Source organism: Notolepis coatsorum (genome assembly GCF_963971535.1).
Source record: "Notolepis coatsorum genome assembly, chromosome: 18".
Taxonomy (NCBI): domain Eukaryota; kingdom Metazoa; phylum Chordata; class Actinopteri; order Aulopiformes; family Paralepididae; genus Notolepis; species Notolepis coatsorum.
In genome coordinates, this window is record NC_140182.1 from 66,125,405 (window position 1) to 66,269,583 (window position 144,179).

General features: G+C 42.7%; 1 protein-coding gene across 1 annotated transcript; it reads left to right on the forward strand.

Moving 5' to 3' along the window:
* Positions 1-20,340: 20,340 nt before the first annotated feature.
* On the forward strand, positions 20,341-105,898 carry slco3a1a (solute carrier organic anion transporter family member 3A1a). Its single transcript, XM_084335547.1, has 10 exons — positions 20,341-20,951; positions 44,988-45,444; positions 86,225-86,323; positions 87,085-87,366; positions 90,970-91,134; positions 92,519-92,717; positions 94,992-95,127; positions 98,357-98,529; positions 101,983-102,047; positions 103,932-105,898. The coding sequence occupies exons 1-10, from the start codon at positions 20,790-20,792 to the stop codon at positions 104,291-104,293; spliced, it is 2,100 nt and encodes a 699-aa protein (XP_084191673.1). The 5' UTR covers positions 20,341-20,789; the 3' UTR covers positions 104,294-105,898.
* Positions 105,899-144,179: the final 38,281 nt, after the last annotated feature.

Genomic DNA, 144,179 nt, shown 5'->3' on the forward strand with positions numbered 1-144,179 from the left:
ACACTGTGAATAATGTGAATATTCCTCAGCTAGTCAGTTAGTAAATTATATTGACCATATTGATCAAATTGTTTACACTGCCTGTGTTGTCTTTTACTACCTGTATACTGTTTTGTTTTACTACCTGTACCCCTCCCCCCCTCCCCCCATGCTGCTATGATGCCTGAATTTCCCCAAGGGGATCAATAAAGGAATATCTTATCTTATCTTATCTTATTTTGAACATGCAGGTTTACAGTGTGCACATAATAATTTTTTTTTATCAATTTTTTTTCCTCTTTTTCAATTTTTTCTCCCATCCCAATTCCACTGTGCCAATTCTCCCCTCCCCTGTCTTTTTTTTTTTTTTATTTTTTATTATTGCAAAACAGAAATTATTAAAAGTCAGTACTCAACACATAATGCATAATGAAACTAACAGTCAAGGTGGTTAAAATTACATGCAAGTACAGAAACAAGACAAAAAAAAAGTCTATAATAATATTTTAACCGTATACAGTGTATATCCAGCGAAATTAACAATTATACAAATGCTTATATAGGACATACCCCTAATACCTATTTTCTAAAACCCTACACACATATGCTCCAGCTCGAACCCCCCCCTCCCGGACCCCTCCTTGTATAGTACCTCCATTATCCCTCACTCCTAACCAGACACCACCATTATAAGCTAGCTTTTATTCTCTCTACCACTTCTACCCACATTGACATTTTGGATTCGTTGAGACCCAGAATTCTTGCTGTAGATATTTCTTGATATATCACATCGAGATATGTAAGAGACCAAACTTTCCGGCACATTTTTTCCGGTTGAAACCAGCGTGATGCGATCAGTTTTTTAGCTACTGTGATACCCGATAAGACCAATCTCTTTAGCTGTGTATTTACTGCAAACTCAAAAACATCATTCAAAAGCAATACAGAGGGGTGTACTGGTATATTCCAAGATACGAGTTTTGATAATTGATGGGTCACATCTTTCCAGAATGCCTTAACTGGTGGGCAGTCCCAATACATGTGCATAAATGTCCCTTGGTCTCCATTTGTACATTGGGAGCATTTTGAGTCCTGTTTCAGGCCCATTCTGTTCAGTCTTATAGGAGTCAAGTATGTCCTGTGAATATAGTTAAGATTGATTTGTTGATGGTCCGGGTTCCTTGATGTAAGACGGACATTTGCCCATGCTTCTTGCCAATCAAAGTCACTTTCCAGGTCTGGAATATCCCTCCTCCAGACAGTGTCTAGTTGAAGGGTTTCATACGAGGACGTTAGTAATTGATAATAAAAACCTAATACAAAACCTCCCAATGTTTCTCTTTCATAGAAAAATTTGTGGTATCTGTGGTGTTCAACTGGTATGTGTAATGGAACACCGTGAGACTTCAAACATAGGCGTAACTGTATGTAAAAAAGCCATGTGGACTCGGTGAGGTTAAACTTTGTGCATATTTCTCCATAACTACAGAAGCCCTGGTTATTAAAAATATCCCCTAATGAGTGTATGCCTTGCTCTTCCCATATAGGGAATCTTATAGGACGTTTTCCCATTAAGAGTGCATTGTTATTGAATATGGGAGTGTGATTATGCCATTTTTGAGGGTTAGGATATTTTTTTTGTTTCCCGCCATGTTCGGATTGCATGGGTAATTATGGGGCCAAATTTCCGCTCACAGTGCTTGATTGGAAGTTTAGTGTGTGCTATGTCCTTCAGTCTCTGTGAGGCTACTATGTTTTCTTCCAATTCTCTCCAAGATACCAAAGCCTGGGGATCAAACCATATTGTCAATGGTCTTAATGTGAAAGCCTTAAAATATTGTAAAAAATCTGGAACTGCCATGCCACCGTCTGCTTTATTTCTCTGTGCGGTGGATCTTTTTATGCGAGGTGGTTTGTTATTCCAAATAAATTTGTATGTGGAGGAGTGTAATCTTTTCCAGTAGCCCTCTGGAGGGGGTAACGGTAGCATTGAGCTGATGAAGTTGATTCTTGGTAATACATCCATCTTAACTATTGATACCCTTGCCTGTACTGAGTTTTTAAGTTTTGCCCACCTGTCCAGGTCGTCTTTGATTTTGTTCTGTATTTTTGTGTAATTGTGCTTCACCGTTTGTCTTATGGTGGGAAATATTTCCACACCCAAGCATCTAAAATGTTTTACCATGGGTATCGCACCTGGGAGGGTTGTGTCTTTTTTTGCATGGATGTTAAGTGGAAGGAAAGCCGACTTCGGCCAATTTATTTTAAATCCTGATAAATCACCAAAGTTCTCTATCAACTTGAGTAGATGAGGCAATGTGGTGTTGGGGCTTTGCATGAACAATATTACGTCGTCCGCATATAAACAAATTTTATGTTGTGTGCCCTTGATTACGATTGGTTCTATGTATTGGGATTGTCTTATATATTGTGCTAAAGGCTCTAATGATAGATCGAATAGTCCGGGACTAAGAGGGCAACCCTGTCTGGCTGAGCGTGATACCGGAAAGATTTCGGAGATGAATGTGCCTGTTGTAATCATGGCCGATGGGTCCTTGTATAATACTTTAATCATATCAATGAATCCTTTTCCTAACCCCATCCTTTCTAATACTGCCCATAGAAACGACCATTCCAGCCTGTCAAATGCTTTCATAGCATCCAGGGATAGCATCGCCTTAGGTATGGTGTCCTCTTTGTCTGCATCTAGTACGTGCAGTATTCGTCTTATGTTATCATTGATCAGGCGACCTCTTATGAAGCCAGTTTGGTCCGGATGAACTAAAGACGTCATATGCTTTTGTAATCTGATGGCTAATACCTTAGAGTACAGTTTGACATCGGTTCCGAGGAGGCTTAAGGGTCTGTAACTACCGCACTCGGTGGGGTCTTTGTCTTTTTTGAGAAGGACTGAAATGAGTGCGATATTGTGGTGTTTATGGAAGCTCCCCTCCTTGACTGAGTATAAGATCATATTTAGTAATAAGGGTCCAAATATGTCCCAACAAGAAAGGTACATTTCTGATGGGATACCGTCTCTTCCAGGAGCCTTACCATTTTTCATTTCGGATATGGCCTTCTTGAGTTCCTCTAATGTGATCGGTGCTTCTAACTGTTTAGCGTCATCCTCCGAAAGTTTAGGGAGAATAATTTGATTAAGATATGTGTCCAATTTGTTTTGATCAAAGGTTGTTTCTGAATTATATAAGTCGGAGTAGAATTCTTTGAATGTATCGTTTATTATTTTGGGGTCTGTTACAAGTACTTGTTGTTTTCTAATGGCAGTTATATCTGCAAATTTTGCATTAATTCTTAATCGCATGGCTAATAGGTGACTAGGTTTAGAACCTTGGAAATACTGCTGTTGTCTTGTGCTGCGTATTTGCATTTCCGATTTTTGTCTGTATATTGCATTGATCTCTGTTTTTAGAACGTTAACTTGATTTTCTAGTCTAGTTGAGTTGTTGTATTTTAAAGAATTAAATAACGTTGAGTAAAGCGTTTCCAGTTCAGACAGTTTTGTGCATTGATTTTTGCGCAATATGGAGGAAAATCTATCCGTGAAATCCTTGATCATACCCTTTACCGACATCCATATTATTCTGGGGTCTTGCACCGCGTTTGCATTCTCCCGTAGGAATACTGTGAGAGCTTCTTTGAGTTGTGTAATGAATTCCTTGTTGTTAAGCAGCATAGTATTAAAACGCCATCTTGGGGCCCGGGAAGATAGTATACCAAATGTTGCTTTTAGGATTAAATAACAGTGATCTGAAAGCGCATTGGGTATCATTTCCACTTCATATTTATCAAATAGTCTCGGGGATGCAAAGACATAATCAATTCTGGATAATGTGTTATGTCTCGCCGATCGACAGGAGTACTTTCGGGTCGTGGGATTAAGTGAACGCCATAAATCAATTACCCCTGTAGTCTTTGACCAATCTTTTAATGCTTTAGATGAATTTTTTTGTTCGCTGGAAAAGGCGAGGTAAGATTTGTCCATCCTTGGATTCCAAATGGCATTAAAATCCGCACCTATTATAAATGAGTACTCGGGATGGTTTAACATTTCAACGGTTAGTGAAGTGAAGAAACCCACTTCGTACAAATTTGGGGCATATACCGCTGCCAACGCTATTTTCCTGTTATTATGTACAATCCTAGCTATAGTTATACGCCCCTCAGCATCCGACCATACCCCTTTTAATTCGATATTTAATTTATGTCTGACGACTATGGCTACACCTCGAGTTCTCGTACCAAAAGAAGAGTGACTAATATTATGGTATGTGTTATCCGCTAACGTATCTATGTCTTCCTCTAAAATGTGCGTTTCGCTTAGTAGAGCCACGTCCACATGTTCTTTTTTCATCAGTGTGAGCACGCTTTTGCGTTTGTGTTGTTTGTTTATCCCACCAGTGTTCCATATCATTATATTCAAACTAGCCATAATCTATGCATGTTTTTGTGTAGTTTTTGGTAACGCTTCTGGAGTGCGAAGCTACAATAGATGTACATCCAATTATTGAGGTCCCATTGAGAGCCGAGCTTAAAAACATATATATATACAAATAAAAATCCCCTATTTTCCCCTCACCCAGAGAGTCGTACAGGCCTGTGTTCCAAAAACACATCCTCCGCGTATGACTTTCTCCCTTAGTCCACCGGATTGCCCAAACTGAGCATTGTAATCCTAATCTTCCTATGCTAATTGCCATAGGATCTAACATTTTCATTCTAATACAATAGAATGTCGCTTTTGGTCTTGCACCTTCCCTTACTGTAATGAAATATTGTGAAAAATGAAAAAAAAGAGAATAAACTTTCATCGACATATTCATTTGAACCCTCTACTAACATATGTAGGAAACATCAGGAAAAAGGAAAAGATTGTAGAGAAATATTGACACCTTAATGTGAAGAACAATGGAAAAGAACAATGTAAGATAAAAGAAAGAGAGAAAAAATAGAAATAATAAAAAAAAGATAAAGATAAGGAGTGAGAGATAGAATAATACTCAACGTGGAGAAGCCACTAGAACCGAAATGAGTGATTAGATAAAATAGAAAAACAGAGCCTTTTAGAGCTTCAATGTGCCAGTCTCTTCATCAGTGGAGTGATTACTTAAATTGTTAGAATAACCTTGTTGTGTTCATACGTTTAGGTGTGGTTGATTTTTTAAAGTATTATTAAGGTCTGATTGAACTTCAGTCAATTGATTATATGCTATGTTTATACACACCGGATGTTTAATGTTAGAGTTGCAAGCCTTCGTTGTCATGGTGCATTATATTCTAGAAGGTTGTAGAATACACTAGTACTAATAGACTGTTGTTGTGTTCCAGAATGATCTAAGTGACCCAGGGCAGTCGAGCGATAAACCCAGAATATTCCAGATTGTTCTTATTGCCAATGATATGTTCTTGTCTCCCCGGAGACCAGAGGTCTGAAATTATAATGTATTACGAATCGTATTATACACAATACGCATTGGTGTAGACGGCCTGCATATCATCTGTTACTTTTGATGAACACAATAAAAGTCATTCTAATACTGATATACACAGAGAAAGAGGGAGATGAATCGGCTTATCTGTTTTCAGACAGTGTCGTTCTGCCTTGGGGGATCTGCTCCATATCGATTCCAATATTCCTCAGCCTCTTCAGGTGTGTGTAATCCAATCCTACGGCCGTCCCTGCCCACGATCGATAACAGCGCCGGGTATGTTAGCCTTGGTCTGAGGCCAGACTTGAACAATCACCTCCTTGTATGGTAGACGTCGAGCGATGGCGTCTTTGCTTAGATCTTCGTAGATAAATATTGAATGTTCACCATGTTTCAGCTTCCCACGTTGGATGCGAGCAATTTTGATGATGTCATCTCTTATTGATGTCTTCCGCAGAGTAACAATGATGACTCTTGGCCCGTTGTTTCTTTGCTCCAGAGAACCGATTCTGTAAGCTTGGTCCACTTTCGGTACTGTGTTTAGAAAGTTGTTACCCAAAATCACTGATAGCACTGTTGGAAAGTTGTCGTCTGGGCAATTGACTGCTTCATCAAGTCCTACAATGCGGATGTTATTTCGCCTGTGGTAGCGCTGGGTTTCGAGTAGCCTCTCCATCGCTTCATCTTTAACCTCTTGTATTTTCCTCCGGCATGCTTCTTCCACCCTTTCTATCTCTTTTGTCACCTCTGTCATGCCAATGCAGATGGTGTTCTCGTTCACTTTGACTGCCCGTGTAATATCTGTCACCGTATTCTCCACTGTCGTGATTCGCTCGGACTGTACAGCGACCGCTTTCTTAACTTCTTCTAATTTAGCATCGATGTGTTCGAGTTTAGCATCGACGTGTGCTTTGAATTCATCTTTGAGTTCCTCGATGTGTAATCTGAAAGCGACCATCTGTTCTTTCATCAGGTTAGTCAATGAGTTGAAATCGGTGGTGTGATTGTACTGCTTGTGTCAGTTGGTGGTATAGGTGCAGTGACGATGCCGATGGATTTGTCTGCTATTATCTTCTCAAAATCAACTGCTATATCTCTCACAGAGCTTGTTCCTGTCGCTCCTGTTATGTTGACAACTATTGTCTCCCTGTCGGGGACAATAGTCGATGGTCTCGGTGTATTCTCCTCTTTATTCTCCTCGTCGGGGCTTGTCGCCAACGGATCTGTGGCAGCGTCGCCTTGAACGTTTCTTCTCGAACGTGTTTCAATCTGCGCCGCTGAAGTTGCCGTTTCTTGTTTCTTTACCGTCTTTTCCCTATCCTTAACCATGTTGTCTTTTGATATAGTTAGTAAAAGGTCTTATCAATACATACGATGTGGTCCAATCTCTTTTGGTATTGTCCAAATAAGGTTTTTAAACGAAATTAACGATAACGGGAGCGGAGCTATTGCCAAATGCGTGCGCTACATATTGCGCTAAACCGGAAGTCCCCTCCCCTGTCTTGAACGTTGCTCGCATATGCCCCCCACTGGCCGGTTGTAGGGAGGATAGAAGCCTTGCATCACGTGTCCCCTCCGATACACGAGGAGGCAGCCTGTCACATATTTTCACCTGCCAGCGCAGACTCTCATTGGTGAGGTGTAACGTGGGAGGCTCACACTACCCCCGCCATTTTCCTGTCTCTGCTGTGCAGGCGTCCCCAACCGACCTGTAGGAGTCGCTGTCCACAACGTCCAGATTACCACCCATCGACTTCCACCCGCTAACTCTGCCAATTGAGTTAGTATGACGGCTGGCCCAAGCCGGAGGCAACGCCGACAGCCGGAGTCGAACCCGGTGTATCTTGCGTTGGTGACAAGCACAATGTCCGCTGCGCCACCCAGCCGCCCCACCTGCACATAATCCTTTTGATTTATTTTTTATTTTTGATACCTGAATGTTCATTGTGAGCGGTCTATAATGCTGAATTTCCCTCGCGATCAATTAAGTACTTCTATTCTATTATTATATTCTATTCTATTTTACATAATTGGGTCATTGACGGATAAGACTTTTAAATAGGCCAATTTTAAAATACAGAAAAGAAGGATATATTTGACCATTGTTCAAACATTTGGAATGTAGTGTACACAATGCATTTATGCAAAAACCCCAAATTAAGAGATTTGAGTGTTTTTAAAGTTGAATTAATAGGACACAGCCTTAAAAAAGTCATTTGGGGCGACCGTAATTTATCTAAAAATTTATATATTTCCTTACCATTACTAATATTTTAACAAGTATCAGTAATTAAATATACAGCTTAAGAAAGACAGGCTTGTGTGCCCTTTCATTTTTTGTAAACCATGATTTTACAAGTTTATTCTATAATGGCAGTGTCTCCCTCGTAATGCAGTTACAATACCCATTTTTGCTCTAAAACCCATAAAACTGATTTAAAATGTGTACAGATAGTATCCACTTAAGCATAGTATACCAGTGATTAATATTTGAGCCAAAACTGATGGATATTCAATTTTGAATTTAGTACATTTATTGAAAATCATTGGTTACAACGTTTTTATTACAATATTTTCAAGTGGTCAAGTCAAAAATATTCTTCAATTCATTCAAATAACACAAAAGTAAAACATGTTAAACCGTGAAATGCACGGTAGGTTACAAGCTTCATCAGGACCATTCAAATATCACAAATGTTAAAAACATTAAACATTAAACTGTCTCCGGCTGTCTCTGAGCAATGACCGGAGTGTTGAATGTCCCGTGATTAAGACGGGGAGGATGCGACCCTCTTTGCGCCGCCCCTGTGCCTCAAATAGATTCGCTATCAGCTCTATCTTCAATCTTTCAAAATGTTCAGTTGCTATCGCTATCAGCTCTATCTTTAATCTTTCAAAATGTTCAGTTGCTATTGCATGCACTCATCTGTGTTTCACTACACACTTGAGTGCATGCTTACCAACTGTTAGTCTGCAACACTACTATCACCGACATCTAAGAAGGGAGATCCCCCCTTGAATGGCCCTTCTAAGGTTTCTCTCCTCCACACTGCCTGTGGAGCATTTTTCCCTATTGTTAGGTTTTAGTGAGTTTTTCGTATGTCTGGGAGTGCTTGCATTCTTTCATTTATTTTAAATTTGTTGGACCTTATGGTGTTCTTGTTCTGTTCTTGCCTCATTGTTATGTTTTCTTCTTGACTTGTTTAAAGAAGACATGTACGGCCCATGGGGACATTAACGTGTGTTGTCGGGCCTTATAAATAAATTTGATTTGATTAATTAAAAAAGATAAAGTGTAATACACATTACTTCAGGAACTTGAACATTTCACAAATGTCCATTTTCATGTCCTTGTCATGTCATCATTGGTTTTGTCAATGTATGAGAGAGAGAAGGACGGTTAGGTAGCATCACTTTTGTGGACCCTGGTAGACGCATTGGACAGGGATTAACAATTTCAGTCAATAATAGAAAGTAAACAGAGTTGTATGTCTGGAATAAAAACGAAACACCAACACAGTTCTATAGAGTCAATACATTATAACCACCAACATAGTTGCATGGATGAAACAATCCAACAATAAACAACTACAACACAGTTGTATCAGTTCCAGGGATGGCACGATACCGGTATCTGTCAATACCGATACCCATCCGATACTGCCCGCCCCCCCCCCCCTTAAACTTTAAGGACCAGTGGCAAGTTGTTATTGTTTTATTCCATATTAATAACCGTATTAACGTCCCCGATCGACTCTGCAGATTTACCCGCATATTTGATTTCCGCAACATGCAATACCGGCCAGATCCGCTTAGGGGCGCCATCGCTCCACTGCAGTATCATTGAGGGCGAATGTGGAATTTTTTTTTACTGTCTTATGGACGTTTCATATGAGCCTGGATCCCAGGCGAACATCCTGCACCGTGGATCACGTTTCGAAGCGCAGATTTCAGCCTGGAATAATGGGATTTATGATCAGCCAATGGACATATCGATCTACCAGATGCCGATGATGAATAATGGGGAAATGCTGCCGGCGATCACATGGGCTGACGGTAGGATACTCTTCACCCAAATTACAGCCAGATTGGACATTGTTGTAAAACGCAAGCGATCGATCAGTGAATGTGGCTACTTGAATGCACACTGTATTGCTAATCAATAATACTAATCGGCGTCTGTTGTATCTTAATAGAAGAGACCGTGGTAGTGCTCAGTTGTGCTTTATTCACAGTTGATATTAATGCAGGTAAACAGTAGAACCGCAGCCAGTCCCTCTGGCTGCTACCTTACTCTGGTACAGAGCGCTCCGAGGCGCCTCTGGTTAACGTAACAGTAACCAATCATAAGCAAGACACGTGACACAATAACATTGGGAGTTGTAGTCCTACACTACACTACACCCCGCCGCCCCCATTTCATCCATATATGCTCTGTAATAGTCCGGATGCTAAGCAGTTTGTTTTATTTCATTCGTATATATACAACAGAAATGGCGTTCGATATAACGTGACTAGCCTTTAGCCCTATAAATAGCTTTCCAGAAAAAAGACGAGACGAAAACTGCGATAAAGCTTATATTCACGCCACGGCGCTATAAAATGACAACCAACCGATGGATTTTTATTTTCTTTAAGCCATTATGAAGGCACGGTTTATGCACTCAAGTGACAATGAGAATGGACAGATAGCAATACTATAAAGTATATATATATAACTCTCCAAAAGGACATCGGTTTGATTAGAAAGCTTGGTCCTCCAGCCACATATTAGAAGGCAATGGCTGGTCCTTAAAGTAACCTGTCCATCTATAAAACATCAAAAACTCTCCTAAAGGAAGAAATACATAGCACACATGACTCAGTTATGCAATAGTGCTGCTGCTTTTTATTTTGTTCAAATGATTTAGTTAATACGTTAATACGACTACAGTGATTTCATGGCGGCTTCCTGTCCTCGCGTCTAAAACGTCCGTTTACTGGTACAATGCGTGAAGATTTTAAAATCCATTGGTAAACAAACAGTGCTGAAAATATACACTTTGACTGCTGTTTTGATAGGGTTAGGGCAGGGGTGTCAAACTATATTTCACAGAGGGCCCTATCAGCATGGTAGCCCTCAAAGGGCCAAAGTATAAATGTAAATATAATGTAATGTAAAATAAATGCAACTACTCCTTTACATATTGTTAAATAACTGTTTCTGTATTCATTACTTCTATTATATTACTTCAAGTTACAAATATTACATATTTCCAGTTAGAAATGGCAGGTTTGCATTTTTGCCCCCCACCCCCGGTATGCGGTATCCTGTCTCTGCATTTAAACTCTTTTCAGCTACACCTTCAGATTCAGATTCCTTTATTGAGCCATTTGTGTAAAACACATTGGTAATTGTTGCAGCAATACAGTGTATGCATTTTCTTTTCTTTTTTCACAGTAAACAACACCAACACAGACACATGACAAGAAACGAAAAAGTGCAGTGGAGGATTAATCAATAAAATACATATATATATATATATATATATATATATATATATATATATATATATATATATATATATATATATATATATATATATATATATATATATATATATATAAGTGAAGAGTGCAGAGTTCCAGTACGGACTAGTGCAGTGCAGTCAGTGTCATTGTGCCAGTGTCACTTGGGGGCAGAGGGGGGGGGGGGGACCTGAGGCATTGATCAGCCTGGCGGCTGAGGGGAAGAAGCTCAGTCTGTGACGAGCTTTCACAGCCTTTGGGATCCTCAGCCTTCTCCCAGAGGGGAGCAGGGTGAAGAGGCTGTGACCGGGGTGGGATGGGTCGGCCATGATCATCCTCGCCCTCTTCAGCGCCCTGGAGTCGTGCAGGGACCTGAGGGAGGGCAGGGGACAGCCGATCACCCTCTCCGCGGAGCGAATCACCCGCTGCAGCTTGGCGAGATCTTTTGCCGCTGCAGCGAGATGATGGAGTGGGTAAGGATGGACTCAATGATGGCCGTGTAGAATTGGGCCATCATGGTCCTCGGCAGTTTATATTTGTTTAACTGCCGGAGGAAGAACATCCTCCCCTGGGCCTTCTTGAACTGAAGTGAGACTCTGTACACAGATAATACATTTAGCTTATCAGCTTCTATCCTTGATTCAAGTAAGCATTCTTTCACAGTTCCAACTGGGTAATTTTTTGCTAAAATTCCACCACAATATGCATTTGCATAGATGTAAAAATATACGTTATTTTAAGATAAATCCTTTTGATTTATCAGGTTAAGAACCCCATATTACTCCATCAATCAATGATCAAGCAATTTTTTTATTTTCTTTTTATTTATTTGTACATGGAATTGTTACAGTCCAACAGTGTCTTCAGTACATATTGACTTAATATGATCCACTAAACTCCATGGCCGAAAGGAACAGGAAGAAGAAGGCTCAATATTGTACCTGCCCCTACACACATACAGTACACTGATAGACTGTTCATAGCGCAATGTTTACCAAACCAAACAAAATGTACATACTTATTTTGCAGAAATTAAAACATAAACAATTAAATTAACATAAATTAATAAATGTTGTGTATATCAGTTAAATTACATATTTACTGAGGTTCATTCATTTATACACACACACACATGTATCTATATATTTATAGTACACTGTTCTATTATATCATGTATTATTCTATATAATTGTATTATTTTTATTTTATTATACTATAACTAAATTATACTATATTATACTAAAGTAACTAGACTATATTATATTGGTATACAATATTATTTTATATACTGTTATTTTAATATATTATTATTCTATAATATATATATACTATATTACTATACTGTAATGCTATGCTATATTATCCTGTTATGATAAACTGCAATACTATACTAAATGTGCTACTGTATACTATCGACAGACAACAAATAGGGCTTTAATTCGATCTATATATTGTATTAAAATATATGCACACCCGAGCCGCTAGAGGTCGCCAAAGTGGGGCGCCGGTGGGCAAATCATCCTTAAAACATCCCGGGGCCGGGTCGGTGCCAGTTAAGAGGTTAAGCTCTCGCGGGCCACAGAAAATGACATGGCGGGCCACATTTGGCCTGCAGGCCTTGAGTTTGACACATATGGGTTAGGGTCTTTACTACATTTGAAAAAGAAACGCAACATTGTTGTAACTGAGGGGTTACAAAACCCTGACTGTATTAAAGATTGTGATAGATTAAACCACTGCTAGTTATGTACTTAGTATTACTGGCCAGACAGTACATCTAAATATGGCAGACACTCATAATAACACGGCACTGACAAAGAAATATCATTTGAGGGTATTTATTATTATGCAGTAAATGTACAGATATGAGAATTAGGGTCGCGCTTGTATGGCGAAGAATATGCATAAGTCAGTCAGTAGCAGAAGTCAGTGGGAATAGAATAATTCCTACGATGGGGTACTAGGCTAACGCCGCCTGGCGTAGGATGGCAATTATAGGGGGCAACGCTGGTACCGCTGGAGACAAGGGGTTCCTCCCAGAGTTGTAAGCTCTGGAGGAGAGAGGAATGTTCGGATACTCAGTCTGATCAATTGAAGAAGAACGGGGTTCACGTACAGAATCCAGTCCTTGTAATCCAAAACTCAGCATCAAAAGCAATAACTGTAATCCAATTGCACGATAACAATGATGATAGCCAGCTAGCCTCGGTCCATGAGGCCAGCCCGAATGTAGATCCTCAAGGTGGTTAAATCCAAACGACAGTGGAGATTAACGATGCTCTTCTCCAGGTAGTACGTTCCACAATCAATATAATCCAACCAATACTGGTTCTGCAATCGCCGCCGTCGGTTCTCATGTGCACATGTCCAGTAGGTTCTCCGACTAGGCCTCCTCGTGTGCTGGCACCAATGTATTTAGTCCACGCACCCTGGCTAAGGTCCACTAGCTAAACGAACGAACTGCTGGGTAATGCTGCACACGAACGAACTGCTGTTGGCACGATACACAATAATTAACGACTTTACTTCACATTAAGCTAAGTCGAACTTGACGTTACTGCATTAAATCTGACACTTTTACTATTCACTTCGCACGTGGTTCTCAACGCTCTGTTAGACGAACTGCTTCTCACTACATGACTGGAAGAACGAATTTGATGAACAGCTACTGTTCGCACCTGCCGCCGTATATATACTTAAGTGGCTATCTAGTGCCGAACCTCAGTTCTCGTCTCGAATCAATGCGCTGTCTCCGGGCATGTTGCGGACTCGCCTTTGAACCTGACTTTGGGGGCTTGCGGTCTGGCGCCGCTAGCGTTATCCAATAAGGAAAGCGAATATTACTATGATTCAAACGCAGGCTTAAAGGGATATAACGTGTATATATAAATAATATACAAGGTATATAAAACAATAAATGTAGATTCTCAGCTTTAATCTGGCCCTTCACAACAATTGTACTTATTTGGGATAGCCGTGTCGGAGATAAAATTACGGTTTGGCAACATGAAGCAAGGCTAAGCGTCGGAAACCTACATTTTCAGACAGAAAGGGTCTGGTTGTCCAGCACAATAAATTTGGTTATTTTCTCGGTTATCAGCTTTGCTTTGTTACCGTCTGCAGGGAGTTTCTCATGCTTCTGAATGGTTTCAAGCTACGTTAGCTGCTTCGGAAAAACGTTTCCTCTTGGCATTCATTGCACGTATGAACTCGGCATACTCCGTTTCAATGATGAATCTGCAAGTGTTGTGTGGTGTTGAAGTTTCCAGTGTTGCTGCCCCGCCTAGAAATACTTGCGTTGCAGATATTACACTCGGCTGTGTCGTGTTATTCCACAAGTATACAAGTGAGTCCTCTGTATTTGTTTGTGAGTGTCTTTATTCTGTTAACTCCATAGCTCCACCATACAGGTCCATTATTATCCGCTCCTAGTCTACTCTGCCCCACGTACCTGTCTGACCCCAGTACGGTGGCCTGTACTCTGTGTGACATATTAACGCACATACATTAACATAACACCACAAGCTGTTTTGCCTTTTTCCTCTTTGAGCTTAAAATAACTCCACACAGTTGACATGATTGCGGCGTGCTGCTAACAAGTTGACTCACGTTTAGCTAATGCTAACGTTGTTGTCATGCTACTACTGTTCACGTGATGGCATGCTTTACGGCCTGTATCAGATCGGGAAATATTTCCTGTTTTTCCAATATCCAATCCTGTGAATTTGGCCAGTATCGAACCGATACCGATACTGAGTATCGGATCGGTGCCATTCCTAGTGTCAGGATGGAGGTAGGTGAGTTCCAATTGTTGTAGGCAATCACAGAGACAGAGAAGGTATACTCTTGAACAGGTTCGACTTTAATAGTAAAGAACACAAAGAGTAAGGCTAGGATACTATGCCAAAGGCAAGGGAACAAGAGAATTAGAAAATGGAGCTTAGTGGTGGTCCAGAACTGGAACCGGCCGCGTTATCTCCGAACGCCTATAGTGAAGACCTGACGAATGACACGAGGAACGAGGATCACGTGTTGAAACAAACAAGTTTTCCCTGAACCTAGAATAAGAAGCACACCAAAAAACAAAACACTGATATTTTGAACATTTAGGTCAACATTCCCCAAAGATATATCAAACACGAAACAAACTTAATTATAATGCAGATGTTGCACAGTGCAATCCACTGAAAATGTGTTGTTGAAATATGTCACTGTTGATCATGAGCTGGATATATAACCTATGGTTTCAAGGGATTTTTTTCAAGTACATTTTAGAGATTAAAATCCTCATTAGCTAGGGGATCCACCACAGCTTGCCCTGCTGCTCTTCTCTACTCCTACACCAGCCAGAACTGGTAGAGTGTTCTCCAAGGATGGTGGTGTCAGGTCCAGCATCGCCTTTTTCCTTCTCCCTGTAACCTCTGGATGCAGCCTTCTCCCTCTCTGATAGCTCATCTGACTTCTGAATCTTGCCCTGTTGCTTTCTTCTCTGATAGCTGAAACAATAGTGTATAATGTGATAAAGATTCTGGTGGGCTAAATTACATACAACAAACTTAAGTTCAAAATATTACAGAAAAGGTCATTCCTAATTGTTATGGTTTGTAACCGACCCCAATCGCACAACACAAGACAGGTATGAGAGTAAGCCAAAACAGGGCATTTATTTCTTACATAACAAAAAGCGGCACAGTCCCTTTAAGGGAAAACACAAAAACACTAGAGTCAAGGAAATATGGAAAAGCGGCACTGTGCCTTTAAGAGGCGAACAGGCTAAGGGACTAAGGCTAAGGGCCATGGCTACGGACCAGGGCTAAGTGTCAGGGCCAGGACCAGGGGCACTGGAGAGGGGGACAGGGACAGAGGCCCGGAGAAGCGGGCTGGAGACAGGGACAGAGAACAGGGTTAAGGCCTTGGACAGGGCAAGGGCCAGAGCTGCTTACAGGGATGAGGACAGGGTTCCGACGGCGGAGGCCTGGCACGGGGACAGGGGCCCGACGGCGGAGGCCTGGCACGGGAACAGGGGCCCGACGGCGGAGGCCTGGCGCGGGGACCAGGGGCCCGACGGCGGAGGCCTGGCACGGGGACAGGGGCCCGACGGCGGAGGCCTGGCACGGGGATCCTCCTCCTCCTCTTCGGATGCTGCAGACGGGCAGCGCAGAACAAAGGGGGTCCCAGGGGACCGGGATGGGAACACACCGTCCTCCCGTGGAATACTAGGGAGCGACGACGAGCCTCACCCCAGGAACGAGGATCACGAAGAGACGCCTTCCTCCCGTGGAATCGGGAGCGATGGCGTGCCGCCTTGACGTCTGGAGTGGGAACACTGGAAAACCTCCCGTAGAGAATTAGATAGCGAAGACGGTGTCCCACTCCAGGCAAACGGCGACAGGTGGTGATGGCTGGGCCGTCGTCTCACGCCCGAGACGCGGCAGGTGATGGTGACGTACAGAATGGTAACGTCCAGAACTCCATGAACACTGAACACAGATACAGATACAGAGTGCAGAACACAGAATCCAGAAGACAGAACGACCCGACAAGGACTGGAGGGGAGTCTGCAACCTATGTACTCTCCCGAGGTGATTGCAAACTCCCAACAGGTGCGTGAAGGTAGAGGATCAAGGATGTCCAAGGGTGGGGGCTGGTGAAGAGTAGAGGAGAGTAAATCATCGCAAGGGTGGGGGCTGGTGAAGAGTAGAGGAGAGTAGACAGGGAAAACACAGGAAAAAGGTCCAGGGACAGGCGAATCCTCACACTAATCCTACTAACATGACAGTTTAAAATACACCAGAGAAAGATATACTGCATGTTACCTATATTTTTACCTTTCTCTTTTCCTGGCAAGATAGTCGGCTCTAGCTGTAGAGAGTCTGCATTGACCTGCTGTCTGTAGCAAGCAGTCTTCTGTTTGCTTGTTTGTGCCCTCTAGACAATAGGTTAAACTTGTTAAACATGATTAAAACATGTACAATTACCTAAATGGAATGTCATGCTATACATATTTAAAAAATTCTCATAAGATTGTACAATACTCAAAAAGAAACGTTAATTCCTAAATATGAATGAAAAATTACAGAAATCTTGAAAAATACATGTTAAAGTATACAAAGAGTTATGCTAAAACAAAGAACTTTATGTATATAAATCACGAATAAAATATAAATATACAGAAACTACAAATACAGGACATATCTATCATGTAAAACACTCAGCAGTGGTCGCCCCACATGATACTCGGTCACCCAGATGATGTTTTCAAGTTCAGTCAAATATTACAGGCTAACCGTTAGCTACAGAAACCAAACTAGCTAGCTCTTACCACATGTCACTATCAAATTCATCGTCAAAATATAGATTTGAAGATAAAACTTATTATTCACAGTTTTGGAGCGGTCGTCCCACAAGACATCCAAAAGTGGCAACTACATTACAGCAGTTAAAAATAGTTTTATTTGCAAATATGAGAGACTAAGGTCGCTTTCACACAGGGGCTGTTTGGTCCGGACTATCGGACCAGAATTCGATAGTCCGGTTTTTCAGGTTTGTGTGAATGCGCGTCGAACTCGGTCCGCGGACCAAACACGCGAACTCTGGTCCGCCTGAAAACGTAGGTCTCGGTTCGCTTCATTGGACCAAACGCGGACCAAACGTAGGAAGTCACCTGATAAACCATCTTGGGTATATTATTATTACTGTGGCGCGGCATTCACTGCAAAACAAGCACACTGCATCTATCTATCTATCTACTGTGCATCTTGGGGTAGAAGGAAGAAAAAAAACACAGCTGTTATTATTATTAATATTATTACCACAGCGCGGCATTCACTGCAAAACAAGCACACTACATCTATCTATCTATCTATCTATCTACTGTGCATCTTGGGGTAGAAGGAAGAAAAAAAACACAGCTGTTATTATTATTAATATTATTACCACAGCGCGGCATTCACTGCAAAACAATCACACTGTGTAAACATGTCTCGTGGACAGACTTGGGGGGCAGAAGACCAAATAAAACAGCTGCTTGTGGGGAATGAGGGCACTCACAAAAACAACGAGGTGTACAAGTTGTTTAGCGAGAGGATGGCGGTAATGGGAATTATAATCAAATGATGGATCAATGCCACGTCTCTGCTACTATCAAGCTTCACGCAGTTTGTGTTGATGCGCATTTCACTTCCTGAAAGGGAGGGATTTCCACTCTCCATTGTGTCCAATAGACGAGCGCCCTTTTCGACCGCGTGACATTGTTCAGAAAGTTCGGTGCGCTTGACAAATTGCTATGTGAATGCAGACGAACCAAATGAAGAATGCAACAATGTTGCAACTTCACCACCAGAACCGCACAGAGTCCACCAAAACTATATGTGAAAGCACCCTTACTAACCTGCCAGTTGTTTCTCTGGGTCCCTCACATGTGACTGGCTGATGCAACATCCTGTCCTTGAGATGGTTTCAAAATAAAAGTCCCACAATTGTGTTTTCTTGATGGTCGCCCCAGATGATATTTCATAAAATGAACATATTCTGACAACATTCGTTTGTATATTATGATGGAAATATATGAGCAAATGCTTCATCATTTTGTCAATGAATGCAAAACATGTTTGAAATTATGCCAAATAGGGCAAGGGATATATTGAAATAGATTTAAAGTGATTTTAAAGGGGAACCATCTTATAAATGGCCTTTTTGAGTGTTTAGCATTGTTTCCTAGCTATGTGAACTTATATTAATATGATGTATGTCTCTAATTCTCATATTGGCGCATTCTTCCAATTCTCCTCTCACAATATTCACCCTCACTGAACTGAGTCATTTGAAAATGTGATGATTTGTGATGTCAGAGAGACTCAGCTGCATGATAATGTGGCTGTGTGGCATCAGGTACATGATGAGCTGCACACAGTGGTTGGAGCCCAGCCTCAAAACGGCTTAAGATCTTGAGGTAGAAAAATGCTGTTTTTGAGACTTGATTAGAAATACAAAACAATGAATAAAAAAAGAAAAAAAATTACAGAGGTGTTCCATAGACTCACATGAATTGTGTAAAAGTGTCCAAATAGTGAAATAAATAGTAAAATAGTTCCCCTTTAAGCAAGTTGTCCAAATAGAAGTCAATGCTGGACGTTCACCCCACATGGACTTTTGACACTTCAGATAGCAGAAAAATTACCAATAACTCAAATGTTTGGAGGAGTTAGAGTGGGTCTGTATATGGGGAAGGTATTAGAGATACATGTTGTCTTTTTATGAATTTTGATGTTTTTTTTAAGGTAAAAAATTCAGTTGGACAGAACAGATTGGTGTCATGTCATTGACCCATGTATATCTATATCTGTACAATATATCCCATACCTACTCTTACTAGTTACTGCTGGCCAGTATGACTACTACCATTACATTACTGTCCATATTATATCACAACTCTGTATACATCTGATTAGTACTACACCCAGTACTCATTTATAAATGTTATATCCAGTTTAATCAGGCATGCGTTGTTCATGGGACGGGGTAGCACGGTGTGCAAGCTCACTCGCTTTGATTGATTGATTGAAAAGTTTATTAACAGATTGCAGAATGGGTACGGTACAGTACAGCTCAATACATACAATTGTTAAGGGGATGCAGACCAGAGAAAGACTTTCGACTTGTTTACATCAGGGTCCCCCATTTTCAATTCATCATAACATATATGACATACATGACATACAGATAGACAGTACTGCTACATCTATACATTTATGACATATCAGATTTGCAAATACAGTACTGTTTGTGATACAAAAGTGTCCAGAAAAGGAGTGTATATACATTTGGCATAGAAACTGTACATTGGAGGAGGTTGGTTGGGTGGGGTGGGGTTGGGTGGGTTGGGTGAGGGCTGTACATTGGAGGTGGGGTGTGTTAAATACGTTCTCAGACACATTCACACCTAAACTTGTTGTGAAGACGTGTTACATTCCATTCGTAGAGGCAATTAGGCACTGTCTTTAGTCTGTGCCCAAGCGAGGGGACATTAAATGCGCATTCGCGGGAGCGCGTGCACGCGCTGCGTGTCACCCCAGATGATTTCAATAACGCACCACTGAGTTTAATTAATCACCTGTACATTGTATATTGCTGACTTTTGCTGTTGTGTACTTTACTGCTACATTTGTACTCTGGTTGGATGCCAAACTTATTTCGTTGAACTGTACTTGTGCTGCCTGTATAATGACAATAAATGTATCTAATCTAATCATCTAAAACTGTTATTAAAACATTTGTGATTCGCGGGTTTGCAACGCATGCTATTTGTACACAGCGCCGCTAGGGCCGCGTGGTCGTCAGTAAAAAATTGTAGACGGGGCGCGCGCTCCGCTCACGCGCTCGTTCAACCAGGCAGTGAGGACCGTGCCAGTCCACCACACCAGCGCTGAGAGTCGCGCAGGAATAACCGGGACGACGGCAGCGTAACCGCTCGGCATTCACACCGAGGCAAAGGGCAGCAGGGTAAACTATGCGATGGTATAGACTAGAGAAGTCGGCGCCTCTTGCTCACTTGTGCCTTTGAGGACATCGTCGGGGAGTTCGCAGCACGTCCCCGCGGGGCGACGAGGAGACCATGTCTAGGTGCCGCGGAGTGTGGACAGCCCGTCGGAGTTTGGATCTATGTCTCACAGACAGTCGTGTATTTCGTCCACTGTGAAGAGCAGAGACTGATCTAATATATACCTAATGTGTAGTCTTCGGGACAGGGAACACGGCGACGGTGTTTTCTATGTGTGTTTGTCTCCCGGCCAGCCGGTCATCATCATCTTCTGTCTCTCGTGTCTCGCAGCGCTGCGAAGTAGCCGCTCGTAAAGGATGCAGGTGAAGAAGCACAGCGACTCGGACAGGAGCAGCGGGGACATCCTTCAGTCTGAAGACGGCATCCGCAAAAACTCCTCATGCTTCTCAAACATCAAGATCTTCTTGATTTCGGAATGCGCCCTCATGTTGGCACAGGGGACCGTCGGAGCGTACCTGGTGAGTGAGTGAGTGCGCCTTGCTGCTGCACTGGACATCTGTCCACGAGGCGTCAGGCGTCTGTTTCATAACTTGGTGTTTTCCATTTTTAAGTTATCTTTATAGCATGGGACTCGGCTTTCCATTCAGGGTTCACAACAGCACACTCTGTAACTCAAGCTCTGCACACACACACAGACACACAGACACACAGACACACACACACACACACACACACACACACACACACACACACACACACACACTCAAGCTCTGCACACACACACACACAAGCTCTGCACGCACGCACGCACGCACACACACACACACACACACACACACACACACACACACACACACACACACACACACACACACACACACACACACTACTATAACTATAGCCAAGTAGCTATACCACGAAACGTGCAACAGCTATGACATAACGAGATAAGTAACCGGCTTAGGGTGGGTTTGCCTCGCCTTGCCTCCACATAGGGTTCAATTCAATCTGGCATCCAAGTAGAGATTTGTTTTTAGTTTTTCTTTGTTGCTGTCGAACAATTAATCCCTCTGCACATTTATACAGGAATTCTGTTGCCTATCAATGTTTTAATTTGATCTGTTTTATTTAATTTCCATGTGGCGTAACTCAAACTCAGTCAACCTGTAGTTAACCTGTAGGTAGCCCGACACGTGGACTGTAATAGCAGTATAGGTACATGGTAATAATCGGATCGTGAAATGAAGACTTGACGGCAGCCAGATGTGGTTCAAATGTGCCCGAGGTTGGTACCTCAGCAAGTCACGTTGTCATTTGCTTGTCTTTGGTTCAGTATATTCTACTCTGAACTCTAAAACACTGAGGAATTACTGATTTGAAGAGAAAAAAAATCATCATTATATAGGCCTATGCATTTTGGCATATGAATAAATGTTTCTTCCCTCCCCACAATATTTATCCCTAACATTATTTTGGATTGACTTGTAGTAAAAGTTTGTTGAAGAAAAATACAAAAAATTTGGGATAAACATATATGTTTTCATGGGACGGTCCCTGCACCAGCTTAGCTCGTTTTGATTTTATAAGGTTCCAAAATATCCTTAAAAGCCCTCCAAGAAGCTTTGAGGCAGCAGGGTTCTTGGAGAAATCCTGAAGGTCTTGGAAGCACCTGCAAAGAGGTCCTCAAGTTCTACAGCGCACAAGTGCCACAAGAACAATGGTTAAGACTTTCCACTGCTCTGTGGCATAGAAATCAAATAGACTTGAACACGAATGCCTTGGCCTTATTTGGACTGGAACATGTTATCTATTCTGTAGCAGGCCTACTTAGCCTCACCCGTTCTATATAAACAGCATTGATGCGGCGTAGTGGTAGAGTCAGAGTGTCCCACTGATGACGGCTTGCTTTCCAGAGTCCCATCGCGTGTGTGTCGTCATGTAGAGAGAGTTTATGCCCTCCCCCCTCTGTCACACACAATGCATGTGAAGTAAATGGACTGCGTTTATATAGCGCTTTTATCCAAAGCACTTTACAACTTATGCCTCACATTCACTCACACATTAAATGGTAAATGGTGCATTTATATAGCACTTTTATCCAAAACGCTTTAAAATGTTTGTTCCTCACATTCACCCATTCACACACCGACAGCAGAGGCAACCGTGCAAAGTGCCAAACCTGCTCATCGGGTGCAATGGGTTAAGTGCCTTGCTCAAGGATACTTCGACACTGCCCAGTAGGAGCGGGAATCGAACCGGGAACCTTCTGATTACCAGACGACCGCTTTACCTCCTGAGCCACTGTCGCGTAAATGGTGCATCTTATGTATCGCTTTACAATTTGTTCCTCACATTCACCCATTCACTCACACATTCACACACCAACGGCGGAGGCGACCATGCGAGGTGCCGACCTGCTCGTCGGGAGCAGTTAGAGGGTTAAGTGTCTTGCTCAAGGACACTTCGACACGCTGCCAGGAGGAGCCGGAATCTAACCGGAAACCTTCCGCTCTACCTGCTAGTAGAGCCCTTGTAGTTACATCCAATGCAGGATCAAGTATAGACAATAGCACTAGAGTAGACCAACCTGCTCAAATGTCAATTTGAAAAGTAAAACCTGGAGGGTTTGCAGGTGAGGTTTGCAAATGACTGACTCCGGGTCTGATGGAGGATTGCTTACATAGGCAAACGTGTGAAGCCATCTCCTCTGCTGCTATACGTCTGTCGGCGCACCAACCCGCTTTGAGCCTCATTTGCATGGATCGGCCGCTTATAGGCACCTGGGCCGGCGACAGACCAGCAACCTAGCGGTGACCTACATGAGCTATTGTTGTTCCCATGATTGGATGATGAGACTTAAAGCGCGTGCTGGCAGTCAAGGTCCCAAATGTTATTGGCTCCATGCTCCCAGTGAGCTGCTTAGGGTAGAAGGCAACCCGTCTTGGCAGCCCTTGTTCCGGTGTCCTGATTTAGCAGTATAATTAGCAGTGTCCGACGCACGTATACTTTACTCGCATGGACAAAATGTACACAGACCTATAGTTTTGGTGTGTGGTATCTCTAGCAGAAATCGGTTTTCTTCTGATTTCACTTGCATCTTGTGGTTTCAGTCATTTCCCCTAAACATCCTGTAGAATAGCCGGTGAGTCAACTGTCCCTGTCATAACTCAACACTCTCCCATGTTCCTGGAACACGCTGCTATGCACACTCTGGTCTCTATGTCACAGCCAGCAAAACAGCTCTGCCCCAATCCACCAGTCTGCCATCCAAGTAGAGATTATTATTAAAATGTTTCACAAGGGCATATAATCTGTTGCCTATCAATGTTTCCATTGTGTCTTATTTATTTAATTTCAATGTGGCATAACTCAAACTCAGTCAACCTGTAGTCAACCTGTAGTCAACCTGTAGTCAACCTGTAGTCAACCGATTCATATACTGTAGGCCTATGCATTTTGGCATAATATTTACCCTGGAATTATGCATAGAATTGTATCTGGGAAGAATGTTAGAACATATGGTACAGTAGGCTATATGTATGTTTATGTATTGTCTCTACGTCACAGTCTGCAAAACAGCTCTGCCACAAGTGCCTTATTACTGTAACAAAAACTCCACAAACCAAATTAGTTCCGATTTAGACTTCCGGTTTAGCTGCAATATGTAGCGCACGCATTTGGTAATAGCCCCGCTCCCGTTAACGTTAATTTCGTTTAAAAACCTTATTTGGACAATACCAAAAGAGATTAGACCACATCGTATGTATTGATAAGACCTTCTACTAACTATATCAAAAGACAACATGGTTAAGGATAGGGAAAAGACGGGAAAGAAACAAGAAACGTCAACTCCAGCGGCGCAGATTGAAACACGTTCAAAAAGAAACGTTCAAGGCGACGCTGCTACAGATCCGTTGGCGACAAGCCCCGACGAGGGGAATATAGAGGAGATTACACCGGGACCATCGACTATTGGCCCCGACAGGGAGACAATAGTTGTCAACATAACAGGAGCGACAGGAACAAGCTCCGTGAGAGATAAAGCAGTTGATTTTGAGAAGATAATAGCAGACAAATCCATCGGTACCGTCACTGCACCCATACCACCAACTGACACAAGCAGTACAATTACACCACCCGACTTCAACTCATTGACTACCCTGATGAAAGAACAGATGGTCGCTTTCAAATTACACATCGAGGAACTCAAAGATGAATTCAAAGCACACGTCGATGCTAAACTCGAAGAGGTTATGAGAGCGGTCGCTGTACAGTCCGAGCGAATCACGACAGTGGAGAATACGGTGACAGATATTACACGGGCAGTCAAAGTGAACGAGAACACCATCAGCATTGGCATGACAGAGGTGACAAAAGAGATAGAAAGGGTGGAAGAGGCATGCCGGAGGAAAATACAAGAAGTTAAAGATGAAGCGATGGAGAGGCTACTCGAAACCCAACGCTACCACAGGCGAAATAACATCCGCATTGTAGGACTTGATGAAGCAGTCAATTGCGCAGACGACAACTTTCCAACAGTGCTATCAGTGATTTTGGGTAACAACTTTCTAAACACAGTGCCGAAAGTGGACCAAGCTTACAGAATCGGTTCTCGGGAGCAAAGAAGCAACGGGCCAAGAGTCATCATTGTTACTCTGCGGACGACGGCAATAAGAGATGACATCATCAAAATTGCTCGCATCCAACGGGGGAAGCTGAAACATGGTGAACACTCAATATTTATCTATGAGGATCTAAGCAAAGAGGCCATCGTTCGACGTCTACCCTACAAGGAGGTGATGCAGAAATTGTTCATGTCTGGCCTCAGACCAAGGCTAACATACCCGGCGCTGTTATCGATCGTGGGCAGGGACAGCCGTAGGATTGGATTACACACACCTAAAGAAGCTGAGGAATACTGGAATCGACATGGAGCAGAACCCCCAAGGCAGAACGAAACACTGTCTGAAAACAGATAAGCCGTTTCATCTCTCTCTTTCTCTGTGTATATCAGTATTAGAATGACTTTATTTGTGTTCATCAAAAGTAGCAGAGGATATGCAGGCCGTCTACACCAATGCGTATTGTGTATAATACGATTCGTAATGCATTATATTTTCAGACCTCTGGTCTCCGTGGGGACAAGAACATATCATTGACAATAAGAACAATCTGGAAGATTCTGGGCTTATCGCTCGACTGCTCTGGGTCACTTAGATCATTCTGGAACACAACAACAGTCTATTAGTACTAGTGTATTCTACAACCTTCTAGAATATAATGCACCATAACAACGAAGGCTTGCAACTCTAACATTAACATCCGGTGTGTATAAACATAGCATATGATCAATTGACTGAAGTTTAATCAGGCCTTAATAAAACTTTAAAAAAATCAACCACACCTAAACGTATGAGCACAACAAGGTTATTCTAACAATTTAAGTAATCACTCCACTGATGAAGAGATTGGCACATTGTAGCTCTAAAAGGCTCTGTTTTTCTATTTTATCTAATTACTCAATTCTGTTCTAATGGCTTCTTCACGTTGAGTATTATTCTATCTCTCACTCCTTATTTTTATCTTTTTTTTATTTTTATTTTTTTTCTCTCTCTTTTATCTTACATTGTTCTTTTCCATTGTTCTTCATATTAAGGTGTTAATATTTCTCTACAATCTTTTCCTTTTTCCTGATGTTTCCTACATAAGTTAGTAGAGGGTTCAAATGAATATGTCGATGAAAGTTTATTCTCTTTTTTTTCATTTTTCATAATATTTCATTACAGTAAGGGAAGGTGCAAGACCAAAAGCGACATTCTATTGTATTAGAATGAAAATGTTAGATCCTATGGCAATTAGCATAGGAAGATTAGGATTACAAAGCTCAGTTTGGGCAATCCGGTGGCCTAAGGGAGAGAGTCATACGCGGAGGATGTGTTTTTGTAACACAGGCCTGTACGACTCTCTGGGTGAGGGGAAAATAGGGGATTTTTATTTGTATATATATATGTTTTTAAGCTCGGCTCTCAACGGGACCTCAATAATTGGATGTACATCTATTGTAGCTTCGCACTCCAGAAGCATTACCAAAAACTACACAAAAACATGCATAGATTATGGCTAGTTTGAATATAATGATATGGAACACTGGTGGGATAAACAAACAACACAAACGCAAAAGCGTGCTCACACTGATGAAAAAAGAACATGTGGACGTGGCTCTACTAAGCGAAACGCACATTTTAGAGGAAGACATAGATACGTTAGCGGATAACACATACCATAATATTAGTCACTCTTCTTTTGGTACGAGAACTCGAGGTGTAGCCATAGTCGTCAGACGTAAATTAAATATCGAATTAAAGGGGGTATGGTCGGATGCTGAGGGGCGTATAACTATAGCTAGGATTGTACACAATAACAGGAAAATAGCGTTGGCAGCGGTATATGCCCCAAATTTGTACGAAGAGGGTTTCTTCACTTCACTAACCGATGAAATGTTAAACCATCCCGAGTACTCATTTATAATAGGTGCGGATTTTAATGCCATTTGGAATCCAAGGATGGACAAATCTTACCTCGCCTTTTCCAGCGAACAAAAAAATTCATCTAAAGCATTAAAAGATTGGTCAAAGACTACAGGGGTAAATGATTTATGGCGTTCACTTAATCCCACGACCCGAAAGTACTCCTGTCGATCGGCGAGACATAACACATTATCCAGAATTGATTATGTCTTTGCATCCCCGAGACTATTTGATAAATATGAAGTGGAAATGATACCCAATGCGCTTTCAGATCACTGTTATTTACTCCTAAAAGCAACATTTGGTATACTATTTTCCCGGGCCCCAAGATGGCGTTTTAATACGATGCTGCTTAACAACAAGGAATTCATTACACAACTCAAAGAAGCTCTCACAGTATTCCTACAGGAGAATGCAAACGCGGTGCAAGACCCCAGAATAATATGGATGTCGGTAAAAGGTATGATCAAGGATTTCACGGATAGATTTTCCTCCATATTGCGCAAGAATCAATGCACAAAACTGTCTGAACTGGAAACGCTTTACTCAACGTTATTTAATTCTTTAAAATACAACAACTCAACTAGACTAGACTAGAAAATCAAGTTAACGTACTAAAAACAGAGATCAATGCCATATACAGACAAAAATCGGAAATGCAAATACGCAGCACAAGACAACAGCAGTACTCCCAAGGTTCTAAACCTAGTCACCTATTAGCCATGCGATTAAGAATTAATGCAAAATTTGCAGATATAACTGCCATTAGAAAACAACAAGTACTTGTAACAGACCCCAAAATAATAAACGATACATTCAAAGAATTCTACTCCGACTTATATAAATCAGAAACAACCTTTGATCAAAACAAATTGGACACATATCTTAATCAAATTATTCTCCCTAAACTTTCGGAGGACGACGCTAAATAGTTAGAAGCACCGATCACATTAGAGGAACTCAAGAAGGCCATATCCGAAATGAAAAATGGTAAGGCTCCTGGAAGAGACGGTATCCCATCAGAAATGTACCTTTCTAGTTGGGACATATTTGGACCCTTATTACTAAATATGATCTTATACTCAGTCAAGGAGGGGAGCTTCCATAAACACGACAATATTGCACTCATTTCAGTCCTTCTCAAAAAAGACAAAGACCCCACCGAGTGCGGTAGTTACAGACCCTTAAGCCTCCTCGGAACCGATGTCAAACTGTACTCTAAGGTATTAGCCATCAGATTACAAAAGCATATGACGTCTTTAGTTCATCCGGACCAAACTGGCTTCATAAGAGGTCGCCTGATCAATGATAACATAAGACGAATACTGCACGTACTAGATGCAGACAAAGAGGACACCATACCTAAGGCGATGCTGTCCCTGGATGCTATGAAAGCATTTGACAGGCTGGAATGGTCGTTTCTATGGGCAGTATTAGAAAGGATGGGGTTAGGAAAAGGATTCATTGATATGATTAAAGTATTATACAAAGACCCATCGGCCATGATTACAACAGGTACATTCATCTCCAAAATCTTTCCGGTATCACGCTCAGCCAGACAGGGTTGCCCTCTTAGTCCCGGACTATTCGATCTATCATTAGAGCCTTTAGCACAATATATAAGACAATCCCAATACATAGAACCAATCGTAATCAAGGGCACACAACATAAAATTTGTTTATATGCGGACGACGTAATATTGTTCATGCAAAGCCCCAACACCACATTGCCTCATCTACTCAAGTTGATAGAGAACTTTGGTGATTTATCGGGATTTAAAATAAATTGGCCGAAGTCGGCTTTCCTTCCACTTAACTTAACACCCATGCAAAAAAAGACACAACCCTCCCAGGTGAGATACCCATGGTAAAACATTTTAGATGCTTGAGTGTGGAAATATTTCCCACCATAAGACAAACGGTGAAGCACAATTACACAAAAATACAGAACAAAATCAAAGACGACCTGGACAGGTGGGCAAAACTTAAAAACTCAGTACAGGCAAGGGTATCAATAGTTAAGATGGTTCATCAGTTCAATGCTACCGTTACCCCCTCCAGAGGGTTACTGGAAAAGATTACACTCCTCCACATACAAATTTATTTGGAATAACAAACCACCTCGCATAAAAAGATCCACCGCACAGAGAAATAAAGCAGACGGTGGCTTGGCAGTTCCAGATTTTTTCCAATATTTTAAGGCATACACATTAAGACCATTGACAATATGGTTTGATCCCCAGGCATTGGCATCCTGGAGAAAATTGGAAGAAAACATAGTAGCCCCACATAGACTGAAGGACATAGCACACACTAAACTACCAATCAAGCACTGTGAGCGGAAATTTGGCCCCATAATTACCCATGCAATCCGGATATGGCGTGAAACACAAAAAAAATATCCTAACCCTCAAAAATGGCATAATCATACTCCCATATTCAATAACAATGCACTCTTAATGGAAAAACGTCCTATAAGATTCCCTATATGGGAAGAGCAAGGCATACACTCATTAGGGGATATTTATAATAACCAGGGTTTTTGTAGTTATGGAGAAATATGCACAAAGTTTAACCTCACCGAGTCCACATGGCTTTTTTACATACAGTTACGCCTATGTTTGAGGTCTCACAGTGTTCCATTAGACATACCAGTTGAACACCACAGATACCACAAATTCTTCTATGAAAGAGATACATTGAGAGGTTTTGTATCAGGTTTTTATTATCAATTACTAACGTCCTCGTATGAAACCCTCCAACTAGACTCTGTCTGGAGGAGGGATACACCAGACCTGGAAAGTGACTTTGATTGGCAAGAAGCATGGGCAAATGTCCGTCTTACATCAAGGAACCCGGACCATCAACAAATCAATCTTAACTATATTCACAGGCCATACCTGACTCCTGTAAGACTGAACAGAATGGGCCTTAAACAAGACTCAAAATGCTCCCAATGTACAAATGGAGACGAAGGGACATTTATGCACATGTATTGGGACTGCCCACCAGTTAAGGCAGGGGTCGGCAGGGGTCGCATGCGGCTCTTTAGCCAATCAGCTGCGGCAGGGTTCGAAATTAACGGGGGCTCGGGGCAAAATGCCCTTGAAAATGGACAAAATGCCCCCGAATATCAGTTATGGGGGGCAGAAAATGCCCCCGACAGTTTACTAATTATATATATAATTATATATATGATCTACAGTGCGAGCATTTCCCTTGTATTTGGCCCTAATAATATGTGTGTGTGCGCCACCCGGAAAAATCATTTACTCGAGACGAGTGACGATTACAAAACAGCTCCGCTGTTATAATAGTCCCACATTACACAAGGCGCATAAACGTCCAATCACAGTAGCGCCCGAAAACAAAGTCACGGTACCGGCTTAGGCAAGTTATACATTCAGAATCAGACAACGCAAAAAAAATCAGCCAGCCATGAAGCCCATTCATTTTTATTTTGAGCAAAAGAGAGACGAGGAGAAAGAGAGGAATCCGGCTGACATGGCTTTTGAAGTGATATTCGCACGTGTTTTTGCGGGTCCAGTCCCCACGGTATGTTGACAGAATTCGCAAAACACCTTATCGACTGAAGCATAAAAGTCATTAGGATACTGCTCTGAATTTAGGGCTTAGTGGGGAATTTCTTCCGACGTTAACGTTAACGACGCACCGAAGCAGCTAGACCATTTCTCCGTGTTGTGTGTAACACGCAGCGGTCCCCGCCTCCTCCCTCCTTGCAACAAACGTTCCACCCAAAAACGGAATTTCTATTTCATAATGAATTAAATAATTGTATAAAGAATTTTCAATGTTCTGTCATCTAATAATATATTCCATTACCTTTCCTATCTGTATCAAAGTCAAAATGTTGGTATCATAACAACACTACAACATACAAAAGCAGCTTGACAACCGATATCCTTTGCGTTTGATTGATTGAAAACTTTATTAACAGATTGCAGAATGGGTACAATACAGTACAGCTCATTACACACAAGTTAAGGGGATGCAGACCAGAGAAAGACTTTCGTCTTGTTTACATCAGGGTCCCCCATTTTCAATTCATAGTGTGCACACGCACCGTATAATAATGCATGAGATAAATAGTTAATAAACTCTGTGTTACTTGAACAATTTTCACTGTGCTCCTAAATTTCTTTGTGTGCTCCTAAATTTTTATTTAGATTTTATTTATTAACATTTTATTTAGGAGCACATGTGCTCCTTGGGAAAAAGGTTAGCGTAGAGCCCTATATATGAAGACATTAACATTACATTATCAAACATAGGGACGAAGACTGTAAAAAAAAGTGTCAACAATGTTTTATAATCCTTATGTTAATTTTCATCATAAAAATTCAGTGCCCCCGAAATACAAAAAAAAGCCCCCGAAAATCAATTAAGGGGGGCAAAAAAAGCCCTTGAAAAAAAATGTTAATTTCTAACCCTGAGCTGCGGCTCCCTGGCCCAAGATTTTTTTTTGCTTTTTTTCTTTTTTTTTTCTTCTTATTTTGGAGATCGATGTCATACTGTGACACTGGAATGAAAAAATATTTCATCAACTAAGATATTTAGTCAACAAAAGGCTTACCTTAGTGATATGTGGTGCGAAATTTGCGAACAACGAAATATTTTTATTTTATAGATTTTCCACAAATAAGGGAAGGACTCTAATAGAGCTGCATAGTTCAGGGTTTTATTTCAACGTAGGTCTACAGATGCCAGTGTTTTTTCTCCTTGTCTGTGTTTTATTTCAAAGTAGGTCTACACATGGTAGTCTTTTTTCAAAGTGGACTACTTTTTATTTTATAAATGTTCCACAAATAAGGGAAGGACTCAAATATACCTGAATAGTTCAGGGTTTTATTTCAAAGTCGGTCTACAGACACCAGTGTTTTGTCTCCTCTTCATAAGAGTTTGAGGTTTTCCTTTGTTATAACAGGTAAAAACGGCAATTAAAAAGTCAAAATGTTTCTTTTTGTTGCTTTATAATCCCATTAATGCAACAAACTGTGTGCTTTATAATCCCATTAATGCAACAAACTGTGTGCTATAAGTATAAAGTATAATAAATCGCAAATTACTTTGGGTCAGGCGTTTTATGCTAAATGTGGGGTATGCTTGGGGATATATAAAACGTTATACACTGTTATCTTCATTTTAAGGGTAAATAGGTTGTGCGGCTCCCTGAGCATTTTATTTTGTGGGACGGGGAAAAGTGGCTCTTTTGATAGTAAAGGTTGCTGACCCCTGAGTTAAGGCATTCTGGAAAGATGTGACCCATCAATTATCAAAACTCGTATCTTGGAATATACCAGTACACCCCTCTGTATTACTATTGAATGATGTTTTTGAGTTTGCAGTAAATCCACAGCTAAAGAGATTGGTTTTATCGGGTATCACAGTAGCTAAAAAACTGATCGCATCACGCTGGTTTCAACCGGAAAAAATTTGCAGGAAGGTTTGGTCTCTTACATATCTCGATGTGATTTATCAAGAAATATCTACAGCAAGAATTCTGGGTCTCAACGAATCCAAAATGTCAATGTGGTTAGAAGTGGTGGAGAGAATAAAAGCTAGCTTATAATGGTAGTGTCTGGTTAGAGTGAGGGATAATGGAGGTACTATCCAAGGAGGGGTCCGGGAGGGGGGGGTTCGAGCTGGAGCATATGTGTGTAGGGTTTTAGAAAATAGGTATTAGGGGTATATCCTGTATAAGGCATTTGTATAATTGGTAATTTCGTTGGATATACACTATATACGTTAAAATATTATTATAGACTTTTTTTTTGTTTTCTGTTCTGTACTTGCATGTCATTTTAGCCACCTTGTCTGTTAGTTTCATTATGATTATGTGTTGAGTACTGACTTTTAATAATTTTTGTTTTGCAATAATAAAAAAAAAAAAAATTAGTTTGAAAGAAAATGCAGTAATAACTTTGAATTGCATACCACAATGCAATCTAGTCTGAAGTACATCTAGGAGTTATGGGATAGAGTCTGAACATCTAGGAGTTATGCAGTCATATAGTTATCTAGAAAAGTAAACAGACTATATTTTATGCATACCTTCATTAGGGATGCACCGATCCGATATTGGTATCGGTGTCGGCCGCCGATATCAGTAAAATAGCTGGATCGGGTATCGGTAAAATATATATATATCGTATTTTTTTTATAAGAAATAAAATAAGAAATAACCATTCAGTACATTTATATCTGTGTTAATTTGTTACATTTAGTTTCACTAAGTAATGTTTTAAGTCAAGACTGATGTTGCCTTGCACAAACGAATGATCCCAGTCATGGTGGCGCAGTGGGCAAGGAGCACGCCACTAATGCAGGAGATGATGGTATCGAGCCCAGCTCTCGGCGTTGCTAACACACTTGTGATCCTTTACAATTCTTAAAAACAAAATATATTAATATAAAAAAGAAAAAAACGTGCATTACATTTTTTTTTGTAACTTTTTTTGTGTGTGTGGGGGGGGGGGGGATTTGGACAATGGGTATCGGATCGGTATCGGTATTGGCCGATACCCAAACCCAGGTATCGGTATCGGGACTGAAAAAGTCAGATCGTGCATCCCTAACCTTCATGGCTGCGTTCTTCGTCATTTCCATGGACACATTGAATAATCATGGCTGCACAGATGCCGTGAAGTGAAATTATTAAACTTTTTTTCTTATTTATAAAGTATACAAATAAATATATAAGGGGACAATTGAGTACCTCAGATGAAGAACCATATAAGTCAGTTTGTAACAAGGAACAATGTTTTCAAACTTTATTGTCCAAAGATGGTCATTTAGGCTACGTTTAGACGGAGAGAGTCTGAACAGAAACCGCAAAAGTCGTCTTACGGTTTCACTTTTAATTTTGCGTTTAGACTATCGGTTTGGGATGGAATTCTCCGTGCAGACGAGGCTGTAACGACTCCAGACGACTGAGCCCTGCTGTCACACGATTGGCGCATATGTCACATGACGTGCTGTGAAGACCCGCCCTACTCTGCCTCTGATTCGCAGACTGTGGGTGGGGAATGTGATTGGACCAAAGCAGAGTCACTCACAGACAGTGGGTCCAGTCACGCCGCGGGACAGATTCTTGTGTATTTAAAAGTACTGCCAATGTAGCCTTCAGGTGATCGCCATGGATAGAATCAGACATGCTTTGTTTACGCTTCTAGGCTACTGGCGCATGCCTGTGATGTAAGCAGTACACGCGACGAGAGCCTTGACAAGCCTTTCGTCATCGTTTTATGTGGTTTGACAGTTTAGATGAAAGCGCAAAGGATTATCGTTTCTAGGAATTCCACCCTGGAAGGTAGTCTCACTTTTTTGCGGTTTCACCCCGTAAAAACACAGTTTCCGTATAAACGAAAGGCACATCCGAAAAAATATTTTTGCGGATTCACCTGCTAGCGTTTCCGTCTAAACGGGGCCTTAGAGTGTTGTGTTCATTCATAGTTAAAGACATTAGAGGCTGAGTAATTTCTAGTGATATATCACGTTCACATTTGAGTTGATTTTAAAACTGCAAATACATGGGCTGTCCAAAATATTTCAAAACAGACTTATATGGTTCTTCAGTGCAATAATTAAATTCATGTAAGAGCTACAGTATCTTTGGTTATGTAGTGGAAGAGCTCTCTTTGGTTATGTAGTGCAAGAGCTATCTTTGGTTATGTAGTGGAAGAGCTCTCTGTGGCCTTGTAGTGGAAGAGCTCTCTTTAAATGTAGTGGAAGAGCTCTCTTTGGTTATGTAGTGGAAGAGTCTATTCTACTCTGAACTCTAAAACACTGAGGAATTACTGATTTGAAGAGAAAAAAATCATCATTATATAGGCCTATGCATTTTGGCATATGAATAAATGTTTCTTCCCTCCCCACAATATTTATCCCTAACATTATTTTGGATTGACTTGTAGTAAAAGTTTGTTGAAGAAAAATACAAAAAATTTGGGATAAACATATATGTTTTCATGGGACGGTCCCTGCACCAGCTTAGCTCGTTTTGATTTTATAAGGTTCCAAAATATCCTTAATATATAATATAATAACCTCTTTGGTTATGTAGTGGAAGAGCTCTCTTTGGTTATGCAAGAGCTCTCTTTGGTTATGTAGTGGAAGAGCTCTCTGTGGTTATGTAGTGGAAGAGCTCTCTGTGGTTATGTAGTGGAAGAGCTCTGTGGTTATGTAGTGGAAGAGCTCTCTGTGGTTATGTAGTGGAAGAGCTCTCTGTGGTTATGTAGTGGAAGAGCTCTATTTGGTTATGTAGTGGAAGAGCTCTCTTTGGTTATGTAGTGGAAGAGCTCTCTTTGGTTATGTAGTGGAAGAGCTCTCTTTGGTTATGCAGTGGAAGACCAGAGCTCTCTTTGGTTATGTAGTGGAAGAGCTCTCTGTGGTTATGTAGTGGAAGAGCTCTCTTTGGTTATGTAGTGGAAGAGCATAGCTCTCTTTGGTTATGTAGTGGAAGAGCTCTCTTTGGTTATGTAGTGGAAGAGCTCTCTTTGGTTATGCAGTGGAAGAGCATAGCTCTCTTTGGTTATGCAGTGGAAGAGCTCTCTTTGGTTATGTAGTGCAAGAGCTCTCTTTGGTTATGTAGTGGAAGAGCTCTCTTTGGTTATGCAAGAGCTCTCTTTGGTTATGTAGTGGAAGAGCTCTCCGTGGTTGTGTGGTGGAAGAGTTCTCCATGGTCGTGTGGTGGAAGAGCTCTCCGTGGTCGTGTGGTGGAAGGAAGGGTCGGTGTCTGCTGGGAAACGCAGGGACTGAATGAGGAGGCGGTTTTGTGGTTAGAAACTCTGACCTGATGTCCGTGAATTAATAATTGAATAATTCAATTATTTTTTATTTCTCCACGTGGTAAATACACAGGTCACAACATGTTTACAGGAACGTTTTGGAGTTGTATTTTGATTGTATTTGGAGTGTATTTCGTGACTGTTGGGAACTAGGCTGAATGACGCTAAGCTAGGCTAACGGTGCGGCTGTTCCCTAAGCCTAATGCATGCACTCTGTGATTTCCAGATGTGCATTAAACTTGACATCACCATGGCCACATAGAGTTAGGTGAGTGAGTGAAAATTATTGTTTCACATGGCACCTATTGTCTTATGGAAAATCTTTATCATGCAGAATACATTTATATTTATTCAATGATGAATCAAATCTGTATTACAGCAGCCGCAGGGGGAAAATAATGATTACCAGTTACAGTAAGCTATGCGCTATGGATGAAAATACATTTCTGTAGGCTACTGTATATGCTACCTATCGATCTCCATGCTGAGTTGCAGCAGTTTGATATGAATTTAGCTGAAATCACTGAAATGGCTATTTGCATTTCACACGGGACTAATATTATCAGATGACGTGTGTTTGCTGAATTATGGTAGTTAATTAGTGCTGGAATTTCTACATTACAAATTACAAGCAAGGCAGATTCACATGGCAGATCCACATGGGATTACGAGCACAGATGACCTCCGCAATTATTACACATTACCAGGTAATACTGGCCCCATGGAACTATGGCTTCAATAGCAAACACTGTGCATTTTGTTGGCTATAGGGCAGATCTCACTCTCCCTCTCTCATAAGAAACAACATAATTAGCCTCATATGTGTAATTGAGTCGCAGCTGTGATGTAAATTTGAGTTAGTTGACATATTTGGTCTATTTGAAAGAAGAGAGAGAGAGCATTGTAGATGTAGATGTAAATTATCCTGTCCTTAAAGCTCTGTACAAAAAGTACAAAAACTATGCACAACTTGCTCTACACAGCCTGGGCCATGTTTAACAGCTGATATATAAATGAACACTCATGCGTTGCTTGTGTTGCTTAGCGACTAAAGGAGGACGTGGTTTTGTTTGTGAAAGGGGACGTGAAATTACAAAAAAAAAAAAACTGTCGTTATCGGCTGAACATTGCTCCAATAGTGGCCGACGGCTTCTCCATACACCAAGTCATGTAATGTAACTGGTAATGTCATTGTGTATACCCCTGAGATACTTCATATTTAAATGAGAGTTAACTTTATATAAGATTAAGACAGTTTTATTTTGAAAATGATGAGCATTATAAGGTTGTTGGTTATAGTAGTTTTAGACTGAATAAAGCTGCTGCTTTGCTGAAAGCATGCCGTCTCTGTTTTGCTAGTAGCATTAGCAAACATGGTCATTAAGAACCTGGCACAACTATGGCCACATCAGATTGTTTGAATTTTGATGAAAATATTTGTGTGTGTGTGATTACCTCCTGATAATAATCTAAACAACTGTTAACCATTAGGCCAAAGACACAGACTTTGGTAATTGTTGTAGAAATATGCAGCCATAAATGCTCGACAGACCTATTACGTTTTTCAGTGTAACGTTAGACTACATCTGTCCCAGGGGTAAACGTGGCATTCTAGTCATATCTGACACGTTTTCACTGTATTTCTCCCCCACAAAAAGCTATCTCAGAAATATATAACGCAGGCAGACACGGAGGAAAAGATTAGGAAACCATTCACCGTCAGGCTACTTTTATATTGTAACATTTTATACTGTCGGGGGGCGACACTAAATTGCATGACAATTTATTTTAATTGGGTGCACAACAATAGCAGGCTCTACCATATCAGGAAAATGTATGTCCAGTTGCACTGGAGAGTGATCTGATATATATATATATATAATTAAAATAAATTGTCATATATATATAAATACTATGATATTGTGAATTGGTAACTGATGGATAGAGATTGTTGTTGATGAAGAAATAATCTATTCTAGAATCATTTCTGTGAACTGGTGAGAAAAAAATAGAATTTCCTCCATGGATCTGTAAGACCATGTAAGAGTTAAGTACAGTTCCTGCTTTGGATAATTGGCTTGGGTTTGGATCTGTCTAGTATTGGATTTGGTGCGCAATTGACCTATCTCAAGCCCCACCCTCTTTTCTTGATCCTCCGATTTTTATTGGAGGATTGAGAAAAGAGGGCGTTGCTTGAGATAGGTCCATTTAGGTCTCCCGCTGTGACGAGCCAATGAGTGTTGACATCGGGGAGCTATTAGTTTAGTTAGGCGGCGCATTTAAAGAGCAGGAAAGGACCTGAGGTACATGTGAATAGTTTTGTTTAGAAAAAAACGCCTGTATTTATGTCTGAGGAAACTAGAATTCATTGTGTTTACACAAGACCTTTCCTCCTATTTATACAGAAGGGATGTTTGCCATCTGATGCCGGTCTTTTCCGCAAAGGTGATTTTATGTCGAAGCTGCATCATTGTTAATGAAAACACCAATGAACAAGTTTGCTTTTTAATCCCAGCCGTGTTTCTCCCCCGAGTGAAGCCCGTCTACCGCTGGATCCGAGCTCACTGCTCTTTTAACTGCTGCTCTCTGTAGCAAGTGATCGGTGCCGAATACGCGTTGTCTTTACATCATGTTTTAGTAAATCATTGAACTTTTTCCCAAACGCCGCCTCCTCAAAGTAAGACTGGAGGTGCATCAACATATTGAACTCGGGGGAAGAGACTCAAGAGAAAGAGGGGGCTTAGCTTCTCCTAAGGGTAATGCACTCCTGAGCACACTGCTACCTGCCTGAGACCTGGGATAATGGGATAGGATTGGATTGGGTTGGATAATAGCCCCCCCCCCCCATCCTTCTGCTGGACCTTGGCACAGCGCTCAGTAGCCGGCGTTGGTGTCTGCTTAGAGCTCAGGTTGCTATGGCTTGGCAGGAGCTCTGAGGAGAGGAGCCCTTCTAGACCAACTCCTCATTCATCGGTTCCTTGGCCCGGTCGGCTTGGGAAGCCACATTACACAGATTCTCCGGAGGCTTGGAATGGATTGCGAGTCTCTCTCGCTCTCGCTCTCGCTCTCGCTCTCTCTCTCTCTCTCTCTCTCTCTCTCTCTCTCTCTCTCTCTCTCTCTCTCTCGCTCTCGCTCTCGCTCTCGCTCTCTCTCTCGCTCTCTCTAATCCATCAGACTGTCAGACATGTCAGTTCAGATAAAATATTCTTCTGATTTCTTAAAGACATGTAGTAAGTAGTGTGCCAGGTTGACATTGAATTATGTTCCGGCGAATAATTGCCATGATATCATGATTTCACCCTACGATATACTGCACAGGGTCAAATATCACAATCCCAAGTGATGTCGCAATACCACTCTTAATAATACTGAGAAGAATACCGTAAACTACATTTACGGTCGTAGCGGTTCTAGGTACACAAGCGGTCAAATGGCACAAACCGCCGAGCAAGCTGGCACCAGATCTCAAGACATTAGGCTGTACTGACACTAACATCCATCTTTTTCCATAAATGAACGTTACAAAGATGATCTGCTGACTGTACTGTATGGACTGTGAATTGGTGACACCTTCAAGGCGATTGCCAATGTTCAAGTCACCTGGTTTAGAGCAGTGCTTCCCTACTTCTTTCAGATGGCCATTCAGTGCGCTGTCTCACTGTCTACAATCACAGGAGTATCTCAGACAGTACTGCAGGTGCGCTTCCCCACTTCCAGAAATAGCACTACAACCCTGGTAATATCAGAAGAAGAAAACAATATACTGGATATCATACTGTGGAGGATATTAGTAGGACATCAGGAGGACATTAGGAGGACATCAGGGGGACATACTTTTTTTTTTTTAAACTTTCTTTTTTAGAGTTTATCGCTTTTTCTGGTCAAGCATGACCGACAGAAACAGGTTGAAACGGGATGTAGAGCAGGGGAAGACATTCTGAGAAATGACGGCGGGTCCGGGAATCGAACTCGTGTCCCCCAGATCCGTGACGAGCACGGTTTTCCCCGACGCAGAAATAGCGCCGAGATATGCGGTGAGCTACTGGAGCTCCCCCCAGGGGGACATACTTTTACGTTTGCAAAATAAAACACATACCTGATGCCTCGGTGGAGGAAATGCCTGTGATGCAAAGTATCGTGGGATTGAAATGATCTTGTACCAACCGTCCACTCCAATGTTTGGCCTTTTAGTATTCATAAAAATCTCTTTCTCGCATTACAGTATTCGTATATTACTAACCGATCATGTACAGAAAATCACATACATACATAAACTACGGCATGGGGACTTAGGAAACAGGCGTTCAGTGATCATCACTAATGCAGATTGAACTGTACAAAAGCAGAGCAACACCACATCAAACACATGCAATTCTATCCCCTCTTTAGAAATAGTGTGGCAAGAAAGGAGAGAGAGAGAGGGAGAGAGGGAGCACAAGGGAAGGGAGAGAAATAATGACAAATACGATAGAGGTTGTAAAAGAGATTCAAACCTACAACTTGGAAAGTACAGTGCAGTATTCAGATTATTTTATTGTTACAGCTTTTTTAAATGTACATACATTCAGAGAAAGGATATGCTTGTATTTCCCAGCTCCTCAACCGTAGTATATTTGTAAACAACAATACACAATACAATCTATACAAACTATACAATACAAGGTATATGTTTTTTAAAAGTAGCAGGTAAAAGTAGCAGGTGTAAGTAGCAGCAGTGTGTGCGTGTAATAAGTGTGCTTGTGTGGTGTGTAATACACTTAAGGTGCTTTTGTGTGTCTGCTCATGTGATAATTCAGAGTCTGTCCGTCAGTGGTCTGTTTGCCTGGTGGAAGTAGCTGCATGTAGTTTAGCCCACGAGTTCCCTGTTCTAATCATTTCAGTTTTATTGTCATTAACTAGAAAGATGCACTCAGTAGAGCGCAGACCTCTGCCAAGACTCAACAATATCCACTCTGTACTTTCACACTTTACATTTAACTGGGTAGATGGCAGAAACGAGATTGCCAGTCTCAAAAGACTTAGGCTGTAAAACCATGTTTTATATATCAACAGCTGTGATACTACCTCACAGTTGTATGACAAACATATTTGGACAAGTTTGGTCCAAATCATGTTTACCATACATTCTTCCCAAATGCAATTGGAGCTGAGGGTCATACAGGCTCATCAACCATCTAAAATATTACATATTGATACCATCAGTAGTAGGGATCCCCCGATCACGTTTTTTGCCACCGATACCGATCACCGATCGTCTATGAGCCATATCGGCCGATACTGATACCGATCGTTTTTGGTTTTATAAAAAAAAATATATATATATATATACTTTTTTTTATAAAATATATATATTATATAATTATACTTGTAGTTGTATTATCTGCGAGACATCGCCACCACGCAACAAGTCAAAATGCTCGCTATAATCTGCAAACAGCTCCACTGTCTGTGTGTATAATCTGCTTTGGTCAAATCACATTCAGCATGCCCTCAGCAGGGTATCTCTGCGGCTCTGCAGATATACCCTACTCCCTCAGCTAGCCCCTTTCGTGACTGCGATGCAAGCCATGGGCTCGAATACGCATCGAATCAATGTTAATATAAGACATTGATATCAGGAACTATCTGTAGCTACTGCTAGCCGGCTAGATAATGTTAAGACAATGCCTCAGTGAACTATTTAGTTTACTGGGACATTTCGTTTTGAACAGGGAGCTAACGTGAGCTAACGTGAGCTAACGTGAGCTAATGGAGGTATCATGCACTACTAGACATTTGTTGATATCAGGAGCTATCAGTAGCTAGCCAGCTAGATACCGTTAGACAATGCCTCATGTATTAAACTAAAAGTGAATAGTTTAAACAGTAACGATAGCTAGGTAGCTAACGTTAGCTCACAGAGCATGCACTAGAGCAGAGCAGACTGCCGGAGGCAATGGGAGCCTCTTGTTTACACGGGTGCGGGAAGGGCAGGGGAGGAGGAGGAGGGGCCGTGAGAGAGAAGTCAGCGAGTGAGATCTCTGCTAAGAATTGGATCATGTTTTTCGATCGGTTTTCACGATCGGCGAAAATAAAGCATTATCGGAATTCACCGATCTCATATTTATACTGAATATCGGCCGATACCGATCGCTGGCCGATCGATCAGGGCATCCCTAATCAGTAGGATCTCGGGGTCACCAAAATCAATAGGTGCTCTCTATTATGGTTCATGAATATTCACAGTACATTTTATGGACATTACTTTTTGCGATATCTTGTTCAGAGGCAAAAATGTAACCGCCTTGGCGTAGGTAAAAAGGTTTTCCATTAAGTGAATGATTTTAATGAGGAGTCTCACTGATATATGTATCAAAGTTAAGGAATGGGTAAGAAAGTTATTTCAAGTACAAATTAAATATCATGTTATTTAAACTTAATCTGTGATGTATTTAGTTAAGATAATATTTGAGCTCTTACAGTCAATTCAACTTAGAACTAACATACAACTAACGTATAACTAAAATAAAGGAAATTCAAACAAACTAAATTTGACTGAGCTACATTAGATACATTGATACATTATAATGTAATATACCAGCTCTGTACATCATACAATAAAGTGCTTAGGTGTAATCACACTTTTATTTCATATGGCCCTCCTCCAGTTCAATCACATTTATAGTTTTAATAGCAGCTTTAACAGCAGCTGTAATAGTAGCTTTGATTGCATAATTAATCGATCAGAATGATGAAACACCCGAGGCTTCATATTGTAGTCACTTCAAGGAACTCAGAGAAGATAATTTTTGCGGCCACCATCCTTTTATCAGAGGAACAACCAAAAAGGCTTAACTTAGCTTGGTGGGCATTGTTGCAGGAATGGGAAACTAGTATGCCCTTTCAAGGACCGTTTGGGATGGGTCTTAAAATAGTGTGATAGTTCTTCAAATGTGACACAAGAGGTTCACATGACCCTGCTGTTTGTTCCCAAATAACATCGTTATGTTACATTTTATCTTTATCACATCACGATTTGCTGTCACAGCGACAACTTCAACTACAGTGAAGAGGGTAAACAACTGTGTTTGCGTGGCTGGCTTTAAATTGTGACATAATGTTTTCACGTGAGGATAATATTAGGCCTACAGACCACATTCTGGTCCCTTAAAGTGACCGTCCTTTATGGCACATTGAAAGCTTTGTGACACAAGAATGACATACTGTCCAAACAACCCTGCAGTCATTCTCTGGTTTGCAGCATCATGCTTTTAGAATGTACTGGAGAGAAACAGTGGCTTACAGTATTTGTTCATCTGACCTTTGGATCATATCTAACAAACTGCATTATGAACAGTTGCATGTTTGTTCCCAACCGACAACAAGAAAGCCTAAAATAGGCAGACATAATCATCTGCTGCCTTCCATTTCAGTTTGACAATGATATTTAATTTAATTTCAAACCTTTATATAAAGGTTTCCCTCATTTCCAGTCACGTCGAGTGTACTAACAGAAATTAGCAAAAAAAGGCATATAAAATCACAACAATAAGACAACGTGAGGCAAAAAGCAAGGATAACAAATCAATTAAAACACGTACAACTTGATTGACAAAGGTTGGAGACTTAAGCTTTAAGGGCTGTTGGAGTTCATTCCATGAGCTAGAGCAGTGGTCACCAACCCGTCGATCTTTGAGACTTTCCCTGTAGATATTTCCCTGAAAAAAAAAGATCTTTCCCTGAGAGTCCACATTACAGTTCTACTTTTGTTTTGATGTGAAAAGTGATGCTGCACTTAGCACTGACTGCACTTAGCACTGACTGAGAAAGTACACATTACAGTTCTACTTTATAAAATGCTAATTGTAAATATGTTTGTCAATGTTAATAATATGAGAAAGTCCACATTACAGTTCTACTTTTGTTTTGATGTGAAAAGTGATGCTGCATAAGATGACTGCACTTAGCACTGACTGAGAAAGTGCATATTACAGTTCTACTTTGACGTTTTAATGTTGGACCAAAGCATTGCATGCAATTAGAATACAGGCAAATAAAAGTAATTTAGTTTAAAGTACAATCCTGGCTGTCTTTTTCTCTTAACGCTTCAATAGGTAGATCTTGCCTTCACCAAAAAAAAATAAGTGATCTTGGGCTTAAAAAGGTTGGTGACCACTGAGCTAGAGGGCATCATAGCAAAATGCAGATTGACCCTGTTACGAGCAAACTCTGGGGACCATAAGGACCAGCCGGTCACTAGAACGGGTTCCATAGGTTCCAAAATTCCATTCCAATAACGATGTATTGGTCCAATAACGATGTACTGCATTAGTAAGCTAAGGAGGTAGCTTACCAATAAGGGCCTTAGAAATGAACAAATATCAGTGTTTGTTGCGCCTCTCCATCAGAGAGGGCCAAACAACCTTATCATAAAGGACACAGTGATGAGTGTCGTATCTATCATTAGTGATGCATCTGAGGGCAGAGTGATTCCAGGGATTTGAGGGTTATATGCTCCAACTCTCCTTTTCTAAACAGGCGAGAGAGAGAGATTTAAGATGAGTTCTTCTCACAGAAGCCACAGGAGTAGATGTTGCAGACAGTGCCCAGCTAATGAGAAACAGGTGTGGATCTGCAGGAGGAATGCCTCTTGGCAGGGTGGAGATTGTACGCCAGCCACAATATGGAACATCTGAAAGGGTTGGAGAGTCAGTCGTGTGTATTCCAAAACGAAAGGAATTATTCAAAAGGGCATAACCTCAATAACATGGTCTAGTCTAAATATCACATCTCCATTACGTTTAAACTATTACACATGCCACCAGATTTAAATTGCCATGTGAAAAACGTCATAAATTTCACAATAAGAATCGGTGTTAATTTATTATAAATAGGGGGGGGGGGTTGGGTTCTGGTCGGAGTGAAGCCTGGTCTGGCTCTTGAGGGTGGTCCTCCTGGGTATAGGGTCGCCACCCTCCTCTCTTCCCTCGTCTCAGTCGTCTGAATAAACTGAGTAGCATAGATGTGTGGCAAGGGGATTGAGTTTCTTCACTGAGCGTCAAATACTGAAACACATATAATTCTAACATAAGAAAAAACATTTTTGGTAGATCATATGAAATTATTACTTATGCATTTTGTTTTACATTTATGCTTCATTCAGCATTTTTGCATTCTCTCTTTTAAACAGAAATGCCTAAGATCCTTGTTTTGACCGTGTTGTTGTGGTGGTTGTTTCCAGGTGAGTGTGCTGACCACCCTGGAGCGACGATTCAACCTCCAGAGTGCTGACGTGGGGGTGATCGCCAGCAGCTTCGAGATCGGCAACCTGGCGCTGATCCTGTTCGTCAGCTACTTCGGGGCCAAGGCCCACCGGCCCCGGCTGATCGGCTGCGGGGGTATCGTCATGGCCCTCGGCGCCCTCCTCTCGGCGCTGCCGGAGTTCCTCACCAACCAGTACAAGATCGGGGAGACGTGGCGGACCGACACCGGCCGCGACGTCTGCAGCAACGCCAGCAGAAAGGCGGCTCAGCAGGGAGAGGACGAACTATGTGCCAACAAGGTCAACACCGACATGATGTACCTGTTGCTGATCGGGGCGCAGGTGCTGCTGGGGATCGGGGCCACCCCGGTCCAGCCTCTGGGCGTGTCCTATATCGACGATCACGTGAAGAGGAAAGACTCCTCTCTCTATATCGGTGAGCCATATAATTCACTATGGGCCAGATAAATGGTAAATGGCTGCATTTATATAGCGCTTTTATCCAAACGTGCTTTACAATTTGTTCCTCACATTTACCCATTCACTCACACATTTACACACCGATGGCAGAGGTAACCATGCAAGGTGCCAACCTGCATATCGGGAGCAATTAGGGGTTAAGTGTCTTGCTCAGGGACACTTCGACACACTGTCCGGGAGGACCAGGAATCGAACCGGGAACCTCCGGATTACCAGACGACTGCTCTATATCCTGAGCCACTGTCGCCCCTAGATAAGCAATAAGATAAGATGAAAAATAAATCTCATCGCCATCGGTTAAGGCCACTACTGAAGGAGGCCTTGGAAACAATGAAACAAAATAAATATTCAAGGGGAAAAAATATATATGCTGACATTTGAAAATCAATTTGTTCCGGCACATGAATATCCTAAGGCAAGCAAAAAAAAATGGCAACCCGCTGCAGGGCGGTCGGCCGTGGACGTGTTTGTCTTTCTGTTCATAGCCGGCAGGTGCGATGTGGGCGTTGAGGCTTTATGTCAATACAGTATGAATGTGTTGTGTTCCCCTTTGTCCCCGAAGCACAGGTCTGTCCATGTGACGGCCAGCCAGGTGAGCAGAAAAACCAGGAAGGCTTTTTAATCTCCATTACATTGGCGCTGAACCTTCCTGGCAAGTGGCGAAGGGATCAGAGAGAGAGCGAGGCGGGGGGGGGTTAAACGCATGCACTCATCCCCGCTCCTCTTAGAAAGGGCGAGATGTTGCTGATGTGGCTTTCGCGAGGTTTTAAAGGTGCATGCAAAGCGCTTTCTGTGCTAAAGCGCAAATAGATTGTTTGGGGGATATTATTTATATCCACTGTCTTCGCCTCCTGCCTCAGTGCCTGTTTTGCTGTTTTGATCTCTTTCTTTGATATAGCTAGATTCAAACCAACTGGCTTTTTCAGCTCCTCTACAGTGGTTTCTCAGCACCTCTACAGTGGGTTCTCAGCTCCTCTACAGTGGGTTCTCAGCTCCTCTACAGTGGGTTCTCAGCTCCTCTACAGTGGGTTCTCAGCTCCTCTACAGTGGGTTCTCAGCTCCTCTACAGTGGGTTCTCAGCTCCTCTCTCAGCTCCTCTACAGTGGGTTCTCAGTTCCTCTACAGTGGGTTCTCAGCTCCTCTACAGTGGGTTCTCAGCTTCTCTACAATGGGTTCGCTCCCGGCTTTGTCCGTGACGTGCTATGTAATGTTTAAAAATCGATTTTTTTTAACCCACCCAGTGAGATAATTAGCGGTGATATTAAACCTAAACTAATGTGCGATAATGGTTCCCTTTGCACCTTCGTGGCGTATCAGCGGGGGAAGGTTCCCGACACGTTGCCCCTCTCTCTTTTTTCTCTTATATGTTGCCGGTAATGAGAGCTGCCGTTATCTGGGAAGACACAACCACAGAGCGTGGGCCCCGGCCAGTGTGTCTCTGTGTTTGATGGGGGGGGGGGGCTGGCTTGTGATTTGTTGTCCGAGCTCGCACATTAGGCCTTTGATGGGAAAGATGAAATGTGCCCCTGCGTTAGTGTCCTGTTTGTTATCTGCGAGACACAGCGGAATTGAAAGAGAGCCAGACGCGTTCCCTTTCCCCCCCCCCTTTTTTTTAACAACACGTTAACTCTTTGGACGCCAGACCCGAGGATAGTCGGGTTTTCATCGTTATTTCTTTTATTCGATATTTCCATTCATTACAGGCACACGGACTCGGGGTTAACATGGGGAATCATCCTGAGAATGTCAAAGTGCAATACCAGCCGCATCCACCCAGGTGGCAGTATCAAGGACCCTTTTAAACATTATATCTTGGCCTGTGCGTCGATCAAATGTCTCCGGGCGCACTTTTCTTTCTCGGGCGAGTGGTGGATTATGTTGGCAACACGATGGACACCGGTACTTGGACTCACGATCAGACAATTGGATTATTCTTTTTGGGGTACCTCCTAGTGAAGGTAAGGATTAAATTATATCAATCCTGCTTTGATCCAACCATGATTTCACCTCAATCGCAACGTGTGTGTGTAACGTTACTCCACAACGTATGCCGTTGGTGATGATCAAAGCATCAAAAAATCATGGATTCATGATGGAATATAATACCTATTATATATATTTGATTTGGAAATAGTAGTATTATATATATTTGATTAGGAAATAGTATTTTCTGGGATTAGACAGGATCACTCTAAAACTATACTCATATTCACCACGGTATAACACGCAAATGTATTGACGAAAAAAATTATTCTTTGGTGTGGTAGGAACAAAGATGCTCTAGGCTTCCGGCACTGATTGAGTTAACGTGGTCGTCTGTCGGACGGTCTGACAGTTTGATCTAGTCCCTCAAATTGGAGCTGTTTCGCATTGCATTCATCTTTTCTCTGTGTCTGAAAGCAAACAAAAAACAAACAAAAAACTGTAAAAAACTTGGGCATTTGGCACCATCTCAGCACCTTCTTAAAGAGTGTACAGTAGGAAGTGGACTCCCCCTTGATTAGAATGTTGGCAGGCACGAGGGGGAGATTTGGTGCTGTCCTACTCGCGATAAAGCCACAAGGAGAGATCGAGGGGAAAACAAGCAGGCCGAGAGAGAAAGAGAGAGAGACAGAGAGAGAGAGAGAGAGAGAGAGAGAGAGAGAGAGAGAGAGAGAGGGAGAGGGAGAGAGAGAGAGAGAGAGAGAGAGAGAGAGAGAGAGAGAGAGAGAGAGAGAACAATGTAGTATTGAGTTGTTGTCGCTCAGCTGATGCTTCTAATCCTCACGCTGCAGGCTTGTCATGTGCTTCTCGGCAGGGCATGAATGGAGGAGATTGTCTGAATCCCTGTAAGATTTCTTTTCACATACTGATAATGTATTCAGATTATTCATTAATGTACACAGCTTTGTACACGAGACAAACGCACTTATTGTCACGGCGTGGGGGACTGGTGTTTCACGGGTGCTCGGGCGTCGCCGAAGTGTTTTGTTTTATTTCCTGTAAGCCTTAATGCCTTCCCCGATTCTCCTCTCAGACGGGTAACCTCCTGTTTGTTCATTCGTTATTCATCGCCCCTTTTGTTATTATTACGGAAAAACACCGGCGAACGAGGAACAAAGTAATACAATGTCGTTAAGCGCGGCGAGATCTGAGGAAAAGGCTAAACGCTGCACTTTCACAGGGTTCTCTCCGAAGACTCACTGCATGAACATTGTTATCGTAGCGATTAGTGTTCCCTTTTCGCCTCGTAGACTTCCATCATCCGTCATCGCACGGCCCTCGTGCGGGTGTTGTGTTTTCCTTCCTGTGTCAGTGGGAGGAGGGTCAGAGAGCGTCTTGACGGGGAGATGAACAGACTTGTGGAGACTGCGTACTCGACGTTCAGAAAAACACACACACCGCTCAAACAGACGGAAGACAGATCTACCGTGGGAACAGGTTAGACCGCCACGGACGGCCTTCCCGTCGCCCCCTTCCCCCTCCCCCAACTCAGGCTAACACCTCCGTGCGCGTAGCTCAGGGCGACGAGAGCCCGGGCGAAAAACAACACATCACTGAGAGAAATTGCCGTCAGCAATGGTCGAGTGTAACCCTCCTCATCACGCCATAACTATCCTGCTGCCGCTGCATACCCCCCCCACCCCCACCCCTGTGATGTGTGTTATTGTTATAATTAGAGGGCGAGCCAAATTACCAGGTAATGGGCGTACGACACCAGAAGAGGCAGGGTCTGCCCTGTGAGAATGTTCTGTGTGTGTAGAGACAGAGAGAGAGGGAGAGAGCGAAAGAGAGAGAGGGGGAGAGAGAGAGGGGGGAGAGAGAGAGAGAGAGGGAGTGAGAGAGGGAGAGAGAGAGAGAGAGAGGGGGGGGGGGGGATGAGAGGCCTGGAGAAGAGCCATAATTACAGACTACAGAAGGAATGCCAACCAGCCAGCCGTGAGGTGGGTCTCTGTGCACGCATACCACACCGCCCTGTGAAGAACAGATCTGGGATCAGAGAGAGAGAGGAGTGTCGCTGCCTCTGCCCTCCGCCAGTCCGCCTCGCTGTTTGTCGTCCGCCGGGGCGCGGCTTACCTCTGTGTAAACAGCGAGGGGGGACGACACGTTCAGGGTGCTTCGTCACGGGCCGTGCCCTTCTCAAGGTTTCCCTTCATCGGATTCTCCCGTGGTCCGTAGTGTCGCATATTGCTTCCACTCTCCTTTTTTGGAATTGTTATTATTCGACAGAAGCTATTTCTGTCAACCATGTGAGTCCCCCCCTCCCCTCCCCGAAATGGATCTTTCGACGTCTCCATTGTGTCACCTCGTGTTGTAAAAGAGGCGCCTGAGATAAGAGTTTTTTATTTAATTTTTTATGAGATTATCTTGTTTTGGTTGGTTTCCCACGTCTAGACGTAGGCACCCGTTTAGGGGCCAAGGGAAACAAATATGATTGGAGGGTTTGCGTCAACAGGATCTCCGTTCCCACTGCGCTGTGACCTTTCGCTATCCACAGCTAATTCTGTCTCTTCCCACAGGGCCCCTGAACATGCATACTGTATACAGAGGAGGGGGCTCTGAACAGAGTGATACTGCATACTGTACATCATGAACCCCACCTAGAAGCCTCCATCTGACTGAGGCTTCATACTGTACACCATACAGCCCACCCAGTAGCCTCACCCTAATTCATCTGGCTCAGGCTTCATACTGTACATCATGAACCCCACCCGGAAACTTCCATCTGACTGAGGCTTCCTACTGTACATCATGAACCCCACCCGGAAACTTCCATCTGGCTCAGGCTTCCTACTGTACATCATGAACCCCACCCGGAAACTTTCATCTGACTGAGGCTTCCTACTGTACATCATGAACCCCACCCGGAAACTTCCATCTGGCTCAGGCTTCCTACTGTACATCATGAACCCCACCCGGAAACTTTCATCTGACTGAGGCTTCCTACTGTACATCATGAACCCCACCTAGAAGCCTCCATCTGACTGAGGCTTCCTACTGTACATCATGAACTCCACCTAGACGCCTCCATCTGACTGAGGCTTCCTACTGTACATCATGAACCCCACCTAGAAGCCTCCATCTGACTGAGGCTTCATACTGTACATCATGAACCCCACATAGAAGCCTCGACCAGATTAATCTGACTGAGGCTTCATACTGTACATCATAAACGCCACCTAGAAGCCTCCATCTGACTGAGGCTTCATACTGTACATCATAAACGCCACCTAGAAGCCTCCATCTGACTGAGGCTTCATACTGTACATCATAAACGCCACCTAGAAGCCTCCATCTGACTGAGGCTTCATACTGTACATCATAAACGCCACCTAGAAGCCTCCATCTGACTGAGGCTTCATACTGTACATCATAAACGCCACCTAGAAGCCTCCATCTGACTGAGGCTTCATACTGTACATCATAAACCCCACCCGGAAGCCTCCATCTGACTGAGGCGTCATACAACTGTACATCATAAACCCCACCCGGAAGCCTCAACCAGATTCAGAGGCTAATATGGTCTATCCTGTAAACTGCACTGTACTTGCAGTACATTAGGAAGCCAACTGATATGAATTTATTCAGTGCCAATACATAAAGTAGTTATGACAAGTGTATAGCTGACCTTTCGGCGTAACTGACTATATAGAGACTATATAGACTGTGTTTCTAGGATCATAGTGAGTTAGTGACATATGGTTGTTGGACAAGGTTTTTATTTTACTTATAGCAGGAAGTTGTGAATAGAATATTAGATCTCTCTCCTACATTTTAAGGCTTTAAAATAGTCTAAATTATAAAATAGTCACATTTCATATGAATGGAATTGTATGCCGCCATGATTGTTGTCCAGCGCTGATTCCATATCCATGTTGAATACCTTTATGATCTGTAGACTTCTAAATATAGTAATATAACTTCAAAAAAACGTCAAAATATGTTTCAATTACAGTTAAAATAGTGGTATATGGAAAGATTGTTATTTTCAAATAGCCTATTTTAAAAGATATAATTATGGAATTGTATTCCTTTGGGGGAATCTGTGATAGCTATAGCTGAAGATGTACCTATGTTTGTGCTAAATGTAGCACAGTTATGCCCCTATGTTGCTATATCTGTTGCTAAAATGATAAAGATAAGAATTGCGGGATCAGATTCAAATAGAAGGCTCTGTTGGAGGCGCGACTTGAAGCATGGCCTTTGAAAAGCAATTTCATTTATGTGAGGGTGACAAATTGGCCTACTCTTGAAGTTCAAGGCTTAAAGGGCCACTTCACCAAAAAAAAACAATACTGATGATTTATTTTGCACATCATTTCATATGCCTAATTTGGATCCTTGCGTTGTGTTAATTATACAGCACCATGAAAAGATGTCGATGTAAAAAAGAAAATAGGGACTGCTACCTTATCATTTCATGGAGCTGTAATTAACACAACACAAGGATTCAATGTCCCACCATGTCATCACTGGTGGCCGTATTCAGTCTCATTTACTCTCGATAACTAAAGTGTCCCTTTAATGTGTCATTAACAGCTGCCTGTAGCCTCAGCAGAGAAGTAGCTCTGAAGAATAAATGCTGTGTCTGTTCCATGAAACGCCTCAAAGCCTTTGCTGGGAGACACAACCCTGTCCAGGCAGTGACTGTCACACACACGCACGCACGCACATGCACACACACACACGGAGATGGGGAGAGAGAGAGAGGGACACAGAGAGAGGGACAGAGAGAGAGACGGAGGGGGAGAGAGAGAGAGGGACAGATAGGGACAGAGAAGGAGAGAGAGGGACAGAGAGAGAAAGAGAGAGAGAGAGAGAGAGAGAGAGAGAGAGAGAGAGAGAGAGAGAGAGAGAGAGAGAGAGAGAGAGAGAGAGTTGAACCTAACAAGGAATGACATACTAGCTGTAAGGAAATGGGCAGGTCCTTTTTTAGCTGCGACCAGCAGCTCTATACTGTAGGTCACTCAGTCCACAAAATAAGATAAGATATTCCTTTATGTATCCCCTTGTGGAAATCCAGGCATCATAGCAGCAGGGGGGAGGGGGGCAATACAATTATAATAAAGATACAAATAAACAGTGTAAACAATATAATTAACTCTGAATATAAGAATATAAGAAAGTAAACAGTGTAATCAAAGGTGCAGATGTGAGTCTGTAATGCTCTATCAGTTGGATTATACGTTACAATGGGCTCCACCTTCTCTCCGCCTGTGTGTGTGTGTGAGTGTGAGTGTGTGTGTGTGTGTGTGTGTGTGTGTGTGTGTGTGTGTGTGTGTGTGTGTGTGTGTGTGTGTGTGTGTGTGTGTGTGTGTGTGTGTGTGTGTGTGTGTGTGTGTGTGTGTGTGTGTGTGTGTGTGTGTGTGTGTGTGTGTGGGGCTAAAAGGCGGCGTGGCAATGGGAACTGCCTATCGCGAAAAGGTCACAGCTACAGCAGATTCATGCTTCGTTCTCTGCTGAGGCCTCAGACAAGATAGGTTCCCACACCTAGAGAAAGAAATATGCTCAAATATGTTTTTCATACCTCTGGTTAGTCATACCAGGCTAAACCTTACCGTCGACTGGCACTACCACAGTAGAATATCATGCTTACAATAAATCTCTCGAAATGTTCATCGTCAGGTCAGTTCAGAAACCGGTGTCAGTTGTCGTAGCGGTGTGAGAACCCCAGAGCGGATCCTCCAGAGACTTGTCAACATTCCTGCTAAAACGCCCAGACTCCAAACAGTTGCTACAGTAGGGCGTGTTTATATAAGCTACTTAAACTCTGCGCATGTTAATGTCATCTTGAAGGATTAGATTCTAAATGGGTTTTTCCATCCCCGCCATAATCCGTGCGCTGAGCGCCGTGCCTAGCAACACACGTTTGTTTTCATTTCAAGACAATAGGCGACGACGACGGCGCATCGACCGTCGCCGGCTCATCTACATCAGCGGGTGTGAATGTGCGACAGCAGGCCCCGTTCTCCACAGTAATGCTAACAGCCGCTCCATAAATGGGCCCAGAAGCGGCCGCATTTTAGCGGCAGTTGCCGGGACACGGTGGATGCACCTAACCCCGCAGTGCTGCCTCCGCCGGTCCCGTTGCCAGGCTCTCTCTCTCTCTCTCTCTCTCTCTCTCTCTCTCTCTCTCTCTCCCGCCATGTCCTAGAGAGCGGAGACGGCCCGGGCGGCGTGTGATTCCGTTTGCATCTGGTCAACAACACCATATTGCACTCTGGAAGCTAATTAGCAATCATCCGCGAGTGCTTTTAGAACAAGTCGCGGAAAGTGATCGGATAGGAACCCACAAGTAATGCTAAGCTGCGGTAGCCTCTGTGTGCGCCCACTCTGCAGTTTCTCAGTGCTCTCACTCTGCTAAATATTAAGCCAGTGATTGATGCGTGGCAGGAGCCCTAAGTAGAGTATTCATTGAATTCGGGTAGAGAGAGTCATTAGGTCTGTGTCTGCTGTGGTTACTTAAATCTAATGTTATCATCCATCTGTGCTGTCTGCTGATAAGGCACTACATGCCGCTCCATGAAAACGCCTCACAGGGAATCATTCCCCGGCCGGGATCCATTCCTGGTGGAGCTTCCACCTGCAGTTTCCTCCACGTGTTATTCTGCCCTTCTGCGGGGAATTGGATCGTGTTGTAGTTACACCGTGACAGCACCGGTGTGTTGTTTGCTGTGGGGTTGTAGTTACACCGTGACAGCACCGGTGTGTTGTTTGCTGTGGGGTTGTAGTTACACCGTGACAGCACCGGTGTGTTGTTTGCTGTGGGGTTGTAGTTACACCGTGACAGCACCGGTGTGTTGTTTGCCGTGGGGTTTAGTTACACCGTGACAGCACCGGTGTGTTGTTTGCTGTGGGGTTGTAGTTACACCGTGACAGCACCGGTGTGTTGTTTGCTGTGGGGTTTAGTTACACCGTGACAGCACCGGTGTGTTGTTTGCTGTGGGGTTTAGTTACACCGTGACAGCACCAGTCTGTTGTTTGCTGTGGGGTTGTAGTTACACCGTGACAGCACCAGTTTGTTGTTTGCTGTGGGGTTGTAGTTACACCGTGACAGCACCAGTGTGTTGTTTGCTGTGGGGTTGTAGTTACACCGTGACAGCACCAGTTTGTTGTTTGCTGTGGGGTTGTAGTTACACCGTGACAGCACCAGTTTGTGGGCTGCTGCTCAAAAGCAAGGTTTGTCTGTCAGATGTTGAACATCAGGTTGTGTCAATAAACCCCATTGTACTCTGTTGTTGACAGTCTGGATGGATGTGTAGCACGAAATGGAAGAAAGCAGACAAACCTGCTGTGTGTCTCTAAGCCATTACACCTGCTGTGGCTGCAGAGATGCTGCAACCTGGCCCTGGGTGTCCATGATGGCGTTTCCATATGACCTGCCATTTATACTGTAGGTCATGGTGCTTTTAGTTTATAAAAGACAAGGGACTCAAAAACAAGAGGTGTGCGTGTGTGTGCGCATTTTTTAGAAATCATACAGTTTTGTGACATTTCATCATGGCTTTGTGCTTTGTTTATACAGTGTTGTTAATAAACTCATTATAACTGTATTAACGAACGTAACTTAATACCACATACCACTTTAACATAACCTTTAATCAGTGCAGCATAACTGGACCACCTACCACTTTAACATAACCTTTAATCAGAGCAGCATAACTGGACCACCTACCACTTTAACATAACCTTTAATCAGAGCAGCATAACTGGACCACCTACTGTACCACTTTAACAAAACATATAGAGTTCAATGGATCGAGGGTTGAACGCTCTCAAGCACTGGAATACACAAACAAAATAATGCACACTTATACTTTAGATACTTAAGTACATTCAATAGCAAATACTTCTTTACTTTTACTAGAATTTGAATGGAGTTAACTTTTACCAGAGTACTCATTTATCTGGGTATTTCTACTTTTACTTAAAGGAACACACCAACATTTTGGGAAATTAGCTTACTGTCTTCTCCAGAGACCGTCTTCTCTCTCTGTGCGTTCAGTAGAAAGCTATCTGGCTGCACGTTAGCCTAGCTTAACACAAAAAATAACCACTGCCTACGGTTGCACTGGTGGTAAACATGGTGTCTGCTGACGGCGGGAAGCTTCCAGCCCAAAGCAGGCCCAGTGCATTGATCCACATGAGCTGCGCAGTGTTCAGTACATCACAGCCAAAGTCAAACAGCAGAGTTTAGCTTCAATCGTTCCATCATGCCTGGCTTTAGCTTCACTTCTGGAGAGTGTAGACCTTCAGGAAAACTCCCCACAGCTGACGCTGGTAGCCTCCACCTGTTGTCTTCACCATGCCACCAGCGGAGAGAGAGCCGCGGAAGGTTGAGCGTTTGGACAGCAGTAAATGGGTCAGGCCTCTGAACGAAATGGGTCAGTGCTGGATATAAGGCTGAGCCCGAATGTTCGAACGTTCGAATTCTAAATCAAAATTCAAATTAAAATGTTTTAAAGGGGACCTGCATTGCTATTCCTAGCACTATTTGGGCAACTTTACACAATTCTTGTGAGTCTATGGAAGACATCTGTAAGGTCTATTTAAAAAAAATCATTGTTTTATATTTCTAATGGAGTACTCAAAAGCATCATTTTCCAGCCTCAAGATTTCAGCCTGTTATTGGCTGGGCTCCGCCCAAAAGCACTTTCAGTGACAGTCATCCACACAGTCTGCAAGTGGCAGACAGAGAGAGAGAGAGAGAGAGAGAGAGAGAGAGAGAGAGAAAGAGCACTGTGTAAACACAGCTGCATGCGAGATACGCAGGTCCCCTTCTCTTTCTCTCTCTCCCTCTCCCATTTGAGGAAATCTTCCACTGTGCCGCGCGCTATAGACGGGGCATTAGATATGCTCCCGAATCGAGATCGAGAGAGAGATAGAGAGGGGGAGAGAGAGAGACAGACGAGAGACGACAGTGTGACGCGCGTGTGTGTATGTGTGCTCAAGTTTCAAGTTTCAAGTTTCTTTAATAGTTGTCATACAGAAGTACAGAATACTTTCATACAAAATGCTTCTTACTGTTACGCTCCAGAGACTGTGCTAGACAAGATAGTATCAAATAACATAGTATAGCATGTAAATTAGAAGTAGAAAATGAGGTCACAGTGTTCAGTATAGACATATGTACAATGTTCGATGCAGAATAGACGTAACTGAGTTACCATATAATATACAATACTATGCAGTGTACTAATATACAATACTATATAGTGCAAAGCAGAAATGGGATGAGGTACAATTTAGGTACAATTTACAGTAAGGTGTACGAGTTGTAGTGCAATCCTTTATCAATAAATATTAGAGATGTTCCGATACCATTTTTTCCTTTCCGATCCGATTCCGATACCTAAGCTTTGGGTATCGGCCGATACCGATACTTATCCGATACCAGTGCATACATAAAAAAAAAAAAAAATATTATATAAATTTTTTATAAATATAATATTTTTTATTTTTTTTTAACAAATACTGTTTTATATATACTGTTTTTTTAGTCATAACTAGAAAGTAATGGTATTTATTCAACAACAGGTGATTGTATAGATTTGTATTAGTATCATTAATCAATGAGTATGGGGCTTCAGCACTGCAGATATACCCTACTCCAATGATCCACACGGACATTATACGTTGCTGCACTCGCTACCCACTGGCTCTGCAGATATACCCTACTCAGTCTGTCTACAAGGCTCCGTTCAGTAGCAGTCGGATCTGTTTTGATTTTTGCACAATAAATATTCAACACTCTCTTTTGAGACTCCGCCTCAGACTCTTATCATTTGGCACTAAAAGCTAAACATTGTCGCCGATATGGCTGTCCGCAACATGTCATTAATTGTGTACGCGACGTGCAATTGTGCAATGACGACGCTACCGTTAGCTAGCATGAGCTACCGGTATATGGGAAGACCATAGAAGACTGTAACGTTACTGGTGACATTGTGATTGAACTTGGAATACTCCTTTGCCAACTTGCTGTACTTTGCTTGCAGGTCTGCAGCCATTATTGCTGGATTATATGAATAGCCCCAACTTTAGCCAAGGTAATGTTAAAGCTAGCTTTCGGTTAGCCGTTCAATGCTAATAACACCAGCCACCAAGCGAACCCATGAGCTCGCCGTCAACACCGCTCTGTCGGGACGATGACATTTAAGAAAGTATCTGCTGTTAAAATGACAAATGGCATTGACACTTTAATCGATTAAGCACACGTTTGTTTTATAATGCTTACTCAACAGACCACAGTGTTGTTGATAAATTACGTCATATGGTATCGGAGCGCAGCATTAGAGGGTACTCGCCGATACCAGCATTTTAGCCAGTATCGGCGGCTTTTCCGATACCAGTATCGGTATCGGAACAACTCTAATAAATATAAAGTGTGGGGAGTGGGTGCTACAGTGTATTTGTTTAAAGTGAGTGTGTGCTATAAAGTGTGGGGAGTGGGTGCTACAGTGTGTTTGTTTAAAGTGAGTGTGTGCGTGTGGATGTGTGTGCTATGTGCGTTTGATGGTTGTTGTGTAGTATTCATTGTTCGTTGAGCAGCCTGATGGCCTGGGGATAGAAGCTTCTTCTGAGTCTTTCTGTGCTCGCCTTGAGACTCCGGTATCGCTTGCCTGACCGCAGCAGTTCAAAGAGGCAGTTGTTCGGGTGACTGGAGTCTTTAATGATTCTCTTAGCCTTGCCCCTGCACCGCTTGTTGTAAATGTTCTGGAGGGTGGGGAGCCCCCCTCCAATTGTGCGTTCGGCTGAACGTGTCACTCTTTGTAGTCTGCTTCGGTCTTGTGCAGTGCTATTCCCAAACCAGGAGGTGATGTTGCCAGTCAGGATGCTCTCTATTGTACATGAGTAGAAGTTCTTAAGGATCTTCTGACTGACTTGGAACTTCCTTAGGCGCCTGAGGAAGTAGAGGCGTTGTCGTGCCTTCTTCACAACACTGTCAATGTGTGTGGTCCATGTCAAGTCCTCGGATATGTAGGCTCCGAGGTACTTAAAGCTGTTCACTCTCCCATCAGAAATGTACCTTTCTTGTTGGGACATATTTGGACCCTTATTACTAAATATGATCTTATACTCAGTCAAGGAGGGGAGCTTCCATAAACACCACAATATCGCACTCATTTCAGTCCTTCTCAAAAAAGACAAAGACCCCACCGAGTGCGGTAGTTACAGACCTTTAAGCCTCCTCGGAACCGATGTCAAACTGTACTCTAAGGTATTAGCCATCAGATTGCAAAAGCATATGACGTCTTTAGTTCATCCGGACCAAACGGGCTTCATAAGAGGTCGCCTGATCAATGATAACATAAGACGAATACTGCACGTACTAGATGCAGACAAAGAGGACACCACACCTAAGGCGATGCTATCCCTGGATGCTATGAAAGCATTTGACAGGCTGGAATGGTCGTTTCTATGGGCAGTATTAGAAAGGATGGGGTTAGGAAAAGGATTCATTGATATGATTAAAGTATTATACAAGGACCCATCGGCCATGATTACAACAGGCACATTCATCTCCGAAATATTTCCGGTATCACGCTCAGCCAGACAGGGTTGCCCTCTTAGTCCCGGACTATTCGATCTATCATTAGAGCCTTTAGCACAATATATAAGACAATCCCAATACATAGAACCAATCGTAATCAAGGGCACACAACATAAAATTAGTTTATATGCGGACGACGTAATATTGTTCATGCAAAACCCCAACACCACATTGCCGCATCTACTCAAGTTGATAGAGAACTTTGGTGATTTATCGGGATTTAAAATAAATTGGCCGAAGTCGGCTTTCCTTCCTCTTAACATCCATGCAAAAAAAGACACAACCCTCCCAGGTGCGATACCCATGGTAAAACATTTTAGATGCTTGGGTGTGGAAATATTTCCCACCATAAGACAAACGGTGAAGCACAATTACACAAAAATACAGAACAAAATCAAAGACGACCTGGACAGGTGGGCAAAACTTAAAAACTCAGTACAGGCAAGGGTATCAATAGTTAAGATGGATGTATTACCAAGAATCAACTTCATCAGCTCAATGCTACCGTTACCCCCTCCAGAGGGCTACTGGAAAAGATTACACTCCTCCACATACAAATTTATTTGGAATAACAAACCACCTTGCATAAAAAGATCCACCGCACAGAGAAATAAAGCAGACGGTGGCATGGCAGTTCCAGATTTTTTACAATATTTTAAGGCTTTCACATTAAGACCATTGACAATATGGTTTGATCCCCAGGCTTTGGTATCTTGGAGAGAATTGGAAGAAAACATAGTAGCCCCACAGCGACTGAAGGACATAGCACACACACTAAACTTTCAATCAAGCACTGTGAGCGGAAATTTGGCCCCATAATTACCCATGCAATCAGAACATGGCGGGAAACACAAAAAAAATATCCTAACCCTCAAAAATGGCATAATCACACTCCCATATTCAATAACAATGCACTCTTAATGGGAAAACGTCCTATAAGATTCCCTATATGAGAAGAACAAGGCATACACTCATTAGGGGATATTTTTAATAACCAGGGCTTCTGTAGTTATGGAGAAATATGCACAAAGTTTAACCTCACCGAGTCCACATGGCTTTTTTACATACAGTTACGCCTATGTTTGAGGTCTCACGGTGTTCCATTACACATACCAGTTGAACACCACAGATACCACAAATTTTTCTATGAAAGAGAAACATTGGGAGGTTTTGTATCAGGTTTTTATTATCAATTACTAACGTCCTCGTATGAAACCCTTCAACTAGACACTGTCTGGAGGAGGGATATTCCAGACCTGGAAAGTGACTTTGATTGGCAAGAAGCATGGGCAAATGTCCGTCTTACATCAAGGAACCCGGACCATCAACAAATCAATCTTAACTATATTCACAGGACATACTTGACTCCTATAAGACTGAACAGAATGGGCCTGAAACAGGACTCAAAATGCTCCCAATGTACAAATGGAGACGAAGGGACATTTATGCACATGTATTGGGACTGCCCACCAGTTAAGGCATTCTGGAAAGATGTGACCCATCAATTATCAAAACTCGTATCTTGGAATATACCAGTACACCCCTCTGTATTGCTTTTAAATTATGTTTTTGAGTTTGCAGTAAATCCACAGCTAAAGAGATTGGTCTTATCGGGTATCACAGTAGCTAAAAAACTGATCGCATCACGCTGGTTTCAACCGGAAAAAATGTGCCGGAAAGTTTGGTCTCTTACATATCTCGATGTGATATATCAAGAAATATCTACTGCAAGAATTCTGGGTCTCAACGAATCCAAAATGTCAATGTGGGTAGAAGTGGTGGAGAGAATAAAAGCTAGCTTATAATGGTAGTGTCTGGTTAGGAGTGAGGGATAATGGAGGTACTATCCAAGGAGGGGTCCGGGAGGGGGGGGTTCGAGCTGGAGCATATGTGTGTAGGGTTTTAGAAAATAGGTATTAGGGGTATGTCCTATATAAACATTTATATAATTGTTAATTTCGCTGGATATACACTGTATACGGTTAAAATGTTATTATAGATTTTTTTTTGTCTTGTTTCTGTACTTGCATGTAATTTTAACCACCTTGACTGTTAGTTTCATTATGCATTATGTGTTGAGTACTGACTTTTAATAATTTTTGTTTTGCAATAATAAAAAAAATATATAAAAAAAAAAAAAGCTGTTCACTCTCTCAACCGGTGCCCCGTCGATGCTGAGGGGGCTGTAGTCCTTGACCCCCGACCTCCTGAAGTCCACAATCATCTCCTTTGTTTTGCTGACGTTCAGGGAGAGGCTGTTTTCCTGGCACCATCCCGCCAGGACCTTGACCTCTTCCAGGTAGGCCCTCTCGTCGTTGGCAGAGATCAGGCCCACCACCACTGTGTCGTCAGCAAATTTGATGATTGTGTTGCTACTCCGCTGAGCCACACAGTCGTGTGTGTACAGGGAGTAGAGGAGGGGACTCAGAACACAGCCCTGGGGGGCCCCTATGTTGAGGGTGATGGATGAGGAGGTGCAGTTGCCTGCTCTCACCACCTGGTCGCAAGGGTCTATCTGTTCTCCATCTCTCTCTCGCTCGCTCTCTGTCAAACCCTGTTTGGTGCGCTACAACCACAGAGCCAATCGGATCACTATCCGCTCCATCCTCGCCACGTGACGTCACCATGCGAGTCAAATCAGAATGACCTGATTTTTTCGACCAGGAAATGAATGACCTGGATGATGGCAATCCGCCAATATGGTATTTAGAGACACAAACACATTGATACTAACTCCTATTACTATAATACAATGCTAGACACTGAAAAAAGACATTTATAATGCATGTCACCTTTAATAAAACTTTTTTATTTTTATTTTTTTTATGTGTCTATTCATTCTTTTTAAACCAATGGGGTTTTTCTTCACAGTTGCAGATGAAGAGTAGGCTACACTAATATTATAGTAAATATGCTGAGTTATATTCATTAAAGAAAGTTGATTTAATAAAAAAGAGACTAATTTAATCAGATTAATCACTTTATTCAAATTGAGGATTTAGTTTGAGGATATTTATATATATATAAAAAAATATATACGTTCGTTTGAAAAACCCTGACGAAATTCGGATCCCAAAAACAGGCTTCAGGGACAGCCTTAGTGCTGGATAACAGACACGGCCGCGAGCCCCACAGCAGGCCCGATCTCCGGAGCGCGGAGAGCCGTATGTTGAAGCTTCTGGCTGCCACTCTCGACACGCGGCTCGGCTCCCGGGCTACCTTTACAACGTACAGTGGCTGCTCCGCCCACATCAGTCTGGGTCCCCGCTGGTGCTGTATGGCCAGCACAGCCGTCTGAGCCTTGAGCCGGCTCAGGGGAGGTGGGATGGACAGTAGGGCGGTGGTCATAGCCTCATCATCTCCCTCTCTATTTCCAATCCTTGTGGCCTCAGTAAACCCCTGCCACCACGGAGGCCTTCTCAAGGCAATCTGGGTCAGGCCCTGTCTCTGCTGATTAAAAAGGGGATTTTTTTTGTGTCGTCCAGCGGGGGTGGGGGAGGGGGGGGGGGGGGGGGTGGCAGATCATAAACACAACAACATCAGTGTTGCCACAGAAATGCCTGTTCGTGACGCTGTTTTTTCTACTATTGGATTGAGATGCTCAGTCTGTCCGCTGACGCCGCTGGCCTCTCCCTGGCCTCCCGCGTCTGCGGAGGAGGAGGAGGAGCAGGAGGAGGATGCAAGCGCAGAGGGGCCTGATCCCGAGAGGGGGGGGGGGGCCTTGGAGCGCAGCACCGTGGCCATGGGAACGCAGTTCAGAAACCACGAGCTCAGGGAAACCCCTCCCTGTTCATAATGACAGGAAAAGCGGGGCTTCTGGTCAGCTTAGTTCTTGGATATACCGAGCCGTAGCTGCTCATTTTTCACGAGTTTTAGCCTGACCTTGGCTGAAGGATTCTGTTCAAATTCGACGGATCCACTCTCCCCTTGTGGCTTTAGCACAAATCTCGAGCCTCATTGATTGAGTGGTGTGTAAGTGGTTGCTCTGTGGGCTCCTAGGATTACCCCGCTAGCATGTTCAGCACTTTATCCCCATATCGTTGCTGATGCGGAGCGGGGGTGGGTAACATCGCCTAATTAAATGGACTCAGATCAATAGGTGGCCAGTAATTATTACAAATGATAAAAGATGTTTGACGCAATCAACTTTCATTCACCCGGCGGACAGAGACGTAAACGAGTCTATTCCCCCCTGTCCTCGCTCTAATCCTGCTATATTCCCGCCCGCATGTCAATACTGTAGAATCATATAATTTAGTTTCACGCTTAATACGGTGTATTCCATATCGATTTAGACGCGATATAAAACTAGGTAATGAACTGTAACTGTAACCGCAATTCATGGTTCTTGAGGTCAAACCCGTCAAACCTCCATTTCTCGAACACTGAATACATCCCGACATCCAATCCGACCTTCCTCTCCCTCCCCAAACCATCCACATTTGGCCGGCACTGTCCATTCTCCTCCGCCTCCTCGCGATGCGGCACAATTAGGCCCCCGCCGTAATTGGCGGCATACTTAGTATAACTGGCTTCATTATCCGCGGCTGCTCTCCGGCCGCTCGCTCGCGGAGGAAGGGGCAGACGCATGCAGTTGGCATCTCTAGCCTGGTAATTAGGCCAAGCCACCTGCTGAAGAAGCTGCTAGCAGCTGCAGTCAATGAGGCCCCGGACCCCCTCCACGCCCGTCCCCTCCTCCTTCAATAGGGCAGCTGGGGGCACTCCAGCAGAGTGCGGCGGTGCAAGTGGCCCGCTTGCATGATGTCCCGGGCAGCCGTGGCCTTTCCCTCCGTCCTACCACCCAAAAATGCACAATGGCCACTGTGTGCCAGTCTGTCTAGCCCCCCCCCCCCGGGAAAACATCTGAAGCGGGAGTACAAACGAATCCCTGTACCGGGGGTCGACAATGACAGTGCTTTGCTCTGTTACATGAACTCCTACCCCCGTCTCTCTGTCTCTGTCTCGCTCCCTTGCTGACCTGGCGGCTGACTGCGTCGGCAGCCTGACAGGGTCCAGTTCACACATCAATGCCCCGTTTGAAAACATGCCCACTCTGTTTACGCAATCGTGTGGCAACAGAAAGACTATCATTATTATTGTGACGGGAATGCAAGCTAGCATTACTGTAATAATTGAAAATCACTAGCTGTGCCGAGGGGAACGGACGGCACAGTCTTTACAGACGGCGTCTACTAGAGAAGGCTATAATCACGATGAGATGCATGTGGCTCGCGGCGCGAACGCTTACGATGAGACTCGGTTAATTATTTAGCAGAATAACCGGGAAGAAAAGCATTTGGTGTTTTTTCGACACTACGGCCAGAGAAATCTGTGTTGTTTTGTTGATCGAACTAAAGTAATAATCCGCTCCGTAAGTCGCGGGTCACTGCTGTCGGACGTAAGACTCGGATCGAAGGTAATGACCAAAGTGACAATGGCGTCCAACCTAACGCCAGGCACCTTTTAGGTTAATGAGGACTTTCTCGCGTACGTGGAATAGTACAAGTGTGATGACAAAAGGTAAATCTGACCCAAAGATTATGTTACTGTATATCAAGGTTAAGCGGGCTAATGCCGCTGACTAGCTCCACAGAAATAGAAGTGAAATACAGGTACAACAACAACAATAACACAGACAAAAACACTTGGCAGGATTTGTAACCACGTCATGTATTTCCGTCACGGTCAGAACTATCATAGGCGTAGATTTAGGGGGGGTTGCAGGGGGACATGTCCCCATCAATATTGAGAAGTGGTACATTTGTCCCCCTCAAAAAAATATAGCTAATATGAAAGACGACCCCCTCCCCAAAAGAGGTATAAAAATAAGGGGGGTCAAAAACATTCATATATAATTCTTACCTGTAACTATATATTAACCAACAGTTTCAGACACCCCTACAGGACTGTACCATCTCAACATTGCTGACGTGCCTCTCGTAAAAGTACACCAGAATGCAGGAAATTAAGTGTTTGACGCCCTTGCAAACTGTACAGTGTTATATCTGTTCATTGAGGGAAAAAATAACACATTCCTGCTGTATGGATACCACGTTTTAATCAAGGATTAACTCTCAGTATGACTCATGTTCAAAGACTCATCTATAATCCAGATTAGTATAACTATGTCATCCCTACTCCTTCAAACCAGGAGTTTGCATGTGTGTGGTGTTGGGTCGGGGTGGGGCAGTGGGCTTGGTGCTCATATCTCCAGACGGTATTTCTCTGCCATGGAAAGGTTGTAAACCAAATACACAGATGAGCCATGCTGTTGACCGTGTTCACACTGATGTCGTGCTCAGGTTGGGGTCTTCTTCAGCCTGTTCCCACCCTACAGGTGGAGCTATTCTATGTGACACCAACCCATCCACGACACCACAACAAACAACATCCACATGCACACACTCACTCACCTTTAAACACTTTTACATTACACCATATTTGATCTATTTATTCCTCAAATATTTGCACTACCTCTCTACCTCTTCTATTTCGTTTTTTTGCATTTTGTACATTTTAGTTCAAGTTTCAAGTGTTCAAGTTTGTTTATTATTTGTCATAACAAAATACAGAATACTTTATGATGAAATGCTTGTTTCTGTATGTTTTAGTTTTGTATATTGTATATTTTGTATAGTGTTTGGTCTTTATTATTTTACTTTTTTACAGTATGAAGCACAATCTCAGGAGGCTCATACAGAACCAAGCATTTCACTATAATGTACCTGTACATTATATGTGACAAATAAAACAAAACTTGAAACTTGCATTATATAAGAGCAATCAATTGTTGAGCAACAAAGGCAGGATGGCATTTCATACCAAATAGCTTTTAGGATCTTAAAGGAAAACTCCAACATTTTGGTAAATTAGCTTATTTGGAAGATACATACCTTTTTCTTCTCTGTGCATGCAGTAGGAGTAGGAAGACACGCACCGTTAGCCTAGCTTAGCATCAGTCACTGGAAGTAGGTTCCTCCATTAGCCTAGTTCCAAATGTCTTCCTACTTCTAATGCATGCACAGAGAAGAAAAAGGTATGCATCTTCTTGTCTATCTCCAGGGTTCCCAAAATGTTGGAGTGTTAAGATACATACCTTTTTCTTCTCTGTGCATGCAGTAGGAGTAGGAAGACGTGCACCGTTAGCCTAGCTTAGCGTCAGTCACTGGAAGTAGGTTCCTCCATTAGCCTAGTTCCCAACATCTTCCTACTCCTACTGCATGCACAGAGAAGAAAGGGGGTATGTATCTTCTTGTCTAACTCCAGGGTAGATGGCAAATAAGCTAATTTCCCAAAATGTTGGAGTTTTCCTTTAAAGGGATAGTTGGGATTTTTGGACATTAAGTATGGAATACTTGCTAGTTAGTGTAATTGATTCAATGCCACTAGCTTACTCACTGAGCCCCTTAACAAGGCAGAAGCTTCAGTCATTAAAACTAAAATCCATTGCCATACTTGATTGGTGTTAGAACGTGGCCCAGCCGACCCTGAGCCGTTTCATTCATAGGCTGAGGTGTTGAGGTGTAGATTAACACTTTTTTTACCAAATCTTTGGAGTGTTTGACACTTCCCAGCTTGCTCCGACCATGGAGCTAATAGCGGTGCATGAACTACACTACTAGCAAGTATTCCATACAAATGAATGTCAAAAAATACTAACTAACCCTTTAACACTTTGACTGCCACGCTATTCGGTTATCATTACCCTTAGAATGCCAGCCTTCTAGTAATTTCCGTGGTCGTTGCACTATGTTTGCGAAGCTGTGTGTGTGTTCTGTGTTATAGCTGTAGAGACACGGTGTGGCTCATTTAGACAAACATTACTTGTAGTCTAGCATGGGATTAATAGTTTGTTTCCACATGCTGTAGTTTGTAGTTTATTACACGCTAAACATCGCGCATTTCCAAGATAATACAGTCTTTTTTCATAGATCGCAAGATAAAACGTGTTATGTGCAATAAGCCCAAACCGTTCTGGCTGTTCCCCTGAAACCCTGAATACTCCCAAATCAAAGGTATATGACATGTATATATGTATCATCACAAAATCATCAGGGGGGGGGTCGTTTTAACTCAAAACTATGATCGCTTTTGCCGAGCATGTTTTTCATCTGGTGAAACACAGAACTGTGATCGTTAGAAAAGCACGTTTCAGATTCGGTAAAATAGACATAGAATGTACCTTACCTTAGCCAGAAAGTATTCCAAGAAGAATAATTCCAAGTGATCGCATCGCCATCGCGATTACCAGTGTATATGTCTATACACGTTTCGATGGTCAAATACGCTTAGGCGACGGAATTTTCTAGGCGATCAATGTGAATCTATGTCCCAGGAGGAGTGGCCACTGGCTAAGCAGAAATGAACGAGTGTGATTCAACCCAAGCCATCGCAGTTCAGACACGGACGATACCGCCACCTGGTGATAGTCGATCAGCATTGCAGTTCTAATGTGTGGGGATGGTCGAAAATGATGCAGATCGCTCTGGGCAAGTCTGTAGAGCGGGGATCAAAGTAAAAAGATCAAACAATCCAAAAACTACTTTTTACGTTTTTGGCACTCAACCGTTGTCCGCCAAACATGTAGTAGGAAGTAGGAAGACGCACACCGTTAGCCTAGCTTAGCGTCAGTCACTGGAAGTAGGTTCCTCCATTAGCCTAGTTCCCAACGTCTTCCTACTCCTACTGCATGCAGAGAGAAGAAAAAGGTATGCATCTTCTTGTCTAACTCCAGGGTTCCCAAAATGTTGGAGCGTTAACGCTTTGAGTGCCAACGACGAGATTTCTCGTTAGTTCATGCCAACCGTTGAGTGCCAGAGAGACGAGAGATCTCGTTTTTGATCGCTATTTTTTTTATTATCGATTTCCATAAATTTTTCATCAATCTAGCCTCACGTTACCAGTGGGGATCTGTCTGAACTCGAACAGGGAAAATACCGCCCCCTATCGTCTCTCCGGATGGTACTGCACCCCTTTGGATTGGATTGAATGAAACGCATGGAGAAAAAAAAGGTCCTGCTTCCACATTTTACTTGTCAGACAAGTAACCGGAGACGATCCAAGTAATCGCCCACCACCAGAACAGCGGAAAATGTGTGTTTCCAGTACCCAGTGTTGGATCAATAAACGAGATCGATATTTGGAATGGCGATCAGGAATTGGAATAATCTTTTTGGAGAACATCTGATCTGAGGTAAGGAATCTATTTTACCAGTCTTGGGATAATCAGAGCTATTTTCACCTATATATCAGCGTGTGCCATATGTGTGTATGTGTGTGTGTGTGCGATCAGTAAATAAGATAATAGATTTTTCAGCCCGCTTCTATAGCGTGCATAAGTACACATACTATCGATAATCTAGCGTTTATTTGAAAACGATTAATAAATAGGCCGAAAAATTACAACATGTTTTGTGTATTCCAGTAAAGGGAGATTATCACAGAATCTTCTGAAATTTTCGGAAACTTTCAAGAAACAAGCGTTCGACAATGTTCGACAATGTTGACTGCAAACAAGTCATTGATAAGCGACGGCCATATTAGACACATAGCCATAATTTAATATATAGCTTATGCGTTCGCAAATATGAGAGCTCTATCATTGAAGTGGGTGGTGGCACGCAACGGGGTTCCGGGGCACCGGACCCGTGGCACTCAACGTGTTAAGATGCATACCTTTTTCTTCTCTGTACATGCAGTAGGAGTAGGAAGACGCGCACCGTTAGCCTAGCTTAGCGTCAGTCACTGGAAGTAGGTTCCTCCATTAGCCTAGTTCCCAATGTCTTCCTACTCCTACTGCATGCACAGAGAAGAAAAAGGTATGTATCTTCTTGTCTAACTCCAGGGTAGATGGCAAATAAGCTAATTTCCCAAAATGTGAAGACGTTTGTAAATAATTATAGCAATGTTGAGCCATTTGAAACAAGTTATTTTGTCCTAGTAATTATGGTGAGAGACACGCATGGTTATGACATTCCAAGATTTAGAGACCCATTTTCAACACCAGTTACGTTTTGTTTTGTTTTATTGAATGTCGTAAAATGTGTTTTCATTTCGAAGTATTGACATAGTGACGTAAAACACTGGCCAAATTATGAGAAAACCTAGCTTCCAGAAGTTCCAGACCTCTTGGAGACTTAAGATCCGCCCAGTACACAACATGACAAGGTGGCGAGTGAGAGAGAGGGCTCCTAATGAAGAGTTTGAGACAGAAGCCACTACTACAGGCTTGTCTGCAGGCTTTGCCGCAGGGGCTGGAGATAAATCAACAGTAACCCCACTGCTTATCCACGGGGTCAAAATGCTAATAGTTTGTTGTTAAGCTGTACTTTTTATCACAACCATATGGCGTTGATAAAACAATGACAACACCCTCAGATCCGGGAAAGGGGAAAGCGAAACAAGTCGGCTTTTAACAGGATAAGGTGTGGTTTTGGTAATAGAATGTAGCCAGACCTGTGCAGCAGGGTGGTTTAAATTTTAGATGATTTGATGTAGGAGGAAGTTAAAGTAGGATGATCCTGATGTAATGGCATTTGACGGTGAGTTGAGAGCCTACTTTAAGCTTTGCTGTTATTTAGGTCATGGTTCTGTAGAGGGAGGTTACTATAGGATATAGTAGCTTGCTAACCAGCAAACCATACACTCTGTATTACATATCTTAGCATACAAAATAACAGGATTTAGCTTTTTTGGACCAAACAGCTAACTCAAACGCCGTTGTACTATAAAAGAATATAGCAACTTGGCCGTAAATGGCCAACTGCTACTTAAAAGACATACAGTAATCCTCTTGTTCAAATAATACAAATGTTGCTTGATGAGATTGGAACGCGTAATAGACACTAGAATGTCTTTTTTGAAACGCGAATGTCCAGATGTTAGCGTGATTTTGGCTATTGGCTTTCAGTTAAAAAATTGCATTTCTTGGCAACTGGTGTTGATGTTGAGAGCCACTCTGGCGGGTTTAGGCTTTAATTCTTAGGGCGAAGGCCTCTGCCTAATGCTGTTAGTAGTGACTGGTGGATCACTGCAGATTTGGCAGGCCCTAATCCTCTGGCGTACCTCATCAAAATAGACCTCGCCTTAGCTTCACTCAAGCTCTTTTGCTTGACTTACGTGTTTGTTCGCTGTGAGGTGTGTGTGTTTACAGTACGTAACCAACCTGTCAAAGCAACAACCCACACTCCTCCCATCTCTGTGTGTACCCTTTGAATGTACTTTTGGACGGTCCAAATATCCCAAGAGTTTCAGTCTAATTAGATTTTAATAAATGAGTTAATCTTTCTCCAAGTACAAACGTTTCCTGTGTGGATTATCTTTCCCTGAGGGTGTAATATTGGGTGTGAACCATAAAGACAGGCATGTTAGGCAGGGACTACATATGAAAACTAACTCATTAGCTAACTCTGGCTCATTTACATTGATGTGGAAACTGAATATGTTGATTAATGTGCACTGTCCCTGGGTAGAAAAGAAATACTTAAACTTAAACCTTAATATGAACACTTTGTGCAGAAGAAATAGTCAGGAACTGTAAAATTTGAATTCTGGTGTTTGTGGTATTTCTGACATCCTTTTGGAGAAATATGAGTTGAGCATCTCATCAGTTACCCTTACGGCACCTAAAATGAATAAATGAAATAGCTGAGATCGAATGTGACAGTGAAATGATTCCCCACAGACTGCAGAAGGACATGATCAAGTGGCCGATACCTGCACTGTATTCCTCTATGGCCTATAGCCCTCTATAGAAGAATGTATTTTCTATTAAAATGTTTGCCCTTTTAGATTAGATTAGATTCAAATGTATTGTCATGATATACAACACAAGTACAGCACAACGAAAAGAGGTTTGGCATCCTACCAGAGTGCAAATGTAACAGTAAAGTGCAATAGTAATATACAATGTAGAGTTTCAAGTTTCTTTAATATTTGTCATACAGAAGTACAGAATACTTTTATACAAAATGCTTCTTACTGTTACGCTCCAGAGACTGTGCAAGACAAGATAAGTATGAAATAAAATAACATAGTAAAATTAGAAGTAAAAAAATGAGGTCACAGTGTTCAGTTTAGACATATGTACAATGTTCGATGCAGAATAGACGTAGTTACCATACAATATACAATACTGTGCAGTGTACTAATATACAATACTATATAGTGCAAGGCAGGAATGGGACGAGGTGCAATTTAGGTACAATTCACAGTAGGTGTACGAGTTGTAGTGCAAATCCTTTATCAATAAATATAAAGTGTAAAGTGTGTTTGTGTGATCTAAAGTGTGGAGAGTGGGTGCTGCAGTGTGTTGTTTGTTTGAGTGAGTGTGTGCGTGTGGGTGTGTGTGCTGTGTGCATTTGATGGTTGTTGCATAGTGTTTATTGTTCGTTTAGCAGCCTGATGGCCTGGGGATAGAAGCTTCTTCTGAGTCTTTCTGTGCTCGCCTTAAGACTCCGGTATCGCTTGCCTGACCGCAGCAGTTCAAAGAGGCAGTTGTTCGGGTGGCTCGAGTCCTTAATAATTCTCTTAGCCTTCCCCTTGCACCGCTTGTTGTAAATGTTCTGGAGGGTGGGAAGCCCCCCTCCAATTGTGCGTTCGGCTGAACGTGTCACTCTTTGTAGTCTGCTACGGTCTTGTGCAGTGCTATTCCCAAACCAGGAGGTGATGTTGCCGGTCAGGATGCTCTCTATTGTACATGAGTAGAAGTTCCTAAGGATCTTCTGACTGACTTGGAACTTCCTTAGGCGCCTGAGTAAGTAGAGGCGTTGTCGTGCCTTCTTCACAACACTGTCAATGTGTGTGGTCCATGTCAAGTCCTCGGATATGTGGGCTCCGAGGTACTTGAAACTGTTCACTCTCTCAACCGGTGCCCCGTCGATGCTGAGGGGGCTGTAGTCCTTGACCCCCGACCTCCTGAAGTCCACAATCATCTCTTTTGTTTTGCTGACGTTCAGAGGTGATTAAACTGGGTATAAGATATAGTACTACTGAGTAAGAGTGCTAATCAGTTGTAGTATTTATATATATATATATATATATATATATATATATATATATATATATAATACTACAACTGATTAGCACTCTTACTCAGTAGTACTATATCTTATATATTATTGTATATGCTATCATACAGTAACATGGGTTATATGCAGGTGTATAAGTAGGTATATAAGGAGGTTTATATGCAGATATATTCTGACAAATATGGATATATACTGTATATATGCAGTAAATATAAGTATATTTATGTATATATACTGTATATACAGCACTATTGTACATGCTATCACAGAGTTATATGGGTAGACTATAGTATGATGTAGGTAGTTATGATTATTATGATTACTATGATTACAGTGTAGGGCATATACTTATTCTCGTACTTTTAGATCTCACTGCTGCCTTCGACACAGTGGATCACAATATTCTGCTCTCCCGTTTGGAGCACTAGGTTGGCATTAAAGGCCAAGCCCTGGAGTTTTTTAGATCATATTTGTCTGAGAGAAGTTTTTGTGTTAGCCTGGGCGACGCTGTATCCTCCACAGCACCTCTCCCCTGCGGGGTTCCCCAAGGCTCAATTCTCGGGCCAATTTTATTTGTGTTGTACCTGCTCCCCTTAGGGCCTATACTCCGAAAGCATGGCGTCTCCTTTCACTGCTACGCAGATGACAGCCAGATTTACATGCCATTAAAAAGAAACACTATCAACCCGGTAAAACCACTATTAGCATGCCTTGATGATGTTAAGGCATGGCTGGCATCAAACTGTCTTTTCTCAATGACAGTAAAACAGAGGTCATGGTGTTTGGTCCCAGCAATGGTCATGTGCCTCCTCCTGGTGATTTGGGCCCTCTTGGGCTTTTTGTGAAGCCAACAGTCACCAACCTAGGGGTGAAATTCGATTGTGACCTAAAGCTGGACAAGCAGATCAATACTGTGGTGGGAAGGAGCTTTTTCCAGCTTAGGAGGCTGTCCAAGGTCAAACCTTTTTTATCCCGTTCCGTTTTTGAAACGGTTATCCATGCTTTTATGACCTCTCGCCTTGATTATTGTAATGCCCTGTACGTGGGCGTCAGTCAGGCCTCCCTCTCTCGTTTGCAGTTGGTGCAAAACGCCGCTGCCCGTCTGCTGACGGGAACGCGAAAGAGGGAGCACATTTCCCCTGTGCTGGCTGCCCTCCACTGGCTTCCTGTCCGTTTTAGGATTGATTTTAAGGTTTTACTGTTTGTTTTTAAATGTTTGAACGGCTTGGCACCGGGTTACCTCTCAGACCTGCTGGAACCCTATGTTCCTCTAAGGTCCCTCAGGTCCTCTGACCAGCTCCTCTTGGCCGTTCCAAACTCCAGGCTGAAGCTTAGGGGGGACCATGCTTTTGCAGTGGCAGCCCCAAAGCTCTGGAATGAGCTGCCACTGCATGTTAGGCAGGCCCCCACTCTGCAGGTGTTTAAATCACGCCTAAAAACACACTTATTTGCTCGGGCTTTTGTTTTTTAAATCGTTTTTTGAGAGATTGGCCTTTTTATGTGACACATTGTACTGTTTTATTATGTGTTTTTATTACATTTTTATGTTTTATGTTTTATCCTATGTTTGTGGACTTGTACAGCACTTTGGTCAACTTTGTTGTTTTAAATGTGCTATATAAATAAAGTGGATTGGATTGGATAGGGCAGGCTTTGTAGACAGTGAAAGCAGTAGGTAGGTATAAATTGAGTATTGGCAACCAACTTCAGAGTCGTACAGTATGGGTAACAGAGCCGTAGGCAACGAGTCAGAGTTAAGGGGGGAGGGCTGTCAACGTGGTACAGTGTTCAGGGAGATGATAGCGTCTCCCGGAGGGGAGGAGGGCAAACAGTCCATGATTGGGATGAGAGGTGTCCTTGACAATGCTGCATGCTTTCCTCAGACACCGTTTGTGATGAATAGACACAATTGCAGGGAGTGGTGACCGGTGATGCGTTGGGCGGTTTTCACCACCCTCTCTTACATATATTTTGTCACTGAGGTAGAATTTCATCATAGAATGAAAGTGTTTGTGGTGAAAGGTGTGAGATAGTAGCCTCTCAAGCCAGATCATCCAAGATGTCTTCTGGCCTGCAAGGCTACTAAACACACTAAATAATGATGGCGTACAAGTTGAAACGTATGAATACTCGTTCGTTTTTCGTTTTTCACATCAGCTCAGTTGAATTTATAATTTGGCTGTGTGCACTGTGCAGGAATTGCAAGAATCAATACAGTTGTGTAACTTTACAAAGACAACAGGATATAAGCAAAACAAGGCATACCGAAAAATAGAATCGAATGTTGTTTCCTATGCATTGTATTTGAAAATACAGCTATTACCATGTTGTCAGGTTCCTTTCATCTGTGGCTATTTGCATTGTGGATATAGTCTTTTTATGTTGATTTATGCAAAGGAATTTATGTGAGAGAGAGAGAGAGAGAGAGAGAGAGAGAGAGAGAGAGAGAGAGAGAGAGAGAGAGAGAGAGAGAGAGAGAGATGAGGTAAAGTACCAGACAGCACAGCAAAACACACCCATGGGGGGGGGGGGGGGCATAAAGGCTTGGGTGTGTGCCCATTTCCAGTACTTCCTTGTCAATTCTGCTCCTGGTCCCATGGTGGCTTGGGCCGGCCCTGGGCGTGTGCCCACTTCTCCAGCACTTCCTCGTCAAACCAGAGAAAGGGATTATTCTCTTTCTGTATATCAAATGTCCTTCTCCTTGACTGCATGTAAGACAATGGCATGCTATTGCTATGCACACTTGGCCCCAGTCAGTGTGCCTAGAACGAGTGAAGAGGAAGCATGTTGGGGGCGGGACAAGAGAGCCCATTGTTTTAACGGGAGAACATTTCTGAGAGGTGTGGCTGTCTGTGTGGCATGGTAGCCACCGTTTGAACACATCTGACCGCTCCTTTAATGCTTTATCCTTTAGGCTTCCTGCATCGAGGAACTGTTTTACTCTGTGCATAACGGTCAGTGTGAACGCTGCCCCTTCTGCCCAGTCTGCCCTGCTGAGTAGTGTTGTCACGATACCAACATTTTGACTTCAATACCGATACAGATACCGGTTCTAAAATGATACCACGGCAAATGATACCTGAAATATCATGAAAAGTAATGGAATATAATATTCGATGACAGAACATGGAAAATTCTTTGTACAATTCGTTTTTATTAATAATATTTTGACGCTGTTGAAACTTAAGTAATCAAAAATAATCAAATTATTGTTCACCTATATAGCGAATTTCCATGTGTTATTATGCGTTATCTCTCCACTGCACACACGTTAGTGCTTGTGTCAGACAATGTGGAAAATGCCTTGTTGGTGTGTGTTCAGCCGACACTGTTGACACGCCCACTACACAAAGCATGCGCTCAACTCATAGAAAATACGGCATCAGGCTATTATTTTAAAAGATAGTAAGATATCGGTATATTGTGCAACCCTACTGCTGGGTGTGCAGGGAACAGACTGAAGGGAACATACTGAAGGGAACAGACTGAAGGGAACAGCCTGCAGGGAACAGAGGCTTTGTGCCTTGTCGCCTTGTAGGGCATTTATTCTGGATTCTCGTCAAAGTCCTCAAGTATTCTCTCTGCTCGGTTTAGACACCTACTGCAGAGAGGATGTTATGGCCTGGCTTGCATTAGAAGGGGAAGGGCAGGACGTGTTTGAAAGCTGTTTGGATTAGGCTTTTCACGGACGAGTGTTGTTTATGATCAGGTCGTATCATGTCTGTTCCCGACCGCAATCTATTCCACCTTGCCAAGTATTTTTTTTATATATATATATTTAAGGTAACCTTGAAAACATCGCACGTGTGTTTGTCGAAGTCGGAGCACTATAAACTGAGGCAAGTGGGTCCGATTGTCTTCGCTTTGACCCTGCAGGTGGTAAATGGTGCATTTATATAACAGCTTTTATCCAAAGCGCTTTACAATTTTGTTCCTCACATTCACCCGTTCACTCACACATTCACACACCGACGGCGGAGGAGGCGACCATGCAAGCTGCCAACCCGCTCATCGGAAGCAGTTAGGGGTTAAGCGTCTCGCTCAAGGACACTTCGACACGCTGCCTGGGGGAGGAGTGGGAATCGAACCGGGAACTTTCCCATTATCAGACGACCACTCTACCTGCCGAAGCCACTGTCGCCCGTATAGGTGTACTGTATGGTACAAACATGGTTCTGGCCCCCCCCCCACCCCCCCGAGACTCTGATGCGCTCTTCCCTTTCCTGCGCCGGGGCTCAAGGCTCTAAGCCATCGGAGGTGGAGGTCTGACACGTAGCCAGTTGGCATACAACTCGCGGATGATCCCCCTCACTCTCTCGGTCTCAATCTGGCCCCTTGTGAAAGTGGCACAAGCTCTTGTTGGGCCTCCCACGTTGCACTGTGTTCCCTGCGCTCTCGTCCGGCTCAGGGGATTACCAAGCAAACTTGAGCGGGATTAATGGAGGGGAACAAGGAATTCCCTTCGCACAGCGAGACGAAGAAATGAACTGTGCTCGGTCAGTCGGTCTCGCGTTGCAGGCATAGAGTAGTGCTTTCCCACGTGAAATGACCTTTCCCGTAAATACAGTATGTTGACTTATACACACAATATGTTGCTTATATCTGTCTGAAGGAACGTATTTGTTTTAGTGCACTGCGGGGCATTTAAAGCTTCTATTTGAGCAGCTTGTATCGGGGGTTGAATGTACTACCCTCACGTCGGCCCCTTGTGGGGTTCCACTGGGCTCCGGTGTGATCTCCAGAGAGATCTCACGAGGAACACGCAGCCAGTCACAGTCTTTTTATAGTGTGTATTATGGTTTCATCTTTGCATTGTATTTAGGTGGGGTCATTATGAGAAGCTCTATAAACTGTGGTCTGTAATTGGTCCCAGTAAGTGGTCCCAGGCCTGTGGCTGAATTAACTACTAGTGAAAGTTTCAATCCAGGAGCCAGGAGACTAGAGCCTGTGTGTCAACTGTGCGTCTGTATTGCCAACCCATAACATCCTGGTCCCTGCTGCTGGGACGTACCAACTCCACACACCACTGTGGGGGGGTTTATATTCCCCATTCCCCTTTTTTTTAAGATAACAACAGTTACAACATTCCATCTTTTCTGTGACTTTTCCTTTTTGATAAGAAAGTCTAGTGCTGGTTGAGCATTATGCATACTTTATGTTGGCCTTTGTCTATAATGTGGCCACAAAAAGGGAAAGGTTTAATTAGTTAGTTATTAGTTTGTTTGTTTGCACTAAGTTAATACTTTGACAAATGTTGCCTATATTTTTCAGTCAGTTCGGTCTTTGTGTGCCAAACATTATTAAAGGTAAACCTTTTTTTTAACCAAATAAATGAGAAGCATGTTTAAATCAGCAAGGCCTAACAAAATTAATAGTTGGTTTCCGGTTGCCGACCGACCCTGCCGATTTAGGTGCGACCCAATATATTTTATGAGGTTTTTTTTTTAATTATAAAAAAAAATAAAATTTAGAATAAAGTTTCATAGAAATCTTAGTCAAACATTTAGTATTATGGATATTAAACATGCTGGCAGAGTACATGCATCCATGTTGTTGTGAACATTTTAATTAAATAAAGAAATTCCCTATCCATAGTCGCCGTGGGAAAGAATAAAATAAAAAAATTTAATTAAATAAATTCCCTACCTACCCATGGCCAAACTGACAACCAACAGGAAACCAACAATTTTACCAAATATTTTACTTTGCCCAATGCCTCCCCTCTTGCTGTACCAAAATCTCTCCTAGCTCTAACCGTCACTGTCAAAATATTGTGCCTGATGTCAAATGGCCTCATTCTTTCAGTTTTTGCATGACTACGTCCTTGAGAATAACTGAAAAGTTGGATTATATTTAGGCTATATATCTTATGTTGATGTATGGTAGCTTTGGAGTGTAAAATTATTTTTAAATAAAAAAACAACATAAACCGAACCGAAAACCATAAACCTAAAACCGTGATACGAACCGAACCGTCGATTTTGTGAACCGTTCCACCCCTAGCAGCTAGCAGGGCCTATTCCATTGGTCTGTAAACAAATTAGAGAGAGACAAAAGCACTAGCGCCCAGCTTTGTTATTGAATTACGCCGGACGTGCTCCACGGAGAGTATAGTTTACATCATACTGAGGGCCAGGGCAAAATACTACGGAAACCAATTTGTTTGTTTTGCACTTTACTCATCATAACGGGACCACTGGCAGGGAGAGAGGATTTCTGAGACTATGGAGGGAAATATGTATGTGCAGCGGTGGGAGAAGTACACAGTTTACTTTACTTAGAAATACCCAGATAAATGTAAGTACTCTGGTAAAAGATAAATATTTGCTATTGAGTGTACTTAAGTATCTAAAGTAAAAGTATGCATGACGTTTGTGTATTCCAGTGTTTGGGAGCATTCAAACCTCGATCCATTGACCTCTAAAGGTCATGTTAAAGTGGTATGTGGTCCAGTTCTGCTGCTCTGATAAAAATGTTGCCATGTTTTTCTTTTTCTTCAAAGTAACTAGTAACTGATGGTGTAAAAAAGTACAATATATAGTCGCTCGGAATTGTACTTAAAATTGTAGAGTAAAAATACTTTACTTTACGTTACTTTCCACCACTGTGTACATGTATATTACAAACATTACACACGACTCTGCTCCATAATCTGTCCATCGTGGAGATTAAATATTTCTTATTTTATCCTTGTATTCAACTTCATCTGTCTTTTAGCTACAGTAAAGGTAGCTAAAAAGGCTGTTTTCTTTTATACAAACTTTGCATTTTTACAACGCAAAACCTGACTATTTACAATCGTGGTCAGAAGAGAGAGAGAGAACGAAAAAGAGGTGGAGAATATAAGGATATCGTGGTCAGAAGAGAGAGAGAGAACGAAAAAGAGGTGGAGAATATAAGGATATCGTGGTCAGAAGAGAGAGAGAGAACGAAAAAGAGGTGGAGAATATAAGGGTGCAGTAAAGGTTGTGATAAAAGTGAGCACTCCTGTCAGCGGACCCCCGGGGGGAATGTTCCCAATGAAGCAACTCTCCAACTCTCCCTCCTGACGGCACGCCATCCATCACCTGGCAGAGAGACACGCTGTACTTTCTACCTGTTCACAACAAGGCCTCGCTGGAATCAATGTGACTCCATTCACATAGAAAAAGGTGGTGCGTTTTTCTTCTGTTTTCTTCTTCCACACACCCGAGCGTACGAGGTGACCGGGTTGCCGCGGCGATGCGGAATTTCCCACGACTAATAAACTTACGACAAGCGGAATTTCCCACGACTGATAAACTCACGACCACACCGGTGTTACCGGTGACATTGGACGTTTTACAAAATGACGCTCGATATCTGTAGAGCGCTTACTTTGATCTTTAACGTAATGCGGCTACATTGATCCGCTGTGTCTGTTCATCTACGTCAGTCAATGATTGGTATCCTATTTGTTTGGCAGACAGAGTTGAGGTTAGGTTCTAATTTAGAAATAAACCAACGGACATTAATACCTTCTGTCACTTTTCTATCTGTTCATCTGTTTTCTATCTGTTGATCATATTATTGCGCAAACATACTGTTGCTGGTCCGGACTGGTCCTCTGAGCTCCTCTCCAGTCGAGCTTTCGCTGCCGCAGGGTTTAAATCCAAAATATTTCCAAATCCTCTGCTATGTCATGTCTAGAGCATTCTTTCTCTCCTTCGCATTTCGCAATTATGCCACAATAATGGAACGCCCTACCCACAGCCGTAAAGGAATGTGAATCCCTACCCTCCTTCAAAACCGTTCTCAAAGAGCACCTACGGGTGACTGCAATTAGAAACTGGCCCCGGTAAATGTAAAAATCCCCCCCCCTAGCCACCCACCCAACCCCCTCCAATGTACATTTTCTTCACCTTCGGATGTATATTTTTTTATGATCTCTTTTTCTTAGACAGTACTGTATATTTGTATGTCTTTTGTATGTCATAAATGTCTTGATGAATTGAAAATGGAGGACCCTTATGTAAACAAGACGAAAGTATTTTCTGGTCTGCATCCTCTTAGCAGTTGTTTGTATTGAGCCGTACTGTATTGTACCCATTCTGCAATCTGTTAATAAAGTTTTCAATTAATCAATCAATCAATATATCACATGAAGTTAAAACTACTCTGTAAGTGAAAGTGAAACCTAAAAATAGCTGCTGTCCCCGCAGACACGTTCAGTTTATAATGTTGCCTGACTTACGCTTACACGTTTAGTATTGGGCACTGAAAATGGGTTTTATTTCTAACACCGGGTAACACCGGTATCACCGGCTATCGCGGCAAGCCTGCAGTTCACAGGAGAAGGCCGAGGGTCAACGATCAGAAGAAGGAAATGTGTTGCCTGACGCCTGAGACAACATCAAAAGAGGGGGAACTGGCCGGTAACTTGTTTGTCACGTTCCAGTTTGTTCTGTTTTCCTGTCAGCAAGGTCCTTCTGAGCTACACATGCACACACACACACACACGCACGCACGCACGCACGCACGCACGCACGCACGCACGCACGCACACACACACACACACACACACACACACACACACACACACACACACACACACACACACACACACACACACACATACAAACACCACACCACATACAAACCACACACACGCACCTTTCCTTCACAGGCATTTAGCAGAGAAAGAGAGAGAGACTCACATTCTAGTTTTGGTGAAGTCATGTTGAGCAACATTAGACACTGTATGTGGGACAGAGGGGACTGTTGAAGGAGTAGGGAGCAGAGGTTATTGAGCTTGAAGCATCATTCAGTTAGCATGGTAACTTTTATATTAGCTTCATATCACTGAGAATTCTCTCTCTCTGCCTCACGCCAGCAGACACATAGGACCTGGAAGCACCGGGAAGAGTAGCCAGTAGCTCAGCGCTCACGACCTTCAGCGATAGTTTTCAGCCGTCTGGTCTATTTTTCTCTGTGAACGCCTCTGCAGTACTTGTGATCGGAGCAGAGGAGCAGAATCTCTTGTCGATCGGAAGTCACACTTCTTCACGACGCTTCGGCGTCCTGCGCCATTCCTCTGGCGTCAGAATGTAAAATCCCCCATGTTACGCTCTCTGCTCCGCCGGCTTTGACCTGTAGACAAACCCAACGAAACAATTAAACCCACCGTCCTTAGGAACAAAATGATCACCAATTCTGAAATCATAAGCCCCCCCCCCCCCCCTTGTTTTATCTCGTGACAGAATTAGTATTTTTGAAGAACAAAAAAATCCCTTGTAGATTTGAGAGATCTTGGAGGATGGCGGAACGCTATCGCCAAGGAGACGGTGTCTCCGAGACGCGGTCAGAGGAGGAAGAGGAGGAGGAGGAGGAGAAGAAGAGAGAGTGGAAACGGTTATCCTCTCACTAGCCACGGACTCAGCCTCAGCCGTCATCTCTTGGAAGGTGTAGCTCAGTTTCCCTTTTGAGGGTTTCCTGTGGTGAAAGCAGTCGTGGTGTTGTTGCTAGGGGCAGACAACACTCACCGTTGCTAAGGAAACACTTGAAACAGAGGCCGCTCAGCCCTAACGTGACGCACCGCAGGCCAGTTAGCGAGTTGGATGGAAATTGCAGCCATTCCTCTTGAAAGTGCTGTGAAACTGCAACACATTTATTGGTATCCGTCCAGCGGGAGGGCTCGCGCGGAGCACCTCCCGTCTACACCGTTCTGTGTGCGCGTGTTGTTCTGCGCTGCATGTGTGCAGAGATGGGCAGATTCTTCCATCACTTTGGGGTGTTTTTTTCAGCTGTAATTCATTGTGTCATTTGTGACGAGATAGGTCGTAAATGCTTTGCCACTGAAGCAGCTTGATACTGTCATATTAGGTTAATGAGAATGGATATCCAGTCAAAACAAGTAACTGATCACATTAGGAGTATAAGGTTTGCTCTCAGACCAGTGACATAATGTAGTTATTCACCAGTCAGACTGTTCTCAGACCAGTGAAATACAGTTATGTACCAGCCAGACTGTTCTCAGACCAGTGGAATACATAGTTATTCACCAGTCAGACTGTTCTCAGACCAGTGGAATACATAGTTATTCACCAGTCAGACTGTTCTCAGGCCAGTGGAATACATAGTTATTCACCAGTCAGACTGTTCTCAGACCAGTGGAATACATAGTTATGTACCAGTCAGACTGTTCTCAGACCAGTGGAATACATAGTTATGTACCAGTCAGACTGTTCTCAGACCAGTGAAATACATAGTTATGTACCAGCCAGACTGTTCTCAGACCAGTGGAATACATAGTTATGTACCAGTCAGACTGTTCTCAGACCAGTGGAATACATAGTTATGTACCAGCCAGACTGTTCTCAGACCAGTGGAATACATAGTTATTCACCAGTCCGACTGTTCTCAGACCAGTGAAATACAGTTATGTACCAGTCAGACTGTTCTCAGACCAGTGGAATACATAGTTATGTACCAGTCAGACTGTTCTCAGACCAGTGGAACATGTAGTTATGTACAGTACCAGCCAGACTGTTCTCAGACCAGTGAAATACATAGTTATGTACCAGTCAGACTGTTCTCAGACCAGTGGAATACATAGTTATGTACCAGCCAGACTGTTCTCAGACCAGTGGAATACATAGTTATTCACCAGTCAGACTGTTCTCAGACCAGTGGAATACATAGTTATTCACCAGTCCGACTGTTCTCAGACCAGTGGAACATGTAGTTATGTACCAGCCAGACTGTTAGACCAGTGAAATACATAGTTATGTACCAGTCAGACTGTTCTCAGACCAGTGGAATACATAGTTATGTACCAGTCAGACTGTTCTCAGACCAGTGGAATACATAGTTATTCACCAGTCAGACTGTTCTCAGACCAGTGGAATACATAGTTATTCACCAGTCCGACTGTTCTCAGACCAGTGGAACATGTAGTTATGTACCAGCTAGACTGTTCTGAGACCAGTGGAATACGTAGTTATGTACCAGCCAGACTGTTGTCAGACCAGTGGAACATGTAGTTATTTACCAGTCAGACTGTTCTCAGACCAGTGAAATACATAGTTATGTACCAGCCAGACTGTTCTCAGACCAGTGGAATACATAGTTATGTACCAGTCAGACTGTTCTCAGACCAGTGGAATACATAGTTATGTACCAGCCAGACTGTTCTCAGACCAGTGGAATACATAGTTATTCACCAGTCCGACTGTTCTCAGACCAGTGAAATACAGTTATGTACCAGTCAGACTGTTCTCAGACCAGTGGAATACATAGTTATGTACCAGTCAGACTGTTCTCAGACCAGTGGAACATGTAGTTATGTACAGTACCAGCCAGACTGTTCTCAGACCAGTGAAATACATAGTTATGTACCAGTCAGACTGTTCTCAGACCAGTGGAATACATAGTTATGTACCAGCCAGACTGTTCTCAGACCAGTGGAATACATAGTTATTCACCAGTCAGACTGTTCTCAGACCAGTGGAATACATAGTTATTCACCAGTCCGACTGTTCTCAGACCAGTGGAACATGTAGTTATGTACCAGCCAGACTGTTCTCAGACCAGTGAAATACATAGTTATGTACCAGTCAGACTGTTCTCAGACCAGTGGAATACATAGTTATGTACCAGTCAGACTGTTCTCAGACCAGTGGAATACATAGTTATTCACCAGTCAGACTGTTCTCAGACCAGTGGAATACATAGTTATTCACCAGTCCGACTGTTCTCAGACCAGTGGAACATGTAGTTATGTACCAGCTAGACTGTTCTGAGACCAGTGGAATACGTAGTTATGTACCAGCCAGACTGTTGTCAGACCAGTGGAACATGTAGTTATTTACCAGCCAAGACTGTTCTCAGGCCAGCGGAATACGTATTTGTTACATAGTTACATAGTTATTCACTGCATATGCTGCTGAGTCATATTCCACATATTCCGTATGAATAGACACAGGGTCTTTTTTTAACGTAGTGTAAAAGGATGGGTAGAATTATGTTACAGAAATCCCTGTTTCAACGACTGTATGTAGTACCAGTATTTTGAAAATACTAAATACATGTATTCTAACATTCCTTGCTGCCAGTATTTTGTATTTTATTGATATACATTTGTTGAAGGAGTATTTGTACTTTGCAGCAATTCGTTGAAATTTATTTTTGGTGTGTGTGTGTGTGTGTGTGTGTGTGTGTGTGTGTGTGTGTGTGTGTGTGTGTGTGTGTGTGTGTGTGTGTGTGTGTGTGTGTGTGTGTGTGTGTGTGTGTGTGTGTGTGTGTGTGTGTGTGTGTGTGTGTGTGTGTGTGTGTGTGTGTGTGTGTGTGTGTGTGTGTGTGTGTGTGTGTGTGTGTGTGTGTGTGTGTGTGTGTGTGTGTGTGTGTGTGTGTGTGTGTGTGTGTGTGTGTGTGTGTGTGTGTGTGTGTGGTTACAGCTGGCATATTTAGGCCAAGTTCCAATTATATTCATAAATCGACTACTTCCTCGAAACGTCTTGTCACACACACGACAGACGATGACAGTTGTTAGCTTACTTCCGAGCCGCCTAAAGCCCTCACACGACTGACATCGTACGACACATCAATCAATGACCAGGGAACTGTACGCTTCCTTGTTGTTAGAGAACACTCTGCAGCTCTGAGTTCGGTCGCTGGCTCTCTGTCATAAAAAAGCGGCACGTCGAGCCGGTACTGATGATACCGATCCGCTAAGACGCCCGGAGGCTCCGCTGTAGGCCCAGGAAAAAGCGGCATTCCGTTCCCGCCATGAAAGCCCCTTTGTTTTGACTCCATGTTTATGTTGACTTGAGTTACTCCGCGTTACAGACCGTAAGAAGCGATTAGCCGCCGTGGTATGTGTTCTTTTGGGGAGAAAGAATTCATATTGTATAATATAAATAATCAAGTGTAGAGAACATAGCAGTGTGGGGGAGTGTGTTTACACCCCTGGCTGCAGCATGCGGGTGTTCGGGACAGGAGGTAGGACCTCTCGCGCTAACAGGAGATGTACGGAAGAGCTTTTCCAAACAGAGCCAACTTGTTGTCTGCGAACGGTGGAACTTAGTCACTTTTTCCATGCATGCTCTTATTAACCGGTTGCACCGGGGGGAGGGGGCGCGGGTAACATCTGTCAAGCTGACCGCAGCCCCTTGTTAGCCGGGCCACGCTCGCTCAGAGCGACCGGCGAGGGGCTAATGTGGTGTGTCTGTCAGGCCCAGCGTGGTTCCTGCTCCCTCTGAACCCACACCCACCCCGCCTCCAAGCCCTGCAGAACAGAGGAGGGAAGTGGAGCGACCCAGAGTGCAGACGCCTTTCAGCATCTCTGAATAAGTGCGGTTACTCAGCCAGCGACAGGGTCACACCTTCTCGCACAGTTTAGACAGCGGCCTCTGTTTTACTTCGCGGGTATTTGGGATTGGTCACTCGAAGCCGGTGGTCGCGTTATCACTATGCGGAGGGGCGGCCGGCCTTAACTCCAGCAGAGAGAGAGAGAGAGAGGTCTGTTTTGTCACTATGTGCCGGAAGCAGTCAAACATTACAGACTCTGGTACTATACCGGAGAGATCACATGGGTTTTCAGCACAGGAGAGATCTGTTTCACACATAGAGTCTAGTGTGTGTGTGTGTGGCGTGCGTGCGTGCGCCCTGACTCCCCCTGTCAACACTATAATGAGGACTTGGGATCGGGCTTCATATTCCAGCTTCAGCTGCTTACTGGATCATATTTGGGCTAAACTGTTTTTTTTGTCGGGTCGCTTTCACTTTGTGTATCTGTTTACACCATGCGTTCCTCCGGTAGTGGTTTCAACGCGGTTTCACACGCGATCATACCTGCCAGAGTCGTCCTTGTTTTTCGGGGGATTCCGACGCTGTTGCTGTTGCCTTTGCTGTGTTTGGATTTGCTTGCTTTGATCTTCCCGTGATGGACAGAATGGGAGTGTCACTCTGTTTACCTTGCTGCCTCTCTCTGTTTACCTTGCTGCCTCTCTCTGTGAGTTCCTACTGCACTTTTGAAGGAAAAGGCATTTGATAGCAACGAGCAAGAGGTGCCTCCCAGTGGCGGATCTAGGAATGACATATAAACACGTGGCCCCTCTGATTGCTAATCCAACCACTTTGGGTTAATTACCGATTTTCTTTGAACGTAATCATTATGATGTCACTGATGTTCATGTTCATTTTCTTTTGCCATACAGGGATTCTTTTCTCCACCCTGGTGTTCGGGCCGGCGTGTGGCTTCATCCTGGGATCCGTCTGCACCAAGTTCTATGTGGATGCTATCTTCATTGACACCAGTAAGTTAAGATAAGATAAGATAAGATATTCCTTTATTGATCCCCTTTGGGGAAATGCGGGCGTCATAGCAGCACTGGGGAGGGGAGGTACAGGTATGGGCAGGGTAATATAGGCATAAATATAGGCAATACAATTAGATCTGAATATAGAAATATGAGGGGAAAATAAACAGTGTAAACAATATAATTAACTGAATATAAAAATATGAGAAAAATGTACAGTGTAATCAACGGTGTAAACGAGGATCTGCATGCTCTATACGGTGTAAACGAGGATCTGCATGCTCTATCCCAGGGGTGGCCAACCCGTGGCTCGCGAGCCGAATGCGGCTCTTTGCCAGTCAATGTGTGGCTCTTCCATCCACAAAGAAAAAAATTAAAATGTTGTCACTCATTCCATAAGGACGTAGAATAAACATTTAAAAAGTTTAAATAAAGGTTTGAAATTAAATGAATCTGAAAATATACTATGAATAAGAGTATACACAAAATACCCTAACTGGCATAATCTACATCATTCATTGTAGTATGTGCAGGTTCTGGGCAGAGTTCTCCAGCTGCTGGCACGTTACCATAAATATGGCAATGAATAATTTGTATCGGAATGTATACTATGAGTAAGAGTAAAGGTAAACAGTATACACAAGGTACCCTAACTGGCATGATATCGTGTCATGATGTGACATCATTTCTTTATGGGTTGTTTGTGTGTGTTTGCAGCATTAGTAACCTTTGTATTTGTCCCTTGTCTCTCCCTGTAGCTAAACTGGGCATCACCCCCGACGACCCCCGATGGATTGGGGCGTGGTGGGCCGGCTTTCTCCTGTGCGGTGCCTTACTCTTCTTCTCAGCCCTCTTGATGTTCGGCTTCCCCCAGTCGCTGGCCCCGAGGGAGGGGGAGGGCGGGGGAGAGAGCGAGCAGGCCATGCTTCCTCCCGCCCTCACTCCAGACTATCCAGACTACGAGACGCCCAAACCCAGCAACGGGCTGTGTGGCAACAATGAACCGACCAACAGCCCCACCTGCTGTCAGCAGCTCAGAGGTGAGCTGAGCACGGAGTGATGATAATAATAATAACAATAATAATAATAACAATCATAATAATAGTAATAATAATAATACTAATAGTAATAACAATCATAATAATAACAATAATAATAACCATAATAAGAATTATAATAAGAATAATACTAGTAATAATAATAATAATAATAGTACACTTTAATAATGATACACTTTATTACATGAATTGCAGCCAAAAGTACTTCACAGCAGTAATATAGACATACAATAGGCATAAAATATGCATAAAATTTGAATGAATATAGACAGACGTAAAGTGAGCAGAGAATTGACCAAATAAAAGCAATGCATGAAGGGCAGACATAAATTTTTTATAAAATAGACATAGAATTAGCATACAATAGACTGAATAGAATTGTGCAATAGTGCAGTGCAATGAAATAGTCTTAACTCATTGGACGCCACGGATTAGCCTCATCCTGTAGTAGCTACCGCCACCGCTGTAAACGGTGGGAGTCGCTCACCTTGTTTGCAGGGCTATAACTATTTAAATAGTATAGCTATATTATGCAATACTATGGCCCATTTGACATCGAGGATCTATCGTTCAAGATGTGAAAAAGGAATATTTTTTCCATCCATACATTCTCATTTTATACCGTGGTGAATATAAGTATGGTTTTAGAGTGGTCTAGGGTAATTCCTGGGAGGCTAGTAATATTATACTTAATCCATTGGCATTTCGTCCCTATACCCGCTACAATTAAAAAAGTTAAATGCATATGATCGGTATATTATGTTCCATCATGCATGCATGAAGGGGGGGGGGGTCGTTTCTGATTAATTGATTGTCAATAACGGCATTCGTTAGTACAACAGCATACACTGATCAGGGCTATGGCTATGAAAACAATGCACAACCAAGCTGAAATTTGACGTTAAATTGCTCTTACCTGTGGCCGATGAGATTTCAAAAAGAATATTCCAATTATTTGATTGCCATCTGATAGATCGTATGTCCATTTGGCCCACACCACAACCCCCCACAGCATAACGAATTGGGCGTCCCGAAAGCGATTCAATGCGATCGGGTGAAGATCTTGATCCACGTTACTAGAAAACTCCACTCGGATGACTTTCAATGATACACCGAGTCATACACAGAGTCACAAAGGAAGTGCAACATCGGCCGCATTGGACCTTTGCGATCTCAGACACATTGCCACACAGTACCACAGCCTTCCTGGATGATTTATGAATGGAAATAGCTAATCAAAGAAACGTATATATACGTGGTTGGCGTTATTCGATTGGCGGACAAACACATATATATGTGTGAACGGCGCTGAATGAGTTAAGCGGCAGAGTGTATTACAGGGTTCGCACAAGGTCCTTGAAGTGCTTAAAGTGCTTAAATATTTTTTTTTAATTCAATGCCTGGAATTCCTTGAAAACAGCAACTTTTTTAACAAGGTGCTTAAAAAGTTTAAAAAGTGAAATTCAAATCAACCATTTCCATTGAATGTTTTGTTCATCCATGATCAAATTGTTCTGAATCAAGAAATACATATTTTTTTCTGTTTTAAAATCAAATCTGACGAGTTGCTGTCTCGCGCGCTCCAACTGCTTTTCCTCATTTCTTCGCGTGTGATGCTCTAGCTGGCAAGCAGGCCAAGAAGATGGTTAAAAAAAACAGCATTTAAAAGTTAATTGTATCCTTCGAGTGACATCCTTGAAAATGAAAAGTAATGCTTGGAAAAGTACTTAAAAGACCTTGAATTTCATTTAGCAATTTCTGTGGGAACCCTTGGTATTAAAAGGCTAAGGTGAAGAGGTACGTCTTTAGTTAACTTTTGAAAATATGTAGTGATCTAGCCTCTAATAGGTAGGGTGTTCCATGGCTTTGGTGCATAATTCACAAAGGCTGCGTCCCCGATTTTCTTTTGGCTGTGGTTGGGAATCAGAGAGCAGCGCTTTAGTTCAAGGAACATTATGTTATCTCTCAGCAATGACAATAGCACACATTATTGACTGTATTACCCTACAATTGACATCTTATTCAGATTTATTTCTCGTAATTTATAGTGCACCTATAGTAGATTTAACCCTCTGATAAGTAGACTTTGCCGCATACACAGCAAGATCAGTATTAATATTTGGTAAAAGAAAAATGTACATTATGTATTAAAAACAGTGATGTCTTACAAAGTCCTATACAGGATTTAATTCAGCAAATGTGAACTACTAAGCACCATGTAGAGCACTGGTCCACAACGTACATTTACATTTAGTAATTTAGCTGACGCTTTTATCAGAAGCGACTTACAAACTGCTGTGTGCAACAAGTCAGCAAGAGGGGTACACCTGGTGGATAGAGGTCAGAGGTATTGTTCGTCTAGCAGTGCAATACCTGAGTGCTTCACTTTGAGCGCATAGTAGTATAGACATGTAGCCTAGGAGGTAGTAGTATAGGCATTCAGATTCAGATTCAGATTATTTTATTGTCACATTTTAAATGTACATACATTCAGAAAAACGGATTTATTTATTTATTGCGGACATAACAATACTTATACTTACTATACTTATACTATACTTACAATATTTATTTGTTTGTTTATTTATTTATTTACATATACATGGTCAGTTTAAGTGTAGATGTAAATGCTCTCCGCCTACCTCGAGAGGAAACATTGTAAACATGGCCTAATAATTAGTTTTCTCCTCAAGTAACTCAGTGCTATTAATCCTATTGACGCTGGAAACAGACACAGCCTCTCGCTTCACACCGGTTCCTGACAGGCAGCGAGCGAGCGAACTGGAGACGAAATCGCGCGCGACACTGTCCTGATATGAGGCGGCGCGTGTCCGAGTGTGTCTGTGTGTGTGTGTGTGTGTTACCTGGAAGCACACGTGGGGGGGGGGGACAAAGCAGCCTGCGATTCTTGACCAATAAAAAGTGTTTAGGGGCGGGACTCGGCCGCGTAATCGCTCAACTAGAGACACAGCGAGCGAATATCTGAGGGGTGGACGACATCGCCGCTCAGTTCGCTGTCGCTCGCGGCAGGTCATCATTTTCGCAATCACGCTCGCTCGCGTCGCTCCCTGTCAGGAAGGGGTGTTACACTGTGTTGATTAGAGATGTTATGCAGCATCTTAAACTGGACAAACTTAGATTCACTCTATAAGGTTCTATTGAGAAATTCCATAAGACTTGGCAACCCTTCATTTATTATAGAGGAAATATAATAAGTTAAAAGTGTATACCTAATATGAGATGTCAATAAGCAGCTTTGTACTATTACTAATGTATTGTATTACTACTGTATTATACATGTTTTATGTGTGTATATGTAAAAACACGTCTTCAAACAATATCTGAAATAATATCTGATGAAGAAAAGAAAAACCAAACCCTCTTACTTTCTGTCTTTTTACTATGATGTACCCTACTACTACACTACTATTCTTATACTACTTCCTGTCTTGCTAATATGTCTATACTACTATGCACTCAGAGTGTGTGTAATGTTAGTACCTTCTATGTTTTTGTAATACTGGCACTAATTGTATGAAAAAAGAAAAATGCAAATAAACAGATGTATTTCTCCTCTCCTCCCAGTGATCCCCAAGGTGACCAAGCACCTGTTGTCCAACCCGGTGTTCACCTGCATCATCCTGGCCGCCTGCATGGAGATCGGTGTGGTGGCCGGCTTCGCTGCCTTCCTGGGGAAGTACCTGGAGCAGCAGTTCAACCTCACCACCACCTCAGCCAATCAGCTGCTAGGTCTGTACACTCCTGCTCCTACCCACTCATACCTGCACACAAGCAGGGACACGCCAGGGCCGGGATCAGTTCCCCTTCAGCTCTGTCAGTTCAACATGTTTACACAGGGTATCTGCAGGGCATTCAAAACACAATTCTCAATTTAAGGCCTTAAAAGGTATTAAAAAGTAATTTGCACAGGTATTATGTTTTTTGGGGTGCAGCCCAGCTGTCGGGAGATGAGGAACGCGCAATAATTTTAATTGGGGCAGCTGCTATTTCAGTGTCGTTATGTGTTTTGTTTTCTTAAAGGTCTTAAATTGAACTTGTTGAAACCTGCAGATACCCTGAAAAATCGGCGTCCACTCGCTGACAACAGAACATCCGTTCTTGTGTACGGTACTTTGTCAAAAGGTTGGATGCCTACCACCGCAGATACTCTGGGATCGAATCCAGCGGTACCTCCGGCTTGGTCAGTCGTCCCTACTAACAAATAGCCGGTGGGGTATGAGTCCTGGTCGTTGTAAACTGCGACTCCTACTGGTCGGTCAGGGTTCAGCAGGGAGGGGATCTGGGGGAAATAGCGTGAACCTCCACACGCGTTACGTTCCCCCAGTGAAACTCAGGTCAGGTGAAAAGAAGCGGAGGCATGTATCAAAGGAGGCATGTGGTATTTCTACACCTTCCCCAGGCCGACAGTGGAGAAATGCGCGCAACGACCAGGAAGGGAATTGGCATAACGACTAAATTGGGATGGGTGAAATATACAGAAAGCCCAAAAATAAATAGAAGAAATGTAAAAACGTACTGTCCAACTTTTTTTTTAAATTAAAAATTTAAATAAATGTGGCTTTCTGTATTTTTCACCCATCCCAATTTAGTCGTTATGCCAATTCCCTTCCTGGTTGTTGCGTGCATTTCCCAACCGCATTGTGCCGGAGATGTTTCCAATATTGGAATTCCAAAGATAATCCACTGCTTCCTGAAGGAGCTGAATTGAAAGGGGAATCAATCCCGGCCCCAGAACACACGGCATGCATGCGCAGACGTTCCAGTTATTCATCCATGTCCACGTAGGAAAAAACATCAACACAGGACATAAATACCAAGGGTGCAAAGCAGATGCGTGACACATCGTGGACACATGCTTTCATCGCACTGTAGATACTATTTCACACACAGGCAAGACTTGGCCTACATCGAGGGTACACATAACATAAGCGACTGCGGGTCATTGAGAAGCGCTGTATAAATAAAATGAATTATTATTATTTATAACAGTGTACACACACACACACACGCACACAAACACGAACACACACATACCGTCCCCCCTCCCCTTACACAGCCCCCTATACGCATTTGTATTCCGGTATGATAACCGGGTCCTGGCCCCTCTCTGAAGGTATGACAGCCATCCCGTGTGCATGCCTGGGGATCTTCATGGGCGGCCTGCTGGTGAAGAAGCTCAACCTGTCAGCCCTCGGCGCCATCCGCATGGCCATGCTGGTCAACCTGATCTCCACCGCCTGCTACGTCTCCTTCCTCTTCCTCGGCTGCGACACGGGCCCTGTCGCCGGGGTGACGGTCGCCTATGGCAACGAGTAAGAACACACGCTGCATCTAGCGTTACAGCGTTGAGGGGAAATCAATGCAATCATTGTTAAAATAAACTAACTAACTAATAAACTAAACTAAAATTGCCTTTTGGTAATATTAGAAATTAATGTCAGTGTTATGTCAACAAATATGTCACACATATGTCTTCATTGGTGTGACCCTTACCGTATTTGTTTATTACACAGAGTAGGTATACAATACAAGGTATATTAGAATAGAATTCTAGGCAATGTATTTATAACTACACAGAGTAGGTATACAATACAAAGTAGATTAGAATACTAGGCAATATATTTATAACTATACAGAGTAGGTATACAATACAAATGATATTAGAATACTAGGCAATGCATTTATAACTACAGAGTAGATATACAATACAAAGTAGACAACATTTGGCTAAATGAGGTCCCGACTGAATTCGGTTGTTAAAGAACCCAGGGTGCCTATCGCAAAGAGTAGGGGGTTCCCCGACGTTCCTGGACAAATTCCCAATCTGGTCTCTGACATCAAGGTAATTTAATCATCCCTCCCTCTTAATTGGCTGATATCAATCTCTGTCTCCCAAGCCTTTCAGCCACTGTGTAGTGTGATGCGTGCCTGGTGGTAGTGAATGGCAGCCATTGAGCCTGTGTAGCCCAAGGTTGGGTGTGATCAAGGAGTGCAATTTCCACCCTACATCGTAAAGCGATTCGAGTGTCTAGAAAAGCGCTATATAAATGCAATCATTCATTCAGATTTAACCTTTTTTAACTCTGGGACATGTCGTTGATCAACACGGTCTCATCAGAAAATTGAAATAAAGCACTCAGGAAACCATAGGAAAAAAGGTACATAATGTATAACGTTAGTAAGTAATATATTTACATTTTGTATCGGCTAAAGTCCAAAACAAACCAGGAGTCAAACTAACAATGATTGTAGTCGCTTTCACCACTAGACTAACCCACCCACCCTGATACAAACACAGCAATACTACGATGATGGTTTGTTTTAATATTTAATGGTTATGGTTTAGATAGAAAGTTAGGGTTATAGTTAAGGTTAGGGTTAGGGTTTTGTCTTGGTACCTCAGAGGTAATCACATTAGCCTCCCATGTGAGGTTCCCGGATTCCTTCCCCAGCAGGGGAACTCAAATGTTTTCTGAAAACGTTAAAAGTAAAAGTAAAAATGTATTTAATATGTAATATATGTATTTGTAATAACAGGTATACAATACAAAGTGGATTAGAATGATAGGTAATGTTTGGCAAAATGCACTGCATCTTTACCACAGGAGTCAGTGTTGTGCTCTGTCCTCTGGACTTGCAGTAACTACGCCCCTGTTATGGTGATAGGGATACCGTACAGCTGCGAGTGTCGTCCTTCGGATGAGACGTTAAACCGAGGTCCTGACTGAATTCGGTCGCTAAAGAACCCAGGGCGCCTATCACAAAGAATAGGGGGTTCCCCCGACGTTCCTGGCCAAATTCCCAATCAGGTCTCTGACATCAAGGCCACCTAATCATCCCTTCCCCTTAATTGGCTGATATCAATCCCGGTCTCCTGAGCCGTTCAGCGATTGTGCAGTGTGATGTGTGCCTGGTGGTAGTGAATGGCCGCTGTTGAGCCTGCGTAGCCCAAGGTTGGGTGCTACCAGTGGTGGTGAAGGAGGAAATGTATACCCTACATTGTGGGGGGGGGGGGGGAGCGCGTTGAGTGTCTAGAAAAGCGCTATATAAATGCAATGAATTATTATTATTATTATTAAAAATGTAAATATAATATAAACCCCTTGAACAAGAAGGAGGGCTGCAGCGTCTTTGTAGTGTGAATCCAGTGTTTTAGAAGGTGCTCTTTGGATATAGGGGAGCCAGTTGAAAAAACAAAGAAGTTCCAGGCACTCTTCATGTATAAAAAAGCTTTAATAAGTCGCTTAGTTCATATTAGAACAATTAAAAAACACCAACATGTTTCGGCCTCTCTATCGGCCTTCTTCAGGGCATACAAACAAACAAACAAATGAGTGAACTGAACTGACCTATATATTCTAAAAGGAGGCTGTGCTAATTGCTCTATCAAGCTCAGGTGTGAGCACTTGGTCAGCCTGAGGTCTAGCTGTCATAATTACATATGCCTCTAGAGGTCCTCTAATATCTAGAGTCTAAGACTGACAGGCTACCTCCTGCATTATGGGTTACATAACTCTTCTATATACATAATAATTCTATATACATAATATAATAAAATATAACCCCCCCTCTCTCTCTGTCCTCAGGACGCTGCGGGTGGGGGAGAAGCCGGAGCCACAGTGCATCAGCCGCTGTAACTGCTTCCCCTCCTCCATCAGCCCCGTCTGCGGCTCCAACGGCGTCACCTACCTGTCCGCCTGCTTCGCCGGCTGCACCAGAAAGGTGAGTGTGTTTTCTTTTCTTTTCTTTAACCTGTATTTACCCAGGCAAGCAAGTAAGAACAAGTTCTTATATACAAAAGCAGCCTGGCAAATTTACAGTAGCAATAGTATACAAGGAAAATTACAATAAATAAGGGAGAGAGAAGGAGAGAGAGAGAGGGGAAAAGAGAAAGGGAGAGAGAAGAAAGGGGGAGAAGGAGGGAGGTAGGTGAGGGGGCTTAGGGGGAGGAGAGAAGAGTCTGAGGGCTATGCGTGCGATTGGGAGGCAGTCTGTTGCATATTTTGTTTAAAAGCAGTGAGCGGTGTGAGGGCAGTGAGTTTAAGGGTGTTTTGTAAGGTGTTCCAGTCGGATGCAGCAGCAAATCGTAAGGCGAGTTCCCCCGGGGGTTCTCGTCCGCCGCCTCTCTCATTAGGTCGCTACTCACCGGGGAATGGAAGGATAACGTAATCAAATTCGTATTGATGGCAAGTTTTTTTTTTATCTTTTCAAACTCACCTGATAACCGATGCTAGGCATATATAAGTCGGAGGTATTTTGTTACAGGGTTCTGGTAGCATAGCAGGTACATGTGTTCCCACAATGCACTGCTGTAGTAGGGCTACTGAGGTTTTAAATTACACTGACAGGACATTTACCGTAGGTCACAGGTTAGACTAGACTTATCTAGTCTTATTAAATGGCGTTTTAACATTCGCCGAAATGCTTGATTGTGATTGGTCAATAGCGCTTGTCAGAGGTCCGTTATTACTCGATAACGGACCTCTGCTGAGCAATAATGACCGCTGTTCGCAGCTGTAGCAATCAAGCCCACTGACACACACTGCATCAGTGCAGCCAATCAGACACACCTGCCGGCTGCCGGCGAAGCTGCCGGCGATGACAGCGCGGAGTGACAGAACAGAACTGCGTCTGCATTTGATCTCGTCTTGTCGATGGTGTCAAATGAATTAGGTATATTGTTAGTAAGTTAGCCATGTAATAAGCGGGATAATGTATAGCCTATACTCTGTCATTGTCGCAAAATAATTTACCTTCACTGACGTTTAGAACACCTCGGCGAGGCGCCTCGGTATTCTAAACTCCGTGTCCGTAAATTATTTTGCGACAATGACCTCGTAGCTATACATTATCCCTTACATATACTAGTGTTCATCTGCACCTTTGTTCTCAACTGCACCTTTATTTACATATTGTTATATGTAGGCGGCACAGTGGTGTAGTGGTTAACACTGTTGCCTCACAGCAAGAAGGTCCAGGGTTTGATTCCCACTTGAGGACCAGGTTTCTGCGTTGCCAGGTACCCAGGTGGGGTATCTCCCAGGCCTTTCTGTGTGGAGTTTGCATGTTCTCCCCATGCTCGCAAGGGTTCCCCCCCCCGATAAGAGAAACCCAATGGAAAAACATGCACAACAGATCGCTCAATCGCATCGGCGACCCAAAAAACAATGTGGTGTGTGTGCCGCCCATTGCAAGTGTGTCGTTGCATACCGAATAAAGACTTGCATTAAAAAAGTCCTGCATTATTATTATTATATATTCAGAGTTAATTATAAATGATGTAGGTATTGGATTACAGCTGATGGCTAACTATTATTCAACTACTATAGTCAAATATCATAAATTATGTAGGTATTGGACTATAGCTGATGACTAACTATTATTCAACTACTATATTCAACTATCATAAATTATGTAGGTATTGGACTATAGCTGATGGTTTTGTTTGTGTTCGTCACTGAATCAGCCTCTTGACTTTTCTTCTACGTTCTTCTACGTTCAATACATTTAACCAATAATTGGATTTGGTTTCCTTGTTTATTTGACTAAATAAATGGAAAACAGTCACTAAATGATGATTATTTGTGTAGTGAAGGCGAGGATGTCAGAAGCCTCAGGCTACACTGTGAGTGCGCTGTGCACTATTTTCTTTCATTCCTTTGGGGAGTTCGGTTAATCCATTCACTGAAATGTTTTTTGAGGGAATATTCGCCTTCAAATGCCCATCCCTTCAGGCTGCAGCTCCCTGTGACCAGATTACTGTCTCCTATATTCAAATCCCATGCAGGGAGCACTGCACTCTGCTCAGTGGTGTAAATGAAGGCTATTATCTTCGTCTTACTGCTGGAGCACATGTTACAGTATCAAGTCTACTGCTGTCCTGCTGTTACGACTGTTTGTACTAGTTTTACTAAATGCATGGAAAGAATAATAACAATGTGTTTTCACTGTCATTTATATTGCTTATTATTGCATTTCCTGTGTGTGTGTGTGTGTGTGTGTGTGTGTGTGTGTGTGTGTGTGTGTGTGTGTGTGTGTGTGTGTGTGTGTGTGTGTGTGTGTGTGTGTGTGTGTGTGTGTGTGTGTGGATATGTGTGTGGATATGTGTGTGGATATGTGTGTGTGTGTGTGTGTGTGTGTGTGTGTGTGTGTGTGTGTGTGTGTGTGTGTGTGTGTGTGTGTGTGTGTGTGTGTGTGTGATATGTGTGTGTGTGTGTGTGTGTGTGTGTGTGTGTGTGTGTGTGTGTGTGTGTGTGTGTGTGTGTGTGTGTGTGTGTGTGTGTGTGTGTGTGTGGATATGTGACGTGTGTACGTTAGAGCTGTCCCCAAAGCCTGTTTTTAGGATTCGAACTTCGGCAGGGTTTTTCGAACTGACCTTCGAACCATAGTTTTTAATCATGAATATTTTTTCCGGTTCAGTACTGTTGAGTCTTGACTTTAGGCACATAGCACACATTTACGCATATAACGTAGTGTATATTACATTTACGCATATAACGTAGCATACATATGCGCATATTGCTGCGGTAAAAAATGGTTAGTAAAAGTAGTAGTCTCTACTTACTGGTCACTGCTATCTTAACGTTAGAAAGCTAAACCTGCATAGCGCAACTAACCTGCATAGCATTTTGATTAATTTGCTGATGTATGACGGTGACCCCTCCTCACGCGCCCTGTTGACTGTGTTGTGTCTGTGTTGTGTTCGTGCGTGACTTTCGAATTATTGTAAACACAACATAGTACTGTGATATTCTGATTTATATCACATTCTGATATATATTTTTATATATAAATAAAAAACGAAAAATTAAGAACAAATTTAAAAGTGGAGGTTCGAACTCATTAATTAAGATTCAAGTGCCAACGTAACGAACAAAGGTCCGAAACCTTCTAACGTTTGGGCTCAGCCCTAGTGTACGTATGTCCTGAACACCTCTCTTCCTGTTGACAGAACCTGACTGGCTGCTGGTGTGTGTCCAGTGACAGTGAGCTGGCCACAGCCGTCCCAGGAAAGTGTCCAAGCCCCGGCTGCCAGGAGGCCTTCCTCATCTTCCTGGTCATCATCTGTGCCTGCAGTATGATTGGAGCCATGGCCCAGACACCCTCCGTTATAATCCTGATCAGGTAACACTGTGCTCTCTCTCTCCTCTCTCTCTATCTCTCCTTCCTGCCTCCCCTCTTTCTCTCTCTCCTTCCAAAGGTGGGCCGCGAGCAGCCACGGATGGGCCGCGAGATGATTTAAAAATAAATTAAAAAAAATAAAAAATTAAAAAAAAATTAATTTTTTATTTTTTTATTTTTTATTTTTTTATTTTTATTTTTTTTGTCAGGCCACTGAACTTAGAAGCAGGCCAGGACAGTGTTTCTAGTTGTATTCTAAAATTATTTTCTATTGTATTCTAAAATGTGACTATATGGTTTTATATTAACTTAATAAATAAACAAAAACGAAAAATCTACTTATTTCAACGAACATTTCAAACTAAATAACAGATTATGCACATAAAACGCTGAAAACAACCGAAGCAACAATAGTATTTTAATGAGGCTATTATAATTATCATTATTATTTTGCAACAAGTTAGCCCTCTCATAAATAGCACATATAAATTAATAACTAACTTGAACTAACTTAATAGGATTGAAGTGATATTTGGCTTAAAAAATCGGTCACCTGGCAAAAAAAAAAAAAAAAAAAAACCAGACGATGTGCATTGGGCCGCGGCTCTCTGACGCCTTATTTTATGGGCCCCGGCCTGAAAAGTTTGGGAACCCCTGGTGTAGAGGAGTGACATTCTCTTATTCTTGGCTGCCTTGCAGCAGCGCCATCACTAGAGTAGCATTCAGTTCTCTCTCTCTCTCTGTCTCTCTATCTCTGTGAGGAGGTTTTTTTTGCGGAGCCCAATAGCAAACACAGGAGGAGAGAGTGGAGCGGTTTAGGGTGTTTTAATCGTTCTCCCGAAGCAGACAGAAATTACATCCAGAAATGTACAACAGACAGGAATGAATGTTCTTGGGGTTAGTACAGGTGCACTCCTTGTGCAGTACGGGAGAATGTTCTTTAGGACAGGTGCACTCCTTGTGCAGTACGGGAGAATGTTCTTTTAGGACAGGTGCACTCCTTGTGCAGTACGGGAGAAGGTAGACACCGGCTGTGTCGCGGGTGAGAGCAGGAACTCCTTCGTCAAGCTCCAGGGGTCCAGGCGGGCTTGCTGGAACGGAGGTCCTTCGGCACAAGAGAAGGAAGGTTAGAACAGGGAATAATAATACGAGAGTGTCTAGCAGGTCTTCGGACTGAGGCGTCGTACCTAGGTAGGCAGTTTAACACTGCGACGAGGGACGACAGGATCCGTCAGGGTGATATAGCGGCTGCTGATGAGGGAATCCCTCACAGCCGCGCTGATTGATGGGAACGCTGCAGCAGGAAGCTGCCCATATATGGGCGCGGCAGGATGGGGACAGAGGAAGGCCCGAGCCCCGACCATGACAATCTCCCCCTCTCTATCTCTCTCTCCTTCTCTCTCTCCCTCTCTCTCTGTCTCTCTCTCTGTTTCCAATAGTGAGTGTAATGCATGGATGAAATACATATGGGAAATTAAAGCAGCCACATGTAGAGTTTTAACATAATTTACATTTTAACCTCATCATTGTGAAATCAACTTCGATGGCTTGGTGTCGTTACCTTTTCACCACATAGTCTTCAGCCTCTACGTAGTGATATGTGTTTCCAGGGTAAAATCTGTCGGGAATTCTTCTGGGTTGTTATTACCTTTTTCAAACTGCATAATTATAACTTCACGTTGGTGTAACTCTGCCGTTTTTCATTTAGCTTCTTCCTGTTGGCTCTTGTGTAAACAGAGCGGTTTCATAACAAATACAGCCATTGTTTCGAGAAACACTTACTGTTACAAAGGATCAGATTAAACCGAATATATATATTTATTAATTGATATATATTGCATAGTATTTTTATATCGTTTTGATATCCCTTGTATATTCCTTGTACATATACACGGAATATCCCTTTAGCCTAGTACAGACCATAATATTTCATTCTCCTATTGGACAGCGGTCCACAGGCGCCAGGGCCATGCCTCCAGAGTCAGGTTCAAAGCCACCGTCAAGACATGTCTGTACATGCCCGGCCTTGCCCAGGAATACGAGACAGAAATGAGGTTGGCACTAGATTGTTCGCTGTGCATATAAATATGGCGCAGGTGAATACAGAAGCGCTTAGGAACTAAAGTTGAAGCCTCACCCACGATACTCCGTGCGGTGAAGTATGGCCTGTTTGGCCCCAAATAGAGCATTGAGACCGCGTGCGAATTAATAACTGAAGTGTCAGAGTTTGGCGCTATACCGTCGAGTGCGACATATTTCTATTAAGTCAGTAATAGTCTATTTGTGTATAGTGTATCGTGCGGCTAAAGTTCTACAGTGACCAGCATCACCAACGCTTCCTCGTACCAGCTAGAGTGCTTATCCAGGCTGGGCTGCTTTCATGGCGCTTTCACCCGAGGAGACCTAGACGAGGATCGTGTGGACATGTACACTGGATTAATCTACCCGACGACTGCATAGCCATTTACGGCTGGATTATATTTGTTTTGGTCCTGTGATTTATGGAGCGGAGAATCGCCGACGCCTACACGTGTGTGGGATTTACCCTGTGAGGAGCCACGTCGAGTCTGCGCCTCAGAGAGCCTGAGGCAGGCTAGCTTTCTTCACTGTGGAGCTACAGTCTACGGAGAACAGCTGTATTCGTCTGTGGATCAAGAGACTATTGCACCGTCTCCTGTACTTGGAGTCTCCTTAGTCATCGTTGACCAGACTTTCTACTACCGACAGATCCTCTACCCCTGCTGGCTTACTACCGGGGGGACCCTTCAGTATCTCCCGCTATATATTACCAGTGCACCATAGATATAATTCCCTAAGATTCAGGTCGTATAATTACCTCCTGCGTAACCAGAGAATGGACATTCATTATTGATTTGCCTACGCACATTCCTTTGCCTTACAAGTGCATTCAAAGTATAATAGAGAAGTATATTATGTACCTTTTGCTGCAATAAATACTTAATTATAACTTTGTGTGGAACCGATTTATTGTGGGAAGTGTTCATCATATTTATATATCATGTACTGTATGGCCAGTAATTAAAGTACATAAAGCGGTAGTGGTTTAATGATACCATACTTATCAATACAGTCAGGGAATTGTACCCCTCAGTTACACTTACCACTGACAATATTGAATCCCAGTGTTGAGGCTATCGATGGTCAAATTATTTTTGAGGTGATCATACCAAGCTATCAAAATCAATGTGTCAATGATGATTCAGAGTTAATTATATTGTTTACACTGTTTATACTTTTCTCATGTTTTTATATTCAGATTGAATTGTATTGCATATACATGCCATACCTCCCCCTCCACCATGCTGCTATGACATCCGAATTTTCCCCAAGGGGTTCAATGAAGGATTATGTTATTGATGTGGGAAAACTCTACATGTAGAAGCTTAAAATAATAACTATAGGTACTCATTGTTGTTTCTCTCTGCTGTTCTACAGGACGGTGAGCCCTGAGCTAAAGTCCTATGCTCTCGGAGTGCTGTTCCTCATGCTCCGACTCCTTGGTGAGAAGACGCATCTAGACATGATGTGAAGTTAATTATAGACCTCATACAGTTTTTTATTTTTTTTTATCCACTTTTTCTCCTTATTTTTCTATTTTTTCTCCCATCCCAATTTCGTAATTCCAATTCTCCCCTCCCCTGTCTTGAACATTGCTAGACTATGCCTCCCACTGGTCTGCTGTAGTGAGGATAGAAGCCTTGCATCACGTGTCCCCTCCGGTACACGAGGAGGCAGCCTGTCGCATCTTTTCACCAGACAGCTCGAACTCTCAGTGGCGAGGAGTAACGTGTGGGAGGCTCACGCTGCCCCCGATACTTCCTGTTCCCTGCTGTACAGGCGTCACCCAACCGACCTGTAGGAGTCGCTGTCCACAACGTCCAATCCCCACCCACCGGCTTTCCCACCTTCTAACACTGCCAATTGTGTTAGTATGACGGCCGGCCAAGCCGGTAGCAACACCGAGAGCTGGGCTCGATACCAGTATCTCCTGCGTTAGTGGCGAGCGTCTTGCCCACTGTGCCGCCCACAGTTCACTGTTTGTGAGCGATGGTGATGATTTGGCTCCGGAGGTATCCGGGGACGACGTCTTTGGGTTTGTCGTTGGGTTTAAGGACGGGCGTTTGAATTATTAGAATATTCAAAATGATTATTTAAAATTTTTATTTGAGTAAACTTCACAGATTCAGCCCATTATTATTTTCTTCTATGTTAAATAAATTGAACAAATTGGATTTGTTTTCCTTTTTTATTCGACTAATAAATAGACAACTGTTATTAGGGATGTTCGATATTGGCTTTTTTACCGATATCCGATATACCGATATTGTCCAACTCTTAATTTCCGATACCGATATCAACCGATACCGATATATGCGGGGTTCACCCAAAAAACTGTAACATTACATACCTCTTGTTGTGGAATTAACACAACATTATGCATACTTTTGACAATAAATAAAATAAGAATTTGTTCTTACTTGCTTGCCAAGGACTGAGCTAGAGGGACATCATAACGAAATGCGGATTTACCCTGTTCAAAAAGCCTGTTCCGAGAAAACACTGGGGACCTGAGTTTCATCCATAGTTCAGTTACCTTCGCCTTGCTTTCATCCAGAATGTCCCTAGGAGTTTTTCCTGCAGAGAGCGGAGTGCAATGATAGTCTAACCAGGTATGCAAGGGCATTAAACCCCAAAGATCCTGAACCGCTCTAATGCTCAGAGATGATGACACTAAACGACGTGCCTATGTCACGTAATTGTAGAGTCGATCTCACCCTCGAAGCTACTTAAGGAGAAATTAAGATCAGCCCGACTTCAAGCAGCTAATGGGTGTAATTACAGTCAAATCAGCCCTGACAGGAAGGAGAGAGAGAGAGAATAGGGAGAAAGAGGGAAGGCAGGAAGGAGAGAGATAGAAGATAGAAATAAAAAGGGAAGGCAGGAAGGAGAGAGATAGAAAGAAAGAGGGAAGGCAGGAAGGAGAGAGAGAGATAGAAAGAAAGCGGGGGAGAGAGAGATAGAAAGAAAGAGGGAAGGCAGGAAGGAGAGAGGGAGAGAGATATAAAGAAAGAGGGAAGGCAGGAAGGAGAGAGAGGGAGATAGAAAGAAAGAGGGAAGGTAGGAAGGAGAGAGGAAGAAAGAGGGAAGGTGGGAAGGAGAGAGAGAAAGAGGGGAAGGAGAGGAGGCAGGAAGGAGAGAGAGAACCAAAGAGTGGAAGGAGAGAGAAAGAGAGAGGAGGCAGGAAGGAGAGAGAGCGAGAGCACAGTGTTACCTGATCAGGATTATAACGGAGGGTCTCTGAGCCATGGCTCCAATCATACTGCAGGCACAGATGAAGACGAGGAAGGCCTCCTGTAATCATCCCCTCACGTCTTGTCTTGTAGGATTCATCCCCCCTCCTCTGATCTTCGGCGCTGGGATCGACTCGACATGCCTTTTCTGGAGCAAGGAGTGCGGCACCAGGGGCGCGTGCCTGCTGTACGACAATGTAGCCTACAGGCATCTGTACATCAGCCTCGCCATCATCCTCAAGGGCATCGCCTTCCTCCTCTACGCCACCACCTGGTACTGCTTACGTCGCAACTACAAGAAGTACATCAAGAGTCACGAGGGCACCATGTCGCCCACTGACTTCTACCCCTCGCTCAATGACACGGACGCTCCCAACCTGGTCAACAGGAAAAAAAAGTTTATATATAGCCTAGATGACCATGAGGTTTGTGAAAATATGGAGTCGGTTTTATAGTGTACACGGTAACAAACAAACAAAAAAAAGGACATGATATTCAAATCCTCTTCTGAATTTCTTCTTTTTTTCAATAATTTTTTAAGGATTAAAAACAATGTTTTGATAAAGAGAATCTATTCGAAGGCCCAGTCAGGTCACGGAGGCTTTCGCTCTTTGCGTCCACGTCCTTTGATAACTCTTGAAAGGTTCCATTTTAGTTTAACTCAAGGGGTTGTTGTCCAGTGCCAGTGAATTCTGTGGTGACTTGGTGGTAGAAGACGAGTAGGGTACTGTCTGGCTCAGTCCCTAAGGGTAGAAGACGAGTAGTGTACTGTCTGGCTCAGTACCAAAGGCCTAGTTGATTTATAGTGAGTTAATAAAATGCTATGTATAGTTGCCATATTCTTTTATTTTATTTTTTGATCTGTCATGATTCCAGTGATCTGTGTGAAAACAAGTCAAAAGTCAGTTTCCTTTCAGTCAGTGCACTGCGTTTGTCCTTCCTCTCAGAGATGAGATCGTAATAATAATTAAAACAAACGAACATTGGGTGGTTCATCATTTATCCATACTTCAAAGTTGCCAAGTGTTTACAGACTAACAGGTCGTTGCATCTTATGTTTGCGTACTGTAGCAGGATGCCTGCTTACGAACTGTAAAACTAAAGAGAATGGCTCTCGATGGGTTAATTCGATGACCTCGCAAGATAGCAAATAAAGTCCAGAAATAGTAAACGAAGGTGGTGTTTTTATGTCATCATTACACAGTTCGAAATTCCATTCTCTTGCTGGATCACAGATACTGTTTTTGATACTGCTTAGACTAGACTGTTTGGTCTGTCTGTTATAGGTGCAATTTATATTTCATATCTCATAGTCCTCAGTCCTTTTATCAGTCTTGTGGCTTCCAGGTTTGTTTATAATTATAGCCGTATTTTTTTTAATTTCCATGTTTTTTTTGTCTTCTTTCTTTTGCAGAATCTATTAAACCTGTTATGTCTTAAATGAGGGATTATCCAGATAAGAATGTTATTTATGTTTTCTTGACTTAAATTTTTTTTGCACCTAGTGGAAGAGCAAAGGAGAGAGAGAGAAAAAATCCAAGAAGAGTCTTTTTATGTGTGTTTTGACATTCAAGTAAAAGATTTAGGATTAATATATTTCTTTTTTGTTAGGCTGAGAATGTTTTTATTAGATTGTACTTGAGAGGAAAATATAAGAATATATATAATCTAATTACTATATGAAAATGTTTTTGCAATTGATGTCACAGATGATTTGGGACAATTCACAGCGACGGTGGACATAATTGGTTGCATATTGGGGCAGAGAAGCACTTTGTTTCTTCAAAAAACAACAACTAGGCAATTCTGAAAGGAAAGTTACAGAGGTTTGTGCGAAGGCAGAGGAGGTGAGCCACGTCACGACGATACACCATGAACTCTCCCTGGACTTGTGTTTAAAGAGCTCTGTAATGCTTCTCGGCACATACGACTTATTATATGTCTCTCTACAGTTACAGTTTTGGTATTGTCCCTTTTCTTACACTTTTTGTATGGCAACATATCATTTATTTTACTCTGGAAATAAATTATTTTTCAGAAAATAAACCGCTTTTTTCTCACGTGTGTTGACTTTGAACATGTCAGAGATGGGGGGAAAATGAAATACTACTAACCTTTGTACTGTCTTTTACTAATATGCACTAGTAATGCCTATATTACTACCTACTGTGCTACTATGCAAGTCTGTAGCACTCAAGTCCGACACTTTGACAAACAATGTTACTGACCCTTAGCTGCCAGAGTTGTACCCTTCCTGCTGACTTGTTGTACAGAACTTTGTACAACAGTCGCTTTGGATCAAAGCATCAGCTAAATGTAAAATGCAAATGTAGAGATCATGGATACTACATATAGTGGCCTTTAGTCTAAATGCTTTGTCGTGAATTTTGTTAATTTATTACCTGAGTAACTTATCACGCACACACACATATGATGACACAATGGCTACTGGACGCCTTACACACGAATCCCACCAGGCGTGGGCGCAAGCACTTGCGGGTTTCGTGCGAGAACAGCACGCATGGCCATCCACACCGAGTCCGACTTTAGAGCGGTCGAAAGCGCACGGAGGAAGGCACATTTACATTGGAACAGCTGTAAATGCCTAGTCTATATGCAAAGTCAGTCCCCGTTTTAAGATTCTTTTAAAGATTTCCAGTTCCAGTGTTCTATTGTCCATTTTGCATCTATAACCAATTATATAATTAATTAGAATGTTAGAATTAATTTTAGAATGATGAAATCAGTGACTGTACTCCTGGAAAAGTATAGTATTGTTTATTTGTATTGGGAAAGATACAGACACATTAGCTGGTTGAACAACATCTATATGTGTGGTAATAATGCAGATATTGAGTGTATTTCTGTGAATCCAACCAAAGCGATTAAATTCGCTACCTGCGCGTGGGCGGTGTGAACAGCGACGCCTGTTAACTCAATGGACGCCATACCCGAATAAAGTCGGGTTAACTCGCCGACGCTTGAGTGCCAAACCCGAGAAAAGTCGGGTTTTCATCATTATTTATTTTATTCGATATTCCCATTAGGGCTGGGCGATAAAACGATAACGATAATTATCGCGATATATTTTAATAATCTATATCAATCGATAATAATAATAAAAATCAATACAAACTTATTTTTTGTGACCTGCAACAGGGCAGTTTTAAAACCAGAGACAGTGGTCAGACTTGTCTTTCTTGCCTGCAACTTAAAGTAATGGCTTTGCTTGGCCAAATGACAATACTGACCAAATTGAGATTTATTTTTCTCTTGTCCGTTTATTTAGTTTGCTTTCTAATTTAAAATACAGTTTGAAACCGTCTGTACACAGTATGCTATGTGTGCTAGCAGAGCTAGACTCCAGTCGCGAGTCACGGTGCACATGTGCGGTGGTTTGTCCACCAAAAAAGCGCCAAAAGATAGAAACTAGCAGAGCCAGAACTATTCAACTCCCCTGGAGCCACAGCCAGCAGAGAAGCCTGTTTACTTTCGCTTTCAAACCAGCTGCAGCCTGAGAACTGGAGTGTGAGGGGCTGTAACACTAAAGATGGCGGCAATGACAAAGAATTGCTGCAAAATAAACATACATCTGTTTATAATAATATTTTTTAAATACTTAACAATATCGATAATTATTGATATCGAGTGATATGATAACATTATCATATCGTTATCGTGATATCATTTTTGGCCATATCGCCCAGCCCTAATTTCCATTCATTATCCATCCAGGGAGCCTGTGTTATCATAGGGAATGAGTCTGAGATCCCAAAAGTGCAATACCGGCCGCATCCTACCAGGCGGCGGTATCGAGCACCCTTTGAAACTCTGTGTCTTGGGCTGTGCGTCGGTTATATAGGTCCGGGCGGACTTTTCCATGTCGGGCAGCCTCTTCTTTAAAGGCGGCCCAAGAGCCCTTCCGCGTTTCTCTGATTGGCCGCGACGCCCCACGTGACAATGCCGCCGCGGAGCTCTGCCGCGGCATTATGCAGCCGTAATCCCCCCTCTTTCAACATCGACGGTTAGCTCAACTTGCTCGCCGCCTTGCTATGGAACCTGTGGTGCGTTGGTGACAAGTTCGAATCCCTTCAAATTTTTTTCTTTTTTTAATGTGCATTCTTTCGCCGGTTAAGTTTAGGCATTGTTTCGGAGTTGGTTAAGGTTAGGGTTAAGTTTAGGCATTGTTTCGGAGTTGGTTAAGGTTAGGGTTAAGTTTAGGCATTGTTTCGGAGTTGGTTAAGGTTAGGGTTAAGTTTAGGCATTGTTTCGGAGTTGGTTAAGGTTAGGGTTAAGTTTAGGCATTGTTTCGGAGTTGGTTAAGGTTAGAGTTGGTCGCAGAGCATGGCAATAGAATGCAGCCTATTTCCGCTCTGCCGCTCCGCGGCAGACGCGCGGCGGCGTTGTCATGTGGGGCGTCGCGGCCAATCAGAGAAACGCGGAAGGGCTCTTGGGCTGCCTTAAAAGTAGAGGCTGTCGGGCAAGGGGAGCGGTTGTCCCGATCGGCTTGAGGAGCGTCAAATGCTCCAGATGGATGATGTATGGCGGATTATGTTGGCGACACGATCGACACCAATACTGGGACTCGGGATCAGATAATTGGAATATTCTTTTTGGGGCACATCCTAGTCAAGGTAAGGGCTATATGATATCAATCTTCCGTTGATCAAAGCATGCCTTCATTGCGATCGAGCGTATGTGTGTAACGCTAGTCCATAACGTATTCCGTTGGTGACGATCAAAGCATCAAAAAACTACCCCCCACCCTTTCATGCATTCATGATGGAACATAATACCTATAATATGCATTTGATTTTTTTATTGTAGCGTGTGTAGGGACGGAACACCAATGCATTTAGTATAATACACGTTGGGGGCTATTACCAGCCTCCCATGAATTACCCTAAAACCATACTTATATTCACCATGGTATAAAACGGGAATGTATGGATGAAAAAAATTATAATTTTTCACATATTGAACGATAGATACTCGATGTCAAATGGGCAATAGTATTGTATCCATAGCTATAATATATTATATAGTTATAGCCCTGCAAACACAGCCACGTATTCCTATACTTTAGAACGCTGGTCTTTTAACAACACATTACTCAGCGCCCTCTGGCGCCGATTGAGTTAACATGAGAGCGAAAGTGAAGCGCTGATCGCCCGCCCGCCTCACGCCCGCGCCTGGTGGGATTCGTGCGTTAGTGATCAATTCTGATTTATTGCTCCGATCCCATTTGTTTGTTTGGCTGTTCACATTATTAAAAGCATACTAACTCAATTGGCAGAGTTAGCGGGAGGGAAGTCGATGGGTGGTAATCTGGACGTTGTAAACAGTGACTCCTACAGGTCGGTCAGGGCGCGCGCCTGCACAGCTGAGACAGGAAAATGGCGGGGGCAGTGTGAGCCTCCTACACGTTACTCCTCGCCAATGAGAGTCCGCGCTGGCAGGTGAAAAGATGTGATGGGCTTCTATCCTCCCTACAACCGGCCAGTGGGGGGCACATGCAAGCATCGATCAAGACAGGGGAGGGGAGAATTGGCACGGCTAAATTGGGATGGGAGAAAGAAAATGGAAAAATGGAGGAGAAAAAGTGGATAAAAAAAACATTAAAAACATGTGGTCAATATCAGATTCCATCGTGAACTGGTCACGCTCATGAACTGACCCTGCATGCGCAAATGAACAATTGTGATGATGGACGTGAACATGGAGGACACTGAAGCCAAAGTTTATTGTTTAATTTACAAGTTTGAATGCAGTGGAGGCCAGCTAATTAAAACAAATCAGACCTGTATCTGGTTTATGACCAAATCAGAATTGAAAAGATTCCATGTGATTTGTGCTGTTCACACTGTCCTGAAAAAAAACTGATCTGAGTTACAAAATTGTGGAAATTCGGGCATCATAGCAGCATGGGGGAGGGGAGGTATGACAGGGGTTATATAAGAAAGAAAGACATAGGCAATACAATTAAATCAGAATATAAAAATACGAGAAAAGAATAAACAGTGTACTACTAAACAATACTGTAATTCCCTCTTATGCAATGATGACAGCAACACATTCTTAAAAGTACTGGTGGGATTTATTTAAATCCGGACCGTGAGAACTGTGAAAAACATACATGAAATACAATAAATCACAGATCAAACAATAACAACATACATCCATATTATTTCTACTTGTCTCTTAGTGTCACATTCCTTTGCAATATTGTTAAACAAATAAACTTAATCTACAAAACACATTAAGCAATAATAACTCACTTAGCAAACATTTAGTTAGCACACTAGCTACCTAGCTTGGGCCTACATAGCTAACAAACACAACACAAAAAACGTACCTTATTAGCTGCATGCAATAAGAGGAAATTATGGGGACTTTATCTTTGTAATGTATGGAGTTAGTACGGGTGTTACAAAGGGTCAGATTAAACCGAATATATATATGTATTGCTTGATATCCCTTGTATAATATTTGTATATCGTTTGATATCCCTTGTATATTATTTGTATATATACACGGAATATCCCTTTACCTGGGTACAAACCAGAGTAATATTCGCTCTCCTATTGGACAGCGACCCCTAGGCGCCAACGGCCAAGCCCCCAACGGCAAGTTCAAAGGCAACTCCGGGCATGTCTCAACATGTCCAGAGTCTGCGCAGTAATACGAGACAGAACTGAGGTTGGCACTAGATAATTCACCTTACGTATAAATACGGCGCAGGTGTACACAGCAGCACTTGTCTTACCAAAACCTTGAAGCCTTCACCACGAGTCAACGTGCAGTGAAGTTAACAACCTTGCATCTAAATAGAGTATTGAGAACCGCGTGCGAATAGATTGCTAAAGTGTCAGAGTTTAACGCAGTAACGTTGAGTTCGACTTATTCTAATGTGAAGTAATAGTCTATCATTTATAGTGTATCGTGCGGCTACAGTTCTTCAGTGACCAGCATTACCACCGGTTCGTCGTGTATATAGCTAGTGCACTTATCCAGGCTGGGCGGCCTAAACTCGTGCCCCCACCCGAGGAGTCCTAGACGAGAACCGTTGGATATGTACACCGGAGAACCTACACCGGCGACTGCAGAACCATTTCTGGTTGGATTATATTGCTTTGGGACCGTGACCGCTGGAGCAGAGAACCGTCGATCCCACTGTCGTTTGGGATCTACCCCCCGTGAGGATCATCACTCGAGCCCGCCTCTAGGAAGAGGCTGGCTAGCTGTCTTCCATGCTGTCGAGCATACTGGATTATAGCTGTTGCTTTGTCTGCTGCTCAAGGGAGTACATGCACTGGCTCCTGTATCTGGAGCCTCGTTATTCCTCGTTGACCCAGACTTTGTACCCGAACATTCCTCTACCCCTGCCGGCCTTACACCCGGAGGGAACCCCCCAGTGTCTCCAGCTGGTACTAGTGTGCCCTATGTAATTGCTATACCACAGGTGGCGTCAGTTTAGACCCATCCTAGTATTCATACTATTCTCATTGACTTACGCTCTTGACTGACTTTACGTGTGTTCTTCGCCATACAAGCGCGAGCCTAATTCTCAATCTGTAACCTAACGTTGCTTAATAATAATAAATACCCTCCAAATAGAACTTTATGTGTCAATGCCGTATTCTTGTGTGGGTGTTCACCATATATATTCATGTACTGTATGGCCAGTAATTAAAGTACATAACTAGTAGTGGTTTAATATATCATACTCTTTAATACAGTCAGGGAATTGTACCCCTCAGTTACAACGGGGACTACTTAACGTTAGTCTACATACGCCCCTCTGGTCATGCGTGCTTACGTTACGCACAGGTCATATAAATGTACTGCAGGGTTGGGGGTACGTCATTAAAGCCATGGGTTCAACGCTATCAACATCTCTGTGATTCTTGTATTATGTAGTTGTGTAAATAGACAACATACACGACAATCTTCTTGAATGTTATCAACTCTTTACAAGAAGACTGTGACTGAAGCTATCTGGAAAATCTGTGGAGAATTTGGCATGCATGTTACCGTCTAAACCGTCCCCGTGCTTCAGCATAAAATGTCCCTGGACACTGGTGCTTCAACAATTAGTTCCGCCATTAATTTAGCAGCATTTAGGTAGGAACCAAAAACTGGTAGGAACCAAAACTTTAAACTGAACACAGAGGCAGTTACAGTCCCACCAAACATATCAATTGTATATGATTTTTTACAACGACTTAGAGACAACATACTGCATAGAAAGTAAACAAAAACGAAATACAATAACTTCGGCCCTTGGCCTCCACAGGGAAGATCACCTCAGACTGCACCTGGAGGGAGACAGATAGAGAGAGAGAAAGAAACTTCAGTCTGCTTCCACCAGCGTCACTGTCTTATGGATGGGCCTCTCCAGGTGGACAGGTTTGGAGATGCGCTTTCCTTTCTCATCAAGGGTTGAGCTGATAAGCAACTTGAGTCTTCGCACTCTCCATCTTTCCCTGGGTACACTTCGATAACCTTCGCCATCCTCCACTGGTTACGTGGTGTGGCATCATCTTGTAGGAGTACAACATCATCGACCTTTGCGTTCCTACGATCTTTGGTCCGCTTCTGTCTCTGTTGGAGATTCAGGAGGTACTCCTTCGAGTTGAACTCGACGCCATCTTTTGCGGAGGTACAGATCTTCCTTGACAAACTTTCCAGGAGGTGGAGCGAGGATTGTGGACTTCATGGTCAGGATGTGGTTTGGTGTCAGGGGCTCTGGACTGGATGAATCATTGAGACAATCAGTGGTCAGAGGTCTGCTGTTTACAACTGCCATGACTTCATACAGGAACGTTTGTAGAGGAGCAGTCAAGTTGTGTGGCTGACTGTTCTAGAATGGACATCAAGACACTTCTGATGGTGCGTATTTGTCTTTCCCAGACACCACCCATATGACTTGAAGCAGGGGTGTTCATGATGAACTCGCATCCAAGTTCATTGAACTCTTCCTGATCCATCTCTTTCAGTGCTTCAGCAACAGGCATGCGTTGCTCATGGGACGACTGGTTGCACTATGTTTTAACACTTTAATCGCCATGGGTTAAATTCATAATTTACCATCCCTCGCCAGCTCTATTTGTCTATGGAGAAGTTCCCCTTCTTTGCAGGGCTATAACTTTTTTAATTCTATTGCTACATTGCAATTATTATGGCCCATTCAATGTCCTATATGTATTGTTCAGGGTGTAGCAACGTTAAACTTTTTCATTCACATATTCATACTAAAATATGGTCTAAAGCAGGGGTCAGCAACCTTTTTGACATGGAGTGCCTGTTTGAAATATAGTTGTAACTAGTGTGCCTCAACAATATTCCATGCATCGTAATTTTTTGTTCTCATAATCAGGTATTTTTAATGATCATTTTTACATTATTACATCATTATTGTTATTGTTATTATTAACAATATTATTATGATGGTTGTATCAACCCTAAATCTGAGTTGGGGGGGGGAATGCAATGCAGACAAACAGCTGCATACAGTGTGACCATTTCACTCACATTTGCCCATTCATTTTTGGACACATCACACACCATCGGTTTGTGTACTGTACGTGTGCTGTCATAGCTCCACCTACAGGCCTAATGGAGAACACCAGGAGAACACCAGGATGTGAATGGAGGGTGAATGTGAGGTATATCGTGTAAATAAGTTTTGATTGATCGCAAGACTACACTGTAAAAGAAATTATAATAATAAGTTACCAGAACTTAAAAATATTGAGTTCAGTTACTGCGCATTAAGGTTTTCAGTTTTCAATCCATAATAAGTTAACAGAAAAATAAGTACACAACCACATTATTTCAACCTAATAAAACTATGTTTATTGTCATTGTTTTAAGAACACAAGTTGACTTGGTAATACTCACATTTTGAGTAAAAAAAATGGCTTTTAACATGTGCAATGTTCAATGAAATAGAAAAATAAATAATAAAATGTGTTGATTAATCCCACTGGTCACAATGGTGACCGTAATAATGTTTTTGTTATAAGGCTCTGCAAATGTTACTGAATGATGTAGCAATGTATTTCCAGCTAAATTGAAATAATAAACAAATAAAGGGTCTCAATTAAATATGTGGTAGTAAAAAGAACCTGTGGGAGGATTTCAACAAGATAAATGCGACAACAGTGCAAAATATTTCACTATAATATTTCAAAGCAAAAAAAATAAAAAAAAATGTTTTTTTTTTCTTTTTTTTTACTGCTGCCCCCTGTGCCTATGCAAATGCCCCCGCATGCCTATGCAGGCACGCGTGCCTAGGGTTGCCTAAAGTATAAGTATGTTTTTATCGTTTTCTGCAGCTTTCTTCAGAACGTGATTTATAGCCCTAAATACATTATATTGATGATCAAATACAGTTTGGTAGGAATCTGTGCGAGATAAAAAGTTTCAACTGGACGTACTTTTAGAATGATCTACGTATGATCTGATGATGACCGGATGGGCGGGGGATCGTTTATAATTCCGTGGGCAGCGTTAGATGATTCATCCAGAGTGGGTCATATGTTCATCAGATCAGTTAGTATAGAATACGTTAGAAAATAACGCTGAATCTTACCGTGGCTTCCTCGCGCCGCTGGCAGATGAGCGTGGAACAGATTTTTTTCTATTATGGGATGTAGAAATGCCCGATCCATTTCCAGGTTGTATAATAGTATATACGTCCAAATAACGTTGTTTATTGAGTTAGGGCGAGCAATCTATTATCCAGTGTTTCAAGATGGAGTCGCGGGAGCTATAGCGAGTGGCCGGACCACATTTGGATGAGTACTACCGGTTCAAAGGTTAATATCCGGTTGGCGATCTGCCGATCGGCCACCAGATGGCGCTCTTGAACCGCTAGAGAGTTGAGAGGAGATCAGCAGTGTGTCTCAGGGCTCCGGAAAGGAAATATGATTTCGATGACAGATTTTTGAAATATTGACATCAAAGACGAGTTACGGCGTCTTCGGCAGAATGAGCATGGCTCGGAATGACGTGAAAACTCGTTCCCGGCGATCATAGTGTGACGCCACATGCACGCGCGTGCATGCGCATAAATGTTCCCTCGCATACACAGACTAAAACAGTGCCTAATTGCCCACACGTTTTGTGTGAATGTATCTGAGAACGTATTTGAACACACCTGACGACCGGCCGTATTGTTATGCAAAGTAGTACTTAGCAAGTTGGCGCATCAGTCGAGTGCAGCGCATTCCTGTGTGCACGCGTGTGCACATCCGTGCATGTGCGTGTGCGTGCTTCTGCTCACAGACTGGTTGCACAGCAACCCCATCCCATGAGCAACACATGCCTGTTCAGCAAACTCTCGTCTTGCTCCGACAAAGTTTGTCCCTTGATCACTTTTTATCTGGCGTATTTTTCCACGAATGGCGATGAATAAACGCAGAGCATTAATGAAGGCATCCGTGGTCAAGTCGTCGAGCATTTCAATGTGAACAGCTCTGGAACACATGCAGGTAAGTAACAATCCGTAACGCTTTAGCTCTTTCCTTCCTTCCTTTACGTATAATGGTCCAAAGCAGTCCCTCTCACAGTAAGTGAATGGAGGAGCTGTTTCCATTCGGTCCTCCAGGAGGTCTGCCATTCTTTGCTGTTCAGTGCATCTTCTGAACTTCCTGCACATAGTACACTTGTAGATATGGGATGATACTGCCTTGCTGCAGCCTAGTATCCATATGCCATTGGATCGGAGCGCATTCATGGTCATCCCTCGTCCCTGATGGTGCACTCTCTCATGATAGTGCTTGACGAGTAACACAGACAAATGACTGTCTTTTGGAAGGACCGCTGGATGCTTCACCTGTGGATGTAAGGCGGCATGAGTTAAGCGACCTCCAACTCTGAGGACAAAAATGGTCGTCCAGGAATGGACCTAACCGGTGCAACTTATTGACTCTGCTCTTAACTAGTGTCTCCTTGTGACTCTGGAGTAACTGTATTTCTTGTGAGAAGGTTGCTTCTTGAACCATCTTGATTATGGTCAGCTCCGCTTCTCTCCTTTCCTCTAAACTGGTGGCTTCACAGGACTTTAGCTTGAGACATTTAATTTCTTTCACATGGCGCGGGAGTCTGGCGATAGCTTTCACCATTCTGGACCAGTCTGAAAACTTGTGTAAGCGATCTAGCAGCAACCTGACTTCTTTCGCCTGGGTGTTGAGAACCTGGACCTTCTTACCAGGACAGTAACACAGGGCTGTGATGGCCCTAGCAGCGGCTATGCTGATCCACCCTGTCTAGCCAGTTTTTGGCGGAAGGACACCATTTTTTTACACCATAATAAAGACCCATCACAGCAAGTATTAGTCTGCAGGTCTTAGAGGAACTATATAAATGGCTCCCGAAACGCCGGCTCAGGTTTTTTGGTAGGTTTTCCCAGAGCGCTCGGTCAAAGAATTTATTTCTCCGGGGAATCAGCGCTTGTTTGTGCATTTCGAAACGACTGTGTAAGTACTGTTTATACTAATTTGTTGGACTTATTATACCATTCGTTAACGTTTATGACCGTCTATAGTGTTTGTGAGATATTTTTCCAGAGATTCTGGTCATATTTTCCACTCAAAAAGCTTGTTTTCAAAAGTACAGCTGTGTACTAATATTTTCACCCGGGCTGCCGTGCGTTAGCTGCTGAGCTAACGTGTGACTATCGTGAACACAATTGACGTATTTATTTAGCAAATGCAGTGTTTTCAAATAGCCACATTGCTGTATTTAGTCTATTCATTAGTGGGTCATATTCGTATATAGGGATGTCCCAATCAAATTTTTTTGCTCCCGATCCGATCCTGTTTTTTTCTTTTTTTTTCTCTTTTTTTTCCCCTCCATTTTCCTCCGATTTTTCTCCCATTCCAATGTTAGTCGTATGCCAATTCCCAATCCCCTTCCTGGTCGCTGCGCACTTACCCCCCACAGTCAGATCATCTGGGAGAGTGGAGGCTATCACGTGCTTCCTCCGACACACGTCCAGCCAATCAACCGCTTCTTTTCACCTGGCAGCACGGATCCTCCCTGAGAGGGCGTAGCGTGTGGAAGGATCACACTATCCCACTCAGGTCCTATCCGCGCTTAGCAGGCGCCCCGACCGAACTGTAGGAGTCGCTGTTTACGACGACCCGGACCCACCCCGCCAGCTTCTCCCACCCTCTAATACAGCCAATTGTATTAGTGTGAACGGCCAGCCAAGCTGGTGACAACCCCGGAGCTGACGAACGCAATCTCCGCTACGCCACCTAACCGCCCTCGATCATGTGATTTTGAGTATCTACCGATACCGATCTTTCCCGATCCGTATTGTAATGTAATGTAATGTAATAATTTTTTTTTCAATTTCTCACATTACATTCACCCTGAATTACACTAAATTATGTTATATCTAGTCAAATTAATGGAAGAACAAATATAAATGTTAGGGGGTAGGGATCAATAAGCTTAGCTTCCCTCTACTCCTTTTTTGGACATGTCTGCTAATCAAACACATTGCTTTTGACCTTTTGTTTATAATTCCTTATTTTTATAAAAAAAGAAAAATATTATGTTTTTCTTTTAATGTTTTTTTATATTTTTTGTTGCTATGATTGTTTGGTTCGACGGAACAAGATATAGTGAGTTGTTTGGAGAAATATGGAGAATAACATGTCCAAAAATAAACTTTTTCATTCATTCATTCATTCATTCATTCATTCATTCAATGTTGACGTTATCCAGGTGAAAAGTTAACTTCATTCAAGCGAGGCATTGCAATCCTTGACATAAATCATTTGATGTATAATTAAATCAAAGGAAATGCGTTTGGGTCTGAGAGTGTGGCTGGTCTGCCGTTCTGCAGCTGGATACTATTGGTTTGTTTTGGCAAAATTCTAAAATGAATGATGATATGCAATTTAAAACCAAAACTAAGGCCTCAGTATGAGTTTAAGACGTGAACATGGTCATGTTTGTTGAATAAAATAAAAAAAATCCCTTTTTTTTTGTTGCTGATCCCGATCTTCGGAAAATCACGTGATCGCCCCCGATCACGTGATCGGATCGGGACATCCCTATTCGTATATATAACATATTTAATTTTATCAACCTAGAATTGACGACAAGGCCTAGCTGCTGGACGCTAGCTCCCATGCTAGCGTTGGCTAACAACATCGGCTGAGAGCCAGGAAGAGCCACGCTACTTATCTACCCAGGAAAGATGATTCTAGAGCGGCAGAGAGTATGGAGGAAGACAAGGCTCTATGAAGACAATGGGGTAAGTTTGAAGAAAAAATTTAACACACACAAAAAAATATATATATATCTAATCTAGTTTAATTAATTAATTCATAACTTTTGAACAATAGATGCTATTTCTAATCATCTGGCAGCTGTTCTATATTACCAACAAGATTATCTACATTCCATTCATTACACATACATCTAAAATAACCAAGGGAAGTGCAAAATATTTATCTTCCAAGTTTAATTTCAACAAGTTCAAGTGCAACTAAATATGAACCATAATAATAAAAATTATGATGATAATCATACACTTATTTTATATCATCCTAGTTGTTAGCTTCAAAATGGTACCAAATATGAGGTACTTTGAAATACCTAGTAACTAATAATCTATCACAATTGATGAAAAGTTTATTAACAGATTGCAGAATGGGTATAGTACAGTACAGCTCAATACATACAATTGTTAAGGGGATTCAAACCAGAGAAAGACTTTCGTCTTGTTTACATCAGGGTCCCCCATTTTCAATTCATCATAACATATATGACATACACAACATACAGATAGACAGTACTGCTACATCTATACATTTATGACATACCAGATTTGCAAATACAGTACTTGTGCTGTCCTCCCAATGATGTTTTTAATCAAAGGTAGACGGCCAGCCAAACTCTTCAATAAGCAACACAAGAGTCAAATGTAGCTTCCTTGTAATGTAGTTCTTGTTGACATGTTGCTAGGATAGGAGTAAAACTGAAACAAGAATAACATGCATTGTGTTACTGGTGCACGTAGAAATGTATAGACATACAGTATGTTTACTAAATAATTATATGTAAACCCAGAATTACAAAACCTGTTCATACTGTAACAAATGTAAGCTATATACTGCTGAGGCATGCTGTACTAAACATGCCACATAACTATCAGCCATTGGCATGTATTATCAGTAATTGGATACAAACATAAAAACATCCCATCGACAACAAATATGCTTCAAAACTGAAAGATAACCTTGCAAACAATAAAGGATTACTTACAGACAATGCTTACGATACATGTTAGTTTAGGAATAAGGGGCAGGTAATTATAAGATTTATTCTTCTTCCTGCTCCTTTTGTCCATGGAATGGCTATTTATGATTTTTTAATGAAGAAACTATGATTGTATTATTCCATGTGGCAAATAAAAACTCTGAACTGAACTGAACTGAACGATGGGGCATATGTACACTGTACACTGTACATTGGAATACTGACAAAGCCATACTCGGTCATTTACTGTACAACTGGGTTAGGACATTTGTAGGGTCCAGTTTCGAATTGCAGTCTTCCGTAGGTGTTTTTTGAGAGTGTTTTTGAAGGTGGGTAGTGATTCACATTCCTTTACAGCTTTGGGTAGGGCGTTCAGTGTGGCATAATTGCGAACGTGTTTAGTCCCTTATTTGAGCCGAATCTGGGTTTAACATGATTTGTGGAGCTCCCTCTGGTGTTGTGATCATGGTATTCACTGACCTTTGGGAAGTATTTTGACATGTACATGGGTACCTTGGTCGTGTAGTGTATCTTGTAGACCAGGCCCATTGCAAGTTACTGTACTCTGTCGTCTACTCTAAGCCATCCTAGGTTGTCAAAGTGGGCAGGGTGAGGTGGGTTCTAGGAGTCAGGTCAAGCAGTAGTCTGACTAGTTTGTTTTGAGATGTTTGTAATTTGGTTTTTAGTGCCTTTGAGGTGCTTTGGTACCATGAGGTTCAAGCATAGTCGTAGTACCCTTGAATGAGTGCTCCTGCCAGAGTCTTCAGGGTATTCTTGTTTACCAGAGAGGAGATCCGGTACAAGAATCGAGTTTGTTGGTTGACTTTTTTTATTACATTGGATGCCATTTTGTCACAGGAAAGATTAGCCTCTAGGATGAAACCCAGGTAGGTAATTTCATCTTTCCTTGTGACAATATTGTCACCCACTGTAACTGAGAAGCCGTCGGTCTTGCTGAGTTTGTTATTTGAACCGAAGAGAATGGACTCTGTTTTGCCCATGTGTAATGATAGTTTGTTGTCGGCGAGCCATATGCAGATTTTGCCTAGTTCCGAGCTGAGGGTTTTTTCAACCTGTAACTTGTTCTTGTCAGAGACCAGCAGGGCTGAGTCGTCCGCAAACAGGAACAAGTTGCAGTCACAAGCTGACGACATGTCATTTGCATAAATTAGGAACAGTAGCGGTCCTAGTATGCTTCCTTGTGGAACACCACAGTTCACTGTGAGGGGGGGGGATAGGGTACCGTTTACCTCCACCATCTGTTCTCTCCCCTCCAGGTAGGATTGTATCCAGCTCACTGATAGACTATCAAAACCAATTGCTTTTAGCTTGTCAATCAGAATGGTGTGATTGACAGTGTCGAAGGCCTTTTGTAGGTCCAGCATGACCATGCCGCAGTATTTGCCCGCGTCCACCTCTTGCTTGATGTGGTCGTTCAAATAGAGAAGGCATGTGTCAAACCAATGCAAGTTCATGTTCAGGGATTTTCTAAATGGGCCAGAGGACCCCGAAGAGTTCAGGGTCGTCACTTGTGATCTCTTCCACCTTGACTTCTCCACTTGGTAACTCCACTTGGTAACTCCCTCTGCCAAAGAAAGTCTGGCCCTGTGAACCAGTAGAGGATACCAGTTGCTCTGCTCTGAGACCTCTTGAGGCATGGTCGGCTGGATTCTCTTCCGAAGCCACATACCTCCATTGTGTAGACTCTGTGCTTTGCTTGATGCATTCCACGCACTTTGCTACAAACACATGAAATCTTCTGGCTTCATTATTGATGTACAACCCTTGAATCAGTCCAGAAGACTTCTTGTAGGCACTCTACTTCCAGTTCTTCCTTGAGCATGTCACTGATGCGGACAGCTACCACTGCTGCTGACAGCTCAAGCCTTGGTATGGTTGTGACCTTAGTAGGGGCAACTCTTGACTTTCCCATAACTTTTTTTTCTGTTTATTGGTTTTTTTCCAGTGCAACCAACATTTACAAGTTATATGTACTTGAAAATGTTCTATTTGAAACACAAAAACAGAATACAAAGAACAGCAGACATCAAGACAAAGTGACATGCAGACAAACAAAAAAAACAGTTTCAGAGAGAGATTTATAGTGTTGGTAATAAGAAATATATAAAAGAAAAAGATATATATATATATATATATATATATATATATATATATATATATATATATATATATATATATATATATATATATATATATATATATATATATATAATAATCATAATAAAGTAAAAATAAAGTATATAATAATAATTAAAAAATAAAAAGGAAATTAGTTTTATTTTTTAAATAAGGCGATACCTTTGAAAAAGTGAGTACAGCCATTCATAGGTCAACCAACTCTGGTGTTGATTTGGTGCATCAAAGGAGAAAGTTTGAAGGGGAGGGATGGGTGAGTAGTGTACCAAGGGTATTGTGTAAGTGAGTATCAGTCTGGGACTATGGGAAGGTGGGTCCTCTCAACATAGGAAAAGAAGGGAGTCCACATAGAAAATAACTTGTCTGTAGATCCTCGGAGTGTGTGTCGGATTTTTTCTAGTTTAATACAGTTAAGAATAAATTTAACCCAAAGGGCATGGGAAGGGGGTGAGGAGGATTTCCACTGAAGTAGGATTAACCGTCTCGCTAACAAAGTAACAAAGGCCAAGACCTCTTTGTTAGTATTTGTCAGTTGTAATAAGGGTGAGGAAACACCAAATAGCGCAGTCAAAGGATCTGGTTCCACCTGAGTACTGCATATTTCAGAGAGTGTATTGAATATGTTTTTCCAAAGGTCCACTAGGGATGGACAGCTCCAAAACATGTGCACATGGTTTGCTGGGGACCGATTACATCGTGGACAGTTAGGTTTCACACTTTTGTAAATTCTGGATAGTCTCATTGGAGTCCAGTGAGCTCGGTGGATGATTTTACATTGGATGAGACCATGTCGAGCACAGATGGAAGAGGTGTGGACCTTTTTGAGTGCTTTTTCCCACATGTCGTCAGATATCGCATCCCCCAATTCCTCCTCCCATGAGGACTTAATAATATTTAAGGAGGTGGACTGTAATGAGCATAGTTGCCTATAAATTCTCGACAGGGAGCCCTTTAGAGTGGGAAGAGGGGTAAGAAAAATGTCAAGTTGTGTTTCACCAGGAAGGATGGGGAACTGGGTATCTAAGCTGCGGACATAGCTCCGGATCTGTAAAACCTAAAGAAATTACTTCTGGGGAGACCGTACTTAACCGATAATTGTTCAAATGTAGCAAAGGTATTGTCGATATAGAGATCTTTAAATGTTCTAATACCGAGACTAGTCCAGGTTGAGAAAGCGCCATCAATCATAGATGGGGGGAAGGCCAGGTTTGAGGCCACCGGGGCAGCAAAAGATGTTGCGTGAAAGCCAAAGTGGCGTCTAGATTGGTTCCAAATTTTCATTGTTGATTTGACACATACATTTTTTGTAAAGGGGATATAAGGGCCTAAACTAGTGGCGTGGGCGAGAGAGGTCAGTGATGCCGGTACGGACGAGGCTGCCTCCATCTCCAGCCAAACTGGAGGTGAGGACATCCCACTACACTGTAGCCAAAACTGAACGGTCCTAAAGTTGGCAGCCCAGTAGTAGGACCTAAGATCCGGTAGTCCGAGGCCTCCATCTGATTTGGGCCTCTGTAAGAGCTGCTTTCTTATCCTGGGAGGCTTCTTGTCCCATATATAAGACAAAATCAGGCCATCAATTTTCTTAAAAAATGCATTGGGGAGAAAAATAGGTAGGCATTGAAAGAGATACAAAAATCTTGGGAGGGTGTTCATTTTAACAGAGTTCATTCTTGCAGCTAGAGAGAGGTGTAGTATAGACCAGCGTTCAAAATCATCCTTAGTACGAGTTAGAAGGGGGGCAAAGTTGGCCTGAAAGAGTGAAGCCATCATGGGCAATCCTAAATGGCAGATTGTGTAGAGGAGACTTTTTTGCGGCTATATTAAGTGGCATCAGTTCGCTCTTGTTAAGGTTCAGTTTATAGCCTGATAGGCTACCAAAGGATTCGATATTGATAAGGGCAGCGGGGACAGAAACAGAAAGATCAGATGTATACAATAATAAATCGTCCGCATACAACGATACCTTATGTTCATGGCCGTATCTAACTATACCTTTGATGAGAGGGTTAAGGCGGAGTGCTATTGCAAGAGGTTCTATGGCAAGGGCAAATAATAAAGGACTTAAAGGGCAACCTTGACGTGTTGAGCGCTGTAGGGGAAACCAACTGGATTGTGTGTCATTAGTCCTGACTGAGGCTTGAGGGGATGCATACAAAAGTCGTATCCAAGTAGTGAATTTAGAGCCAAAGCCGAATTTATTTAGGGTGTAGAAAAGGTATTTCCATTCCACCCTGTCGAATGCCTTCTCTGCGTCTAGGGATATGACAGCCTCAGAAGTATTGGTCATAGAGGGGTTATGTATGATGTTAACTAAACGTCTGAGATTAAAGAATGAGTGTCTATTTTTTATAAATCCTGTTTGATCAGGTGAGATAATTGACGGAAGGACTGATTCTAAACGTATTGCTAGGAGCTTGGCTAAGATTTTATAGTCTACATTTAGTAGGCTGATTGGACGATATGAAGCACATTCCAGAGGGTCTTTGTTTTTTTTAAGTATTAGAGAGATCGTGGCTAAGGTAAGAGTATGTGGGAGAGTGCCATTTACAAATGCTTCATTGTACATTTCGTTTAGGATAGGGGCTATCTTAGGAAGAAACTTCTTGTAGAACTCGGCTGAGTAGCCGTCCGGTCCTGGGCCCTCATTCATCAACGTGTTCTACGCACAGATCTGTGCTTACCCTGTGCGTACGATCATTTCTAAGCAAAGAGTGGGATTCATCAATTTCGATTTGAACTTGACTCCGTGCTTACATCTATGCACAGGTCAGACCAGGCGTACCTGGCGCCCAGTGGTAGAATATATTATTACAACAAGGAAATGAGCTTCTGTGCATAATAACACTGGCATGTTCTGTACGAACCGTAGTTCATTATAGTTCATTGTAAAATAGCAACAGTAGTATAATTATGGTCAAAACCCTATAAATAGCATTTGGAATAATAGATCTTTCTCTCAGAATGAATGCAGCATGGTTTATATAGCGTTATCGGAATATACGGGGTGTAGGCTACTGACTGACTGCGCTCCGCGTAGCTTGATTGATTGATTGATTGAAAAGTTTATTAACAGATTGCAGAATGGGTACAGTACAGTACAGCTCAGTACATACAATTGTTAATTGGGGATGCAGACCAACTTTCGTCTTGTTTACATCAGGGTCCCCCATTTTCAATTCATCATAAATCATAAAGCTCAACTCGTTATTATTTTGCGCAGACCGCAGAAACACGGGAACGTTTTGATTATATTTAAAAGGCTTTACGTTAAACGAAACAAGTGGAATTTCGAAGCTGTAAGCAGAATACAAGTCATATGAATATAGTGTTCTTCCCCCTTTTTACTGTATAAGAAAGAATAGAAAACGCATTGCAATGACACCAGATAGTGGACAGACTATGTATATGATGGGATTCAAGTTCGTGTTTTTGTTGATCATAGGCATGCTGTCAGAGTATGATATCAGAACATTTGTCGTCACAGATCATGTCCTAATTAAGCATTACATCACACGCAGGAGTGGTTTGTGACCAATAAACCATGCCTAGGGGTGGTTGTTAGGCCCGAGGCGCAGCCGAGGGTCGTTAGACCCCCCTAGGCATGGTTTATTGGTCACAAATCACGACTGCACGTGGTGTAAAGCTTTTATACAACTGCCAGATTCATCCAACCTTATTTCTATACAATAAACACACATTAATCGAAGATTTATTGAAAAAACCATCCGCCAGAAAAAGTAGTTCCCACAACTCCATGTGGAAGCAGCTTGAAGTGCATCCAACCAAACTAACACATCCAACTGTGTATTATTGGAATGATTGAGAGAAGTTGCCTCATGTGGAAGCAGCTTGAAGTGCATCCAACCAACTAACACATCCAACTGTGTATTATTGGAATGATTGATTGAAAATTTTATTACCAGATGCAGAATATAAAGTAGGTAAAACAAATTAAAACGTTTTCTTTGCCCTATAGGAAAAAAACGTTTTCTTCGCCCTATTTTTTTATTTATTTCTTTTAGCCTAAACTTAACCAGTTGGAAACCAGGGGTACAGTAATAAAATTAGCAATCAACCAATCAATCAATTCAATAGACCATGCTCACTTAAAACAGCGCTGCTTCTCTCTCAGTCTGACTCCCCCGCTGTTGCAGACAGGAGTGTGTGTGTGTGTGTGTGCGTGTGTGTGTGTGTGTGTGTGTGTCACAGTGTGTGTGTGCGTGTGTGTGTGTATGTGTGTGTGTGTGTGTGTGTGTGTGTGTGTGTGTATGTGTGTGTGTGTGTTTGTGGGTACGCCAGCGTCGGACAGTGTGTGAGAGAGAACGCTGCAGTCAGTAGAAAGTAGGAAGGAAGAAATTTAAATCAATCAATTAATCTATCAATCAATCCGCGATTTTTCTTTTGTTCTAGATTGAGTCAAGACCCATCAATTACATCATCCAACATTGTTTAAAGGACTAACACATTCCCCTTGACAGAATCGCTTCATATTTAGTCGTTATGGTGCTTTCAACATAACCATTTGTTGTCCGCGATCTTGTTTTCTCCCGGAGTGAGCCGGGGAGGATTATGTGATTCGGTTGTGGGCGGGTCCTGAGCCCAGGACCGTGGATTGTTGCCAATAAAGACGTGTGAATGGCCAATCAGAATCGAGAAATTTGCATGCCGTTGTATAATAGAACATAGGCTATGGCATGGATCGTGATATTGTGTGGACTGTTATTATTACTGTCTGTACCGGTACCACCCATTGTGACAACAGCCTTGTGAGTCCCGCACACAAACATGATGGAATTCAAGTTCATGTATTGAAAGGCAGGCTACATCATACATGCAGTGAGATTCATTGCTACCCAATACTGACATCAAAATAGATTGTAGTATGCCTCTAGAAATCATATGCAGCAGGTAGAAAATTTACGGGAGATCCATCGCAATTTGGAATAAAATTGAGGAGAACTTTAATCCCTGGGTATTAATCAAACAACACGGGAAAAGGCAGTCATATTCCAGCGCGGTATTTATTAGTGTTTGTGCTGCCCAGGCAGCAATGGTTAATAGATATCATATCCGACGTCACCGTAAGTGTACACGTCTGTCAGCCTGTCTCATGACACGCTTCCCTCGGCTTAGTCCATTTTTCCACATTTCATGGGTGTATTCCATTACCGTATATGGTTAATCGGGGCGTTTCTGGTATGCAAATACGTGAAAGCGTGCACGAGCCGCGGCGCAGAGCCAAGGTGAGATTCATCATGACAGGTGTGCGTAGAGCCTGCGTACGCACGTGTGATGAATCCCGACTTCCCTGTGCGTACACTAGTTCTACATTCCGTGCTTACGTGTGGAAATAGAACATGTTCTACGCACACATTGATGAATGAGGGCCCTGGACTTTTCCCGGATTGAAGAGATTTTACGGCCATAAATAGTTCTTCAGTAGTAAGTGGCTGTTCTAATTTTCCTACCAGGTCTTGGCTAATTAAAGGAATATCGAGGGTGTGGAAGAAGTCATCTAATTCTGAGATATCGGGTTCGTTTTCAGATGTATATAAAGATTGGTAGAAACGCTTAAATTCGTTATTGATCTCTTTGGGGTCTAATGATATCCCAGACGATGTGCGGACTTTAGGAATCTGGTGTGAAGATGAGACCTGTCGCAGCTTGTGAGCTAGTAATTTATTGGCTTTATCTCCTTGTTCGTAATAAGTGCTTCTAGATTTGATAAGCAGTTCAGTAACCTGATCTGTCAGTAGTGTATCATGTTCTGCTTGCAAAGCTAGACGCTCCTTATAAGCATCTGGAGATGGTGATACAGCATATATATTGTCTAATTGAGCGATACTGCGCTTCAATACAGATAGTCTGGTATTTTTCTGTTTCCTCTCATATGCAGCATATGAAATTATTTCGCCTCTGAGATAGGCTTTCAAAGTTTCCCAGAGAGTCGATGCAGAGATGTTTGGGGTTCTATTTGTACTTAAGAAAAAATCTATTTGGTTTGACACAAAATTTACAAAGTCATCTTTACTGAGCAGGTGGGTGTTCAGGCGCCAGGGTGGTCGTAGATTGGTGTCAGCCTGAAAGACTACTACTAGGGTAACAGGGGCATGATCAGAGATAATTATTGGATTATACAAGCATGAAGATACGGAATGAAGAAGTCTGTCGTCTACAAGGAAGTAGTCTATACGTGTAAAGGTGTGGTGGACTGGTGAGAAGAAGGAGTATACTTTACCAGATGGGTTAGATAATCTCCAAGGGTCAGAAACCGCATAATCAGACATAAAGGTCCGGACTACCCTAGCTGAGGTTGTCAAAGTGGTAGGTTTAGTGGAGGAACGGTCCAAATGTGGGTCCAGCCAGCAATTAAAGTCACCTCCTACTATCAACATGTGGGAAGACATATCAGGGAGAGTGGAAAAAACAGATTTAAAAAAAATCCACATTGTCCCAGTTAGGAGCATAGATATTGACAAGGAGTACATTTGTGTTAAATAACCTACCGCTGACAATTATATATCTGCCATTGCGGTCTGCAATCACATTGGAACATATAAAAGGTACTGATCTGTGAATTAGAATAGCCACCCCCCTGGCCTTACTCTGAAATGAGGAGTGAAACACTTGACCCACCCATCTGCTTCTAAGACTGGAATGTTGTGAGGTTTTAAGATGAGTCTCCTGCAGAAAAATAATGTGAGCCTTTAATTGGTGAAGGTGGTGGAGAACCTTACTATGTTTAACTGGGTTATTAATGCCTCTGCAATTCCAAGTAATACGATTAAGACCATTTCCTCCTATCGAGCTGGCTACACCTGGCTGGGTCATGTCTTGGGAAAGAGAAGATGTGTAAAGAACAGGGTACCATGTAGACCAGAGATTTTGGTTGACCTTGAATGTGTAAAATCAAAGAACAAAAACGAGTAATACAGTACAGAAAACACAAAAACTAGAACCAGGAACACATAATACAGTACAGAAAACACAAACATACAAAACAAGAACAAATAATACAGTACAAAACACACAAAGAACACAGAAAACACCCCTTCCCTTGCCGAAGCATCTGTGAGATGCAAGCAAAACTCTAAATACCAAATTAGCCTAGAGAAAAACGTGGTAACTAACCTTTACTCTATGCTACCTGAGATGTGTGACCATTGATACAAGATAAATCAAACATGAACATCAAACATAAATCAGGTGTGGACAACTAAACATTGGCACTACAATGCAAGTGGCTTATGTCCACAGAGAATAATAAACTACTAATGATAAACTTTTTAGAGAGCTGTATTCTTACTAGGGCTGGGCAATTAATCTGAAGAAAATTAAAATAAAAAAAATAATAACCGCGATCTCGATTCATAGATCTATGCAATCTCAGTTTTAAGTCAAGCACTTATATATTGTGTTGTCTGAAGAAGTGCAATAAATTATTTTATTGAGAAAATAAGAATCGTATGAGAAAATCGTGATCTCAATTCTTAGAGAAAAGAATCGTGATTCACATTTTAACAAGACTCGCCCAGTCCAATTCTTACTGTGGATAAAACAGAGGGTAGGTTGTATCATGTACCGGTCTGTATTGAGTATCTCATTACAGTAGGGAATCAGTTGTAGAATACAGTCCAATATTAGAAGACTGTGCTAAAAAAGTGCAACCAACCAAACATTGTCCTTGTAGGTGGTTTATATCCGCACGAGATAGTAGGCCCGGTGTTTCTTATCTCCAAATAACAAATTTGATTTCAAGTTATCAGTCTTCCAACAGGATCGAATATTCATTCAATCTTTATTTATACTCGATAATACACTGAGTAATTAAACTCATTTACAGTGCCGTCGAGATGTTACATACACAAGTGTCACAGTGTGTTCATAAATATAAAGACATCTGACAATCAGAATAATTGAGAGCACATTTTAAAATACATTAAAAAAAAATAATAAAAAATCTTTTAAAAAGAATAAAATAGCTCAAAATTAAAACAGAGGTAATAATTTAAAAACAATTACATATTGTGGTGACCTGATTGGTCATTAAGGTTCTAAACCGACCCATAGACACTAGAGTGTCTAGTTTCAGTGTTTCCTGCAGGGTATTCCATGATGTAGGGGCAAAAAAGCCAAAAGCAGATCTACCAAGTTCAGTACAAACTCTAGGCACTCTAAGTGTAAGCCAAAAACTGGATTGTGTACGACAGGGTCCAGTGGTCCATTCCAATAAAGAACTAATATAATTTGGACAATCTCTAATTATGGCTTTATAGATAAAAAGATTGCAATGCAACTTACGTCTCTCTGAATATGGACTGTCACTGTAATAATGCAGGACATTGGAGAACTATACGGTTTGCAATGGCACTGATTGAGTGGAGTGAGTAGTTGACATTAAGTCAGATTAGATTTTCTGGAGTATTCACATGATTCAGTTTTTTTTTTATTTATTTAACAATCCGTTGTTGAAGGCTGTGCTAAAAAATGTGCAACCAACCAAACATTGTCCTTGTAGGTGGTTTATATCCGCACGAGATAGTAGGATACTGATGATAAACACTTATCAGGCAAGTGTATAAGCTTCAAGGGCAGAAGCTCAACCACGCACCCACAGTCCATGTCCAGCTATACACGTCCTCCATATGGTAATATGGACCAACAGTAGCTTGATATGGACATTAGAGAGCTCTTAGTGCCCCGGTGTGTCTTATCTCCAAATAACAAATTTCATTTCAAGTTGTCAGTCTTCCAACAGGGTCGAGTATACACTGTCACTGTAATAATGCAGGACATTGGAGAGCTATACAGTTTGCAATGGTACTGATTGAATGGAGTGAGTAGTTGAAATTTAGTCAAATTAGATTTTCTGGAGCATTCAGCCAAAAAGACAATAACCTCAATTTAAACTCCAGCTTCTCTCGTGGCTCATTACTACCAGTTTAGGGTAGGCAAGCAACAACAATAAGATTTCCGGTCCGGAAGGACAGATTAGGACGTTTAGCCTTCAAAATAAGTGTATATATATATATATAAAACAAAAAAAACATACATTTCACATGATTCATTTTTTTTTTTTTTTTTACTTATTTAACAATCAGGTGTTGACAAAAGAGATCAACTAGTTAACTGCCAGAGTATTATTTGATGTCATACAATGTTGGAAAATAAAACTTAGAAAGACCTAAGTGATGTTATGTTTACTGTAGGTGAAAACAGAGAATGTGTTACATCATGTACCTATCTGCGTTGAGGATCACGTTACAGCAACAGTCAGTTGTATAGTTTACTCCCCGACCAAGGTAAGAGAGAGAAAAAAAGTGAGAAAGCGACAAAATAACAGCTCTCTAGTGTTGTTCCTGCTAGGCTAACTGCATCAGCCATAGAGCTAACGCAGCTAGCCAGCATTGTTGGTTAGCCTGTCGGCTAAGTAGGCTACTGATGGTAAACAATTAGAAGGTTATATGCTTATTGTGAATGGCACAGAAGATAGGTTTATAGAGTGTTCGTGTCTGCATTGAATGTCGTGTTTATGTAGCCTACTCACCCACCAGGACAAGTGGAAAATTAACAGCTTCTGAGTGTCATCGATAGTCCATACTAGGTAGCCTGTCGGCTAGTCTGCAACACAGATCTTTTGGTTATCTAGGCACAGTCGCCATTTTCAGATCGTTTTGGATGAAGTCGGCTGCCAAAGCTGGGTCTTCGAATCGGTGTGTTGAGTTGTCCGGTAGAGTTAGCCTCAGAACTGCAGGGTAAACAAGTCCATACTTCACTCCATGGCAGGTTCGCAGCAGGCGTTTCACTTCTCCAAAGCTAGCTCGCTTCTTAGCTACTGCCATTGTATAGTCCGCAAAGATAGAGATCCTTTTCCCATCGAGGAGCAGGGGAGACCTTTTCCCCACTTGCTGCATCATATCGTTGCCTATGTGGAAGTAGTGTACCCTGATGATAAACGGTCGTGGGGGCTCTCCTTCTCGGGGGCGGCTCCGCTGGGTGCGGTGAGCTCAGTCCAGTAGCGGCTTCTCCTCCAGACCGAGTAGCTTCTGGAGCAGCCCGGCTATGTATTCCGTTGGTCGTGGACCTTCTGCTCCCTCTGGTACGCCCAGCAGACGGATGTTGTTTCGCCGCATTCTGCTCTCCATATCCTCACATCTGTTGTCTAGGTACTCTACTCTAGTCACCAGGGAGCCGACGGTGGTTTCCAGCTCACGGATGCGGGTGCTGTTATCTGTGGCGCCGCGGTCCAACTCCACTATAACCTCTCCTTGCGTATCAAGTTTGTTTTGTACTTTCTCAATCGACTCTTTTAGCTCGTCTTTGACTGACAGCATCTCCGATCTGAGAGAGTTTGAAAGGGAGTCGATTTTAGCAAAGATATCGTTCTTAAGAGAGCCCATCATGGCTTGTAGTAGTCCAGCAGTTAGGATCCCGGTTTCGTCACCGGCCTCCGGGGCGTCTGGTGTTGGGCCTCCTTTTCGTGTATAAGGCATTATAAGTTATATTTCCGCACTGATATCACAGATATTTCATCAATTTCGGGTTGGATGACTGTTCAAACACCTACTTAACACATGTTTGATAAGAGTATAATATGCAAGTTTAGTAAACAAACTACCCTCCCACTCAGGGCGTTATGGGGTAGAACACATAGTAGCTTACTACAAAAACCTAGGGGTCCGCAAGGACGACTTCAAGCTGGAAATGGTAACAACAGATGAGGTACTCAATAAACTGAGCGCCCTCCAACCTAACAAGGCCACTGACCATGACAACATCCCCTCCAAATTCCTCAGAGACTCAGCAGCCGCCATCACCCCAATCATCACACACATAATAAACCTCTCCATAAAACAGGGACACGTCCCCAAGGACTTCAAAATTGCGAGGGTGACCCCTCTGCACAAAAAGGGCAGCAAATTAGACCCAGGCAACTACCGCCCTGTTTCTATTCTCACCTCCATCTCGAAAGTCATGGAAAAAATAGTCTATGAACAGGTCGAAAAGTACCTAGCGGAAAAAAATCTAATCTACGAATTCCAATCTGGCTTCAGAACATCCCACTCCACTGACACATGCCTTCTCTATTTGAATGACCACATCAAACAAGAGGTGGACGCAGGCAAATACTGCGGCATGGTCATGCTGGACCTACAAAAGGCCTTTGACACGGTCAATCACTCCATTCTGATTGACAAGCTAAAAGCAATTGGTTTTGATAGTCTATCAGTGAGCTGGATGCAATCCTACCTTGAGGGGAGGGAACAGATGGTGGAGGTAAACGGTACCCTACCCCCCCCCCCCTCACAGTGAGCTGTGGTGTTCCACAAGGAAGCATACTAGGACCGCTACTGTTCCTAATTTATGCAAATGACATGTCGTCAGCTTGTGACTGCAACTTGTTCCTGTTTGCGGACGACTCAGCCCTGCTGGTCTCTGACAAGAACAAGTTACAGGTTGAAAAAACCCTCAGCTCGGAACTAGGCAGAATCTGCATATGGCTCGCTGATAACAAACTATCATTACACATGGGCAAAACAGAGTCCATTCTCTTCGGTTCAATAACAAACTCAGCAAGACCGACGGCTTCTCAGTTACAGTGGGTGACAATATTGTCACAAGGAAAGATGAAATTACCTACCTGGGTTCCATCCTAGAGGCTAATCTCTCCTGTGACAAAATGGCATCCAATGTAATAAAAAAAGTCAACCAACGAACTCGATTCTTGTACCGGATCTCCTCTCTGGTAAACAAGAATACCCTGAAGACTCTGGCAGGAGCACTCATTCAGGGGTACTACGACTATGCTTGCACCTCATGGTACCAAAGCACCTCAAAGGCGCTAAAAACAAAATTACAAACATCTCAAAACAAACTGGTCAGACTACTGCTTGACCTTACTCCTAGAACCCACCTCACCCCTGCCCACTTTGACAACCTAGGATGGCTTAGAGTAGACAACAGAGTACAGCAACTTGCAATGGGCCTGGTCTACAAGATACACTACACGACCAAGGTACCCATGTACATGTCAAAATACTTCCCAAAGGTCAGTGAATACCATGATCACAACACCAGAGGGAGCTCCACAAATCATGTTAAACCCTGATTCGGCTCAAATAAGGGACTAAACACGTTTCGCAATTATGCCACATCAATGTGGAACACCCTACCCAAAGCTGTAAAGGAATGTGGATCACTACCCACTTTCAAAACCTCTCTCAAGGGACACCTACGGGAGACTGCAATTCAAAACTGGCCCCTGTAAATATCCTAACCCAACCCCCTCCAATGTACAGTCATTTACCTAGTATGGTTTTGTCAATAGTCCAATGTACAATTTTGTTTGTTTGTACAGTGTCTCCCCCCCCCTCAATGTACAGTTTTGCTTGTTTATACAGTGTGTCTCCCCCCCCCCCCCCCCCAACCACCTCCAATGTAAATTACCCAGTATGGTTGTCAATATCCCAATGTACCCAACCCCCCCCCACCCAACCTCCTCCAATGTACAGTTTCTACGTCAAATGTATATACTCCCTTTTCTTGACTCCTTCTGTATCACAAACAGTACTGTATTTGCAAATCTGGTATGTCATAAATGTATAGATGTAGCAGTACTGACTATCTGTATGTCATGTATGTCATATATGTCCTGATGAATTGAAAATGGGGGACCCTGATGTAAACAAGACGAAAGTCTTTCTCTGGTCTGCATCCCCTTAACAATTGTGTGTATTGAGCTGTACTGTATTGTACCCATTCTGCAATCTGTTAATAAAGTTTTCAATCAATCAATCAAGTCACACACTCAGGAGTGGTGGGGAAGCGTGTCTTACATCCTCCTCCTCTCGACTTTCCCATTACTAAGGAACAGTGGACTTCACTTGACGTACTCATTGCTCTGAGGTATGAGCACTCTCCATAGCCTGAAATACTGGCATCGGAGAAATGGTGAAGTTCGTAGTGTTGGACCTTGAAGCTTGATGGAACATAGCATCTTGTAATCTTCCCACCAGCCAGATTTTGTAGGTCTTGGAGCCAGCATTCCCACAGAGGTCGTAAGTTCAGGTAAGGTGTCATCCCAACTGAGCTTATTACGACACATCTGCTGCAAGATCTGCTTTCCCACCAGGATGAAGGGCGCCACAAATCCCAGAGAATCGTATACTGAAGCGACCGTGGACAAGACTCCTCTTCGGGTAAGTGGATTCTCTTTGACAATCACTCTGAACTGGAACTCATGGGAAGACACGCACCACTGCACACTGAGTACTCTTTCCATGTGCAGTTCACTCAGTGCCATGTCTTTGTCTCTGGGAGCTTCAGCACATTCTTCCTTTGGGATTGGCTAGGACTTCCTTGCTGTTCGAGATGAACTTATGCAGCCGGAGTTTGCCTGTGCTGCAAAGCTCACTTGCTTCTTTCATCAGCTGGATTGCTTGGTCTTCAGATGTTACACTTGACACAGAAGTTCTGTTGGTGTCTTCGCTAAAGTTTCCTCGTCCTTCGGCAGCAATGTGCTTCAGTCCATAGTTTGCACAGCCAGGTGACGAAGCTGCACCAAACAAGTGGACTTTCATCCGATAGATGGAAGGTTGGTCTTCAAGATTTCCATTGTCCCACCAAAGAAATCGTAGGTAATCTTGGTCTTCTGCTTTGACATGGAACTGGTGAAACTGGTGAAACATGCGTTCTATGTCACACATGATTGCCAAAGGACCTCTTCGGAAGCGATACAGAACTCCCACTAAGGTGTTTGTCAACTCTGAACCTGTCAGGAGATGGTCAATCAAGGATGTGCCTTGGTACTTGGCGGAGCAATCGAAGATAACACGTATCTTCCCAGGCTTTTGTCGATGATACACCCCATGATGTGGGATATACCAAGCTGGAGCTTTGTAGATGTCTTCCTCTGGGACCCTTTCTGCATCTCTGCGGGTTATGGTCTCATCCATGAAGGTCTTGTAGTCTTTGTAGTACTGATCGTTTCTTCTCATCTTCCTTTCTAGGCAATTGAGACGATGGATAGCACAGATCTTGTTATCAGGTAAGTTAGGCCTTTCTTTCTTGAATGGCAGCGGCATTTCATAATGACAATCGCTCTTTAAAACCTGTTAAGCTGTAGCCCTATTTTCAAAAATCTCGCCTAAAGGTACATGCCTAAGTAAATGGAAGATTGCTCCACTTCTACAAGGCCAATTTGCAGGTATGTATTCCCAGTGTCTGTTACTAGGCTTGAGTAAATTGTAATGAAAAAAAGGAGAATATAAATTATGATTTTTCTTTTGCATCTGTGCCGGTAAATAACACCATGTTACAATTGTGCAACCACCGAGCTCGCTCACTGAGCTCATTCACCACCTTCTTGAGATCAAGTGTAAGAAAAATCTAAGCAAATGAATAAAGGGAGATGATTAAACAGAAGGATTTGTAGATACAGTAATAAATGATAATCGATTTTAATAATAAATTCATATTTGACCTTGAACTTGACCTTGACCTTATTATGGCCCAATCATACATCTATGGATAGGGAAAGGGCTCCTCTTTCCAATGGCAGGGTTAAATCTGGATTTAGTAATTTACTTGCGGTTTTACGATAAAAGAGATATAATTAGCATTGTTCCGATAAATTCTTATTTTCGGTAAATCGTATAAAACATCGGTAAAAATTTAAATATACACTATTTTTTTTATTATCTTTTTCCCCCTTTCTTTTTCCGTTTTTCTCCCCTCCCAATGTTAGTCATTATGCCAATTCCCAATCCCCTTCCTGGTAATTGCGCACTCTACCCCCTATTGTCGGTCTGGGAGGGCGGAGACTATCACATGCTTTCTCCGACACATGTGTATGCCAGCCCACCACTTCTTTTCACCTGGCAACGCGGACTCTCACTGGGAGAGTGTAACGTGTGGAAGGTCACACTACCTCCCTCCAGATCCTTCCCTCGCTGTGCAGGCGCCCCGACAAAACTGTAGGAGTCGCTGTTTACAATGACCCGGACCCACCCACCGGCTTCCCTCCCGCTGACTCTGCCAATCGAGCCAGTATGACGGCCGGCCAAGCCGGAGGCAACGCTGACAGCCGGATTCGATACCAGTGTCTCTTGCGTTGGTGACGAGCGCTTAGTCCGCTGCACCACCCAGCAGCCGAAAATATACACTTTGACTGCTGTTTTGATAGGGTTATGGTCTTTACTCTTGGCAAAAAAACTAAAACAAAAGAAAACATTAACCTCTTAACACTTCCGGTGCCAACAGCAGAGGGCGCTGTGGCCCTTCAGCGCCAGTGCTTTATCCAATGTAGGATAGGACTTATTTGGGAGTACACCAGAACCTCACGACTTGGCTCACCTGTAGATGACACCCACACTGGAATTATTGTGGATGTATGAGTGTCCCCATCATTCTGGATGACTCTAAATGCTGTCGCCTCACGTGATGGTCTCTCTGCCTGGTCTTGTGGCTGATTATTTTTTCTTTCCTTGTACTTATCACTGTTCCTTGCTCCATCAGGCTTTGTTGACATCCTTTCTTCCTTGGTGCGATCATCATGGAGGCAAGTTGGATGTCTTCTCTCACAGGTGTCGCAGGTGTTTCTATCTCCACAGTCCTTGGAGCGATGGCCAGACTTCAGACAGCCGAAACACAACTTCTTCTCTTGTACAAACTTGATTCGTTCTAAGATTGTCTTTTGCATAACCTTGCGACACTTTTGTAGACTGTGTCCTGCCTTCTCACAGAAGACACAGCTTTTGGCGACGGCTTATTCATCTGAGCTGGTTGCTAAGACCCTTGCTCCAGGACCTCTGCTCTTTGAACCCTTGTCCAGAATACTTTCACTTCACGCTTCAGAGCATGAAGAGATGTTATTGGGCTGCAAGCGATTTTGGCTTCACGTGTGAGGAACTTGACAAACTGGCTGAAGCTCGGGAACATGTGAGTTTCTTCTTCTGTGGCTATGAATTTCCTATTCCATCTTGAAGTCAACCAGTCTGGACGTTTAGAGAGTATTTTCTGGTTCTCGTTGCAATAATTAAGTACTTCAAGACCTCTGATCTGAGACATGGCAGCCTCACAGCTGCGCAGGAAGTCGGCGAGTTCTTGAAGTTCCACACTGCCACGACTCAATCTTATCTCTGAAGGCCTTGGCAATGAGGAATGGATTGCCATATTGCTCATCTAGGATGTGCCATGCTGCATAATAGGCTGCCTAGTAAGAAGTAGCTCTCTATGGCCTTCTTGGCAGATCCACCCACGTACTTGCGTAGATAATATATCTTCTCTTTGACTGGTATGTTTTTCCTATCAACAAGCATCTGAAACCTTCCAGATGTTGTATCTGAGTGGGTCACCATTGAACACTGTAGGTTCAGGTAGAGGAATGCGACTCGCACTGATGGATTCTGCGAACAATCTGACAAGAGCTGCTGTGCTGTCTTCAGATCTGTCTTCTTGCCTTGTTTGTGATACAGCTTGTGGTGGAGAACGGTGCTGTTCTTGCCTTGGATGTGTTACAGCTCGTGGTGGAGAACGGTGCTGCAATGGGCTAGTTTGAGGCTTGACTTCCTCTTCCTTCTTCACAGAGACACGTTGATGGAAAAGCTTATTTTTTTCTTCATCTGAGCAGTCACTTCGTTTAGCTGCTTGACCTTAACATTCGCTCTGCTCATACTTGCTGTTGTGCCTTGGCAGCCTTTAGCTTCTTAATAGTTTCCAATTGATTTAATTCTCTGCGTTTTGGCTTCTAGCACTCTTTGTCTTTCTGCCCTTTCAGCCTCCTGCTTGGCTTTTAACTGGGCGGCTTCAGCTTCCTGGCTCGCTTTTTACTATGCAGCTTCAACTTCACATTGTGCCTTTAACTGTGCGGCTTCAGCTTCAGCTCTCTGAAGTTCTTCAATATGATGCTCTTGCTCTAGCAGGACTTCTAAGGTGGCTTGGTTAGCAGCAACCTCAACAGCTGAACTTTTTCTGCTTGCCTTTGACCTTTAGCCCAGGGGTGGCCAACCAGTCAGAGACTAAGAGCCACAAAAATTACTGTGGTACCACAAAGAGCCACACCATATACCAGCGTTTCTCAACTTTTTTTTCAGTCACGGCACCCTTCATGTGTTTATAGGTCTCACCCTCTGGCCTCTGAAGTTGCTAATGTCTTTTTTATTTGGGCCTCACAGGGTTAAAAGTACCCTGTGAGACCCACGGTTGCAAAATTACAAAATCACTTTTAGCCATTTAAAAAAATAATGTTTATTTAAAAAATGTTAAAGGGGAACTATTTGACTATTTCTTTCACTATTTGGGCACTTTTACACAATTCCTGTGAGTCTATGGAACACCTAGGTTAAAAAAAATGCATTGTTTTGTATTTCTAATCAAGTACTCAAAAACCGCATTTTTCTACCTCAAGATCTTAAGCCGTTTTGAAGCTGGGCTCCAACCACTGTGTGGCCTGGTGCCAACTGCCACATCAACTGCCACATTATTATGCAGCTGAGAAATCTCTGACATCACAGATATGCACATCGTTGCGGGCAAGACCACCCGCATTTCATTGTATACACTTGTATGCCGTATTGACTTGACTTGACTATGCACATTTTCAGATGACTCAGTTCAGTGAGGGTGAATATTGTGAGAGGAGAATTGGAAGAATGCGCCAATATGAGAATTAGAGACATATATCCTATTAATATAAGTCCACATAGCTAAGAAACAATGGTAAACACTGAAAAAGGCCATTTATAAGATAGTTCCCCTTTAAGCACATGTATAGTCAATTGGTCCTGTTGTTCAGCCTCACAATGCTATTTGATAGTAAATGTGTTTATATGTCCCACCCTCTGGCCTCTGAAGTTGCTAATGTCTTTTTAATTTGGGCCTCACAGGGTTAACCTCTTAAGCCCGATATATACAGTAAAAGTGTATATTTTCAGCATTACGTTTGTTTACCAATTATTTTTACTGTTATTAGTGAAATATAAGATTAGGAAATCTCAGGGCATTGAGTCGTAAACCGGCGCATATTGACAGGAGGAAGTGGCACATCCAAAAGTGAGTGTAGTCTTTTGAAGGAAGAGACTCAGGGCTTTCAAATTTCGAAAAACTACCCTACCCTGCTCACACCAGCCCCTGTCAATCATCTGACTTCTGGATTAAAAAAAATATATATATTTTTTTTTATGGATGGAAGAGCCGCACATTGACGGGCAAAGAGCCGCATGCGGCTCGCAAGCCGCGGGTTGGCCACCCCTGCTTTAGCCTTTCTTGTGTCTAGAAGGTTTATTGCATTCTTTACAATCTTCTTGGTTACATCCACAACAACTACACACTGGCTGCCACTCTCAGACATCTTACTTGGTTTAGTATTGTTGATCACTGCTCTCTGGTGCTGTCTTCTGGAGCAGTAAATTCTCACTGTAATTCCCTCTTATGCAATGATGACAGCAACACGTTCTTAAAAGTACTGGTGGGATTTATTTAAATCCGGACCGTGAGAACTGTGAAAAACATACATGAAATACAATAAATTACAGATCAAATAATAACAACATACATCCATATTATTTCTACTTGTCTCTTAGTGTCACATTCCTTTGCAATATTGTTAAACAAATAAACTTAATCTACAAAACACAATAATAACTCACTTAGCAAACATTTAGTTAGCACTTTAGCTACCTAGCTTGGGCCTACATAGCTAACAAACACAACACTAAAAAACGTACCTTATTTGCTGCATGCAATAAGAGAGGAAATTGTGGGGACTTTATCATCTTCTTGAATGTTATCAACTCTTTACAAGAAGACTGTGACTGAAGCTATCTCTTTACAAGAAGACTGTGACTGAAGCTATCTGGAAAAGAATTTGGCACGCATGTTACCGTCTAAACCTAGGATGGCTTAGAGTAGACGACAGAGTACAGCAACTTGCAATGGGCCTGGTCTACAAGAAACACTATACGACTAAGGTACCCATGGCCGCCTAGTTATAGTTGAAAGTGGGGGTGCATAATTTTTTTTTTTATTATTCTTATTAATCTTTTTTTTTTTTTTTTGACAGGCAAGGGGTGGTTTGGAGGGGGTCCGGCACGACCCCCTCCATGGCCGATATTTTTTTCATTTAATGAACCTGTACATGCAATTTCCTGCAATATAGAGCCTTCAATCTTGACCAATAAAGCTGCTCTTTTCACTATAAAACTCAGTTTATATTGCAGTATATATATATATATATATACTGTATATATACTGTATATTGATTTTTCGCTCTTTTATTTTTATTAAATCAATCTCCTTTCAAATAGGCCAAGAAAGAGAGAAAAAATACCAACAAGGAACAATAACAGGGTCTGCTGTAAATATAGCCTATTTTGTGTCTTAATTTGTTATGTTATCCTACACTTTAAGCTGTCTGATATTTCCATTACCTGTAACTCTTGGGTCTCTTTCTCTCCTTCTCTGCCTCTTCCCTGAGTCTGCACAGTCACCATATCATTCTACATTAAGGAGAGCAATACACTTATGAATACACTGAACATCATTATGAAACATTTCTATTGCACCCTTACTTACAATTCATTATGAATTGAAAATGGGGAACCCTGATGTAAACAAGACGAAAGTCTTTCTCTGGTCTGCATCCCCTTAACAATTGTGTGTATTGAGCTGTACTGTACTGTACCCATTCTGCAATCTGTTATTGATTGATTAAAAATGTTATTAACATATTGCAGAATGGGTACAATATAGTACGGCTCAATACACACAATTGTTAAGGGGATGCAGACCAGAGAAAGACTTTTGTTTTGTTTACATCAGGGTCCCCCATTTACAATTCATAATGAATTGTAAGTAAGGGTGCAATTAACACCGTGCAATCCATTATTTGTGGAGCCCGCCCTTTAAGTCTTTGAGCTATTAGGCTACTAGGGTTCTTACTTTGCGTTTTGGTGTACTGAAAAATGCTCCGATGTCTGTATTCTTTCTTTTTTCTGCCATGTTACCTGGTTGGCTGGACACACACACACACACATTTTCATTTCAGGTATTGTACCTTAAGATAATTGAACATCTTGATTTACCGTAAATCCTCAAATATAGGACAGGTCTTCTATTTACCTCAGCTGCAAAGAGCACCAGCCAGGCCTTTATTAGAGAGGCTTATATAAGAGGCAGGCCTTAATTTCTAAAAATGACACTCATGGACATAATCCCTTAATTTTCAGACTTTTATTGCATTATTATTATTATTATAAAAAATTTAAAAAAAAAAATTAAAAAAAAAGAAAAAAAAATTTGGGGGGCCCTCATCACTAAAGGCCCATGGGCCGCGGCCGTCGTTAATCCGGCTCTGCTCGTCTGCCATAGCGAACGTTAAAATTTGCAAACGAAGTCAACGTTATCCAGCTGACGACACCACATATCTAGATATATGACAACGTTAGCTAGCGGCTAGCACTAAAGCTAACGCCAACCAGAGGGAAACTTTGTTATTATTATTATTATTATTATTGGTATGACCAGATGGCATTTCGGGACGTGAAACACTTTTATTGTATTGTGTGGTAGAACTTCTACCACTCAATAGAAGACATGTCTAGCATAAATAATCTTAACAATCATAAACAACTTACTGGAAAATCCTGCCTGCCACCAAATGACACACTTCTGTGGCCTTTATTTACACTCAGCCTACCTGCAGCGCCAGCGCCGTGCGCCGTCTGCTCTGCTGGGGGTGGGAGAGGCACTGGATCAAACCATATGGGGGAGCAAGGGGGGGGTGTCGCAATCTTTGGAAACTTAAAAACTTGCTATTAAGTGTCATTGCGTATTATTAATTTGATTGAAATTACGTAGTTATGGTTAGAAATATATATTGGGGGGGGATATATCAAATTTTTTATATGATCAAAAAGTGGTGGAGCAAGAGCATAGCTTTGCTCCCCCAAGTTCAATAGTGGGAGAGCATTTGCTCCGGGTGCTCTTATGGCCAGGCGTCTATGAAGGTACCCATGTACATGTCAAAATACTTCCCAAAAGTCAGTGAATACCACAACCACAACACCAGAGGAAGCTCAACAAATCATGTTAAACCCAGATTTGGCTCAAACAAGGGACTAAACACGTTTAGAAATTATGCCACATCAGTGTACAGTGTGTGTCCCCCTACCCAACCCCCCCCCCCCCCCCCACCTCCAATGTACAGCCCCACCCAACCCCACCCCACCTACCCAACCTCCTCCAATGTACAGTTTCTATGTCAAATGTATACTGTGGTGTCACATTAAGGGAGTCTCTCACGCCAGAGTTGAAGCGTCACAGGGGAGGAGATATAGGGGAGTGGTAGGTGTGTGTACGGTGGTGATTCTGTGAATGAATAAAGTAGGAAGTCACTGAAGGACCTGTCACGCGCATTAATGTATTGCCTCTTCCTTCAACTTCCCACATTGGTGACCCTGATCGTTGGATTATTATTATTATTATGAGTGATAACGAAGAAAACGCTGTTCGGCCCGCTGCGGTGGCAGCTGCGGTGTCTGTCAAGTTGCCCGAGTTTTGGCAGCACGACCTGGACCCATGGTTCCAACATGTCGAGGATCAATTCCATCTGCGAGGTGTCACAGTGGACGACACAAAATACTATCATGTCGTCGCTGCATTGGATGCACAAACCACCCGTCGCGTCATGGGATTTTTGCGAGACCCGCCAGCCATGGGGAAATACACCGCTCTCAAACAACAGCTGTTACGGCTATTTCGGCTGTCAGATACGGAGCGGGCGCCTGTTGTCACTGAACGGTTTAGGTGACAGTAAACCAACCGAGCTCATGGAGAACATGTTGGCGTTGCTCGGCTCAGGTGACGCATCATTTTTGTTTATACAGTTATTTCTGCGTCAGCTTCCACCTCCAGTACGCACTGGCTTGGCCAGCTCGCCGCTCGTGAGAGCCAAGGATTATCGGGGAGGCTGACAGAATATTGCTGGCAACCCGCCACTACAGCGTTAACGTTAACGCTGCGCTGCCGGCGGGGGAGATGACGGGAGCTGCGGTATCGGATCGCCGGAGGGAGAATGAACTTTTGTTATGGTGCCAAAGCCAGGCGATGTGAGCAGCCTTGCTCTTTTTCCGGCCAGGGAAATGCCAGAGCCGGCGCTCATTAGCAGCTCTGTGAGTGCTGGCGACACGACGAGGCTGCTGTTCATTGAGGACACGTTGTTCAGTAGGCGCTTGCTGGTGGATTCGGGAGCCCAGCGGAGTATCCTGCCAGCTTCAGCTGCGGACGGCTTGAGTGGCAGTCACGGCCCCCTGCTGGACGCCGCCAATGGAACTCCGATTCGCACTTTCTGCACCAGGTCAGTGACTGTTTGTTTCAATGGACATGGGATTTTGTAATTGCTTCTGTGTCGATGCCTATACTGGGCGCGGATTTTTTTTTTTTGATCCACTTTTTCTCCCATTTTCTATATTTTCTCCCATCCCAATTTCGTATCATCCAATTCAAGGCTCGCCCTCGCCAACATCCTCGCCACAGGGGACGTGTACCAGCGGCTTCTCGCTGATTTCCCCGCTCTGACTGTGCCCACGTTTTCTGCTATGGTCGCAAAACATGGGGTGGAGCATTATATCCCCACGGTCGGTCCGGCAGTTTTCGCGCGTGCACGCCGCCTTGACGCCGCTAAACTGGCCATCGCTAAAGGGGAGTTTGACACAATGGAGCAGCTCGGCATTGTGCGGCGCTCCGACAGCCCGTGGGCCTCGCCTTTGCATATGGTTCCGAAGGCTGATGGGAAGTGGCGCCCGTGTGGAGATTTCCGGCGCCTCAATAGTGCCACGGATCATGACCGCTACCCTGTCCCGCACATCCAGGACTTTTCTGTTCACCTGGCCGGACCAC

Excerpts from the sequence above, each read along its gene's own strand:
- slco3a1a (XM_084335547.1), top strand. The coding sequence starts at position 20,790 with ATGCAGGTGAAGAAGCACAGCGACTCGGACAGGAGCAGCGGGGACATC. Across the intron at positions 95,128-98,356 it reads TCGCCGGCTGCACCAGAAAG|AACCTGACTGGCTGCTGGTG; the intron begins GTGAGTGTGTTT and ends TCCTGTTGACAG. Across the intron at positions 98,530-101,982 it reads TCCGTTATAATCCTGATCAG|GACGGTGAGCCCTGAGCTAA; the intron begins GTAACACTGTGC and ends GCTGTTCTACAG.